The following is a 104,857-nucleotide window of genomic DNA, read 5'->3' as shown; positions in this document are numbered from 1 at the left end:
ACCCCAGGGTCCTTTCTCTCCGAGCAGCTTCCAGTGTTGCAAAGGGTTGTTGTGACCCAAATGCAGAACCTGGTACTGAGCCTTGTTGAACCTCATACAGTTGGTCTCAGTCCATCAGTCAAGGCTGTTCAGGTCCCTCTGGAGAGCCTCGCTACCCTCAAGCATATAAATATTCCTGCCCAACTTGGTGTCCTCTGCAGACTTTCTGAGGCTGCACTCAATCACCTCATCCAGATCACTGACAGGTATCAAACAGAACTGACCCCAATCCTGAGCCCTGGGGACCACTTGTGACCAGCTGCCAACTGCATTTAACACCGTTCACCACCACTCTTTCGGCTCGGCCATCCACCCATCTTTTTATTCAGCAAAGAGAACACCTCTGCCTGCTTACATAGCTACTGTATATGGCTTGTTTGCACATCAATACCTGTATTGATGTCACAAGCCTCTGAAAATGAGTGATGCAAGAGCATACAATTATCATAGGTATGTCAAGTCTATTACACTATAGGGGAAGACTATATTTGTTGATCCCCCACCAGCTGATGACTGTTAAGAAAAAGTATGTTTTAAAAGCAGTCTCATTTAGCATAGATGAACATTAAAACACTGCAACAAAGAGATATTTTTTCTCTCACAAACAAGACATCTTACAAAGTAAAAACTTAAAGCTATTCCAGTCTATCAGCTTTTACTGACAAGAATTGCATACCCAGAGAATATTATTCAAATTAGATTACCTAAACCAAGCCTCTGAATTACAGTCATATGAATAGCACTTACAAATAAAAATTCTAAGCAGCTTTCATTTGCTGACTGCAAAATGAAATTATGACCACCCATTCAACTCACATACAGCTTGTCTGACAATCACCTGCACCACTTTAATACACGCAAAAGCTTCCCCAACAGACTAATCTGTTACGCCTTTATTAGCTGCCCTGTATCTCTCCTTTTCATGAGGGACAAAAGACATGCGTATTTTATGCCCACGCCACAGAACATGCTATCACTGCGTTCCCTAGAGTATTCCTATTTCTCCCACTGTTCTCTTCCCAACTTCTAAATAAGTGGAATTTATTCAACTTCTCATCCTCAGCAATTCATGGATTTTCCTCCTTACCTCAGACCAGGTCTTTCATCACAGTTTCATCTAGTCCTCCCATCTTCACAGTCATGCGTTCCACTTCAAATCTTCCAAGGGCTTAATCTTTTCAACATGTAGTATCATTTCTGAAGCTGTAGAGACAGACTGCTAGATACTAATGCAGACTGTAGTACTTCCCTCCTACAGTAACTATCAGAAAGTATGCCATCTTCCACTCTCACTAGAGGGAGCCACAGGCATTACACAGGAGCAGGAAGCAGATCTAATCAGGTCTTGCCATAGTATATTCCTAACTCAGTATTTTATTTCCACAACTATAGGGCTAAATAAGCGTAAAAGACAACATTAAACAAAACTTTTAACTTTAATATTCAAATTCAACACTAGTAAGAACAAACAGAGCACAAATGGGAAACACTGTTTAAACTAAAATTAATGAAGAGACAAGCCACTAATTAGAACAGTTCTATTTTTTAGCAACATCTGTCAGCCTAGGTCCAACATCAGTACAGATTCTGATGGCCACTTCCTGTTCATTTTGGAACTTTGAATAGTTAATCTTTGTCTGTTGGCATGTCAAACTGCAGTTTCAGTAAAGTATACTATAAACACCAAACTTATGTACATAAACAGTGAAGAACAACTTGAACACTTACACTAAATAATTATTTACAAGTACTCCAACATTAAAAAAAAACAACAAAAAACCAAACATAAAATAGCCTCAAAGAATGACAAGTGAAGAGAATAAAAACACGTAAGAGAACCTTATTAGAAAGAATTACAAAACATCAATAGCCAAGACATTAACAATTGCACTACACTAATACAGAGCCCAAATATTAAATTGGTGCATTATTTCACAATGCACTAGCTTTGAGAGAAAAATGCTGCCTTCACTAAAACGCAGCTTAATTTGTTTCACGTAATTGTTTTTACAAGAAGCCTATTAACACAATAATGATTGTTTTAATGCTACAGTTTACAGCAAGGACAACAAACTAAAAATAGCAGCAGTTCCACTTGGCACTTAATTCCACAGGTTTCTAAGCTGTGGTTTATGCAATGCCTACAAAGTGCTCCCAGTTGAATATACAAATAAAATTCACAATAAAAGTTTACCTGACATCAGGTACATTGAGTGTAGGTGGCCTTAAAGCCAAAAACGTATTCCCCTCTGCTCCAAAAGTATCAGTAACTACCAAAGCAAGGCCCCCTCCCTCCCTCTTAAAGATCATTAGGGATATTACTTCTTATTACGATGCCGTAACGCTACAAAGCAGCACACCACTATAGTGGTTAACCCTGGGACAATGTAACATCTAACAGTGTAACTGAAAAGCTTATGGACTAACATCCAGGATCTTCTATGGACAAGATAGTAACAGAGTCCATTAACTCAAATGGTTAATACAGCTTATCAGCCATATTGTACAAGAACGAACCCAGAAACAATTTGTGTAAAACTAGTGACACTGACCAAAGACAGGACAAGAAACCAAGAATTGAATTCTTTCAATTCTTTGGGCTTCAGTCTGGTGGAGATGCTTAGCCATCCTCAGTAGTTCTTTTATACGTCATAGTTAGTATATAGTAAGACTAACTGAGCGGTTCATTTTCTTTCCAATGAGTCGAGATGGTCTATTTTGTGTTGTAGATCTAGTTGTCATTCTGTCAGTGAACAGTGCTCGCTCCTCAGCTGCAGCCTTTGCCATCTGTGCCTTCTTCAGCTCTCTGTAAGACATTGAGAGAGTCACACATATGCAACGGTAGCAGTAAGGACTACGGGCGTTATCACAGCAAAAGCATTTCAAATGAATTACAGCAGTTTCAGAACTTAAGATCTGCCATCAATTTAGGTCATACTAAGACCATTATCATTCACATCTACCTGTTTACAACCCAAATGACAGAGGTGGGATGTCCGTTACTCATCTAGATGTTACTTCTTTTAAACAAGGGAAGGAAATGTCAAATTCACATAACTTGGTCAGATTTCAAAACCCATCCTTTTACAAGCAGCTCAACACTTCACTTACCAGAACATGGTAGGATGCTGTTTACTTTCTAGTACAAGCATGTGATAAATCACCAAAGAGCTTGTTACTGAGGTTTGCCCAAATGAAGCATTCATTCACAACTGAATTTTTGTGGAAGATTCAGACAGAGAGACACACACTTAGATTAACAAAGAACACAACCAGCAACAACTCAGGAAGCATCCTTTTCCCTTTGCATTACCCACATCAAGGCTTATCACCAACTAAATCTTTTTTTGCCTAACAAATAAATTTGAGCCCAAACCTGCAAGGCTGAGTCACTGAAGGTATCATAGGTCATTGTCACTGGGCAATATTCTCTCAACTATTCTGTTTCAGAGAATTACCAGTATTCAGTCTGAGAAGAAAGTTACATAAAACTCAGGGGAAAACTATTAAATAGTCTGAGTAAAGAGCAAATTTATCTTGATCCACTATTTCCCCACACACTCCTTTTCTCCTTTCCCTAAATGCTAACTTATGGCCAAGTGTAATATTTCCACATAAGCTTTTCTTTCTTCTATCCCAAACTACTCCTCCTCAAAGAATTTTCTCTACCATAAGAACTAGCATTTGTAATGTCACTCGAAATCTGGATTTAAAAGCAAGATCAAATTTCACAAGTTTGCTGCACATTGGTGTAGGTGTATTTAGTTTTAAGTTACATACTTTACTTTAAAAAAATACTCCTGTTCTTGTCAGCCAAAGTATTATTCACTAACACCAATGCCCCATCTAATCCTCCCCACATTAGCACTGTGTCAGTTAACTGCAAGAGAATGCAATCAATTTTTAATTGTCTTCCCTAAAGACTAAACATCAGTCACAAACGCATATGTGCACAGCCACCCACCACACCATTACCAGGACATAAGTTTTATAATATACTTCCATTCTTTTCTAGAAGTCTGATCTTGAATTCTTCCTTCCCCTGAATAAGACAACACAGTAGAAAAGCACTTCCCTACAAGGATTCCTTTCACGGATGGTAACTTACATACCAAAGTGGTATCTTAAATGGGTCAAAATGCAAGAGGGTTAAAAAAATAAAATAAATAAATCCCAACAAGCAAAATAAAACCACCTCAACTAATTTATAGAACACTACCCTCACAATGCTAATAATTACTATGGAGAATTGTTCTTTTTAAATCATTTTTGGATTTACAGTTATAAGGATGTACCCTACTTGATGCCAGGCAAGAAACAGTCTTCACAAAATATTAACTTTGCCTATTTCCCCTTTCACATACAATACATGTTGTCTTTATAAAAGCAAGTTACCTCAACAAAACTGACCACCAATCTGCACAAACTGTCAAATTATTCTTTCTGCAGTCAGCGTAATTCAAAATAAGATTATAAATATAACCATCTGAAATGGAAAGTCTGGCTACATTCAGACTGTAGCAGTGGCAAGATAAGCAGCAAGCAACAGAGAGAATCCAAACGCAAAGCTGGTTATCTTTATTCAAAATGAACCAGTCTGTAAGTAATCTTTGTTGTATATTCCCTCATAGAAACCTGCCTGTTATGCATAACACATGCAAGGTTAACTGTAGTGAAAGATTTATATGACTTCTTAACTTACTAAACTCTTCCTCTGAAACTTATGCAGGAATCAGACTTTCCTAAAGGGAAACTCTTCTTTAAAGCTTTAATTCATAGTTGAGTGTTTGAGCAAGGGGTAGGACAAGATGACCTCATGATGAAAATGATTCTCTGGTAACTGGATAACACTGCTGTATACAAGTCATATTAATTCAAAAACATTCCTGATGTGCCATTCCATTTAACTTCAAAACAGGTCATTTAAGTCATGTTTTCCAACATGTTTCAATGTACAGACTACCTAGGAAAACATATAGATGTAAATTACACTCTACCTGTCATGAAAGCATGGCTTATGCTTGAAAAGTTTTTTAAAAACCACAATGTTTCTTATGCGCTGAATACTAATAGTGCAGTTGTGATTCCCTTAGAGTGTTCAAGAAGTTCCTTCTATGAAGGAAGTTCCTTTTGAAGTTAATTAACCCATTTTGTACACTCAGGTAAGTACATGCATACAGATTTGTGGACTTCATGCACAAACAAGGACAGTCCTGCTTTACCATCACTCTACTATCATATGAAAACCCATTAGAAATTAAGTTATATTTAAGGTCCCTGAGGAACTACTTACTTCTGCAAAAGTGAATTTTTGAATTTTTCAGCATTCAGTTCTATCCGGAGCTGCTCTGCACTCTTTTTTGCAGCAGAGAGAAGCACTGAATGCTTGACTAGTGCCACAGCTGAAGGCCTTTTCTCTGGATCAGGATTAATCATAACCTTGGAAAAAAGAAAACAAGGCATTCTAGTTAAGGCCAGTAATACAGTAAATTACACTAATCAGTAAGCCACCAATAGAAGAGTTCTTACTTTTAGTAGGTCTAGTAATTCTTGAGAAAGCACTTGTGGTATTCTAGGTATTTTTCCTTGTCGAATTTCATGCCATTGGTCCCCATTAGATGGAAGTGGTTCAGCCCCAGCAGCACAGACAACAGTCAGAGCAAGAGCAAAAATATCTGCTTTTGGCAAATGAGTGTAGTTCTTGGGGAAAAAAAAAAAAAAAATTTACTAGACATAACCCCCAGAAGAAATTTAACAGCTCAACTATTCAGCACTGAACACAACTACAGTATTACAAGTACTACCAGAGTTCAAAGGGAGACCATTTAGGAAGTTTTCCCCTCAGCAAGGAGGCAGCAAACAGCAACTTAATACTCTAAGCAAAACAGCATACAGACTAACATCACTATTTTCCCCAAACAGAACATTACCTCTTGTAGAACTTCATTTGCAAGAAAACGGCTATCACCTTCCTCCACTTGTGGACTAGATACTCGAGTTACATGACCAAGGTCACCTACAAAAACAGAAGAAAGCTATTTTTTCAGAAGAAAAATAAACAATGCAATTCTTTTTAGCATGTGTGCTGCTTCTCACCTATTTTAAATATGACTCTATCAGATGACCAGTCATCATCATCACCTTCTTCTGAAGTTATGCTTGGGACTGATGTCCGAGATATGAAAATATTACCTGAAAAAGAGCAGATTTGTAAAAAAACAAAAACAAAACAAAAAAAACCCGCAAGCAAAAAAACAAAACAAAAAAAACCAACAAAAAAATCCCAAGAAACAAAAACAACAAAAAAAAATCCAACAAAAAACCTCACCACCAAACCGCAACTGTCCAATTTCTACTTCATCTAGTTTCACTGCAGTAGTTGTATACATACACTGTTTTGCAAGAAACTGTAACTTACTCTGGCCCCTCTGCTGGGAGGGGAGCCAAGTGTTATGCAAGTAGAGTTAAAAGGACCCACTATAAACGCAACAACAGTTTAAGTTTGCCAGCCAACTTTGTAACTGACATCTTTGTACTGCTGTTTAGAACTTCAGTGAAAAATTTACAGTTAGTAAGGTGTGGCTAACTGCTCATTTTTCTACAGCAGATTAACTGAGGAAGTTGTCAATACAGAGCAAAACATTTTACAGACTTACTGGGCTTGATATCCATATGTACCAGTGACATTGAATGAATGTACTTTAAGCCACGAGCCACCTGAAGTAACAGGTCCTTCAGTTCTGGTTCAGTAAAATAACGCATATTCCTGTAATTTTCACTTATGGCATCTGCTAAGCTGCCACCTAAAACAACATTAAAGAAAACAACATAATTATTTTACATCAAACAGTTGACAAAATGACAACTTGCTTCCAAAAGTATGTACAATTGGCTCCCAAAATAAACAGTGAATATGTATCACCAAGAACCTGCTCGTGATGCACAGGAATGGATAAATCTAGTGCTGCATCTCCCTTTTGTAGCCATAGAAAATAATAAATTATTTTTCTGCCGTAGTTGCCTTGCAAATTAACAGGATACCAACACAAGGGAAAAAGATCTCTTCCCTGTCTTCTAAATCTCTGGCAGGGTATCAACCATATCAGATGCTCCAGAAACCAGGGCCACCTCCCTTTTAAAAAGAAACCCACTGGTAATTCTCTATTCCAGCTTGTACTATTGTCCAGAGAGAGAACAGTTGCTGCCTGCAAATGCCTCACTGTACTTCCAATATTCCTGAATGCTCAAGACGTTGTCTAAAATTTCGTGCAGGTTTTGCTTCATGGATCTGATATGCCTTTTCAGAACATGAGACACGTTTGAGACAATAATGTATGTGCTATGTGTAGGGCAATCAATTCCTAACTAGTGCTAGTGCTAGGGATTTGTAAGGACACCTATATAACTTAAAAAAATTGATTTTTTTAAAGGAAGTTCAGAACAAGCTGTAAACTTTACTTACCATTGCAATATTCATTCTGTATAAGCATATGATCATCTTCTGCCCACGCTGAGTAGTATCTTACTACATGAGAATGCTGTCCCAGAACTGCGTGCGCATAGACTTCTCTTAAAGCATTTTGCCTGGTACAGTCATAAAAATAACAGCACTCAAGAGTATTATGAGGTTGAATTAGCCTAATTTCAGCTTGATAGAAACACTCATTATAATATCATGCACCACTGCAAGCTGAGGTTTCTAATAAAAACCTTTATATTCAGTTCTGAGGCACCTTAAAGTGGATTTGTAGTTATATTCAAATAGCTAAAATAATTAACATTGCATTGAAGGTCTAAGCATATAGAACCCCAGGTTTTGTTGTAGATAATTCTTGAGGGATCTACCACTTCCATGACATACTTTCTAATCAACAAGCTTTGAGAAGCATCAGTAAAGACTTAGGAAAAAACTGATGATCATGAGCCAAGAATATGACTGAACTCAAGATTCACAACTTTTTGTATGTAAGTCTGGTATGCAATTTTGAGCAAGTCAAACTTGTGGAGTTTTATATTAATAGTTACTATTAGAACACTTAATTATTTAATAATTATTTGATTAATAGTTACTAGTAGAACAGTGAGGAGGGAAAAAATGTCATGAATCACAGACTCCTTCACAAAAACCAAAACAAGTCCCAAAACTGAATTGACATGTCAAGTTGACAAGGATGAGGACCTAGTTGGGAATATTGCTTTCCTTTCATATGCCAAAGGATCATCACTGCAGTTTATTTGTACAGTCCCTCCTGCCATCAATGCAAGTATTATTCTTACTCTGCAGACTAGAACAATAATTGGGACAATTATAATTGGGATAACTGGGACAAGTATCTGCTAGAAAAAGACCAGCTAACCTGTCCTCCACAGTACTGCACACTACTCGTAAAAACACATAAGTGACTTCAAAACTGTATCTGTTTTACATTTAATTCATGCGTATTTACACTTTTGCCTTAAATTACTTCCCTAGACACCAATACAAAGAGACACGGGAGGAAAAAGTACCAAGAAGTGGCTTTTAACTTTTAATAGCAGGAAACACTCACTCATCCACTGAGCCAGCTAAGGGTTTCTTGGATCGCTTTATTGCATAAATACAGCCGTCAAGTCTCTTCACACATTTAAACACAGAGCCAAATTCACCAGAGCCAATCTTCTCCAACTCGTGAAATTCTGTTGCATACCGTGACTTCATATTACTTTCTGTTATTGTTATCCTCTGTAAATATTAGAAAGGCAAATAGTTAGATCTGGAGATACATAAAATGCCAAATGTAGTATCAAGACCTAAAGACTAATCACCTTAGCTGGTCTGATCGTTTCATCTTCAGGCTCTCCATCACTTGCTTCCATGTCCTCTCCACAAGAGCTGAAATTCACAACAGTTATTTTTGCAGAAGTAATGTGGCTTAAGTAAACTTAAAACTGAAGTCTAGCAGCTGTTGATAAAATTAGATCTCAGTGAAACCATTATACCTAAGTTTAGTTGAACTAGTTGAATGCTAGACATTTCATAAGCGCGAACTCTTATATAAGGGTACCTGGTTTTTTCCTCCTCAAGACTGTGTGCATAGTTTATTCAGTAAGGTAAAAAGACTGTAGGTCACAGCCTTGTCTATACTCTCTATATATTAATCAGAAGATCTAGTGCTAAACGGTTATTTCATAATATCTCAAAGCTGATACTTTTAAAAGTTGCAAGGAAAAATACTTTTATAGAATCAATTTGTAACAAAATTTTTCCAGCTAGAAGTAGTTCTAAAGATAAGCTTAACAAAGGAAGATAAAAGTTACGCACTCATTCCAGTGTGTTCTCTTCCTCCTACGACATTTTCCTTCAGAGTTGTGAAGAAACATGGAATCAGGAGTGAAGGGATTGATGTTCACGTGAGGTGTTCGTCTAATATCATCGTCTTGCTTCTCTGATTTCCCAACATTCATAAATAGAGAGCCCCCTCGAAGTTTAACTGAGCTGGAGCCTATTCCTTGTGCTTTAGAAAGCAAACTCTGAAATTATAGGAAAAAAAGACATTTATAAAATTATTAGGCTTTACGCTCCACACATAAACAGTTAAATGAAACACTGAATGTTAGAATAGTTTTTAATAGACAAGAAAGATTACAAAAGCAGTTGTTTTTCTATCTTTAATCATGTCATCACCTAAGCTTCTTGGACAACTCTTTGTCCATGAAATAAACTCAGACAAAACTCACAGACCATTCTGTGCTGTATCACCGTGATTTTCACATACAAGATTTAGAAATTAGATCAGACATAGGAAATTATCTTTGGTGACTACAAATTTAGGTGGCGATTAATACTGATGCACAGATGCCTCTTCATGAGCCTTCAAAAAGTTGCTCAAGAACTGACACCAGTATTATGCTGTAAATTCAACATCCAGGCCAGAACTTTTTGGTCATGATTTGTCAGACCAGGTGTCTTCCAGGCACATGATGAAACTTCCCCAGTTTGCACCCCCCCTCTCCTGCATCCTGGCGATGATGCCAAACACTGACCTACTGGATCCTAGTGCCTAACACCTTTCAAAATAAAGAATTAACATAACTAAAGCCTAAACCACCATAGGAAAGAAGGCTCAATGCTTGGAAATCTCAACTGCACTCTCCAAATATGGAACAGATGAAGAGCTTTAAATCACTGCTTCAACACATGTTTCAGTACTTCCACTGGATACCCTGGCCAACTGATTCCTCCAGATTCCAAAAGTAACCTCTTCAAGATAACCCCTGTAGAATTTGGGCACCTAATTTAAAAATTCCACTGACAAGCAGGGTCAGGACCTTGTTTTGGTGTCACAACAAGCCTCTTGCATCTGTAAAGTGTTGCTCCTTACTCGATACAAGATCATCACCAGTTTTACAATTTCCAAATAAGTACCGCTCATTTCTACTAGCGAAACCTCACTTAAGATGGAAGCTGTAGAAAAGCAATTAACAAGGTTGCCTTCCGCACCTTAAATCAGTTGTTTTCGATCTACAGGCTACAGACCTCTAGGAGATTATCCCTGGGGATTATCCTCAGATTACTTCTAAAGGGCTATATGAAAAGTAATCAGGAAAGCAAGTCTATTGTCACTAGATTTAAATTCACTATACCGTGTTTTACATGAATGCCGAGTTCAAAAGTTGAAATGCCTTACAAAAGTTTGTTATTGCCAGAGTTAAGAGCTACCCATCCCTTAAAGCTTTCAAATCCATTAGTTTAACAGCATCGGCTACTCAAACTGCCTTTTACGTTTCACAAGGAGTGCAGACACTGTGCTGATGCTGGCACACCGCGCCAGAACAGCAAAGTCACTCGAACGAGACATATCGATTAGACAGACACACAGGGCAAACTCCAACTCAAGCTTTAGCTTTCTGTTTACTAAGGGACAAATGCCCCCACAACACTAAAATACTTATTTTAAGAGTTCACTATTGTGCTTTCACCTTTTCTAGTATTTTCCCCACAAAACACAGCAAACGCAGCGTACTTATCCATGTATAAGTCGTATACATGAAAGTGTAAAAGTGTTTTTACGCATGTACCCTTTATGTATATCGCGGGGTGTGCCCCAAGCCCCGTTACTCTACGGGACAAACCGCAGGTTTGCGGGTGGCGGCCCGGCGGCAGGCAGCCACTACTGCAGAGCGAGCCGAGCGGCGAAGGCCCCAGCGGGGGGGGCCCCGCCCGGTCGGGTTCAAGGAGCAACGCAGCGCGCGACGCCCACCCGCTCCCTTCCCCCCCTCCCCCCCCCGCTGCTCCCTGGCTTGGGCCCACCGGGGCGCGCAGGCCGAGCGTCTGCCCCCGCCGATTACATAACCGTAACGGCTGTGGGCAGCACCCGGGCTGACGCCAATTCGCCGTTGCGGCCAGGCGGGGTGGCGCAAGCGGCTCGCGGGACGGGCTGCGAACCCATGCGGGCCCCCATAGCCCGTCAACACCCGCATTTCAACCTCCGGGCGCGGCGCCTCCCGCCGCAGACGAGGCCAGCCCCCCCGCCCCGGGCACGCTGCTCCCGGGAGGAGATCGCGGGGCGGCCGGTGGCTCACCTTGGGAGTGTGGGGCGTGTCGAAGAGGCGCAGCTTGCGGAAAGTCTTGTGAGGCGGAGTGCCGGGGTAGTCGGGCAGCGGCGAGCTGGGCTCCTCGCTCCGCACCCGGTATCCACTAGCCGCGGCGCGCGGCGGGGAGCCATCGCAGAAGCGGCGGCCCTTGTGAGGGGGGGGCGGCGAGGGCGAGCCGGCCATGAAATAGGTTCCGGGAGACTTCACCGGAGAGGAGCCGAATCCCTCCTCCTCCCACGAGTCCCCCTCGTCCGGCAGCGGCGCCGCCGCGGCCTCCATCTCCTCCTCCTCCTCCAGCAGGGGCGGGTCGCCCCGCGCCGGGGTGCGAGCAGCCGAGAGCGGCGAGTCTGCCTCCTGGAAGGCCGAATCCGCCTCCTGGAAGGCCGAGTCCTCGCCGGTGCTGTTGCAGCTGCTGCCGCCGCCTTCCTCCTCCTCGTCCTCGTCCTCCTCCTCCTCGCAGTCGCTGTGGGCGCTCAAGAACAGCAGTTTCTGCCGGATCGGGGCAGCCGCCCGCCGGGCCGAGACCCGCCGCGGCGGCGCCGCCTGCTGCAAGCTGAGGAAGCTCATGGCGGCCCGCTGCGAACCCCGCTGAGGGCCGCGCCCGCTGTGCCTGCGCTGCCCCAAGTCTGCCGGGCGCAGTACGCACCTGGGTGTAACGCTGCCCCCAGGCACGGCTCACCTCACGCTGTTCGGACTCCGCGGCTTTCCCGCGACCGTTAATCACGTGGCACACGCGCCAGCCAATCATGCCCACCCACTCGGTTTGAAAACACCGAGGGCGGGGGCGGAACCACACACGGCCGCGTCACGGGGCCCTTTGGCGCGAACGCCGGGAGCGGTGGGGCGGGGGCGGGGCGGGGCTCAGGCACCCGAAGCCGGCCCCGGTGCGGACACACGTACGTGTCAGCTCGCAGTGGCGCGGGCGTGCGCCATCTTTGCCGCGGGCGGCGGTACCGCCCAGGAGCGGGCGTTGGACGGGCGGGGACCTCGGGCTGCCCGGCCCTGCCCTTCCGTGGCCGCAGCGACCCGCTTCACAGCAAGGCTGTTCTGCTCCCTTTCGGTTGGTTGGAACGCACAAAAATCTCGTGGCGCCCCAAACCAGTAACAATTCCCATTAGGCCAGTTAAAGACGGCATTTTTTAGCTAAGCCGTAAAAACAGTACATTCCAAATAACTCGATTCAGGTGATTTACAATGCAGTCAAAACCACAGGAGCCTCAAATACAACACCTCACGCTGTTAGCAGTAACTCCTACAAGACACCAAAAGGAACTCGGCACAGTAAACGTGACTTACCGAAGGTGCCATTTATCAGGCTGTCTCCCTACACGTGCCAAAACAGTCTCTCAGCTTCATTTTCCACCTCTTAACCACCTCGATGAAACGTATCACAACAAAGCCACCAATCTTCTTCCTGTACCAAATCACCTTAAAATTAACGCCCTGGGTAATAAAGGTCCTGAAAAATTAGGCTCTTTCCAGCCACAGGAGCTGGGAAAAAAAGCCTGGTGCATGTCGCTGTATGAATTTCCCTGTCCTTCCCCACGCTCTTGGTGCAGCACAGCATCCGCCGGATGGGTTTGCCTCCCTGGCAGTTGAGGGGCACCTAGGATGCTTGGACTCCACAGCACAGCCCCTCCTTCTGCCAGCCTGTGCTCCTCGCCAGCCTCCTTCCCAAAGCCTACCTCTCACACCTGCAGGGCAAACCCTCATCAACTGCAAATGGCGCTCTTCTGCACAGAACAGCATGGTCTGGCTTTGAGTCGGAAAGCTTCTAAGATAATAAACCAGAACACCTAACACCCGGCCAATAGAAAGCGTAAGTTTGTACTTAACCATGTTTCTGTTGTTTGCTGATCTGTTGCTGGGTCGCTGATCCTCGATATCCATGGGCAGAAGCCTCAGAAGCAATGTGGGACATGGTTCCAGCTCCCATGGCTGTAGCCAAGGTACAGATGTTGCTGCTGCTGAAGGAAGAGCTGTGATCAACAGCAGGGCTCAGAGGCCCCTTTTTTTTTTTGCTGCCTGCTGAAACAGGACACCCATATGTCCATTAGGTAGTTATTTGTACACAGATTTTCCACTGAGGCACAAACCAAAAATACCAGAATACATTTTTATCCATTTTCAACACTGGTGCTGTTAATACAACTGCCGCTCTCCAAGTGCCCACATGCTTTCAGGAAGTAACAACCAACACAGGGATGCTAGTGTCCCATACTCTGCTACTGCTAGCAACTCCTCCTTTTTAAACCTTTTCTATGTGAAAATACCTACTTCTTTGTGGAGGGCTGCTGTGCAGGGCAGTGTAACTGTCTCCAGCAGCTCTCACCAGTACTCTGCAGGGGGGGGCTGGCTGTGCCACCCGTGCTGCACGAACCTAAGAGCATTTGAAATTAATTTGGCTAAGTGGACCAGCCGTCAATGAAATTCACAAGATGCCTGTGCAGTGAAATGGCTTTGCTCGGAGCTCTGTCACCTTGAGACATGTGGGTCATAACCCTTTTCTTTTGTAAGGCCTACATAGAAACATTTCTGCTTTAGTATCGCATCCCTACCTGTTTCTCACACTTTCAATGGCCTGAAAGCTAAGACAGTTGTTTCGGTTTGGGTTTTTTTTGTTTTTCAGGACAAGCAGTGGTGAGCCACAAGGGCACACTCTTTGACATTATGGAAATGTCCTGAAAACTAGTTTCAGAAAACTGAAAGTAGCCAACCTAACCTATGAAAACAGGATTGGGCAGCATTTACAGAGGTACAGCTACATCAGACTAAGTGCTGTAAAAACACTTGGTGTGCAATAATTTAGAATCATGCTAATGTCCCATTAAAAAACCTAATGTTTAAAACCAAAGTGTGCTGTACAACAAATACTAAAGAGTTGAAGTTTTAGAACAGATGATGTAAGAGAAGGCTATTAAAAAATACAGCCTGTATCTCCTCAGTTAAAGTCCACAGAGGGAGATGCAAAGCAGTTCCTAAAATATCCCAGCTACCATCTGCAGCTTGCTTCAGTCATATATGAAGCTTTCTTTTCTTTAAAAAAAAAAGTAAAGAATTTAAGCTTTCTATAAACCCCTTCCCCTGAAATGTCAAAGGTTCCTTCCCAAAATCAACCTAAATAGAACTGGTGCTGCTTTGCTTTCAGCAGTCTACTAACACAGGTATTTAGTGAGGGTAAGTGGCAAAATGAAATTCAGCAGCCCTGTTGTATAGACTTTAAACTGAAGTGATTAGCAATACATTAGTTTAAGTGGGACAAAGTCAAATGGAACAATTCAGAATTTGTACACAGATGGAAGTATTTTTGAAGACAATACAGAGGAAAGGAAAAAAGGAACAGAGAAAGAAAGAAACACCAGTAACAGCTTTAAAAAGAAAGTTTATTTCCAAACTGAGAGCAAATAAGAAAGGGAAGTACTGAATAAATACGTAATTATAACAAAATGCATAGTTGCTATATAAGGACAGCATTTGTAGGCTTCATAAATGTGCTGTTCTGAATTTGCATCGCTTATTTTTTTGCTGTGCTTTCATGGGACCATAAGCGGTTGCATTGAAGAGAAGATTATTTCCCCCTAGACAGTGGCAACTCTGTTCTCTTGCCCCCATGACAACACTACAATGAACATTGGTAGGCCTACAAACAGCCTAACTAAAAAGAGAGCAGAGCCAATTTGCTTAGAGGGTGCATTAGCAATCATCACAGGAGGAAGAGAGGTGCGCAGGGAAGAGCTCTGCAGCCTTCTCCTGCGCCACACTATAAGCCAAATTCATCACAAATTCTCTGATACTGAGAACTGCACCTTTGAGCAAACAAACTAAAGCCCTGATCCTCCAAATGGATATAACAGCATGTAACTTTATGTCTGGGTGGTGCCTGACAGATACTCCTGCAAACGTGAGCAGTTTAAGAGTTTTCAGGATATATTTGCAAAACTTGCTTCTGTTTGGTTTTTGTGGCTTTTTTTTTTTTTTCAATAATAGTCGCTTTTAAATTAAAAAAATAAGTATATCAGTCTGGTGCACTGAGGATTTTGCTACCAGACATACTTATCTGGGGCAGCACACATTCACCAACAAACAAGTGCTTTTAACTAGGAGTTTTCAAGCTCAAGGAAAACAGTTGTTCCCTCTTTTGTGGGTAGCAGGGGAATACAAATAATGATGAATGGAAAAGAAATGGAACAAAGGCTCATTTGTCTGTGTGTCAGAGGGAACTGCCACAGAAGAGGGTACACTGCCATCTTATCAGCATTTCCTGAACTCACAAGTTCATCTGCAATCCCCCAAAAATCTCTTTGATCAAATTAGTTCTGCCAAAAACTGGATTAAACCCATTCTGCATCAGCCAGCACAGTTGTGAAACTACGATGAATTCATCTTATAAGATGGGTAAATGGAGTGAAAAAGCGGAAGAGAAGGAGGGTCAAGTTGCTGATATGAAAAACAGAAACACTACAGCCACCTGTGCCAAGGCTGTTGCTGGAGAACCAGGATCAGGGACAGATCTGTGCTATTTCTGGCTTTTCTCTTTGGTTTCAGCAGGTACCCAGGGACCAGTGTGCTTGTCACCAGTGCCAGTGATGGCATTCCAGTGTTCATGGAAGATCCGGTATATACAGGGCTAATGGGCCTCAGTAGTAGTGTGCTAACTGGGAGATGTTGTCTCCGGACCACCAAGAGTTTAAAGGTTAGTTTATCTGAGGTTGTGCTGCTAACAGCTGATGTTAGCTGGCAACCTCTTTTCTTCATTACAAGGTCCAGAGTTGAATGGGTTCTCCATCAAAGGTGGATTTTGTGTCCAAAGACGTGCCTGTAGTTGATGCTGCCAATCCTTTTACTCTTTTTAGCCTATAGTCTGCATGCAGATAGAGCATTTCTGAAGGGTGTATTCACCCAGAAATTATAAATAGTAAGAGCAAGAAAACAAGGTGGAGAACAGAATGGGGAATTTGACAGGACCTAGGATGCCTCCCAAAGTAAAGAGCACCTTCTGGGCCCAAACCCTGGGAATTTAAGGGAAGATTTGAAAATATGCATCAGTCATAATACACAAGGTACATTAAAAAAAAACAAAACCAAACCAAACCAAAACAAAAACTACAGGCTTTGCCAAGCAGTCACATACAATTCAGTATTTCTCCATGACTGAAAGCAGGTACAATTTGAATGCCCCATTCCTTTACTGAAGTGAAAGTGATCTGAACAGAACATAAATCTGCAATTAAAAACCTCAAAATACCTAACGCACGTAAACTAAATAGTCACTACTAGTTTCCCAGGATCACTAGCTTTCTTTCTTTTTCTCCTTCAGGGAACACGTAAAAATCACAGAAGAGGTACTCAACTTTTTTTTCAAATTTACTACTATTCATTTTATAAATCTCTTACACGTTATCATGTAAGGTAAGACATTTTTCCAAGCATTTTTAGGGATGCAGATAAAAAGATAGTAGCCTAGTAAAAGTTTCAAGAAGTTCAGATACCTTCTTCCCACTAACATCATCCTTAGGAAGCTATGTACATTCAAAAACCCGTCTCTTACATCTTGAATATATGGTTAAAAAAAAAAAAGCTAATCCTGCCTGTCCCAGTCTTGTACTTTCAGAAAGCGCAAGACTGACAAACCTGTCTTGCACTTTAAGGCTTTTCAGTCATTACAACCTATATTCAAAATCTGAATTAGCTCTATACCAAAGCAAAGAGCTCAGTAGAGATGTAGCTTTGGAACATTGTCTTCTCCGGGAGCTTTCTACAGTCGTGATAGTTTCTGTTACACCAGCAGACCTGCCAGATGTTAGGCTTCCTTTCCTATCTTGCCTCAGTAAGACAAGCTCAGAAGCCTCTCAGCCAAAAACTATAGAATCAAGCAGTAACATTGTGGAGAGTCTAAAACTCCCCAGAAAAATAAGTAAAATACAGCAGTCAGTCAATCTAAGGGCTGGCAAGGGACTTAAACAAAGGAAAGACAAAAATGTTGGGGTTTTGACAGTAACAGAGAACACTTTTGCTACAGAAGTAATTCTGCACGATCACTTCTGCCCTGAAATTGTAAATGGTTTGCCATTCCTTTGAGTAAAAGGCTCAAATAATCAAACCAGAGCAAAAATAATCCAAATAAAATCTCTTACTGCTTCAGAACCTGAGATGGATGGCATTTAAGGGGGTCATATTTCCATTAGAGATAAATACACAAATTGCATAGGACATTATGTTTGCTTGTTGATAAAAGCTTGTATGTTTATTGGGATCATAAAAGTCTGCTTTAAGTATAACCCTCAGTTGAAAACGTCTGGTATCACATTCCCAATAGGGTTAGGTGTCAGCCACTTACTGCTAATGGTGATGATCTAATTAGACTGTTAAGTTTTGCTTTGGCCAACTGAACTTTGCTAGCAGAATTAAAAACAGCATCAAAGGAATGTCAAACTGCTGGCAACTCCTGAGCTACATTTTACAATACACATAACACAAAGAAAAATGCTTGTTTCTATGTATTATTTGGAGTGTAGTTTACTATACAGGACACAGGAAATGACAGTAGCTGTTGATTCTTTTTTTTTTGTCTTTTGTAATAGAGGTCCATAGGTAAGTTTTTCCATTGATGGAGCAAAAAATACTTTTGGGGGATCTAGTGTTCAAATATATATATTGCTTTGCAAAAAAATAGGAATACCTTACTATGAACAACCGGCTGGAGTTTGCATTCATGCATCTGCAAGGATAAGGCATGTGTTAATTTCTGTCTTTTTTCAGGACAAAAGATGCATGCTGAATAAATATATTTTTAAAGTTCCAAACAACTGTAAATAAATATTATGGATAATTTCATTGTTTTCATTCAATGACAAACTAAGAATGACTGAATAGGTTTGTTATAGGGCATTTGTCAATCCAGGGTGTGCAATCTGACTAACAGCTGTAACGCTGAAGTTGCCCGATTCCAAAACACTGTTTTATCACATCCTGACTCCATGCCATCTTTTCCTGGTGGCTCATTACTGTTTAAATATCTTCTTGTCCTTTGGAAGGATCCCTGACTGCACTCGGAGAAGTACACAGCATGCAGTCAAACAAGTGACTCCCGGCAGTATTTGAGGGGTTATGAGGGTTTGGAACTAGAGTAAAGTTTAGGAAGAACATCCTTCCAAGCTCAGACATTTCGTTTATCTGGATTATCAGCTCTGACCTTCTCCTGTGTGCTAAGCAGACACCACATACTTTATCTTGTACACTGTGCCTGAGTATCTCTGGTATCGGTCAGCTGATCAATTGCTGAGATTAATTATACCATCAGGGATTATGGCTGTTTACAACTTTAAACAGGCTTCAGGATTTACTCTTAAAAAAAACCACTCTTCCAGCGTCAGCCTATTCATGTGTTCTTTGGCATTAGCTCTTTAGGGCGAAGACTGTCCTATTGTTATGCACGGTATTTGTGACACAATAGGTCATCAGCCTCTCTCTTTTTACTGTCGGGAGAGGCACTCAACTACAGTAACAAAAAGCCAAACCACAGTGGTGAAGAACTGTAGAAACGTTTAAAAGGTAAGAGTTGACTGTAGAGTCTAGAGAAACTTTGGTTTTATTCCTCTAAGGGAAGAGTTTGTATAGACTTGGAATTCAAATTGAAAGAAAAATTCTGACTGGGAATGCTGGAAATGTGGGAGCCAGTTTGTAAGTGGAAGCGATATACTGAGTTGCTGTATTTTATAAGATTCCTCTTTCATAAATTATTTCCTTCTAGTGTGCCAAAGGATTCCTGTTGAATAGAACTTTCAAAAAGAGGAGTAAAATATACGGGGAAAGGACAGAGTTTTCTACTGCCAAAAGCCCAACCCTTTTTGTCATATTACTTGTGTCCTCCTGAAATCCTTTCCACCAGCATTCCTACCTAACCTGATTTCATCCTGTCCAGTTTCCATACCGGACCTTCCGACACCATCAGGCAGCATCAGCTTACCAAAACAGCTCCTTCCACTGCGCTCTGAATGGAAGCGGGGCAGAAAGTCACACAGGTCTCTCCACTCTGAAAACAAGTCCATTATGAACAGAGGTCTCACAGCTAAGACACATGTAGTCACCTCAGCTTCTCTTTAAACACCAAGCACCTTAAGTCAGTCTGGCTTATTTATTCAGTAAGTATGTTTTCCTTTATAGGGGTAGCTTGCACAACACGGAAGCACTACCTCTGACTTGGGAGCTTTGCAAGACTAACAGGTAAGATACCAGTAAGATAAATAATTAAAAAAATACTGCAGCTTTTCCCAGCTGAGCTAGTTCTGAATGCCTTGCAGCAAACCCAAATAGTATGAAAGAAGAAAAATACTCACATTTGTACAGTGGTCAGAAAACGTCCTGGGAAACGAGAAGAAGAACTGAAGTTATTTCTTTGCTAGAGTTAAAGCCACTGTTCCAGCCACCATTTCCAGAAACTATTAAGCAATAAAATGTAAGCAAAACAACCTTGAATGATCTTGTCAAATGATACGTCTTTAATGTCTAAAAGGTAGTATGTACTAAGGAACTGATCTAGTTGACAGGCAATGAATCCTCCTTGCATAGTACATTTATCTCCATGGGATATCAAGAATTACAACATTTTAGGAAAACTGGCACCTAGGTGAGCAAGCAGCCTCAATCCTATACAAAAGTTACAGAAAAACCTCAATGTTTCCAGGTTTTACTTTGCAATAGATCCACACCTATCCCACAGTACCATATTCTTTCACTGCGTTTTTCAATTGGTCATCTGTATGAAAAACAAAAGGCTGTAACCCACTCTGATACAGTAATTCATGATAAATTAGCTTCATTCTATTTAAACTTGGCCTTTTTGAGGTCAAATACCTCAAGGTATGTAGTTATGGACTTAATGTAAAATGTGTACCTCACAATACTTAGAAAACGATTATTTGATTAACACTTCATCCAGAAGATGTTTACTCCTTCCCTTGAGAATGTAAAAGATGAAGCTTCAGTTTCAGAAGTGCTTTTGCCACTCATCTAAAATTAGCACTGAATTTTACATGAAGCCAAAAATTTTTAACTTAACAAGCTTACTAACAAAAGACATTTTTCTATATATATAAAAAAATTACTTTTTACTGCATGTGTTAGCCATATCTACGATGGATTTTTTCCCCTTTACAGAATGATAGGCATAGAGAGGCATTGTACTTATATCATCATTAACTAATCCCTTTTTTCTAGTAACTTGTGTCCTGATTTTCAAAAGCACTGATTATCAGCACAACCTGGGTACTGAATGGTAGCAGCAGGCACTCAGAACTGTTGAAAATAGACTATTAGTACTTGTGCTTTTGCTGCAAATGCACCATTTGAAAAGTAAACTTGCCTCTTGAAAACAGGTATGTTTACTTTTTAAGTCAAAATCGGTTGCCTAATTACTTACTACTTTAATCATTCTTGTAGTGCTTTAGAATGTTTAAAGTAACTGTTAACAATAATTACTTAATACACTATAGTGGATTACGATCAAAATGAATATGTCAGAAATTAAGTTTATGATTAATAAACTTTGAAAAATTTATACATGGCCATAAATAAATAATTTGAACTTCAGTCTCATTAAAAAGTAAACCAGTATGTCACACAACAATATCATCCTATCTAGACAATACAATCTTGATATATTTTATTGCATAATAATTTGAGAGTAACTTCTTAAGTAAAATATGTAAAGAAACAAAAATTATTAGATTTACTTCCTTTAATATTGAACAACCAAAGTGTCGCCTTTGTACATAATCCAATTTAAAGAGAATATAATTAGCACTTCCAGCATTAACAGTCTATATTTACAATGACTAAAATGGGGTAGATAATCCAGAGAGTATTCAAATCCGTATGAAACAAATCAAAATATGAAGATTTACAGCTGGCTCAAATCCAAGACTTTTCCATTTATGGAATGCAATTTAAAAGGCTCTGTCATCTTTATTACTTGTAAGGGTTCCTGAAATGATGATTTTTTTCAATAGTATTTTAAATATTTGAGTTCTTCAGTAATGCCTGCATTATTCGCACATGACATTAAAAATTAATTCCAATACTTATATATTTTTCATTTGCTTGTAGACCAGTCTGAAATCTGATGAAAGGCTAACAAGGAAATTTACTAAATAATCCTAATTACATATTCCTGAAAATACAACAGTTGGAAGCAGGTGATGTCAGTCCATTCCAAGGGTTACGTACACAAAACTTACAAAATGTTCTTCACTCTTGCATAAAATGTGTACAGTTTCAGTGAGTGGGGAACTTCAAAGTTTTTATGGGCTGCCGCTGGCGTGGACCTTTGATTGAAAACAAAATACCTTTCACTCTATTGTTCTGGTAGCAGTTTTAGAAGTTAATCATCAATCCCTGGTGTTTCACCCTGTTGTATTCTGGAGGCTATTCTAATGGCTTCTTCCAGAGACTGTTGTTCTCCAAGCTGAAACAAATGCATTTAAACATAAATAAATCCAAAATGTTACATATGGATAATAAATGTGTAAAAACAAAACAAAAACAAACAAAAAAACAACACAAAACCAAACCCCAACAAAAAAAGATGAAGGCAAAGATCTGGATATCGATCAGTTCTTTCACACAAGTAAGTGTGATCAGGAGTCACACCTCTTCTGGGTAATATATGCTAGCAGCTACCTAATTGACATGGCAATTAAACTAGCTTCTGACAGCAGATTAAAATGAGTTTCTATGTATTTACTAAATAAATTTTCTTCAAAGAACTACTGCATGGTAAACGTTTCATGACACACAAAACAGATGATATTTCAACTTGGCAGATATAACAAAGCTAAGATAAAGCTTTCAAAAGTCATGGTGGCTGTTGAATTACATTTTAACATTGGTAAACAACACTGGCAAACAATCTTCATTTTTCTTAACTCTTGCAGAAGGTCAGCTCTTTGGAACACCATATGACATTAATATATTTAAAAAGTTTAACTTTACTGCAGAATCCTGACTAGGTAAGAAAAGCAGTCATGATGACACTGATTCTATGGTAGTTTAGGAAGGACGTTATCTTGTAGTAGAAGTACAAGGCCATTAACGTATCTGACATGGTCAGAGGCAATTTCAACTAACACTGAATAAAGACAATTTTGGGAAGAATATGTACACCGTACACATATGTCCAGTGATGGGAATACTGAAGACAGACAACCTCAACCTATTAAAAACAAAGTTGGTCATTAACCTGTTGGCTCAGGATAAAGCTGCATGAGCGTGTGTAAAGGAAAACCACATTATTTGCCAGATGGACCTAATGGGACAGTTCTAAATACTGCTTGTCACTAGCTCTCACATTCTGGAGCTACTCAAAGCAAAAGCAGCTCTGTTACCACCTCCTTAGGACCTCAATTTGGCTATCAGGCTCCTGGCTTTATCAGTATTTAGAAACTGAATGGATTCATTTGGAAAATCAAGTGCTTACTATTCCTCTTCCTTACCCTATATATTATTTAAAATATGAGATCATACGGTTATGGGGTATTTTTTTGTAGGGGAGCCAAGCTTATTAGAATAATTTTGTTGCATGATTAAGAGCTTCTAGAAGTAAGAAACACTTCAAAAAACGTACCACCATCTTACCTGTACTGCAATTTGTGTTCCATTTGATGTAGCCAGCAATGTGACAGGTCTAGTTTCTGTAGTCACTAAATGGTGCCCATGTTGTTGATGTCCCATGTCTGATGAGGCGCTATGAAATGCTGCTAAGTCTTGAGCCACAATAGCAACCTTCAATACCAAAGGAAGAGAATCAACTGGATGACAGATCTGTTACAATGGTTATCTTCAAAGTTAAAGTTAAATTCAAAGCCACGATCATGCATGAGCATGATTTTATTGTGTAAAACATAATTTTTTTAAGAAAGGTTGCCATCATTGTGTTTTCAAAGTTACCTGTTAGCTCTCAAAAGATGGATTTCGTGAGAACTGCACAGAAATCCAGTAAATGTGTCTATAAGCCTGTAACTATTTATACATACAGTGCATAGTGATTAGTAAGTATATTCATTTCATCTGGTGTATTTTTCGAACAGTGGAATCCATTATTAAGTTAAAGTTTTAAAATGATTCAGTATATTTCTACTTTAAAAGCTAGGTATTGTATTTGTATATTAAGAACAAACCCACAAATACATACTTACACAAATGCTTCCTATCTGCCGAATTAACTACAGTCCCATAATATTGATAATGTTACAGTTCATACTGGATTCTATTCTTAGTTCTGGCACTCATTGACTACGTGACTTTGGGGAAAACACTTAGCATTTCCAGGTCTTATTTTACACGCATGCACCTAAATGAAATGCCAGATTGGTACCTTAATTTTTTTCTTGGTGGACAATTGCTTTTAGAACATTCTGCCATATGCTGATATATAGCAGCGGAGTAGAACACATCATATGTATGAGTGTGAATATGAATAATCATTCCCTTTATGTGAAAGGAATGCTATGGCCAGGTGTTGAAAACTGCTTTATTTAGATAAATCCATGTGAATGACAGAACTGTGATGGCTTAGAATCATAGAATGCTTAGGGTTGGAAAGGACCTTAAGATCATCAAGTTCCAACCACCCTGCCATGGGTAGGGTCACCACACACTAAACCATGTTACCCAAGACTCCATTCAAACTGGCCTTGAACACTGCCAGGGATGGAGCATTCACAGCTTCCTTGGGCAACCCATTCCAGTGCCTCACCACCCTCACAGTAAAGAGCTTCTTCCTAATATCTAACCTAAACTTCCCCTGTTTAAGTTTGAACCTGTTACCCCTTGGCCTACCACTACAGTCCCTAATGAAGAGTCCCTCCCCAGCATCCTTGCAGGCCCCCTTCAGATACTGGAAGGCTGCTATGAGGTCTCCATGCAGCCTTCTCTTCTCCAGGCTGATAAGGCCCAACATTCTCAGCCTGTCTTCATATGGGAGGTGCTCCAGTCCCCTGATCATCCTCGTGGCCCTCCTCTGGACTTGTCCCAACAGTTCCATGTCCTTTTTATGTTGAGGACACCAGAACTGCACACAATACTCCAAGTGAGGTCTCACGAGAGCAGAGAAGAGGGGCAGGATCACCTCCTTTGACCTGCTGGTCACACTCCTTTTGATGCAGCCCAGGATACGGTTCTTTCTGGGCTGCAAGCGCACACTGAAGCAGGCTCATACTCAGTTTCTCATCAACCAACACCCCCAAGTCCTTCTCTGCACGGCAAAGATACCTATTTTAGATCATCCTATAAAGGAACATTACACATCTACACAGGATTATAGCTTACCTGTTGTCCTTCAGCACCTTCAGCAGTAACCATTGCTACAGAATGTGTTCCTGCAGAAGAGATGACGGCATCGTGGGCAGGTACTGTGATGGTGGTGCCATCTTGTGTTACCATAGTGATAGTATTGCCAATGGCCTGCATATCTGCCTGGGTTATGTTGACCTGAAACACAAAATAGTTCCTGAACTAGAAGAAGGTGGTTTAATTGCTGCTCAAGGCCTACTTAGTTTTTGGCAACATAACATACATTTTTAAGTAAGGTTTAAAAAACAAGACAAAACCAAAACCTGATGATAAGCATTTGAAGTGTAACAGCATATATCAAACAAATTCCTGCTACTTGGTTCAGCAGGAATATTCCTGGCTAACTTAATTTCTTCATTTGAAACAAGCTGTGTAGCAATCCAGAACAACAAGCCTACTAATGGGGAAAAAGTCTTTTAAGCTGGTCATAATTAATATACCAGCCAAAAGATACAGTAGCATTACTCCACATCCTGACCAGCATGCTCATGCATTCCTCGAGAATCACCATCACTCTTTGGCCAATTCCCAGTCTTAGACAAAGAGGCATCATCACATTCATCTTACTGATCAGGACCTAACATTCCATGACCTTTCAGACACAATTATCTGTTTACAGAAATAAAAATATGGCTCTCAGTAACAAGAAAAAGAATGCATACTTGTGCCCTGAGACTGCAACTCCATGTTAATCAGATCATACCCCAAATAACTGCGTGATACATTATCTATGTGTCTCACACAATGGACAATGTGATTCAAGGCAGTAACACTTGACACATGTGATCTTAATGGAAATGCTAAAGGCCCTCTTAGGGCTTAGAATTTAAACCACAAATAAACAATAAAAAATTAACAATATAAATTACTAATGTCTCCAGTATAAACACATTAGGGCATCAGATAAATGATTTCATGTCTGATTTACAAGGTAATAAAACATCCAAGAACTAAAGTCAAGCTGAAGGATAACTTAAATAAATGTAAGAACTTCGTGTCAAGACTTCTGGCCTTCATTTTAGAGGGTAAAAATGCCAGTTACTTAGTGCTGCTGCAATGTTCAAGGCTGGTAATATTTTATTTCCAATTTGAATTTAGGAGGTATCTTACATATGCTACTGGCATTTCAGCTACATTTCCAGCTAAGATAAAAACTTTTTCCCATATGCCTTCAATATATTACCATAGCTAAACAAATGAGTTGTGCTGAAATTCCTGCTTAATGAAATTTCATAGAAAACCTTAAAAAAACATATCCTTGGGAATCCTTAAAAAAAATATATCCATAGGAATTTTCAAGTGGGGGTAGTTCAAAGCATTCCTTAATCTCTTGTTTATGTTAAAAATGCTAAGAACTGCACAATACTAAACAGCTTGTAAAGCAGGCACCTGGACCAAAAACATTTCCCAGCCCTCCATCCCAACAAAGTACATGCAGACAAAACAACAGTGAAGATGACTGTCAGATATTAATATATTGTATTAATTAGGGAATTCTGAGAAACCTCAGAAACTAGGCTGTAACAATTGTTATGCCTGCTTTAATAGTGACAAAAGGATAGCAAAAAAAAAAAAATAATCAAGCTTTGTATTAATGCAGTTTCAGATATCAGAATACGGGGTTTAATTTAGGTATTCCACAGGAGGCTCAACCCTAAACATATCCTAACCCAGCTCCAGAAAAGCTTCTGTTCTAAAGAAACCCACATACGTATTTACCAAGAATCCCAACTGATCTTAGAAAGCACATGAGTATCTGCAACATCTGCCTCAATTCCCAATGTATTTTTGTCAGCTGTTCAACTCTGCGTTTACTTACATGTTGGGTTCCATCCTGGGATATTAGTGCTACTTGCTGACCTAATCCTGACTGAGTAACTGTAGCAACCTGTGCAGAAATTACATCTTCTCCATCTACACCTGTCACATAGGTTATTTGGGAACCTTTGAGAACATCTTCACCTTGACCTATTTGATACAAAGGAGGCAAAAGGGTAGTTTACATACTCTAGACGCTGCCAGGAAAGCAAATGACGAGGGTTAAATGCCAGCCTGGTTTGAAGGTTTTAAACATTCCGACAGAAAAATTTTAGTGGAAAGAGGAGAAAAATAAAAGCAAGTCAGAAAGTCTGTTTTAGGAACATGGGGTATAATCTTTTAGCAGTGAATTTTAACACACAAATATTATACATAAATAGTTTATTAGCAAATATTGAAATGGTGACATTTCTAATTAATTCATTATATGTTAACCTCTCCATACAAGATGCTCCATGCACACACAACTGGCAGCTTTTAAAGAGTTATTAATTAACAAACATACAGAAGAACACAGGGATGCCTTTGTGTCACTTAAGTTCAGAATCTTAATAAATATTTAACCTCAGCAAATGAATCTTATAATTCCCTTAAAAGGAATTGGATTCCAGCAGATCTGCTTGAGGCATTCAATGTAGTTTCCCACATACATGTAGGAAAACAACTTCGTTGACCAAAACAGTTTATGCACTTATTTCCAATCTTCAGTCACATGTAAAAATCACAATTTGATAAGTGGTATTTGTCCTATCACAGTACTTCCTTCAGTCTGATCTTTAATAGCCATAGAATTCAGTACTCATCTGCAGCAAATGAATTAATTTTCATCTTTGCTTCTAGGACAGTTTACATAAACTGCTATTAACCACAGCAAAACCAGCACAGTATCAGCATAATGCAAAGATGAATTTTCCTTTTCTCAAGGCAGTGCCTTTGCACCTGCACAAAAGACCGTCACCAAGCATGGTGTTCTAGATATACTCTTAGAAAAATACCCAAGAAAAATTCAGTAGCTTGCAAGCAAAAGCATTTTAGATTCTCCCAGGTCACTCCCCACATTCATTTTTATAGCAGGTTTGCTGGGACTGCATATCAAATTTCTCTTATCTCCAGAACTGCTGTGAATGAGTTTATGATCTGGTCAATTATTCTCTCAGTTTCTGTTTATAAGTTGCCCACCAGACTAAAAAGTCCTACAAAGAAGTTAAAATAACTTTATTAAGTGCTTCAGATTTTTATCTGTGCTTTCATTTCCTTGGTTATAAAAAAAACCAGCAAAATATTATCCAGCCCATTTTTTTATAACACAAGAATCTACAACTGAAACTCTAACCTGGAGGTGGCTCAAAAAAAGCCTCTTGCTCTTCTTCAATGGGCTCTGTGTCATTGTGCGCTGTCCGCTTATGCATAGCAAGTGTAGAAATCTGCTTGTATGTTTTCCCACAGTGATTACAGTTATATGGTTTGGAATGAGTATGTACAACATGATGCTTGTATAAACTAGAGTACTCTGTAAAACGTTTGTCACAACCAGGAACTGTACAGACATAGGGCTTCTCCCCTGTATGGAAAACAAAAGGGATAAAGAGAACTTTATTCAGGATGCACAGAAAAAATTGTCAACAAGTGACATTTGGTGACACAACTTCACTGCCAACCATATGTCAATTTCAAACCCAACAGTGAAGATCAAGCTCACAGAGTTTATCAATGCAGCTTCTCACTGTCCTTTGTGTAGAACAACTGCCAGTAAAACTTGGCCCCTTTTCTCTCCATTCCATCTAAAACATCATTCTGAGGAAGACAGAAGGATACAGGCTGAAAGCTGCAATGTCGGTTTAGCATCATATTGAGAATTTTGTTCTTTTATTACTGGAAGCCCCACACTTCTCAGTAATCAGGTATAGTTGATACCCTAGCACAATTTCATTTACTTTTGAGTCTTTCAGCTCTGAAGAAAGCTTATGAGAAGCATATGTTTAAACAATTATGGTTTCATATAAAACCAACTTTCATTTAAAAGTCAATGAAACACATGTCCAAATTGTGAACTAGAAAGATTATCTGAGATACAAAACGTACCTCAATGAAACCTGTCTGTGCTTCTGTAAAATACCTAAGGCTACAAGATTATACGGCTATCACTGGTTTTTACATTTTAGAACCTTTGAATCTGTGCTGATTATTTCTGCTAACCAATCAAGTTGGGTATGTATTTTCACCTCTACTCTATAGAAAGGTTTTGACCACTGCTCCAGCAGCAAGGAAAATACAGCTGGGATGAATCAATGACTCGCAATGATGAGCCCAAGTCATACTCAGACTTGTACTTTACTGTTATTTATTTAAGAAGCAGCTCACAATGGAGGCAAACGCTAGAACCATGTAAGGATGTAGCCCAATGTCCACTGAAGATGAGGTTTTGCATTCATTTTAAAGAACTATGTATCCAAAACAAAATTATTCTGCCTTGACAGCAAGGCAGGAAACCTAACGGCTTAACTGTCCTCAGCTCAGGGTAGACAAGCCCAAATAAAAGTGCCAAGCCAGGTCACATAAACATGACTAAACCCAGTTACAATGTACCAAAACAGTGTTCACAAGGAGAATGACAAAGCCTTTCCCAAGCAGATTGCACTTCAAAATACAAAACATCACTCATATACCTGTGTGTATTCTCACATGATTCTTATAATTAGTTGCACTGGCAAAAGCTCTCCCACATCCTGGCTCTGTACAGTAATAAGGCCTTTCGCCTGTATGTGTCCTGATGTGAACCTTTCTAATATTAGATGTTGTGAATGACCTGCCACATCCTTCAAATGGACACTTAAAGGGCCTTTCACCTGAAAAATAAACAAAAAATGACACACATGCAAAAATTACAAAAGAACAAAAATCTTAAGTTATTTTTAAGACTGAATGTAGGAAACTAAAGCTACCTAATTCTCTCTTTGAGACCCAGTGAGAAACATCATGAACATGCCACTGTGGAGTGTTATACCGTTTAGCCAAAATTGTCAAAATTCAGGAAAATCATACCATCTGTAAACTAAATTATGAAGTATTTAGATTAGTACTTTATGATGTATAAAACAGACTCAGTTGCTCGGATTAGCTTCCACACTGTCCATATTCTAACATGTATTTAACACCACTCCCCCAAAATAAATATAACATTTTTACATTTGTCAATTATAATTCATTAAAAAAAAAACAAAAAAACCAAAAAACTCCTTCATGATTTAACGTACAACCAAGACAGAAGTGGATTAGTAAAACTCATTATAGACAACGGTCTTTAAGGACAGATAGCCCTGAAAATCATTTTAGCCCCCAAAAGCAATCACAAATACAGGTTATTTTAAAACAACTCTATTAATGCAATATAAATCTAAGCACAGTAACTTAACATCATTGCACCAAAACATTTCAGTAGGTAAGACCAACCCCTGCCTAATATTCCAATACCCCTGACCTTTCAGGTGTATTAAAGCACACAGAGCAGGAGAGCGAAGAGGGTTAACTGTGCTGTCCTGCTGTAATTTAACACTTCCTAGAGCTATGTAGGTTCCACCCACTGTACTGCTTACCAAACAGAAGAATCTGAGAACTAGAGAAGACAGATTACCACTACAGACATAACATTAAGTACTTAGAGACAGAGATAAAAAACAAAGTCCTGATAGAGAGACATTAATACCATGAAACTCTGAAGTAGTTAGCTCCTTGGCAGAGGAAACTATAATTCATCCCTTAGGGCAGCAGCTGCTTCAAGGTTTTTCAGCTTTCTGCCAAGGCAGTGTGTGCATGCATTAAGCATACGCACCTCAGTGTTGTGTTACCATAGCTCCCCTAATCCTTGCTTCAGCACAGGATCTCAAATCAAGCCTGAAAGGAGCAGGGCTACAGAGTCAACCCTGCCCAACAACAGACCCTGCCTTAGAAACTAGACCAGAAGACTCTTAAAGAATGCCCGCAAGAATGTCATCCAACCGGTTGGTGAAGTTTCTAATGCACTTGTTAGAAAAGCGACCTGTTTCCAGGTAACAGAGATTTCTAGCACTAGAAATGCAAAGCAAGTCAGAAGCTTTCACGCTCTACCCCACAGCAGCTGTGAGGAATCATCCACTGCAGCTTTTCTGATACTAGAATAGTATGTCTAGGGAAGTCATGGAGGACCCTGGGCAAGCATCTGACAGCAAGAGGAAGCGAGACTGCACTGCCACTGAAAAAGAGGGAAAGAGCACTGGCTAAAACAGGCAGACAATGAAGGAAGTGCTACCCTGCTCTACATGATAAAGGAATGCAAAGTTTTGGGAGCCCTGTGAGAGTGAGCAGAGCCCAGACTTGCCTCCACCAGGTGCACTGTTGGAGGTTGCATAGAGGTGTATGAGCATACACCTCTCCATCCATATGCTCAAAGGACTTGGTGCAGTTTTCTCTTTTTTTTTGTTTCCTGAAACTACCCATGCATCTAAAAAATGACTTCCCTGAACTCCAGTCCCTGGACTGCTGGGAGCTTGTAACTGTATTATTAATATTGTTTAAATGTGTAAATGGTTACACACGGCTGGCTCAAGTCTTTTGTCTCCACTGCTAGATTACTATTGTACAACCTCTGTGGCCATAAAGAAGTAAAGAAAACATTCTACAGCTAATCAAGTTGTTGTCCATACTACGGAAGTCTTCTAGTTCATAGTCTGTACTTGATGTACTACATAATGTCAAACAGTTCTCTTCTAGAACTGGAAACAGATAACCGTTTTCTGTCTTCATTCTGATGACCAATTTAATATCAAAACAGCACTAATCCCAACAGACTGTCCTTGAACACAGAAGTCCAGCAAAATTTTTATTGCCTGCTTTTATCCTCCCCTGCTTTGTTCTTTTTAATATAAGGAAAAAATATTTCTTTTGCTCTTTTTTCCTAAGATTTAGAAAGTTTAGTGGAAAAAAATGTTGGTGTTCTAGCAGGCAGGTAAATATATGTAATAGAATAAGTGACAGATTATTCTTCCTACATAGGAGGTTTGGGTTGGGTATTCTTCCTTTTTTTTTTTTGTTAATTGGAAACGTCAGGAACAGAAGAGACATTGTGGAAATTTGTTCACATGTGTGCACCCATAGGGTTGGCCTTTGTCATGTATGCTGTCTAGAATTTACTGGTGTTTTGGCTTTCAAATTAATCTTTTTGAGACAAAACATAAGGTTATTTTTTATGGATGTGGATGTTTTGATAACAGCTGTTTTTCTGTGACATTTTTGTTCATTTTTCTGCTGCAAGAACAGAGGTCAGGGTAACAAGCTCAGAACTGAAGATCTTCATGAAGCTGGCATGCAAGTTATTTTAAAGCACCAAAACTTAAGACTACTGCCATTTCTAAGAGGCAAGCCATATTATTGAGGAAAAGCTTGTTCTGTTACAGCTGCAAGTGAAACTGTAAAGGCATCAAGTAACTCAGTGACAATATAAGTGATACACGGACAGAAGTTAGTGCATTTGCAATAGCAGTGTGAATGCTTAAGCACTTTTTCCAAGATAAGCATGCTGGATTTGCAGTAAATGCTTACCATGCTGAAAAGCTGTTTTGCTCACTGGGCTTCAGAAAGAGAATATACACAGGCTGATTTCATAAGTACAAAAATCACAATGAGCAAAGAAAAAAGTCCACTTAATTAAAAAAATATTAAAAAATAAAAAGGAGGGGTGACGATAGTACCTGTGTGGGTTCGGATATGTTTCTGCAGGTCTCCTGAAGTCTTGAATGACTTGGTGCAATTTTCTTCTGTGCACCGATAAGGCTTTTCACCAGTGTGTGTTCGGACATGACTTTTTAACCCATACCCTGAATATTAGAAAGGATGTTATAATTGTATAATCACAAAATTAGGGTATCATAAACCATCACCAGGAAAAGCTATGCTTGCCATTCCAATCGGGAAGGTCCCCAGTGAGTAAAATTTGCTCCTTCACTCTTGACAAGCTCTTCATTCTACCATACAGAACAGCAGAACTCAAGATACAGTTTAGAAATTCTTTCACCCTTCATTTATGAAGAAATTACACTTCCATAATGCTTCTTCCCTTCAAAAGGATAAACTGTAATGATTATAATGTAGACAAATATATATATTTTGTCTTCTGAGGAAGCTGTGTAATCTGTATTCCACATACTTTTTAATCTCTTACCAGTAATGTCATTAAAATGACAACTAATTATTTGCTTATACAAAAATCATTAACATTAATGAAGTCATCACGAAAAGCACTATTGTTATCCAGGCTTTAATTATGTTAAACCGTATTATTAACATCATCACATATAGGTACCAACTGACAGCAGTCACAGACACCCATTCCCTTTAAGATTATTTTTAGGAACTCATTGTCATCAAGAACTCTACCAGTCTAAAGCAAGCTTCGGATCAGGCCCTCTGTAAATTATTCCACAAAGACCATTTTACCAGGATTTTTCCTTCTGCACTTCCCTGAAAACATCATGACTAAAAAACCCTGAAACAGCCATTTTAGAAATGTTCAATCTGTTGCATTGGAAGAGAATATTTCATTATGCAGTTTTGAAATCTCTTTACACACACTATGCAGTTAAACTTGGGTGCAACAGTTTAAGGATGGTTGTTTCCCTTTTGAACTTTCACATCAGCATTGCTTTTGCTTTTTTATATTCAAAGAAACAGTACTTCATGTATTAGCTGATTTTGTTGTTCTGTTTTGTGGAGGTTTTTGTTGATTCTTTTTTTTTAAAAAAAGACCTTAACTTTTCCAAGCATCATGCTAGTTTGCATTCAAAGTAAAAGAATAAAATTTGAAGCAAGATTTGCTGTTTCACTTTCTTCCATATTTCATTCTTCATAACTTCATTTTGCATAATAGAATTCAATTTCAGGAAGACCATCATACAGAAGCAGAGTAGTCTGTATGAAACGTACAGCTCACTTCATGAGAAACATCATGATACAAATTCAATAAAGATCACTTAAAGCAGCTTCTTCCATCAAAGTTCCTTTTAAATGTGGAACAGATCAGGTACTTACCTCATACTAACAGGTTCAGCTTCTTATTATCACCTCAATTTATACTATTACTTAAGAAAGGACTATTTAAAAAAAAATAAATCTGACCTTAGCATGACAAGTGAACAGTAAGGGAAAATGTCAAATGTTTCATGTCATTCCTCCTTCAGTAACTAAGAGCTAAATCCCCTGTACTTTCTACACTAGCTGAAATTATGACCTTTTTTTTTTTCACTGCAGTTCTCCCAACCAAGTTTTTAGCAGTTTAAAAAAGGCAGTATTAAAAACTTACTTTAAACAAGCACTAGCAAGCAGGAGGAACTAGTCTACAAAAGATTACCTGTTGCAAAGGCTTTGCCACATCCAGGATGTTCACACTGATATGGCCTGTCTCCCGTGTGGGACCTTTCATGTACCTGTCAAGACATCCAATATACTTACTTAATGAAATGTTGTATTTGATTATTTCAACACAGAAACAGTTCATTCTCAAATACAATGTGTTTTATTTCTCTTCGTATGATTCACATTCAAGCATCTTCTTTTTAAATCAGTGAGGGTAAAAAAAATTAAAAGAAATATGGTGACAATGTTCTCCCTAAAACTAAATATGTTTTACATTTCTGTAAACACACACAAGAGTTGCCATCATACAAGTACATTGAAGACAGTATGCAAACATGCCTCAGACCCACTGTCTGATTTTTTTTTACTCCACTAAGAGCTTCTAATGATCCTCTTACATTTCATGAAACCTCTACAGCAAGGACACAATTTTAGCGCAGGATCCATAGAGTCAACTACTCACTGTCTCCAGTGTTTTGTCAGAGACAAGGCAGCACTGCAAGGAGTTTACTTCATCGGCAAGTGATCACCTCAGCCTAAGCTGGAATGTGAACAGCTCTACACCCTTACTGTTTCAATAATTCCATTACTGAATTTAAAAAAGGAAGTTTCCACCTGTAAAGAAAAGATGTTCCAGCTTTTCACTTGGAATGTTGGATTGTTTTGAAGAGTTAAACTTTGTATCATGATGGCAAAAATCTTCAAAAAAAAAAAAAATCAGAATTTTTGCATGATTGTGCAAATACTGAAAGGAGATACGGTGAACAGTGGATTTCAGATTTTCTGGGACACTGCTTTTAGAAACTATCTCAACAAGACATTTCTTACGTGCTGGCAGTATAGGAGCCTAACATGATCCTACACCTGCAACTGTCCAAAACACTGAGCAAAATCAGCAAAGCACCTGGGGCAACCAATTATTGGATATAAAATCAATCCAATAAACATTTGATAAACCAGTACAATTATGACTACCTCTCTGTTAATTTCTATTACTTTTAATCACATAATCATGCCCGCAAAGTAACAAACACTCATTTTACATCTCATCACCTTAAGATGGTGAGCTGTTGTGTATAGTTTTCCACAGCCATCATAGTCACAGCGAAAGGCTTTCTCTCCACTTGGCTGAGATTTTGCATTCACTCGTGTTCCATGTCCTTGCAAGACAATCTTAAGTTTAAAACAAAACAAAATACAATAGATCAGAAGAGTCACACATTTCATTTTGTTATCAAGCCACAGCTGATTCTGACAGGTTTTCTTTTCTGTCTCTCTCTGCTATACCATGTATTTCTTCGTCCTCAATAAATAAATAAAAGCATAACTTCCGATGAAAAGAAGGAAAGAAACTCTAAAATGTATTTACTTGTAACTAGCAAATTTAAATGCATGCATTAATTAGCCAAATAATAACAAAGACAAAATAATTTGAAATATAAGCCCAGTGGCAAGATGACCAAATTAATAAACAGAAGAAGCTTAAGTTACATTGGACACAGGATCTGTTCCTAAGGGAGATTAACCATAAATCAGACCACCTTCAAAGATAAGTTCGTGCAAAGGCCAAACAATAATTAAATGCACTTATAATAAGCACTTCTTGAAAAAGAAGGAAAGCATTTTGCTCTTTGTCAGTGATGCATGTGTTTTGATCAAACTAACTGGAGCAATTTGAGCTAGGTTCTACTCTTCTTTCTGGCATGACACAACAGGAAAACATAGAATAGCTTTGCAATGCAAAGCCCTTTTAAAGGCTTCTTCACACAGACTGAAGAAAGAGGCAGAAGCCCAAATATAAACATATTAATACAACTTTACAGAAATTAATCCAGACTTTTTTAAAACATCTGTCCTTCTTTTAAACCTTCCCTTTTCTTATGGAAAAGTGCGTTCAGAGTATCTGTAAGCATGGAAACTCTTGAAAGCTGCCCCCAGCCTTCACACTCTCAACTAATTCTTCTTATTAAGTATGAGGTCCAGCAGTGTCTCACCTTGCCAGTGCTCAATAACCTGCTTTAGGTTACCAGTTGCCATCCCTGAATCCCAGAAAGCTCCTCGATTTCATGTGCCCTGTTAAGATGCGCTTCCAGCAGATACTGAGTTGGTTAAAATTCCCCATGAAAAACTGGGCCTGTGAACATGAGGCTTCTTACAGTTCTCTGAAGAAAGCCTCATCATCTTTCTGATCAGGCACTCTGCAGCACCCCATAATGCCATGCACACTGCTCTGCCAGCTAATTCTGACCCATCAGCTCTTGACTGGCTTATCACTTCTCCCAAACCAGAGACGTTTGCAGTCCTGCTGTTCTCATATGAAGAACATCTCCCCCTCCTCTCCTTACCCGTTGGCCTTATTAAACAGCCTGTACCCATCCATCACAGCAATTCGGTTATCCTAACTATCCCACCACATGTCCCTCATCCTAACAAAAGTGTAGCCCTGCAATCGCAGATATACTTCTAATTCCTCATTGAAACAGGCCAGGTATTTGATTGAGAACAACTTCCTATGGATTCTTCAGGGAGGATGTGCACTGTTACCTTCAGACTGTTCTTAAAACTAAAGATAGAAAGTCAAATGAGAAAATTTTAACCAACTGAAATGTACAACTCTACCACTTCCGAAAAGCTTCTCTGGAACAACAGAAAAAAACAACCTCATGACTCAAGAAACCCATTACTAATACCACTGTTTAACTTATGATATCATGAATCTTAAAAGTCACTTTAATACATTAAAGACTGTGAAGAGGAGGCTTGGTTGAGAACCTGCACTTGAGCATTGATTTGTTTTTTCTATCAAATAAACTAAACCTGCTAGTATTTGTTGTTTTGGCATATAAAATATGCATATAGTTGCTAAGATAAAGCTGAAGTATGCCAAAGATTAAAAGAAAATTACAACAGTTCTATAATCAATGCGCTAATACCTGTAAGAAAATAACCAGCCATAATTTTAAGATTGATACAAAGAGGGACAAATGAAACAAACAGAACTCTTAGGAAAAGATTATCTGAACACTATGAGCATTTGTGTGTTAAAAAACTTCACAGAAGTGTGTGTTTCTTCACAATATATTAGCTGGTATGATTTGAAGATTCATAAGAAATCAGTCAGCATTATCATTCAGCAAGGATAGATACAGCATCAAAATTACTATTCTTAGAAGACAATACACTCTAAAGAAACAAACAAAATCAGAAATTAGAAGGCACAAAGTTAGAAGAATGTAGCAAATAAAGCACCTTTGTAATAATGTGAAACATCGTGAGGAGCTGTGTACTTCAAAATACATTTAGCTAGACAAAATTTAACCCCCCTCCCCCTCCACTTTTAAAATAAATCACAAATGCATCCTGAATTCAGACAGGTAACAGGAGAGTAACAAAGGTAAAGATCTCAGGTACGACTTTTACATTGTATACACACAAACTTCAGTCACATGATTCTGCTTTTATTATAAACAGATGGGTATGGCAGGCTTGAAAGGTAATAGCGTGTGATATCCATTTGGGCACACAGTCTTTGTTTTCGCATGTAGAAATCACAAAGAGGTTTTATGCTTTTTTCCTTTGGTGAAAAAAATCTAACCACATGCAAGTTTGAATGACTACTTAAAAGTAGGACATCTGTTCTATTCTTGTGTTACCTGTGGACTTAAAACTTTATAAATATACACTTACTTAATACCATATCTAAATGCAAGACTATTTTATCCAAAGTAATGTATTATTTCAGAATGAGTTACAACTAGGTATCTACTTAAATCAAGACATAAACATGATTAAGATTTTGGTACATAACTGATAGTTTTGGGACCCTTCAGATGGTCAGAATTTAAGACAAAGCCTCGATGCCTTTTGAAATACCAGATCTTGTTTTGTTTGGAACATATTATGCTTCATAAGACTGGCACATTTCCATGTGGCATATATGTTGCCACACATGAATAAGATAAAGCCACCTCCAGATTAACTATGATTTGGGGCTAAGCCTGAAATCAACATGTAACTTGATAATAGTTACAGATAATTTAGCTTAATAGACTCTTACTTCCAGTAAAATAAATCAAGATCTTATCTTACTCATCCTTGAAATTTGCATTTTGTTGGAGCTGTATCCCTATTCCAACATACAAGTGTACAAAACCTCTAAATTTCTTAATTTCAGGAATATATTTCAATACCATAAATAACACATACTAACTTTTCTCTCCTTTCACTGTCATGACACACAGGCAACAGTAGGTTGTCTGCATCTTTAAATACTATGGGACCTAGCTTAAAATAAAAATTAAGAATAGACACTTTTGAGGTTAACTGTCAGAGGTAAGCATATAATTCTTCCTTTTACAGATACTGTATTTTACCTTGGAAGATATTTTTCCTCTTTGTCTAGTTCATTATCTCTTAAATCAGAGAAAAAGGAAAAACAATGAAATGACTTCTCCATTTCTGATTGTAATTTAAGCATGTCAGGGAATAGAAGTTTTATTACTACTTTTCGTTACTGGTCATAATTCTCTGAAGCCCAGAATGTTTTTCTTTGTCATTTCCTTTAATAAAATATGTTATCATAACAAATACAATTCATCTTACATAATTTTATGAATCACAGGTAAAAAAAAAAAATCTTAAGAAGTTGCACCTGTATTTTCCATTGCCCTTTAAACTTTTAAGGTAATGTTTTTACGTTGAAAAGGTTTTTAGACTTCTATGTGTTAACAACATGAATACAAAGAAATGGAAGTATTTTTCTGCTGCTTTAAGCATTCACTAGGAGCAACATTCTCACCTACTGATAACTTACAAAATCTGCAATAAAAGTCAGGGGCTTTAACAGGGCAAGTGAAGTAAAAAAAACATCACTAAAGAGAGAACAGTTCCAGACATATGCCTGGAATTGTCTCTCTTGAGAAAAAAATACTTTGTTAATTGAGTCAGCATTGTTCTGCTTTAAAGAATACAAACAGTCAGTTCATTCTCTGGAAAAGAACTTCTGAAATGCTTACACTGATAAAATATTCAGGTCAGGTTGAAAAAGCTTGTAAGTCCAACATAACTTTTAATTACCTTTTAACAGAAATCCCCAGAAAACAGTAATCATTAGAAGATCTTTTTAAAATTCTGTGAAAGGATCTTGTACAAAGTGAGACATATGACCTGTCTGTATAGGTTTGAGATCTAAAATGCCTGAAAGGTAGCAGCAGACCCTAGTTCATGGCCGCATAGGACCATCATGCACATTGCTGGGCAAAGACGACAGAAGAAATACAGGTACTGGGCTACATACCTGCATTTTTTTATCTTGTTCATTTTCACCTATCATTCCTGTGCCACTAACACCATCATTTCCATCAATAGACACCTGAAAAACAAAATTGAAATGGAAAACAACATTTACAGATTACTTTTATTTATCTGAAAAACAGAGGGGTACATACAGTTCCTCAGAGTTTATTGCTTCTTAGCTCTCTAGCTCCCTCTGGAAAACATGGTTATCCTACATCAGCTTACATTAGCTCACATGTAAGCTTACATTAGCTTACATGGAAATTACCACTTGTAGCATCTGCATTATAGAATATGTCAAATGAGTATCTCAAAGTTGTCTTAAAACAAGGTAGGAAAAACTGCAAGAACAAAGTATGTTAAATTAATAGACTGAAAGAAGTATTACTTAATTTTACAATACTTCATTCTGACAAAAAGAAAATGCTTACTTTTATAATAGGGATAGATCTCTATACTCTCTGTTAAGCAGAATTTCCTTATTTTGAACAGCATAACTCTTTTGTGATCAAAATACATAAGACAGTGTGTTACATCTCAATTTGAAATTACAACAGCTACTCAAATTAGTCAAATTACAACAGCTAAGCAAAACTTGTGTATTGCTCCCTAGGTTTATTTTTAAAAAACAGGAGGAAAAAAGTATTGCTGCTTTCCAAGGAGTTTTAAATATTTGAAAGAATATTAGATCTTAATTTTAAACTTTTATTTAAACAAAAATACAACTACCCAGTTTAAAAAAAAAACCACAAACACTCACAAACTCTCTCACAACCATTAACTGAAAGACTAGTGTCTTATTAGCCACTGTAGAAAAAACTAAAATATACTTTACGTAGTTTCCTTAATTGTCTCTGTATTGAGAACAGGCATTCACAATACTCTCTACATCCATGACACTCAAGCCTGAGACTGATGAACCTAAATCTAGTCTAAGTGATTTTATTTTGCTCTAAAGTAGTTTGGCAGGAACACTAGCTCTGTTATACTGGTACACTTATGCCCTTCCACTACGGAGGTCATAGCAGGCTCCTGTGGATGTTAATGGCTGGGTAAAGTATCTTGCTCAAAGCATCAGCTACCAACATTTCACTTGAAGACTAAAGATGAACTTATCCCATAAGAGGTTTTTCAGACTGTGCTATCTTTCTAAATTAGACCATTGTGAATAATATACTTTTGACAACTTTTAGCTAAAATACCAACAAGTGCCCATGCAGAGGCAAGTTTACATTAGGGAGACTGCAAAGACAGTCTGCAAGCAGGTAATTCTCAGGTGTTCCAGTTTTGTTTTAAATAAATGAAACAATAGCCATTCTGGGGCCTTCTCCTGAAGAATTTTTGAAGGGAGGGGAAAGAACCTGCACAGACAGGAGACTTGAATCAGTTTACCCTGAACTTCCTGTTGTTTGTTGAGAAAGAAACTGCTGACATGAAATTAAAAGTTCATCAATGCCACTTAACTAGAGTCCTCCTGGATCTCTTTGCATGAACTCTCTTACAGAGTCTTAACACTGATCTTGGGCAGCCTACTGATCTTGGCTATTTCTGCCTGTTATGTAGGACAGGAGAGCAGAGAAGAACCATCATTCTCCGAATCTGCATTTAAAATTTTCTTCGCCCTTTTAAGTTTTGAAGAGGAAACCTTTGAAGTTAAAAAATCCAAGACACCAAATTTTTCAACTTCTTTTTTTGCAGTATTGGGAGAATACTGGAAGGATTCCAAGAAAGATCTTTGGGATTCTCCTAAATGCCCATCTTAAATTCTAAAGAAAGATTTAGTCTGCCTTCAATTAAGAACATAAGAGCACCTATACCGAGTCAAACTAAAGGTCAATCTAGTGCACCATTTTGTTTCCAACAACAGCCAGCAGCAGAAGCTAGAGAAGACTAAAGAACAGATCAAGCATATAGTGATATATTGGCAAAAAAATTCTTCCAACCTCCAAGCAATTTGTGGCTTAGGAACTACCTGAACTAGAAGTCAAATGTTTCTACCTAATAGCTCTGGATACATATTTCTTCTATGAATTTATCCCTCTGAATACAGGGACATTTTATTATCCACAATATCCCACAAGCAGTGCCACGGTTTAACTTTGTGCTCTTCAAAAAAGTATTCTTCCCCTGTTTTTATTGAACCTGTCACCTGAGAGGTTCCTCTGATGTTTCTCAGTTCTTACACTGGTGATAAAGACAACGACAAGTCACTACTCTTCTTTGTGCTATTAGAATTTTATAATATTCTATCATACACTTACCTCATGAATTTCATTTGTTTGGTTGTCATTTTTGCCCCTTTCTGTACCTTTTTCAATGTTACTATATCAGCTGCTACGAAAAGTATACATTGCCTCACTATGAGGCATACATGGACATGGAGTAGAAACACAAAACCACATTTCTCCTTTTAAAAGAAATACAGGGTTGTGACAACTGAGACATTATTTGCTTTTGTACTTAAAACAGGCGTAACACTTGGAAACTCATTTCTACTGACTTTCCCTAAGAGGTTCTAGCTGTAGAGTTCAGAACAATGTTCTGAGATGAAAGATTAAAGAAAACAAACAGAATTTTTCCTAAACACACACAAGTACACTACAGAAAACAAATTCACATTACAGAATTGAAAAAACACATGCTGAGATAAATCAGAAAAATAAATTTGCATTTCTTCTTTCTTCTTCACCTTCACAAAACAGAAACTTACACCGAATTATGATTATTATAGCTCCTTGTTACAAAAGACAAAGTTATGATTGATTTAAACCTAAATTAAATAGTAGGTAGGGAAGGTGTAAAAGCTTGTCACTACTGCTCAACTAACCTCAAATTACCTGTTATTTTATGAAATGTTAAGGCATAGCCAAACACAATACAATCTGACTGGCTCTCTTAGGACCTCTCAATTATACCACACAGAAACATAATGGAAAGAATAGAATATAAACTATTTAATTATCCTAACTGGCCTTCTCCAAAAAATTGACAGTTCTCAGTGACACTAGAAGACAGATTTTAAAATATATTCTACTTGTTTTTTTCCACAGCACTGATGGTGATCATCCAGCAACTTGGACACTGCTAACCTATAGAGACATGGAAGTTGCACCACCCATTATTATACTGGCATCATGCTTCAGAGAAGTCTAGTAAAGTGGACAACATGAATTCTGAGCATCATGCTACATTTCACTATTTAAAGTATGGATCAAAGAATTTTTTTTTTCAAACTCAGTAACTAATTGTCTGGTTTACACTTCCTATCATGCACTGTCCTTGCCTAGTACACCAGGCCCTGCTCTTCCCAATGCAAGGGGAAAAAAAAAAAAAATAAATCCAGCAATAGTGCCTGAACAAGAATAATTTAACTTTGTCCTTCTTTCTGAACACTGTCCTCTGAAGAGATGCCTTTCCAATGCTGTATTTTAGAGAAAATTATTTCTTAATTATAATTTTAATTCTTAGATCACAATTGCCTTTTGCTGCCAAGGATCTTATGATGCTACATTAAAGCTTCATGGATAGAGAAATGTTTTTCAATATACCTTGGCTGCATATTGTTCCAAAGCACTGATGGTATCTGGGTCAATGGCAGCATCTCCTGTATGAAGACCTGCCACTGTGCCATCAGCTTGAATGGCTAAAATGGTATCTGACTGTGGCATTTGCACTGTGTGGTGAATGTAGGCCGTAGTTCCATCCTCCAGCTGGACTGCTTGTAATGCACTCTGGTCGTAACTGTCTGAGAAATAATATTACAAACTGTTACAGAAGAAAATGAATAGCAATGTCTGCATGTTGCACAAGAATACTGCTGCTTAGGAAATGTCTCCGAAAGTCCTATGTATGTGTGAAATATATAACCACTATAGATGTGAAGCAAATACTTAAAATATTACTATGAATAGCAAGACAACACCTCCCACAGCTTTATTTCGGCATGCTTTTATAAAAGTGCAAAGCTAATTTTATGTTGGTCTACCTTTATTTACAAAGGAAACCAGGAACACAAATATGCTATCGATTCGTACCCACCCATAATAAAATGAAAATAATACCTCACATTTTAGAATTCATAGATCTGATCATTTTAAACACATAATCATGCAAATAAGCAAAAGAAACACTCAAAATACAGAATGACTTTTAAGGAAGAAATTCTTTATCATACCTTCTCCTCCTAGTATTGCCGATTGTAGAATGTAATACTTGCCACATGAATTTAAACAGGCTTAAGATATCTACTTTCTGTAGAGAAGTAGTACTAGTTCCAAGACTAGTTTAACCATTTTCTGCAGAAATCTGAGTTATTATTTAAAGACATTTGCATTCTTGACTGCCAGCTGCAATGTTTTCTGCTCTGCTACCTAACAGCAAAATCATCAATAGCATGCTCTTTAAAATGTAAGTCAATCTCTACATTCTTTAGCTTAAGAGGGATTGATTGATACTTACCTGCTTTCTCTTCTCATTTTCACATGCAATTTTTGCTGAAATCTGTGTAAGGGCTTACATTCTCTACTAACATGGCATATACTTAATTTAATGAGATTCTGGGCTAAAAAAGGTGAAATACACCAGGGTTGATTCTGTAACTGTTATACGAGGCTCAAATAAGGAACTGAACTGGTTCCATTTCAACAATTTGCAGACGTCACAAAGTAAAAGCAACAAGAAATCTTCATCAGGAATCACACTAAATGACATCATAGTCTACTAACAGTATCATATTTTATGCTGCTGAAGTTCTGTTGAACTCTGATGTAATAAATCACACTTTAAAAAAAGAATTACCTTTTGAGGTGTGATGAATAAATGCTGTAGTTCCATCCTCCAGCTGAACTGCTTGTCCATCTTCCAGACGCAAGCTGTCTCCTGTTTGGAAGAAAGAATTACAATGCTTCAACAACAGTTTGAAAAATCCACTAGTTGGAAAGATTAAACTCTAAATACCTAGGATTACTAGGTTCTCTTCACAACTGTTGCCATTAAAGTAAAAAACCAAGGTATTACAATGACCATTAATTACTTAATATAAATATTTATCAGTAATATACTATTCATAGAATCACAGAATGGTTTGGGCTGGAAAGGACCTTAAGATCATCAAGTTCCAACCCCCCTGCCATGGGCAGGGACACCTCACCCTAGACTATGTCACCCAAGGCTCTGTCCATTCTGGCCTTGACACTGCCAGGGATGGAGCATTTACCACTAAATATATTTTAGAATCTATTTCTTTTATTACCACACTTACTGCTTTTAGGCATGGATACATGTTGAACATAAGCAGCAGAACCATCTTCTAATTGAATCACTTGTCCATCCATTAATTTACCATCTGAAACACAATTAGAATTCTTAAAAAATATTCTCTATGACCCATCAGAGTTGATACTTTCTGGATTAATATGTCACTAAAATATCATCAAAAAATAATGTTTGTACAATATAACTACACACAGGTTTTAAAATTCTTTGATAAGTAATTGGAAAAGGCCTGATGTCCTATCTAGTAGGTAGAATGCTGATATTTGGGTTTTAAGCGTAAAGATCATCTCTCACTTTTGTTTGACTTGTGTTCCACATTTGATACTGCATCTTACTAATAGCAGAAATAAATACTTATTTTATAGTATTACTGTAATACTTGTATTACTGTAATACCAGCTGGAACTGGAACTACATAAACATTTTGCCTGACTTCACAATCCAAAGGGATTTACGATCCAAAAATGGTCAAAAAGGGAAATCTGATTTGAATACCAATCAGCTTCTAGTCATTTACCTACCTTTAGAATTGTGCTGTATGTAAGCTGTGGAGCCATCAGCAAGGGTAACTGCTTGCAAACTTACACCTTCCATGTTTTCTAAGTTGTCACCATCTAGCAAGGAAAAAAGTTAATATTCACTATTACCAGCATCAAGCTCTAAATATCATAACCACCTCTAGAAATGACAACATCCCCTTAAAGCATAATTATTTAAAAAATAATAATAGGAAATAGGTCTTACTTGCTTTCTATTTTTTGAACTTTAAACATACACCAGGGTCCTATGTTCAAGATTTTGCTGGGTAAAAATGACAGCTACGATGTTACTTTCCTTAACCAAAAAAGTTACAATGACACTGAATAAATAACTACAAAGCTGAGGTTCTAGGAGAAATAATAATTAGGCCATGTATGTCAACAGTGCAGTAACAATATATATACTTGAATTGATAACTTCCTTTTGCACACTACTACCTGTCATTAATAACAAATCTACATAGAGTAAGATACAGATTTAGGAAAAAGTTTTAAATCGTGTAAAATCATAATGAAGCTGTCAGAAAACATTGAGTTTAAACCAACCCCAGATCACCAATCTATTTTAAAACTCAACTTGTTTAATACATACTTAGATATAAGTTACAAAGGATAAAACAATAAAACTATAGTGAGAATAAAGTCAGATTCTATATTTCCTATTTTGGCACATTTATACTCCAATTACCTTAACATATCATTTCATTTCAGAATTAGTGAACTTAAACTCAGTTAACTAAGAATAATTTGTTATATTTTTCCTTTAGAACACACTACGGGGGTTTTAGAATTTTATCTAAATTTCAAACAGAAAAAAAAACAACCCAAAAATGTAGAAAGATTTTTAACCTGCAGATTCACCTTGCACAGCTACAGCTTCTGTTAGACAAAGAGTCACATGCTGGGCCTCCATTCCTCCTCCAGAAAATTCAGTCATGCCCTGAGAGTCTCGATTTATCTGAGCTAATAACATTGTCTACCTAGAAAGAAAGTATTCACAAAACACCGACAGAAAATTTAAATACAGAACCAGAAGTAAAAGACAATTCAAGTTTAATTAGTTGTTTAAACAGCTGCTACAAATATTTTATGTTGCATTCGACATAAACAAGATACAGTGTATGACCAACTTACCTGAAAAACACTTCAGCAGGAAAAAAAAACATGATCTGAAATAAGTTAATGTTACTACTTCAATTAACTGAACTGTTAAGAACTTCAGGTATTAGTTACTAAATTGAAGTTCATCAACCACATCTAGATTTCAGTTAAATATTAATTATTCAACCAATGTATAAAGAATAATGGTGGTAATAATGGTATAAGTAATGATATCTTTTTGTTCCCAGAATTAAAATAAAGCTGACAATTCATCCATGGTCATCCATGACAACAGTAAGGCTTTAACTAAATAAATTAAACATTTCCCTGGTGCAGTAAGAAGTTTAAAATCTATCAAACGCTGGGAAATACACTATTAGTAAGTCTGAGTGAATGATCCAATTATTTAACTAAACTTCCCAGGAGGGTTTCTAGGTTTAAAAAAAAAAAAAAATCCAGAAAAAAAAAACAGAAAAAAAATCTTCCTTGAAAATTATAATAAAGTATTTCATGACAGAATGTATTAATATGGCAACAGGATTAGCGAATGACCACATGCATCTCATAGAACCAGATACAGCCAGCCCTTTGGATACCCTATTTTTTATCCACATGTGTTTCCATATGGGAAATTTAAAAGTCTACTGAACCTGAAAGGCTGTTACTAATTTTTGGTATTATTAGATTAAGAAGCTATAAAGGAAATATGTAACATTGCATTTTACTAACTCAGATGTTGGCTTACACCATGGGCAAAGAGGAGAGGAGAGGATACACACAACCAACACAGAAAATCCCCCGAAAAAACAACAACAAAAATGCTGGCCCTTGACTTAATGTAACATTAGATGTAGGGAAGGGAGAGAAATCATATGGAATTGCAATATAGGCTACACAGCATTAAGGCAACTTTCTCCCCACTACAATCCCTTGATAGTCAAGACTTTTCTTACAATAAGAAGCAGTTAGATAATATCACAAAAAGGTTACAGATAAACAACCAAAGTTTTTAATCTTAGTATGGTTCTATGACCTGCTTTTTTATAATTCAAGGCTGAGAAGAATAATCTCATTTTTTAATTCACTTACATTTCTAAAAAGCTAAACTGCTTTTACCTCTAGAATCCAGAAATCTGACCTTGAACAAGCAACTCAATGATCTCAAAGACCACAGAGAAACTCATGCTTACATCAAAACTAAGGAATAATGAAAGCAGAATTAGACCATTCAGGTACTCCACCATGCCTGCAGTATTTAAAACATTTGGTACACTAATTTAGTAGTTGCAAATTATAGCCAAGCAACATTTCCAAATACATCCAAATGACTCTGAACCAGACCATCTCCTAGAGAGGCAGGCACCTATTCATTTCTTAGCACAGAAAAAGTGGACCCACACCCAGTTGCTGTAGCTCTGCTGCTTTTGCTGTCTGAAGTGCTTTAACCCGAGTGCTCTGCACAAAGCAGATGGGCTATTGCCAACTTTTAATGTGATGTTATACCAAGTACCCACATTACCTCCTGCAATTGACCCGTAGTCTAAATCGACTTGGCATGTATGAGAATATTATTGACAATTTAGTTAACTGTTAAAAGACCAATTAATGGAACAGATATGGTCTATTAAAGAAAATCAAAAGCGTAATTTCAGGAAGGTTTTAAGCCTCCTGTGGAAAAAAAGCAAGTTTTTTTCACATACTACACTGAAGCCCATATAAGAAAAAATGCTACTAAAAATCATTTACACCAATTCAGTAAGAAATATGCCTTCTAAGATTAAAATCCTACATATGAAACATTAACTAAAATATACTTTCAATAAAAAATGGGAACCTTAAACAACTCTAAGCATTAAAAAGAAGATACAGTTAAGACATAAACCAAAATATAATTCAAAAGAGGTGAGAGAGATCCAAAGGAAGATAGGAAATTCTTGTTCCCAGCAACCTTTTGGTTATAAAAGACAAGAAGCTTTCACAGAAAATGAAGTCTCTAAAAGAAATGTAACACAACAGAAAAAGAGCCAGAGCAGAGAACCCATCCAGACTAAATTGCATTTATACTAGATTTCTTAAGAAAATTAAATAGGTACTTATTTTAAAGATATTATAATATAAGGGACAAGGAATTGTACAAGGACTTAAGAGATCTTGAGTGCAACCCATTCCTCTGCCATCTCCACATTAGTGGCTTCGGACAAGTAACTTCTTTCCCTATTACTCATTTATCCCCCTATCTCAAAATAGGGACAAAATGCTTACTTAGAACACACTTTATGAGTAAATCAAAAATGGGACAACATTCTGCAGCTACAGGATCAGCTTAAACAAGTACTGAGGTGGCCCTATCCTCAGCACTCATGTACTATGCAGCAAATAAAATGAGAAAATGGATGCAGTTAAAAAAAATAAACTAGCACCAACAAAAAAAGTTTTATTCCAGACCAGTTTGCAGGGACTGCTGCTCTGGAGGTACTGCCAGCTTGTAGCTAGCAAGTTGAATTAAGTCATGACTATATCAGCTGCTTAATGGTGCACAGAGGCTGGCTGTCTTCTTAACTGCTAACAGTGTTCTGTGTTGTGTTTTCCATTCAGTTTTCAGGACACCTCATGGAAGTAGGTTGCAAAGCAGGTAGACCATTTCACACATTGAAGAAAGGCTACAGTAACAGCAGGGACTGCATCTCAAAAGCCTTTCAGCTCAGGTCTACTTTAGAGTATTCCCTCTCATGTACAAAGTACCTTTCAAGAAGCACCAAGCATCTTTAATATACTATCTACCTTTAAAATAGAATAATATCCTTCCTCCAGGGCTTATGTCTCTTCTCTCAACTTTGGGAAAGCAGAGAGGAAGCCAGTCAACAGACAGCTGTGAAGTCCTGAAAGAGTCAGAGTAGAGCCATTCACTTAAAGGGTCAATGGCTATTTTGGAAGAAAAAGAAATCTAATAAAAGATAAATTCAAGGGCTAAAGGAGCAAAAGTATCGGTTTAAATGATTTTTACGGTGTTTGTTATTGTAGCGTGGCTGATTAATAGTTATCACACAGTAAAAAACAAAAAACAAAATCAAGAGTGAACTGCTGCTGCACACAGAATACTTTCATCTGTTTCAGATGATCTGGACAACCACATGATGTGACTTAAACAGACTGTTACTGTTTTCTCCCAGTTCCAACACCCTTAAAATTATCCCTTCCAATATATCCTCTTCTCAATCCCCTGTCCTTCTACTAGCCTTTTATCCCCAGCTCCATCCCTTCTCCTTGAAGTAGCAGTTTCCTTCTTTAGCTAGTCTTACAGAACCAAATTTCCAGCACACCCCTCTTCTCAAATACAACCCCATCTTTCTTGTCAAAATCATCTAGAATACTCCCATGTTTAAACAAACTCCTGCAACTAGTCCCCAAGTCTTGTCTTACTGGTAGTCTGCTCTATACGTCCATCACACCATTGTCTATCACCTCCTTGCCTCTTTGTCTCAAGACAGTTCATGTTCAGACCCATCTTGCACACCCCCTGTAATGGAGACTGTAGCATTCCCAAACAGCAAACCCACAGCTTTCATTCACTCTTTGATGATGCAGTAGGTATGCTCTGCCATTCTGCTGTGCATGGATGAACACCCTCAGCCAAAAGTGGATGTGCTGCTCACTTTCAGCCTCTTTTCTTCCTCTCCACTGGAGAGGACAGGCTAACCAGACAGGGCTGTGAGCTCTGAGGAAAAGGAGGGGGAAAGAACCAAAGGAGCTGTAAAGTCGGCCTATGTTTTAGAGAAATGTCTCTACCACAGAGATGTTGCTGCCACAGCATTACCTTTTTTTCTATGTGTGGTCAGACACAGGAACGGCCCAACTTGACACAGCCCCAGGCAGCCTGTTCTCATCAGACCTGCACTGATCAGGTCCCTTCCAACCTGAAGTGTTCTGTGGTATCTAATCATTTTGATATTGCATAAATTTAAAACAGTATCACCATGCAGTTGGTACATCATCCATCCTGCAAATCTAGCCTCCTATCATACTTTTATTCATTTACCTTGCTTTTTTGAAACCAATTCGTTTTTACCAAATTCAAGTCTCTTCCCTTACCTCACCTTTAGTCACTCTCTCCCCTTTCTTTTCTGCTAACTGGCTTATACACTGCTTTCTCCTCAGCTTACAGCAAATTTGCCTTCAGCCTTTGTCCAATCCATATCTCACCATCTTCTTTCCCTAATCCACTTCACTGTGTTTATTTCTGTGCATCTGCATCACTAAGCTTTTTCTTTAAACCTCCTGTCTGCCAGGAATTTTGTCAGCAGGAACCTGGAAGAGAAACATTTGCTTTACCCACTTCAAATATTGCACCTCATTAGTCAAAAAGCAGCTGAAACCATCCATTTTTAGGAAAACACATGAGTCCTAGGGTAGGGCCTTGGATGGCTGCTCAACAAGATTTGTTCACGTGTATGCTACTTAATCTCAAGAGCTGTCCTACAGATAAGAAGCAAGTACAGGCTTAGTCATGAGGTGTTCATTGAAGTGAAAATTTGAGACCTGACTTTGTGAAGTCTTGCAAATCTTCACAGATGATACACAAGTTGCAGTTTTCAAAGGCACATTAATGACCACATTCTGGAAGACTTTCACAAGGACAGCAATGCAAACTGCATTCCTGAAATGATTAGTCACTGAAACACTCCTATGATATTCATACAAAGAAAATCTTACTATCCTATAAGATGGTTAAGATACTCCCCATAAAATAATTCAGTGTGAGACAGAACACGATTTGACTGAAAAAATCTCTGAAAACAGTGGAAGCAATAGCCAGTCGCAAGAAGTGATGCTGAATCAAGTCTCACACTATTAGTTACAAAACAAAAGCAGTTCATGATGCACACTGCAGACTTTACTATGCTTTTTGACAAAAGCTGCACAAGTGTTGTAAACCCCAAGTATAACATTGATAGGTAAAATATGCCATCCAGCCTAGTACATAGGTGCAACTTGTATTTAAAAAACCCACCAAGACCCCCAAATTCTCTGAACAGAAACAACTGTGAACTCAAGTATGCTTTAAATTTCCAACACTCAGAAACCAGGCAGGGGTGGGGAGGAAGGTAAAGAAGAGATTTTGGCTAAATATTACGGATCTTTCATGAAGACTTCATCAAGTTGCCTATCTACAGAGCACCTCTTGTATTTTTCATACATTTTTCAGCTCAATCTAGCAACAGGAAACAAGATTCTCTGCTGAAAACTAGAAATTGAACAACTAAGATCAGGTGGGATTTAGGCAGATGGAAAGCACAGTCAGTAGAAGGCATGCTGCCATGGAGCACAAAGTGGGTTTGGGGCACCTGGGAACTCTGGCAGCTTGAGGACAGCATGAAGAGACCCCATACAGTGGAGCTTGTGGCAAACAACAGCTGGAAAATAGCAGGAATTTGCCATTTAAAGAATAACTATGCCACTGGAGAAAGGAAAAGATCTGCAGTGACAGTAGCAGAAACTCCTCAGAGGGGGGGGGGGGAACCTCCAAACTAAACAAAACAGAAAGATACTGCTGCTTAGAGGATGATTAACATGAAATGGAATGAAGTCTGTAATAACAGTCATGGAAGAAAACTTATGGTTGTAAAGTGCAATCTAGAATGTGCAGGAAGAAAGAACTGGAAAAGAAAGTCAGAAAAAAAGGCTACCCCAGACATTCAGCAACCTTGTGATTGTTCACACTCCTTGTGCAGACAGCACTAGGAAATAATACCCATTTGTTTCATTTGAAAAGAAGTATCACTTTTATTCTTTAATACACTTCTAAACAATGTACAGAACTGTTGTAATATTATAAAACTTGTAAAAACAGCAAACAAAACCAAAACCAAAACCAGGACAGCAGAATAGCAAAAGCACATAACCCCACAATGCTGAAACTTTCATTAAGGAATTTCAGGAAACTGCATTCCCATGTTTGACAAAGCTAGATCCCAAAAGAAGTTCAAATATGTCAGCACAGTAGCATAGTTAGCCTGATTAACAAATATTTGAAAAATCAAAATTAGCACCTACAATAAACATTCTGGTTAAACGCACTTCAACTGGTAATTAACATGCATCCTCCTGGATCTCAGTGCAAAAAAACAACTGATGTAGCTGAAAAACTGACTAGCCCAAAGTTTTTTAGAGGACCCAAGTGCTACATAAAGTAATTTGACAGCTGTAAGCTTGGAAATAAAAACATAGCAGAATTAAGGCTCTCTAAAGTCTTTATATTCCCATATACACCTGTATGATAATCTTTTCCAGTTTTACACTAGAAATCTGTAGCAGGATCAGAAATGATATCCAGATCCTGGGGATGCTTTGATCAAATGCTTTCTTTCTTCATCACCAGCCCTCTCCTTTTTCAGTATCTTACCATTGCACTGAAACACTGATTTCACGCTATAATTGGTCAAATCAACCTTTACTGAATAAAAATAAACTGTTAGACATTTTTAAATTTCTACATGTTTTCTCCTATAATCTTAACATCTTTTACTGTATTTTTTCTGGTCTCTTGTAAAGGCAAGCAAAACATAATTAAAAAGCAATTTCCACCACATCAATCCTCCATGGTATAAAAACAAGGCTGAAATAAAAACCAAAAACCTCTACTGAAGAATATTATAACAGCAGTTGGATTCAAATAAAGGGGCAAGATACACAGTTTATTAGTGAACGACAATTATTTTCTAGACAGCAAAGAACTGTTGTGAATTATGAACCATAGGCTCTAACCCTGTCCCTGGAGAAGGACGTAATTGAGGCTGCTAGCACTGTCAGTTGCATATGTATGATGTATACTCTATGAGTGGCAGCACAGCTAACTTGCAGGGATTCATTGCCCAGAACAGAGGTTTGCAGTCAAACTCAAGGCTTCTTTTTACTCTTTTTGCAGAAACCTTTCAGTTTCACCAGAGATACATCCTAATTCAATGCCACAGTTTGGTATCTTCAGAAATGACATATAAATGCAAGAACAAATTTATTACTGCCATAACCAAGAACAACTCTTCTGACTTCAGTGTGAACAGCAAGAACCATATTCAGCCAGACATAATTACTTTGTTCCAACAATCTTTTTCCCTTATTGTCATTACCATATATTCAATTTACATTGTGAACGCCAGCCACAAATTGTGGATGTTAAAAGTATTGTCAGAGATCAACACCTGCATTTTATAAAATATATAAACAAAAACAAACAAAAAACCACCACCAGTGCAAATAAAGAATGTTTACAAATCCTTGATCTAATATTACAAGATCATGCATTCTGTGTGTCATTTCACATTGTGGGAGTGCTATGACTGCTCTGTTTTTTGAATACATGGAACTCAAAAAAGACCCATAGATCAGAAAGCCACCCACTAAGAAGTCCTACATATGCAGAAAAGGCTCAGGTTGATCCCAAATATGACTGCTAACTTCACATGTTCCTTGAACATATTAAAGAAGAAATTACTGGTTAATCAATGGAGGTCAGAGTAGTTCCATCAGTTTATTAACTGTCAGAAGTGCCGCCAGAAAGCTAATTAAACTTAAGCTGCAGCTCTGGGACTAGCAAATGCTTAGCTCAATTATCACATATGCTTTGGGCAGTACTATTACAACGGCACTGCTTCTAAGTAACTACTTCAACCACCAGCACAGCTTCCTGAGCCAGAGACTTGAAACAGATCTGGAAGTCTTCAGAGAGATCAAATTCCAAAAATCCTGCATGAAAGGTAACAAGCAATTGAGATACACAGAGCATCATTTGCAGAGGTACAGAGACCAGGATCTGGAAAACCTTACTGAAGTACAAAAAAGTATACTGATGCACCTGGTTAAGGATCAATGCACTCATGAGACCATTATTCTTAACACACTGCTGCATAGGCTTGCTTGAGAGTGGGACATACAATCTGTATAGAAACATCAAATTCAAATATAACTGAAAACACACATCATTCAGAACACTTGTGTGTGTGTATGAGATGGTTCGCAGGTGTACTGCAACAGGAATAATGTAACTCACCTACTAAAACAAGTCAGCGAGTTTCTCTCAACTTAGCCAAACTCGTATAACCTATGCTCAGTCTCCCTTCTTTTCTAAAAACAAACCCCATTTCCTTACTGCAGACTGACTACTAATAAATTATTTTTAATAGGAAAAAAACAAAACAGTAAGGATAAATAATTATATTATTCACACTCAGAAAATGAATGTTGGGCCTCAGATGAGAAAAAAGCTTAAGCTATGATAGGTCACCTGATTTTCTGTTTTATAATTGAAAAATACCTTTAAACTTCTAAGGAAAAAGAAAAAATTCCAACAAACTAACAAAACCAAACAACCAGAAACCTTTAAATAATTTTAGCACACATTAGTGAAATAAAGCACTAGGTTTCATTCCAAGTGGATTTTCCCCTAAGAAGTCACAAAGTAAGAAACACACTTAATCAACAAACCTGTGTTTTTAAAACTACTGGCTTTGGGGGGCTGTTTTTTGTGTGTGTATCAAATATATATACACACAAAGTCCTGGCTATACAAAGAAGGCATACAGATGATGCATGTCAGCATTGTATTCAAATTACTCCTAGAAATGAGTACTAACGCCTATCTACAGCAAATGAATACCATTAACTTCTGAAGCATGTCAGGATTAATCCTTAAATCATAAACCTTCCAGTTACATTGGTGAACATTTTAAATAAAACTAGGAATGTTTGGAGAATAGGTGAATATTTAAGAAGGGCTAAAAATGCAGAAGAAATGAGACCAACTGTTTCTATCAGTGTTTTACTGTCATGTCAAACAGACTTCCAACTCTTCAGTTGTCAAGAAATCACAGAAATGTCTAATTTACATCACCTGCAAATCTACAGGGAGTGCCAACAAAACAGGGAATTTCGAGTAAGTTGTTTTGCCTGGTTATGAGTTACTTAGTAATCTAATAACTGCATTAAAAATGTATCCGTGTTAGCCATAACAGTTAACAGCAGTGGTTTTTTTAGTCTGTGCTTGTATTTCAGGAACTCAATGAACAGCCAATGGACTGCCAACCTTTACCCTGAAGTACAAATATAAATTGAAAAATGGTACATTTTTATATATTCTAAGAAACTCTGTGTAGTGCCATGTTAGCTCAGTATGAATACAATTAGGGTATGGGCAACAGCAATTAACGTGCAAAACCAGATCCATCTTCCAATTCTAGACGTGTCTGTCATCAGAAATGAAATCCAAAAGCATTAACTCAAGAAGTGTATACAGAAGAAAACATTCAGCAGACAGTAAAAGGCAGACTGAGGGAAGCACCAAGTTAGTTGTAAGTTAACACTGATGTCAACTTTGAATATCACAGAACTTGCTGGAACTGTAAATTCCCTTCAAAACTGAGAATTTAGTTTATTTAATAAGTATTATCTTGGTGGAGCAGAGTACAATCCCACTGTACAATTAAAAAAGCAATATAACCCAGAAAATTTTAGCACACTTAGTCATTGGAAGCATTTGCCAATTTAGTCCAATTTGGGTTTTAAGTACCTGATGCATGGAGGACCAAAACCATACTCCCTTTAGCAAGCACAACTAAGGGCAGATCAAGTTACAGCCTTCAGGTAGAAGCAGAACCCCATAAATCCCATTGTGCCATGAGCGAGGCTTCCTTCCCCCCTTCCCCAGAAATGCGGTGTCCAATGGACAGGCACCTCCCTCTGATTCCTCACTCAATCCTCAGAACAATACCTATGCGCACCTCTGTTTACAGGAGCTTGCATTTCAGAGCTGAATTCTCACATTCCAGAAGAGGATCCATCTGTTCAGATCACAGTCCATCCTAAGGATCGATAATCTAAGCAGAAACCTTCTTTCCGTGCTTTGGGATCTTTTGTGGCACAAGGCACAGAAACAGACTACCCAGTTCATGCTCGCTCTTCCAGCCCAGAAGAGATTAAAACCCAAACTACCCAGCAATTAACACAAAAAGAGCAGAAAGCCTGCTGTTGAGCTATAGAAATGCACAGGAGATTTAACACAGGAATAAAGCCAGTGGCGAAAAGGCAAAGGTTGGTCTGAGATGTTATGGTATGTTCCCCAAGGAAGAGGTTACAAGTCAAAATGCAGACAGGAAAAGACTAATGAAGATATTGGGACTCCAAGGACACTGAGACGAGTTAGATCTTCCTCGCGAGCACTTCCTTTTTGTCCATTAAAACGCCTGAAACTGGAGGAATTGCCCTGATTATCAGGAATGTGCTGTTTGCTTTGTGTGTGCAAATTCATCCAAATTCAGCTGAGCCCTATGCTTTGGAAAACAAATAGTTTCGCAGGTGCCAATTAAAGACTCCTCAGGATTTAATAACAATGTTTCTCGGAGACTCCAACTATGCTGAAAGCATGTTTTAACCCAAATCTCTTAAAGCCAAAATTTACATGCAACAACAAGAAAAGATCAACATCCCGCACTCTAAATGAAGCCAAATTACACTGTAGAAGAAGCAACTCAGTTCAAAACTGGTTTTTTTTAGCTTTATTTTAAAACAAAACCTACACATTTTAAAACGAATACACACACACACAATGTTTTTAGCTATGCCCAGAAAACAGCGCCCAGCAAAATGCCATTTCCACCACCGAAGTGAAAGAAAGGGAACCTTCAGCCTAATCCCTCCACACATCTACCAGACCCATGGGTGGGAAAGCAGCCCTCAGGCAGCCCACTCCAGCAGTGCAGCTGTGAGAAGGCACAGCAGCAGCCTGTGACAGACCTGTGCACCGCACAAACTACCAGTTCCCTTCTCCTGGGGAGTACATAACAGCAAAGTGTGGGCCAGCAGCAGACTGCTAGGCTGAAACAATACATCATTTGAGATATTCTAGAGACAAACATTTTGGCATCTATTACCAGGGACTATTCATCATTTCATTATTGCTGCGCTTGTCTCCTCTCAGAAAAGGGATTGCCAGCTCATGACAGAAGTATTTTGACGCTGAAGTATCAAATGCTATACAGGCATGACAGAGTGAAGCTCGTGTGACTTTCTAGCTAAATAAAATTTTACACTTGCTTAAGCGTTTACTTTATTTGAGCCTTTAATATAAGGCAAAATAACTATTCCTCAGATAGGATACTAGAAATGAATTATTACTCCATTACAGTATAGAGAACAGTTTGTGAGTTATGCAATTTGAAATACATTTCTCAAAATTGTTTAAAATGCTTATTTTTACATCTCACTTAAGCTGCAATCTATTACCAAGCAGTCATATATGTATTATTTGACTACATAGCCCTGAGTTTCATCTTCTGCACTGATTCAGACCAATAGCTTCTAACATACATACAGCTTGAAAACTCAAGACTTTAATGAACGAGATACAAAGAAATAAGCCATCAAAATACAGTTGCATGGTACTCTGCCATTCTAAAGCCATACGGCAAATACACAAAGCAGCTAAAATCTACTGCACGGACACTACTCCTCTTAAAAAGCTACTAGGTAAGAACAAACGTAGTTTTTCAGGTACAATCATCCTGAAGCTACAAAAGAAATACCTTGCACATAGTCCTCTGAGGTGCAACAGATTTACAACACCTGAAACAGAATCTTGGGAGTACTGCATGGCAAAAGAAAACATTTTTTTTTAAAGCCTGTCAGGTTGCAGCTTTTGTATCACTGGAACCAGGAATAACGTTCCTTGAAAGTACTGGTATAGCTCTAGCATATAACGCCAAGTGTACTTCTTTGACAGATCAAACCAAACCCTTAAGAGATGTTATAAACAACCGGAACTGCTCAACAGCAGGCTTGCTATAACAGCAAACTAAACTAGTACGAAAGTCACCTCATTTTTCCTTTAGGAACACCGCATTTAAGACCTCATTAGGAAAAAAAAGAAAAAAAAAATCTTTGCGTTACTGCAGGCAATTTTTCTAGAGAAACACCTTCTCGGTATCCTGTTCTATGAGAAGTTCGAGACAACAACCGATGAAGGACACAAGAAAAAGCAGCTGTGAAACGCTCAAAATTATTTTGCGTGGTATTTTCGCGAGTTGAAATGAACTAAACCAGACGGCTTCTCACGCTCCGTGTAAGGCCCTTCTCCTGTGCTAGCACGGCACCAGCCGCGCTTACGGCACTACAACACGGCAACGTCAAAAATAAGCAACTTCGTGCGAGAAAAGCGCACTGCTCCTTCCCAAACGCGTGCGGGTCGAGCCGCACGTCAGGCCGAGCAAGCTCTGGAGACAATTAACGCCGCTTTGCAAGCTTGCTCTTCGTCAGAATGGAAACGACACAATAAAAAACGGAAAAAGAAAAAAGTAAAAATAAATCAGAAGCCAGATTCAGGCGCGGTGGGAGCGGTGCAGGATGCCCACCAGGACACCCCTCCCAGCCTTGAGGCAGCAGCTAACGGGCGCCCCGCACACACGAGGGGGCGGCCGGCCTGGGGCGGCCCGCGCCCCTCGAGGGCAAGGCCGAGGAGGGGGCGGCGGCGCGGGCTCGGCGCGCCCCGCGGTGCGGGCTGCCGGCGGGCAGGCGCGGACAGGCCCGGTGAAGGAGAAAGGGGAGGGAAGAGGCTGGGCCGCGCGGAGCAGGCGAACGGCGGAGCCGCGGCTTTATTCGTGTGGGTCGGTGCCGGCGCTGCCCCCGCTCGCTGCCCCTCGCCGCCTGCCTGCGCTTGGCGCGGCGGGCGAGGCCCGTGGCGGCGGCCCGCGGCGGCGCGGCAGCCCCAGCCGGAGATGGCGGTGGTTAGAATAAGGCACACTGGGTAAAAACACATTTATATACTAACCTCGCCGAGAAATTTTCCAACAATTCCTCCGTCCGACCACCATGCACCAGGACAGGAAACGGCCGCCTCAACGCCCGCCCGTCTCAGCACCGCCCCGAGCCGCGCGGGCGGGCCTCGCGTACAGCACCACCACCGCTCCCATTGGGAGCTCCGCGCCGTGCGTCACCGCCTCCGCTCGCCATTGGCGGCCTCCAGGCCCCGCTTTAATGCCCATTGGCTAGACGCCCGTGGTCCCGCCCCTCAGCTTCATGGCGTCTGTGTTATGCTGGGTTCGGGGCAGCAGCCGCCATTTTGTACAGCGGGGAGCGAGGGAGCTAGTGCGTCAGCAGGGGAGCGAGGGAGCTGGGCGCCATTTCCTGCCCCGGGGAGGCCGTCCGGCTGCGGCACACGGGGACGCCGCGGGCCGCTCGGTGGGCACCGCGCGGAGGGAGCAAGTGAAGGAGGGGAATCCGCGGCCCCGGGCGCGCCCTGAGGCGGCTGCCCCAGGCAGGGCGGCCGGCCCGCTGCGGCTTGTCCGAAGTGGCGCGGCCCTAGGAGATGGACCCCTGAAGCTGTGCCGCCCGGCGCTGGCGCGGAGGAACCAGAGGCTCGCCCACGGCCGCCGTGGGCTATGGCCCCCACAGACGGCGCCGGTGCGTCCGGCTGGGCCTGAGGTGCCGCAGTCTCCGTGGAGGCAGGCGGTGCGCGGGGCTCCGAGCCTCGGCGGCCGGAGGGACAAGTGCTGTGCGGCGGGGCTGCCAGGGGCACGTTATCTTCTGCCATTTCAGCCCTGCTCTTGCGGATAAGGACTCTTCTTAAAGCTACGTTGAGAATATTTATCCTTAGATGGAAACGTGCACCAGGCCAACAACGGCTCCTCGGGCAATTAAAGGATATTACAACTATTTCGGTAGATAATTGTTGAAGAAAATCCAACTGTGCAATTAACATGAACTGTCACCCCTGACAGGATAATGTGCCCAGATCTGTAGTGCTTAATTGACGTTTTTGAGCATAAGACAGTAAAACATTTTAAGATTTTTCTGCCTCCAGAATAATAGCTCTAAATTCTTGGCAGTCAGACAGTAAGGGCTAAACCAGCTTATTCTGGAATAGGGCTAACAGCAGTTTTCCTTTCTTAGTTTCAAGTTTTCCTTCCTGTTTATTAATTGGAAACTTTCACCCACCCAGAACACAAATTATACTGCCATCACTTTGACGTACAGTAGCAGACCCAAGACAAGATAAAATTCTGTTTGGGGTTTACCAACTCTTTTATGTTAATAGATCACTCATTAACATCTGTCAGATCCTCAACTCTTGCCCTATTCTGAAGTGCTTGCTGTTTCTAGCATCAACCTTTTGTTACAGAAAGCAGAAATATGATAATACCAAGCCAGCGATACACTATTTAAGACAGAAGCTACATATTGATAGTGAAGTAACTAGTAATCAGTATCACAACACCAGACAGCTTTTCCACATTCCTGGTTCTGGGTATGTGGAACCCCCCACAGAACACAGGGAAGAGAAAAAACCAGCTCAAGGAACTCAGCTTTGGCTGTTACAGACTCTAAAAGCAGAATACAGTCAGCCTTGGATGTTCCAAACTTCCAAATTTTGATAAACTTGTACTTTTACATTCAGGTGAAAACTTGGGATACTGAATTGAGCGGAAATGTGGAACTGCAGTGCTCTACCTAACTACATTTAACAAAAATAAACCAAATGCCCACGTCTGCATAGATATTCAGAGGTGGTGGTCATCCATTGTTGATCACATAGCAAAGATGAAGACAAAAGTGGGAATAGTTAGCAAGAGAACATATGTATGAGGAAGGACTGAAAAGAACACATTGGAAATGTGCAAAAATAAAACCCACTGAGAAGCTTCATGATGTTTCTATTTGAGAGCTGATGGTGGCAAGAGGCAGAAATTTCCTTTAGAATAAAAATCAGTCTATAAAACTAATGAGGTTACTAGGCATTATTAAAATGATCTGCTTGTTTATTGTGAGGTATTTGGTAATTAATCCACTGCAGACTTCTTGAATCTTGCAGCAGTAATTCTAGGCTACAAGAGATTTGAACGGAGCTTTGCTGTACTGTGCTGACAACTGTGAAAAATTCTTTTAAGGGCAGTGATTTAGGAAAAAAATGTTACTAAATTTATCGAATATGGCAACATTTAAAAACAGTGTTTGAGAAAGCCTTTTATATTTAACACAGTTAAGAGAACTGTGGTTGTGCCTGGCATTTCCCTGAAGAAGTATTTTACAGAGAAAAAATAGAAAGCTTAGAGCTATGTAACTAGAACAGGACTCCAAAGTACTATAAGAATACAGCTACATTCAAAACACCACACTGAGATGAGTGAAGATAAGGATTTGCTTTAGATGTTTATTAATCCAAGATCTTCCATAATAGAAAAAAAACAGAGGCTTTAAATTTCCCACCTCTTCCTTTAGAGTTGCATTATCCTTGAAAATGGAATGGATAAGTGCAAGTTCTAGGAGGAAGATCAATTTTAAATGTGACATAAGTGTTATCACTGAAATTGATATATTGCATCACAAAATGCACTATCACCACCAACAACAATGCAAAATTGTTTTGCAATTTATATAAATACATTTCTTGGAGCAAAAGAAAGCAAAGTTCTAAATCCATTCTTAAAAAATATGCTCCTTGCTAACCAGTCTAGCGACACATAAAAGCACCCTTGAAGTAAGACTGTATTCCTCACAAGATAAAATTCTTCCCTTGACTCGTAACTTGAAAAATGTAATTGTTCCAGAAATGACAATGGCACTAAAACTGGTGATTTTCCCCTCATTTTTTCAGTATGCTTTGTATATGGAGCCTTTTCACTCCTGCTCTGTTGCATCTTCCACTGTGAGGCAAAGTGTCTCATCCGTCCTAAGAGGTTCTCTTACGCTTCTGGGGATGTGTAACAAGATAAGCAGATACCAACAAGCAGATGTTCAGAAATTATTTATGTCAAACTGGGCATTTTTCAAGGTCAAGGAATGCACAGGAAAAGGCATGCTGTAATTATGTCTGTCACTTTTTGTCTACAAAAATAAAACCTTGTCTAGAGATATCTTGAAGCCGGTGTACACCCGTACGTGCTCATGAGCTACACATTTACAAAAAAAACCAAACAGTTCTGCTATATGCACTTGGCCAGTCAGCTAAAGATTCAAAAGTACTACTGTGGTACTCATACCACTACTGTAATGGATACTCTCATTCAAGGCTTAATATTTTAGGCTTTTCCACATCAGGTGCAATATCCATCCTTTTTAAGTCCACAATCTGCTTTTAAAGTATCCCTTTGGTATTCGGCTAGGGCAACGTGGCATTATAGTCCTGGCTCAGTCTCTCACATAGCACTGTGTGCGCAGGGAATTCTGTTTGCCGAAGAAAGGCAGACCAGAGAGGAGTGACTGGAAAAACCCATTACACCTGCTCAGAGAAGTGCTAGTGGTTGTGCAGCAAATGGAAGGCAGAGCATGGTGCTGGTCAGCCCATCAAGGAAACCCCAAACCACCAATTCCTGCTACTCTGCTGATGCAAAAAAACACACCACACAAACCAATTTTCTGAAGACTGCATTTTGAGTATCATAATATATATATATGTTCATTTCATTTTTACAGATATAAACTCAGTTTATTTTAACCTGTATTTAAATTTTGGAGGCTTACATTAAATTAAGGTAGCTTGTTTAATATCCATTGTAACAGCAGGTGACATTTTCATATAAAAACAGCCAAAAGAAAAAAAACAAAACAAAACAACCCAAAACATTTGATTTAAAAGACCTGACACCACCGATCTCAAGGGAAGATCAGAAACCTATGGATTTTTGCTTTTAGAAAAGAAAAAGGGGGCATTTAAGCCAACCCATTCACAGCATCTCCCTGCTGGCTTCTTCATACAGTGGTTTTGATAGTGGTCCCAGAGGGATCTGTATTTTGCCTCTCTAGCTAAAATACTAGTTACTATAGCAACTTTGAAGGAAGAAAATTGTGGCTTCAAAAATGAAAGATTGGCAAAACTTCAAATACACTGTCTGGATTAGGCAGACAACAGCACACACGAATACTGGGAGTGCAGAAAGAGGGGGACTGAAATGCAAGAGTAGTGCACCAGCACTACTACACAGGCTGAAAAAAAAAAAGAGTATTTTGCAAAATTAGGGGAAAAAATTACCTTTGTAGATTATAGCCCAGATTAGCCAAATTAAACTGCTGTGTTTTTAACAGACTGCATGTATAGATGTTTCATCCACACACTTCAATTAACTCTGTAAGAGCAGAACTTCACATACCTTATTTACCTGCTTTAGAAAAGATAACATTTTCCTCAGTGCTTACAGTACATACCTGTATCCAAATTTTACCTTGTACAGTGCGATCTTTAAGAAAAACAAAGGACACAGAGGGTGTTGCTATTTTTTCTTTAGCAGCAATGAAATATCACTAACCCCTTTTTACATAACCAAATTCAAGTCACAACCAGAGGTGACTGCACCACAAAGTCACCAGGTACAAAACTGCTAGTTCATTTTAAATTAATACCTGGAAATTATTTTCCCCAATACATCCCTTATTTTTTATTTTTATAAACAGCAAACATTTTGCTATTTTTGTACATAGGCTAGCAGGCTTGTTTCAATATGAAAGTGCTAATTCATTTACAGATTTATCAGTTATGTAGTGCTACATTAAGTGTCCAATATTCTACATATGAACAATCTTTATAAATGGAAATGATGAAGATTAAGTAAGGCTATCTGATTACCTTATCTTATTTACATTAAAAGAATAGACACCCAATAGGAAGGGAGAAATGGGAAATAAATTGGGCAAATACTCATACTGCCACAGGTGTAAAAATCAAGTCTGCCGTTTAGCTTGTACTGTAAATGAGACATTTTAAATAGTCCTGCAGCCCATGCCTGTTATTTTTTTCTTCAGAAAAAGAAAAGCTGCCTTCATGATGTCCCCTCTTGATTTCCAATTTCCAAAGTGTGTCATTTGAAGCTTTAAATTCAGATTCTTCCTATCTTCAATAAAACCTCTGGTTTGCTTTCCAGTATTAGGTTGCATGACCAGGTCCCTCTTCTGGGGCTTTTGTCCAATCTATTTATCAATTAGCTTAGAGTGAGTTGTAGATAACATGAACCAGTTCTGGAACCACTATTGGGAGGAACACAAGCTCTTCACTACAATCACACAGTAGCAGGAAAAGTGATAATTCAATTCATTCCTGGGGCAGGGCCTCCAAAATTAAATGAAGTTGGCACAACCGGAGCATTGAATTTGTATCCTCCATGCTTTTCAATCATTTTGGATTCTAAAAAAAAAAAAAAAAAAAACAGAAGGAAGGTATTTTAGTGTGTGTGTAGGGGGGGAAGACAGATTAAGATTTTGTGACTGACCGTTTTGAGTCTCTCAGAGGTTTAACGTTGGGTTAGCCAAGAGAGTAATCAGCACCCACAAAGTGGAAATGTGCCAGGCCCCAAACAACAGATGGACTATTTATTTATCAATATTGTTATGCTTAAATTAACTTATCTTTTAAAAGCCCACAGTTCAGCTTTTGGGCACAAGTTTGTAATCTTTCACATTTCAGAAATAGGACCTGAATGGATGGTGGACTTCTAAACTTGCTAATAGTCACCCAATTCTTTCTAATTAACATTAATAGACTTTCCAATCAAATCAGTAACAGAGCACATGTACAAAAAAAGCAATACACAGATATTAACTAACTATTCCAATGTTCCTATCTCAATTCAACAATACAAGCAGAGATAGCCACTGAAGCACATGAAACAGGCATTTTAGTATACCCGCATTTCCTCACCCGTAGCCAGGCAGATAATCTGCAGTTTAGGTTACTAGACCATATAACACAATTCTGAGAGAAAACCAGCAAGTTTATCCTTTTCATTTTCAACCAAAACTTAAGATCTTTAGGCATCTGAGGCCCACATATCCATCACTGCAAATAACAGTGACAGTTAAGCTGTCTGGTTTTATTAGCTGCATATTCTGTCCTTCAAACATTACTGTAACACTAGTTTTCACAAGCTCTAATACATGCACAACTGAAAATTAGATTGGTAATTTATGTTGTTCCTCTACTACAATCTAGATCATACTGAAGGTGGTTTATATTATTCCCAGGTCAAGATAACAACACTTATTAATGTCTTAAAGTCCTAAAGTCTATGAGCTTTCTCCTACCTCAAAACAGTTGTAATCTCTCCCTGTCTGGGAATACATCTCATTATCTAGAGGATCTGCATTTTGTCTCAGTTTCTTTGGAAACAGGCCAGAAAAGTGCTGCCATGGCTGATGAAGGACAGGAGGAGAACATGAGCTGGGGAGCATTGTTTTGTTCCCTCCTGGCTCCATAGTGCACAGAAGACAAATCTCTTAGCTTACGGAAATTCTTCTTACCTACATTAGAGATAATTATATTCCTTCTAACAGGATGTCCCCATATGTGGAAGACAGCCTAAATGGGGTATCACTATGCTCTGATAGTAAGCACAATTTTCCTGTAATAATCTAGTTTCTTGAGTTAAACTTCACAATCTGAACTTAACTTGCACTATGAATAAGCAGCTGAAAAAGAAAACAACAAAACAACTCAATTCTTTTTCATAAAATGCACAAGTAGAACATAAACCTCATCAGTATGTCTAGAGCTTGACAGAGGTCACAGGGAAACTATGTTATAACCATTAAAAGTGGATCATTCTGGACACTTACAAGCTTTGTGAGGCAATTTAGGCTGTTTTCTGACAAAAAGTACTTATAAAATCTGCATTCTCACTACCAATCTTTTATTGAAAGATTTCTAAATTTCTCTTTTTAAAAAATCTTGTAGTAATTGCTCAGTAAGATGCAGGATATGGGACTGGACTGATCACTTAAAATTTAGCCTTGACTTTAAAGAGCGATATATATTGTCTTATCTCAAACACCTGAGAAAACTTGCAAAAAAAAACCCCAAACCAACCAACTTCCTCCCCTGAAGATCTTCCCTCTTTCCTATATTTTTAAATCTGTACTATCTGTATTGAAGAGTAACAATCTGAAATATTTAACAGGCTTGATGATATAGCTTTACAGATGGCTTCTACTTGCATAATTTGATACTCTTCCACCCACTGTCTATCAATATGTATCCCAGCCGGACTAGGTCACATCAGGAAATAAGTTATCAGCCACTTGATGTGTCTTTCACCACAGCTAGAGTTCATCCACCTTCAGGTAACTGAATAATTTGTTTCCAAATCTAAGCCACTATGACAAATATGCTTTTATTTACTGGCCACTTCATTAAGTCATTTCTATCATTCCTTACACCTGTGGCATGCCAGACAATTTGTGTATTGAGGCTTTGTGAGCTGACAGGTTTAAGAGATTTCAAACACTTCTGGAGTGCAAAGCAACCCTGCTTTGCTGAAGACATTATCAGGCTTGAATTACAGACATTTTCTGTGTTATGCTTCTTGAGCACATAAACAGCATTCAAGCAGCAAAGGAAGCAATTAATGGTAGAAAGGGGAGAAAATACCATGTGCTGCCCGCCTCTGATCTGCCAGAGTTGCTATGTCCTGCAATTGTTTTCTTTGTTCTTCATTAAGACCCTGTGTCAAAGCTTGGTACCACGCAGGGTTACGATTCTGAATTGCTGCAACAGAATGAACACATAAGCAAAAGGAAACTGTTCATTAAAATGTTCTGTAACTCAAAGCTTACTAACTCACTCCCATTTTAGTCAGAATAATATTCAGTTAGGGTTACACAAGTCAAGATGTTTAAAAACACTTAAAACAAACTCTCATCTCTTCCATCATAAATTCATTAAAGCATCTCCACCTGCTCTTAAAGTTTAATGATTGCTTCCCCTTTCCAATGACAGTTTGTTCACAGCACATGGTGGAAAGCCTGTGTGGAAGCTTTCAACAGGTTCTAGTTTACAACGGTATACGCTAAAGTTAAAATAGAATTTGTTAGCCAGGAAATGAAATAAAGTTACTTACTCTGAAAAATTGTCTTAAATATCTGATATTCATCAATAGGGTTGTCTTCATCATCAATAATTGTGGAATAGCCTTCCAAAGCAGTCTCTTCAGCATCATCTTCTTCCCAGTCTTCGTCATCTCCATCTTCACCTGCCTGTTTTGCTAGAATTTCTAGATATTCTTGACCATCTTCATCAATGTCATCTTCATCACTCCCCAGTTCCTCTGAATTAAACAGCACACAAATATAAAGTTTATTTCAAGAATAGCAAGAACACTTCTGTACGAAAATGGCTAATTATGCAAAACAAGCAATGCAACAGCAGCGTGCAGACTAGAAAGGGGGAAGGCTCATTGAACTCCTCTCCTAATGCCGTTATCTACCCCACCCAGACACTCTTCCCTCACACCAACTGTGCAAGTGGGAAAATTTAATTACCACAAAAAAGTATATAGAAAAATGTAAATCCAGATAATTTGGAACAGCTCTTGATAAAACTTTTAGCAAAACAATATTCGTGCTCCAAAGAACGTCTGAAATAATGAAAACACTTTTAAAGGCACATTCAAAAGGGCTATTGAAAATAACGCTTGAGAAATACAAAATGTAGTAGCATGGATGACAATATAATTACAAGTCCAGAATTCAGCAGCAGAGATGAAAAAGAAACTCTGCTTTAAGTAGATAGATGAAAACAGATATTCCTTGGATATGGAAAACTGTTCCAAACAATCACTCAGAAAGACACCAAGTTGATGATGGAAAGATAAAAATAGGAAACATGAACTAAAAGCTTAAGAAAAGTATAGGGAAAGGTGGAAGAAAGAAGCAGGGGGAAGTTGTAGGTAATTTTGAACTTCATATAAAGAAGATGGCAAATAATGTGAAAGCTTGTGAAATAACTATATGAAGAAAGTCTATAAAGGCTATGAAGTTGAGATTGTGGTAATCCAGGGGAGATGGGGGAGGGGAGAAGCAAAAAACCCCCAAACCTAAGAACTGTTACTTTCCACACACAGCTAAAACACCAGCAGCTCATGGGACAGTTTGTAATATATAGTCCAAACTGCGCAATGGATTAAGATGACTCCTGGAAACTCCTTGTGTTGACTCTTAACCCCTCACTCAAATGGGAAACACGTCCCAGTAGTAATTCCTTTCAGCAATGACAGCATCCACACATAAAAGCTAGCTCGGTGTGACTTTGAAGAGACAGCCTACGAAATTACTTTCCAGTTCCTCTTAAAAACTAAGTCAGATAGACTTGAAAGTCATTAAAACATGTCCAGTGTTATACCGCAGCTTTTGATTTTTGGAACTGGGGAACTCTGAAAGATTCCAAAAAGGGAACTGTCCTGGCTTCGGCTGGGATAGAGTTAATTTTCTTCCTAGTAGCTGGTGCACTGCTGTGTTTTGGCTTTAGTCTGAGAATGATGCATTGGTTTAGCTGTCACTCAGTAGCACTTACCCTGATCAAGGACTTTTCAGTCTCTCATGCTCTGCCAGTGAGAAGGGGCACAAGAAGCCAGGAAGGCACAGAGACAGGACCCCTGACCCAAACTAACCAAAGGGGTATTCCATACCACAGCATGTCAGACCCAGTATATATACTGGGGGGAATCATCCAGGAGGGACCAATCGCTGCTCAAGTCAAGCTAGGTACCGGTGCATGGGTGGTGAGCGACTGTATTGTGCCTCGCTTGTGTTTATTGTTGGGGATTTTTTTGGTTCGTTGGGAAGAGAAGTGAGCAAGCGGCTGTGTGGCACTTAGTTGTCAGCTGGGCTAAATGACAGCAGGAACTCAGCATCTCCGTTCAAAAAGAAAAAAAAAAAAAAAAACCCAAAGAAAATATACAAAGTAACCACAACATTTCAGTTTCCATACCTGTCTCCTCATCTTCTTCAGCTTCATCATCATCATCGCTGTCATTTTCATGTTCTGCATGACAGGCATATGCTCTTTTCAATCCATTAAATAAAAGGATAAAAGCTGGCAGGATCTGGCCAGCAACTTGATTTAAAACCTGCGGTATTTGCTCCAGATCAATAAGAGCACATAAGCCAAGCACACACATCTTTCTATCATGAAGTCTACAAAACAAAACAATAAAAAGGTTGCAAGTTTTGTTACAATTTACAAGCAGGTAATAAAAGGGTGTATCACAGAGAATAATCTTCCAAACTAGAAACACTTACCCCAAGAAACAGTCCACGTCACTAAGCCATTGCGTTATGAAGTGATTAGTGACAGGCTCCACATTATTGGGGAAACGAAGATTTTCCAATGTATTTAATAGTAGATGAGGATTGTAATACAAAGCAGCTATGGCAACTTGGAGGCACATTGTTCGCAGTTCACTTGTTTTCACTTCTCTGGTCAATCTCTCTAATGCAGCTTCCACAAATAAGGGTATGCACTGAACAGTGAGAAACGTTATAAATTTAGTGATCAAAAATAAACTTTGTAGTTCTGTATTTCACACTAAAGTTGAGAAATGGCATAAACCCCAATGAGGCGCATAAATGCAGGGGGCAAACAAAGCGAATAATTCTTAAGTGCCAGCAGAAGTCATACACAAAAAGGAAATGTAAAGGTGAAAAGATTTTATCTACTCCAGGCACACGGATTTTGTGACATCATGCACAGTAGATGCAATTCCTGGTCCTGTAATCCTGTGTGACAGAAAAGAAAAATAGAGGAAGCGTGTTTCCAGAAAAATCAACTTAGTGGTTTTTTTAATATCCATAACAAAGTCAAGAGATAATGCTAACATTCCAAAGAAACAACTATTGAAAGGACCAGGCTCTTCAGAGATGTCACACTAAAAAAAAAACCAATCTGGTGTAGATGATTTTCTTTCAAATGAGTTAAAAATTAAGGTTTCCAGGGACCATAACCACAATTATCAAAAAACATGCAAGTGTTTAAACAGCTATTATATAGTGCTTGTCATGCACACAGCAGAGGCACACGAATTCCTCTCTCAAATTCCAACTTCCATATGTGCATAATGAAATCCCTGGTTCCTCTATGACATTGGGATTCTAGGAATTTCATTTTCATTCTTATTTATTTCAAGGCTATTAACTTGACAGATTGAATAATTTTCACCAGAATTATAATTAATCAACTTTTTGAACCAAGATGCTCTTGAAACAGTACTCTTCCAGATTCACAAAAACTTCCGCAGTTTTGCAGCGTCCTAAACTCTGGAGACAAAGTGTGCAATAACAGCCTCTGTGAGGCTGCTAAATGAGTAACACTGAAGTAGTAGACGGGATTATTAGCTACACGACACAAACTTCTTCGAAGAGAACTGATGTTAATATATAATCAATTCATATTCAAGAATAAAATACATTTTAAATAGTAGTTGTAACAACCAAAGCTGTTACCAACCTGATCAATGCCGCGCCCTTTACACTGAAGAATAATTACTTCTAACAGCTTTGCTGCATGACATTCTGCATCTTCTCCAGCAACTCCTGTAAGGACCTGAAAAAGAACAATTACTGTTGATGATACTCCTTCCAGAAGTAATTTTCATCCTCTGCTCTGCTTTGAAAAGACGACATCAATTTACCCCCTCTATTACAATGCTAGCATAAACACCCATCAGTACAGCAGCCAAACCTACAGCAATGGCTCAGTATCACAACTAGAGACTGAAGCATCGTGGAATGTGGGTAAAACTAATCTACATGTACAAATACTCAACAACTCTATAGAGGCAGAGCTTACAACAGTAACCATAAGCATCAGCTGCCATTTTGCAAAAGTTTATTTCCATACAGAAAATAAACTTTTCTTATGCATTCAAATACTGAATTTGTAAAAATTGTATTGCAAATTTGGGATATCTAGCAGGATGTATAAATACATAACAAAACAACACCGAAAACTTCTGGGTTAAAGATTTACTGTGCTCAGCTAATAAAACACTAACTACTAAGAGGTTAGAACAGCTATTTTTCTTTTTTATATATATAATGTTCAAGCATTTATAATCAGCCTGGTTGCAACTTGTTTTTAAAGAGGCTAACGAGTTACTCACTATAGTATCTAAACACCATCAAAAGAATTACTCAGGAAATGCCATGGGCAGGGCAGCTGACAGTTCCCCTTAGTTCTTACACAGACACAACACATGATATCCAGAATTGGAAAACTGAAATCCCCACAAATCACTGCTGGAGTTTATAACACTTTAACACCACCTTACAAAATAGTAATTTCCTCGCACAGGGCTAACATTCTGGAAAGCTTTGTATTATACATATTGATTGGATAAAGAAAGCCCAGTTGGCAGCTACTTATAATACACAGACGCTTAGAAGCTAAATACTGCCCAAAAACGACTGGACTGAGTCAAACTCCCAGCTTTCACCACCAACTTAGCACAAACTTGGGAAAATATCTTTCTATTTGTATCCCTCTACTTTCCATCCCTGCTCATAGATTTCAGACCTTTAGCATACATATGTAACGTGGTATCACAGTCATAATGAGGCTACAAATCTCAGCTAAAGAAACTGTCCACCTTTTGCATTATGCATATATGTTTTGCGTGGCTGTACGCACAGTGTGTAAGACACCAAACACACGTGCACAAAACCTGCTTCTGTTGTGTATGATTTATTTTCCCTTTTTAGCAAAAACATATATCTGAAACTTGATGCAACCCCTTAATTTCTCTGCAATAACTTAATTTGTGGAATCACAGAGGATGCTAAATAGCATAATGCTGTAGCAGCAGATGTCAAATTCTTCAGTTTCAGAGTCTGCTGTTGTGGAAAACATTACTCAGTTTAAGAGTGTATTACTTCAGAGATCAGAGATTTTGTTATCACAAAGGAATCTGCTTACCTTCTTGCACATACTGTAGATCATTTCAAGATACTTTGTGTCTGACAGAAGTGTGTCTGTATCAACAGTAACATAATTATGCAAGAGAGGCATCATGTCTGTATTAACAGAAGAATGATCACAGTTAAGATATTGTCTGTATGTTTTATTAGATGAGCTGTTAAAATCAGGTTGAAATCTATGTATTAATAAGTTAATTACAGTTCTTGCTTAATGTTTGTCAAGATAAGCATGGGACTGTAGTGACAGGACAAGGGGTAACGGGTTAAAACTTAAACAGGGGAGGTTTAGATTGGATATAAGGGGGAAGTTCTTTACTGTGAGGATGGTGAGGCACTGGAATAGGTTGCCCAGGGAGGTTGTGAATGCTCCATCCCTGGCAGTGTTCAAGATCAGGTTGGAGGAAGCCTTGGGTGAGACTGTTTAGCGTGAGGTGTCCCTGCCCATGGCAGGGGGGTTAGAACTAGATGATCTAAAGGTCCTTTCCAACCCTAACCATTCTATGATTCTATGATCTTTAGCAAAACAAGTCTGGTTGCAGCACAGCAGAAATAAATGCTTTTAAGCATAAACTCACTTCAGTTTTTTCCTAACATTGCAATCAAGATGCAGTTCACTGTATGATTGAAATCACTTACATGAAACCATTTGTCTGATTTATGTTACTTACCAGTAAAATAATCAAAGCCATCCTGCTGAAAGACTTCAAAAACAAGAGGAAGTAGCTGCCACATTTGTGCAGAAACTTGTTGACAGGTCAGACTATGAGCCAAAGAAAAGATCTCCTCATAGAACTCTAAAACAAATGGAATCCAGGTAAATTTAATGCCTCTCCCATACACTTAAAAAATAAGCCAACAAAAGTACATATACCTAATACATGCTGCTGCAAAACTGTTCCAATCACTTGCAAACAGATCCCTTCCAGCTGCTGGGTAATCTGAAGAAAAAAAAAAAAAGAGATTTATGACTGTTTCCAATATTTTTCAGTTGAAATTAAACACATTTTAAAATAAAACTACTCAAAGCAGTTTCTGTACAATATTATACAATATTCTATACAATATAGTCTTCTAAAAACAATTCAAAATTTCTCATATTTTAGAGCACTAAATGTGTAAGAGCAGCACTCTGGCTAAGGATCTATAAAACAGTTTTTAACACAAGGTGGTTTTGGAATATTCTTTGAATACTGGAAGACTCTCATTATAGGGCATCCAACCATATCCTGGGCTGCATCAAAAGGAGCATGACCAACAGGTCGAAGGAGGTGATCCTGCTGCTCTACTCTGCTCTCGTGAGACCTCACTCAGAGTACCGTGTGCAGTTCTGGTGTCCTCAACATAAAAAGGACATGGAACTGTTGGAACAAGTCCAGAGGAGGGCCACAAGGATGATCAGGGGACTGGAGCACCTCCCATGTGAAGGCAGGCTGAGAAAGTTGGGGTTGTTCAGCTTGGAGAAGAGAAGGCTGCATGGAGACCTCCTAGCAGCCTTCCAGTATCTGAAGGGGGCCTATAGGGATGGTGGGGAGGGACTCTTCATTAGAGACTGTAGTGACAGGACAAGGGGTAATGGGTTAAAACTTAAACAGGGGAAATTTAGATTGGATATAAGGAAGAAATTCTTTCCTGTTAGGGTGGTGAGGCACTGGAATGGGTTGCCCAGGGAGGTTACGAATGCTCCATCCCTGGCAGTGTTCAAGGATTGGTTGGACAGAGCCTTGGGTGGCATGGTTTAGTGTAAGGTGTCCCTGGCCCATGGCAGGGGGGTTGGAACTAGATGATCTTAAGGTCCTTTCCAACCCTAACTATTCTATGATTCTAAAAAGAAAAGCCTGACAGTAACTCCATGCAACAGTTCAGTCCATTAAGTCACACAATAAGTAAATGTATGTATCAAAACAGGAAACAATGGAAGTTGCAGGAAGCATTTGCTGTTCCAGAAAAGAAATATAAAAAAAAATCAAAACGAACCAATGAACAAACATAAACCACCTTCCTAACCCAGTTTAGGATGTTCATACTGTATGCAGACAGTAAGCGTAAATGCTGGTCTACAGATTCAAACACTCTTCCCAGTATTTATTAGTCCGTGGAAAGACAAGTCCACCAAAATAGTCTTTAGCCTGTTTAGGACACTTACCTTGCACAGAGACAAATAGGGGTTGAGTTTCTGGTCTTAGCTATGCAGAACAGGATTTGAAACTTACCAGCTAAATACCCTTATCTCTTGCAACACTGGTCATCATGTGTGAGATGTCTCTAAATACAAATGTTTACCTATCAACATTTTACAATTGAGTTCCTCAGGAGTAGCATACTGTTACACAAACTTTTCATTTAGATAGCAAGAATTTGCTGACAAGACCAAGTATATTACAATCCTGCTGAGCAGCTTTAACAAGTAAATGACCTGAACTCGTCCCTTGTTTATTGCATGGCAGCACTGTATTGCACCCTTGGGCATTCAGAATTCATATTATGCTGCTCCCTCAGTGAAGTCTTCAGAGCCCTGAGAGTACAATTCATTACTGTTTAGTCACTAAAAAGTTATATTGTATTTATCAAAAAACAGTAGCTGACATTGTCAAGAAGGATTTTAATCAGCATCTTTCAAACAAGCTGTACTCTGGACAGAAGTTAGTCCATTCAGTATAACAAAACTAAAGAACAAATGCTTTAATCCCACAGTGCAGATTAGGCATGTAAAAAACCTATCATTTAGCACAGCCACAACAGCTATATTTACAGACATTGATTCTGCTGCAGAGGACAAACTAAGGCAGCAGAGTCAATGTTCAAAGCTAACTGACGTTTTATCTATTTTCTTTGAAAGGCAGACCTCATCAAATCAAATGGATTCTTCCAGCTGAGCTGACAGTTCCATCTGTTAAGAGACAAGTTTCCTCTCCTATTTGAACAAGGACCTACATTCTTGTCAGAAATACTGTGGAAACATTTGTGCTTTATTACTCCATGTACTCTGTTAGAAATGTGACCCACTCTGTTACAACTTCGTTGCATAAGTACTTCACTGCATTCTATTTTAAGCTTTTTTTGGCCAATAGGATAGTTTTTCAGATAACAATGTTTCCAGGAACACCAGAACTACAGAAGACTTTCAGTGTCTTAGACAATACATATTGCTAACATGTAATTAAAGTGATTTCTACTTACTTCCTTGTGATCTTCAACTACACTGAGAAGTGTATCAATAGTATTCAAGATTCCCATTGCTGTCACTGCTTTGTCATCACTGCCCTCCTCATCTGGTCCAGTCTGGATCACCTGGTTAAATGTCATTGCCTGCATGTAACAGCAAAACAAACCATATATATGTCATTTAACAAGGACATGCTTGGAGATGAACAATTGTGCAAGTCTGGTACTCGACACAATTTAAGGAGGACTTCTGCTAAGAAGTATATGAACATTAGAAGTTGACTATTTCATTGCAGAGTTTGTTTTCAGGATTGATGAAATTTGAACATTAAGCCCTTTTAAGTGTCATCCTTTATCTATTCATGAATAAGAAGATACAAATGACATCACTTTCCAAGCAAAAGAATACATTTTTTGGAGCAAGTTTTTCTGACACAAGGTTTAATTGCTATCTGAACTAGACTGGACCACTCCGCAGGCATTCCCAGAGAGGACATGCAAACAATTTAAACTCCAAGGCAAGGGCCTTCAATAGAGAAGCACTGAGCTGACCTCTGTGTTTGAAACCATTGCTACAATTTGCTAGATGTGACTATTCAATTTCTGAATTTCTTCTGCAGAATCAATTTCATTCTCACATTACATACAACATATTTTCACACCAGGTATTTTAATAAAAAAATCTGTTTTTTAATTTCCCATTTTAAAACAGAAAACCTAAGTCACATTGTAGAAACTACCTCAAATGTGCCACTGAAATTCATTATTAACATTATAGTGAAAAAAATACAAAGATTTCTCAAAAAGTTCTATAATCATTCTAATAAATTTCCATTTAGCTCAAGTTATGAAGCCACTTTTGAGAAAACACAGTCTAAATGTAGAAGAAAATTATCTATATCACTGCACTTAGACTGAAGAAACAACAGGTATTAATTGATGGACAACTATCTTAATTTTAAATACCAATCCTTCACATACTAAACATCTTCCTAAGTCAACAGAAATTCTTACCAAATGCTGTGTCATTTCTACTGCAATTGGGGTAACTTCTTCACTATATTCACAGATCATCTTCTGAATCACATTAGTAAGATCATCATTTTCAGTCTCTCTTATAATATGAAGTAAAGCTTGCATTACAGGTCTAATGAATGGAGTAATATATTCTTTAGCTGCAGAACAAGTGGAAATATTTGAATTTACATTCTTACAAAACTACAGTATCAGAATATGAAAGTCAATACATACTTTTTAGTGCTTTGGCATCAATATGCCAAAACCATGGGCAGTATAAGACATTACAGCATTACTAATATTCAGAACAATTTTTAAATAGAAATATCTATCAAAAGGATCATAACTGAAGTATAAAAACCAGAGTTCTACAGTCTTTATGAAATGCAAGATTACGCATCAATGCAAATTTTAATTGAACAGGAATGGGTAGATATGCATTTTTGTCAAATTAGACAAAGTATCTGATACAGAATTTATATTTGCTTTGTGGCGTTTATGCCAGCTTCAGGAATACTGAGCAATGGAAAGCCTGACAGGATGAAGACAATTTTTTTTAAAAAGATAAATGCATGCTGACAGATATCCCTGTACTGCCACTGTATTTCTGATTCAATGATCAGGTGCTATAAAAGGGGATTTGTTGTACCATGAAATTGTAATATACATTTTTCCAGTTGGAAAATTACAGTAAGTGATTACAAATTACAATTTTAAGTAGTAAATTATCATCAGGAAAGAAGAGAACAAGTCTCCTTGAACATTGCAATTTTAATGCCTATTGCATTAAAACTTGCTGCAGCTTTAAGAAAAGAGAGCTACCTTTCTCTTGATTACTGATCAGAACTTGAAGTGCTATTGCAGCTTCCACTTTCACAGGCATTTCCCTATCATCTATGAGACACCGTCTTGTGAGTTCTAAGGCTGTCTGCAGATTCTGGTCACTCTTAAATTTGACTTCACAAAAATAATGAAGAACCCAACAAGCCTGAAAAAAACCCAAACAAACACATTGAACAAATTCAGAGTTACAGAAAGTACAAACGGGATTATCGACTACTTGTATACCAATAGCCTACAGAAGGTATTAAACTGAAATACAGCTACTGCTGAATAAAGATACTGTAAAAGTTTTTAACAAATGAAGATGTTTGAGAGTATGGAGGCTGGCCAGTGGGAGGCTTGTCTTTCAGACATCACTAAGCCAGTACTATGATCTCAAGTTCATCTCTGGCCACAGGTTTTGTGTGAGCAGTACAGTCTAAATGCAAAACACAAACAGACCATACCACCAGACACAGATGGGAAACTATGCACACAATTCTGCAGCCATTTTAAAGCTACACAGTAGCTATCTATAATCACACATAAAGACTGATACTAGAAATAAGCACACAATTTATTACAGAAAAGGTACAGAAAGGAGCATGTTTTTTAAGAGGGAAAAATATAAAGCATATTCTTGAACTCTTCAGTCGGGACAGTGTCTTAACAGTAAATCTTACACTTTCTTACCCGTGCTCTCATGTAACCCAGCTCACTGCTGAAAAGAGGGAACACATGATTCTGCAACATATATTCCATCTGATCTTTATATATCTTCTTCTGTTAGAATATGAATAGAAATGCATTAGTTTAAAATTCATATAAAAATGCATTTCTAAACCCATAAAAAAAGGTTACACATAGAGTGTGAGCGACGCAACAAAACCCTCAACTTCTAACTTTCCCCTTTATTAAACTGCACTAAGCAACAATGAAATTACGTATTATAATGAAATTTGGATCCTACACAGACTTTTAGAATTTTCAGTAAAAATAGTGACACTTCCTTCCTGTCATTTTTTGACTCCTACAGACACCTTTTGCTTGGCAATACAGTACTCTGGTATGAAAGCAAAAGTGGCCAGGGCAGCTTCTCAGAGCCATGGTCCAAATATCAGAGCCAAGTTCATGCCTTGCATCTTTTCTGCTACCACTCTAATTGAGCAAGGTAATTTCACTCTCCTAATTTCTTCTGTTCTATACACAGAAAAACTCTCATTAAATCAACAGCCTCTCACAGAATGGATTTTTTTTCCCCCCTTTCCTTTCTTTCACAAAAAGAGAATGTAGTCAAGTGCAACCCCGGAAACAGTGTAGCAATCCTTATTAAAAGCAGACAACTTAAAAAGAACTTAAAACAATGACCTGAACTTGTACATGACCCAATAAAATTTGTTTAATTAAGCTGACAACAGAACAAAACCAATTCAACTCAACAGCTTTAAAAAAAAAATAAATGTCAGTGGTTCAAAATCTTGTAAACTCACAGAGCTATTCCCATTTTTTCTATGACGCTTTATGCAAAAGAAAGGAAAGAAGGCAGGCAAGAACCAAGATAACCACCAGATCTGTTATGCTTACTTTTAGGAGAATTTCAGCCAAAGAACCAATCATATGTAAAGCACCATCTTTCTTACGAGGGTCAGCATTTGGCTCCGTAAGGATCTGATAACAAAAGCCCATTGTCTTCTGCAAGACCTAAATTACATGTAAAGTTAGTCAAAGTTATTTCCATCAGCCATCTCAGGTATCATTATTGGTGCTCTGAAACGCTTAAATTGCTAATAATCTGCTGCAAGTCTGGGATTTGGACAGTGTTTTAATCTTCGTTACCAACACACAACATTCTTGATAGGTCCTATGGCAACTGGCAAATACAAAAAAATCACATAATGGCTAGTGCTAAATAAATCTGAGAGAAATTATAAAGTGCTATGATATGACATACAGCAGAAAAGTAAAACTTTCATTAGTAGGTCTATTAGCAAAGGGAGACTATAAATTAGAGCTATAAGCTAATGCTGTATTTAAGTAAAATCCTTGAATAGTTTACCTCTTTCCTTTTACTACATGATGTAAACAATAATGTCTGAGCCGCAGTTGTTGGAGAAATGAAGTCTTCGAATACATCTATGAAATAAACACATAACAGCTATGAAACCTGGTCCTTTACTATATATAGTTCATGATCCTAATGTAATCTAATGATTTAATATGAAACCAAAGAGCAGCAATTTTTTTTTTTTTTCCCCTCAGGTGGTTAACCATCCTTTCTTAAAACAGCTATTCCAGCCCAAAAAACAGCTACGCATGGCTGGAGATCCCCAATATATGTTTCATCTTTTTCATGATCACTCTCTACATGTCTGATATGAAATTGTGAAATTGCCTTCCTTAAGATAAATCTTTTTTTAACGGTAGAAGCATTGACATGTGTTATTTGCTGTGCAGGCAAGCACACGTAATTGAGTTAAAAATGCTCAGTTTCTTATTTCTCTGCAGAAGAGGATTATCAGAGCCTTGTATAATACTTGCACTGTTTACAGGTCTGCCTCTGACCTGAGGGATAAGAAACTCCCAAACCCATCAAGATTTCTTGTCCTAGACACAGAAAAGTTCTAGCAGAGGGAAAAATTAGTCCAGGAAGACTGAATTATCTTCTTTCTTCCCCATTCTGAAAGGGCTGCATAAACTGACAGCAAACCTCAGCAACAAAGTAGCAAGCCACAGAAGACAAAGCTGGAATGCTAGGCTTACTCCATAGCATTTCATTTGCCATTACGGTAAATCTGTTCTGAACTGTAGCATGGGTGAATTTCCTTAAGATCGTAAAAACTCCAGGGCTTGAAATACTAGCTGTTGTAAAGCATAAACTTATACCAACATTAAACTTACGCAATTATTGTTAGCAAGACATGGATTGTTTTGACTTGTAACTGCCAAAATTAGCTACTTTTTCAAGCGCAGAAACACCTGTTGAATATGTTGTCTGTCATTTCCACCATTATATCCAGAAGTTAGCGGTATGAAGCTGTATTATTTGGCTAATATGAACTGGTTTTATCACTTTTTTTTTTAATTTTATTTTAAAGATTAAAGCCACCCCCGTTTTCACAAAAAAAAAAAACAACAATCTTGTCTTTGTGCAAAGTCATTTTTCACATGAGAAGATTTCAAATTCTCACCAAATTTCATGCGAATATATTCATATGGATCTTCTTGCCAGAGCTCTTCATCAGCATCTGTATAGCACATCAATGGAAAAATAACATCTTGGATAATTCCCTGCAATAAAAAAAAAAGGAGATGAAAATAGGCTAAAACCACTAAATCAATCTTTATATTCTGTCTGGTATTTCACAGATTTTGCCACCCCATCACTTCCTCACCTAAAATATATTTGGACATTGGAGTGCCACCTTACAAAAAGGAAGCTTTTAAGTTAAGGCAGAGCTGCAATGCAGCACAAGCTATTGTATTTGCTTTGGATAATGGTATGTGGAGATAATTCAGTGCCATAAATTCAGTAGGTAACACCATCTCCAAATTTGTTGCATTGCAGTGTTACACTATAATCCTTCATATATTAAAGCACAAAGGACTGACAAGAAAAAAAAAAAGGCCATCACCCAGCTTTGCTCATGTACCAGAGTAACCTTCACCAAACAGGCTTAAACTCTTTCTACCAGTAATTTATAACATAGGTCCCCAAGAACTGAACTGTAGCAAGGCTAGAAACACCATACAGACTGACTAATGTACTATTAAGTCACCTAAGCATTGAACCCCAAAAATGGTTTACTTGAATATGTGGTTTCAGATTCTTCCACGTGACTGCATGTGACACTCCTTGATTGATGTAATTCAGTGTTTGCTGCAGAACTCTGGGAGCCATGTACTGCTTTTCCTTGTACTGATACAACACCTTCAGCAACACCTAGAAAAATCAGATCTCATCAGTAGCTTACACTGAACACAGACCATTTTAATCAGAATTCTACCCTCCCTCACAATCCTATACAAGAACCCCTCTATGTCCAACAAAAGAAACCCCTCTATTCATTAGACTAGAATGGGTACTGACTAATCCTTCTAGTAAATGTCATTGTTAATTTTATAAGGCAATTTGCAGCTCACATCAGGTACTGCACATCTTTTAAAAATACAATCCTTTAATGAAAAATCATGGCAGTCAGGTGAAGTTCCCAATGACTGGAAAAAGGGAAATATAACCCCATGTTCAAGAAGGGGAAAATGGATGAGCCAGGGAATTACAGACCAGTCAGTCTCACCTCTTTGCCTGGCAAAATCTTGGAGCAGATTCTCCTGGAAGGCATGCTAAGGCACATGAAAAACAACAAGGTGCTTGGTGACAGCCAGCATGGCTTCACTAAGGGGAAATCCTGCCTGACCAATTGGGTGCCCTTCTATGATGGGGCTAAAGAACTGATGGACAGGGGTAGAGCAGTTGATGTCATCTACCTGGACTTGTGTAAAGCGTTTGACACTGTCCCACACGACATCCTTGTCTCTAAATTGGAGAGACATCAGTTTGATGGATGGACCACTCGGTGGATAAAGAACTGGCTGGATGGCCGCACACAAAGAGTTGTGGTCAATGGCTCAATGTCCAGCTGGAGACCAGTAACAAGTGGCGTCCCTCAGGGATCAGTATGGGGACCGGTCTTACTCGACATCTTTGTCGCTGACATGGACAGTGGGATTGAGTGCACCCTCAACAAGTTTGCCAATGACACCCAGCTGTGGGGTTTGGTTGATACGCTGGAGGGAAGGAATGCCATCCAGAGGGACCTTGACACGCTTGTGAGGTGGGCTGATGCCAACCTGATGAAGTTTAACCATGCCAAGTGCACGGTCCTACACCTGGGTCAGAGCAATCCCAGGCACAGCTACAGGTTGGCAGAGAAGAGATTCAGAGCAGCCCTGCAGAGAAGGACTTGGGGGTTTTGGTTGATGAGAAAATGAACATGAGCCGGCTTCAGTGAGCGCTCGCAGCCCAGAAAGCCAACCGTATCCTGGGCTGCATCAAAAGGAGCGTGACCAGCAGGTTGAAGGAGGTGATTCTGCCCCTCTCCTGTGCTCTTGTGAGACCTCACTCAGAGTATTGTGTGCAGTTCTGGTGTCCTCAACAAAAGAAGGACATGGAGCTGTTGGAACAAGTCCAGAGAAGGGCCATGAGGATGATCAGGGGACTGGAGCACCTCCCATGTGAAGACAGGCTGAGAAAGTTGGGGTTGTTCAGCCTGGAGAAGGCTGCATGGAGACCTCATAGTAGCCTTCCAGTATCTGAAGGGGGCCTATAGGGATGCTGGGGATGGACTATTCATTAGGGACTGTAGTGATAGGACAAGGGGTAACAGGTTAAAACTTAAACAGGGGAAGTTTAGATTGGCTATAAGGAAGAAATTCTTTACTGTGAGGGTGGTGAGGCACCGGAAAGGGTTGCCCAGGGAGGCTGTGAATGTTCCATCCCTGGTGGTGTTCAAGGCCAGGCTGCACAGCGCCTTGGGTGAGATGGTTTAGTGTGAGGTGTCCCTGGCCATGGCAGGAAGGTTGGAACTAGATGATCTTAAGGTCCTTTCCAACCCTAACTATTCTATGATTCTAAGACAAAACATACATGCTAATTCACCACCAACACAGCCCAGGAGACCTTTCCCTCAGAGGTTTACTCTTTCATCTTGCTGCTCTTGGAGGACTGAAATTCATTAACCCAAACACTGCATTGATAAAATACATTCACACAGTCTACTGATTCTTGCCTATTTGCAGCCTTACAGCACTGACACCGAATGAAAAATATACGTGGATGAAGAATGATGAACTCCCAAGCTCCCCTTGGCTTTCTGGACTCAGTTCTTCTCCTGAGGTAGCATTCAGAACTATACAGATATATTTACATTTGTTGAAGTCCATGCCTCTCCAAAAATAAGGACATTAAATCATCATGAGACCAACACGAGTAATTAAGTTCCAGCTCACTGAAAAGTCTGGTACTGATAATGCAAGGGGGTTTTCCTTGTAGCCCAATCCAAGTCAGTGGCAACATTGCACCTTTAAAAGCAGCAGCACCAACTGGAGGGAAATGGCAAATCCCATTTCCAGGCTTTCATTTTTCACATTAAAAAAAACGTTTAAAAAAAATCAAAACCTGAAAATATATCTATCGATCTGTATCATCACCAAGACAACATTTTGGGAAATAAATCCATTATTTTGAAAAGTTTATTGCACAAGCATTGAAGACTTTCTCCCAAAGGTGATGTCTCACACTTGAGTTTAAAGATGCAGTTACACACCATGAAATTCTTGGCTTTACAAATGGTTTTATGCTTTAGATGCGTGCTGACATGCCCAACAGATGGGATGCCATCCAAAGGGACCTGGTCAAGCTTCAGAAGTGGGCTCATGTGAACCTCATGAGGTTCAACAGGCCAAGTGTAAGGTCCAGCACCTGGGTCTATACAGGCTCGGGGATGAAGGGATTGAGAGCAGCCCTGCTGAGAAGGACTTGGGGATACTGGTGGATGAAAGACTGGACATGAGCTGGCAATGTGCATTTGCAGCCCAGAGAGCCAATTATATCTTTGGCTGCATCCAAAAGATCAAGGCCAACAGGACAAGAAAAGTGATTCTGCTCCTCTGCTCTGGTGAGATCCCAGCTCTGGAGTCCTCATCACAGGAAAGACATGCACCTGTTGGAGAGGATCCAGAGGGGGTCCACAAAAATAAGCAGAGGGATGGAGCACCTCTCCTAAGGACAGACTGATAGAGATTCGGCTGTTCAGCCTGGAGAAGACTCTGAGAAGACCTTATTGCAGCCTTTCCATTCTTAAAAGAGGCCTATAAGAAAGATGGGGAGAGACCTTTTAGCAGGGCCTGTCGAGGGCCTTGTCGATAGGACGAGGGATGATGGTTTTAAACTAAAAGAGGAGAGATTCAGGATGGATGAATTTTTTTTTACAATAAGGGTGGTAAAATACCGGCACAGTTGCCCAGAGAGGTGGTGGATGCACCATCCCTGGAGACATTCAAGGCCAGGCTGGATGTGAGCAACCTGCTCTAGCTGCAGATGTTCCTGCTCATGGCAGGGGAGTTGGACTAGATGACCTTTGAAGGTCCCTTCCAACCCAAACTATTCTAAACCATATACATTAGGGGTTCTTTGTTCTAGGTGAAAGTAGTAATCTTGGGTCTTCAGCAAAACAGACCATATTATATTATATATTTTTCTGTGGAAAAGCTTATACAAGAAAGGCCAGTTTGCTGGTGTACTTAAAATTTTAGAAAGAGCTGAATGTTGGGTTGTTTTTTTTTGAAAGAGAGATATTCTCCATTGTAACAGGACAGCACACAGAAAAACCTGAATTCATCAATAGTCCTTGAAAGGATAGGGAATAGTCTTTGGAAATGAGGACAAAGCTGAGGCCTAACAAATGTCTTTGCAGCCACACTACTTAGGACAAATATTTTGGTCCTCTCTTTTCATAAATCTAAGCAGTTTCATTATTCAGATGCAATAAGAAATTAAGAAGATTAAGAAAAAGTTTAAGAATTGCAGTGAGGGAAAGCAGAATGTGGGATGGAGGGTCCAGGGCAAATAAAGCAAATTCCACAGCTGTGGCAAATGAACAACCAGGCAGTAGTGTTCAACCAGGGCTTAATTGTGGCCATCAGGTCTTTCAAAAAGGGATAAAAGTCAAGGTATTGCAGCTAGGCAGCTCAGCCTGTTTTGGCTGAGATTTAAAAAGTTTAGCTGGAACTACTGCTGCATGTACTGGATTTATTTTTGTTGAGGGGTGTGTCAGATGCAAATGACAAAAAGAGTAGATACAAAAAATAGTGATTATGAGAATATTATCATCATTATGTTTCAAGGTTATACTTGAACAACCTTTTATCTCGTACCACATTTATCTATTACTCCTCTAGTAAAAGGGTGCACACACTTTGGCAAGTAAAGAGCTCAGTGAAGCATGTTATCAGTATTTGTATTCCTCAGTATTTCACAGATTTTCACTTTTTGTATAGAAATACATCCTGTTAAAAAAATCTTCCATAACTTTTATCTGAAGGATTCAATTTCTTTCAGCGTACATCCAAGATCTATCTTCTGCACAGAAACAGAGGACAGCAATAATAGAAATCATCTTTCTAAACAAGTTACGTTATTGTACAGGAAGAAACTGCAAGCATTTTAAGGTACTGCTTTTTAGCAATTTTCTTTAAAGACTTAAATTCTTGGTGCTTCTCAGATGCAGTAAGGATCAAAACCGATTCACAGAAAATGTAAAGAAAAGACACAAAGTATTTTGTTGAACTGTTTAAATGTATCTTTTCAAAGACTTCTTTTGCCCATACAGGCTTTTGTCAGAACTTCATTTATCTTGGAAGTGCAAAGCAACCAGTAAGGTCTTAAAGAACATGTAATAATTATGTCTGATGTCATATAAAGGTGACAGATGAGCACCTCAGAAGGTGATGCTGACTCCACTTGTGTGAGTAGAATGTGGGGATATATTTCCTAACACTTAATGTGACAAATGTCCTTTTCCTTTTCAATACTTTGGATGTCCTTCAAAACCCATGTATTTACGAGATAACTTCCCAACTTTTGAAGTCTGGTAATGCATCATGATTTCAATAGGGATGAAAACTAAGAAAACTGGAACTGACCTAAGATCTCTTCTTCTCCTGATTAAAATAAAGGCTTTGAAGAAAACACTCCTATCCCCAAGATTTTCATGAACTATTTAAACTTGCAACCTTATAACCTTAATATAAACAGATTTATGAGCCAATATGAGGAAAATTTACAAAAACTACTTGAAGTTTTTAATGACTAAACTAGCTTCAAAAGGAAAGAAATCAGCAAGAACTGAGACTCAGATCCAAAACTTGTGCAATGCTGATCGGAATTTTCTTGCTAGTTCAAGAAGTTCAAATTATTGACTTTAAAAACACATGCACCATAAGTGAGGTAGATAACAATTCCTGACCCACCAATCCATCCTGTCCCTTCCAGAAAACCTGTGGGTTACTGCCACATGTAGGACTGTCTGAATCATGAAGTTACTCCATTTTGGCATAACATTAATACATCATGTTAGAAACTTCTATAGCCTAGAAGACGAACTGCGTATAACAGACCCAGTAGAAGTGGCAACTCCCAAATAGGGAGATGAGTGGAAACTGACCATCAGACGTACCTGTCTGTAAGTGAACCTCTGCTTGATCAGGCTTTTGCAGAAAGCTAAAAGCTTAGTATTTACCGAATTCAAGTCAAACAAGAACTGTATCATCAGAGTTAAAAGGTAAGAAGGTAAACTACACCACATAAATACTATACTTATTTCTTCCAGAAAGAGAAAAATTGATGGCATTTATCTGAAGCTCATTTGAGGGCTTGTTATATGAGACCTACTTACAGATTGTCAATGCTGCATAGGCTATTTCTAGTGGACTGTCCTATATGGCAAGTTAGTAATTGTTTTTAATTGCTTTTAAACCCCAGATGTAAGTGCTTTCCATACCAATGTACTTTAAAAACCCCCAGTTGTGAAGCAAGAAGCCTTTAAAAAAAAAAAAAAAAGAAAATAAGAAGCCACTACTAACTCTAAACTTATGTTAATACCCCCCACATTCAGTGTTTCTTACTTGCTGAACACCAACAGCAAATGCCTTCAGGAACACTTCAGCAAATTCATTGTACTCCTTGGAAACATTACCAGGGCTTCCATACCTAGAATTAGAAGCAAGTATGCAAATTAAAGGGTGTAGCAATATTATTGACTGGAATATTTATTTGTTTCTTTTTTGTTTTTTTTTTTAATAGAAATGGAAAATAAAATACCTCTCAAAAAGCCTAGCTAAGATATGCAAAGCCCACTTCTTGCATTTCCACCAAGGCAACTCAGGTCTATCATCTTCATCAACTTGAAGGGTTTCCTTTAGGGGAGGAAAAAATAAAAAAGGGGAAGAAAATATAAGAAAAAGAATTTACCAACTATTCAGAAAAGCTCAAATTATACATATTTTGAATAACTATATAGCATACTTTGCTTTTAACCTGCTACTTGCACTTCTAGCTTAACAGAAGTATAAAGTACGGCATACCTAAAAATACACTGCTTGATATATGCCACATAAATGATGAACAAGTTCTTGAAACAAGAAGCCGAAGTAATATATTGTAATTTGCTATAATGTGCTAACTGGAAAACAACAGAGCTCCCATACAAGCTACACAATTTCAAAATTTGTCTAGTCTTTTTAAAACACCCTATTTACCTTAAAAAAAAAAATTTCTTGGCATCCATTGAGAAAAAACAATGCAGAGTTAAAACTTTTAACCATTATAGTGAATGATAAATATTTAAGATTAAATTCATAAATAGCCAAAAGCCACTTACAGCTGGTACATCCCTATCAACCACAGTCTTCAGGATTTCTATCCATTCAGTCAGGTTTTGCTGATTTATCAACTCCAAAGGTAACGTGTACTTAACAAAAAAAAGGGGGTGGGAGAATTTATTACAAAACCATTTGAAAATAATGTTACTTTCACAGTTTGAATTTCAGCTCTTCCAAATCTTTGTGCACACTATGCTACCGTTAAAGATTAGCAAGTCACTTGGAAAACCAGGCTGAAGAACTTAACACACCCTAGTCTATACCTTCAATATCCTCAAAGGTGCTAGAAGTCTTTTCTCCAATTCATTCTGCTTATGCAATACTAAGATTCTACTTAAAGAGATGTTACACTAATTTCTGAAGCAATTAATACCATATTCACAGCTTAATTCCAAACTGCTGCATTTACACTAGTAATTCTATATATAGGCTGGTCTCTGGCTTTCCAGCAAACACTCGACCTTAGAGGATAGCATGCATAAATTCTATATAATGTCAAGCATGAATATCAATATACAAAAGTACAATACAATTAAGCATACCAAAAACCTGTGATTCATACCACCCTTGAGTAACAGGGGAAATGACTCAGGTGTAATCTAATATTGTTAACATTTCTGTACTTTACAATTTTATAGAAAAGTATATGCTTTAAATTAAATTACTGATGAAGTTTATGCAAAGTTTATTTTTTACCTGGACAAGGGCATAAAATATTTTGAAGATCTGTTTCTGGATGAGGACAGACTGATCAGATGGATCATTCAAGAGCTGAATAAAACTATCCTTCAGAACTGGTAGAAAATGTTGCATTGCAGCTATCAAAGGACTCCGCTCCTCTGGCTTCTTGTACCTTTAGATAAGAAGAAACTAGTTTTGTAGCTGGTTTTGTAGCTTTTGAATTTTAAAAGTCCACCTTTCCGCAGTGTAGACATAAGTAGGTTATATTACAGTTCACAACAACATACGATTTAAAAAAAAAAACAACACAAAACAAAACCAACAAAAAAAAACAATTTGCCATTTCTTCTCACAGATTTTGAAATAAAGCTAAGACAGACAGTATTACAGCTGCTGGGCTAGTCAGTAAAATTCCAGAAAGATGTTTATCAGAGTTCACAATTTATAAATGTATTTCTAGAAGCTGGGTTACTTCACTGACATTGACCAAAGTATACTTTCACAGCTTACCATTGATGTCTCTCACATAGAATGGTTAGGGCTGAGAAGGACCTTAAGATCATCTAGTTCCAACCCCCTGCCATGGGCAGGGACACACCCCATTAGACCACGTCACCATGTCTTACCATTTAATTTGCCCAAATCTAACAATTTTGTAGAGAATGTATGTTTCAAGGCTATGCAGCAGACTGAGCAGGCTTTGACTGCAGCCTCCCCTGAAATAGTACTTTAGACCTTTCCATGCTGGTGACAGGCCACCACTTTGCCTATGCTGAAAACAGAGCTCCATCTCCTTTCTCAAAACATTTCAATATTCCTGAACGGAAATGAACCTGGATTTTGAAATCTTCTCCCCAGTTTTTAAGTTGTAAAGAAGAAAGTACTTATTCACTCAAGAGTTATCACAGCAGAATAGGATTTGTCCATACTGGTGATAACAATAAGAACAAATTAAAGTATCACGTAGAGACTATACAGCTTTATTTTTTTATCAAGAAATTAATAAGCCTTATTTTTTATTAAGAAATTAAGAAATTAATGCCGTAATACTCTTGGACTCCTGTAGGAGACTTTGGGGTTGGAGGATTGTGTTTTGGTTTGGTGGTTTGTTTGGATTTTTTAATACATTTTTGGTAGACTTTTCACTAATATTAAGTATCAATACTCAAGTGTATCAATACTTAAGTATAAATACTGCCAATTTGCAGAAATATAAGACAATATTTGCAGAAATATAAGTCTAGTCAATCTGCCGCCAAATGGCATGTTCTGTAAAACTACTAGAGACCACTGAGCTTCAAAATCCCATTCAATAATACAGTTTCCATGTATTTTCTGAAATAGAAACCTAAATATAAAAGGATTAAATGTCACTCAGGAAAACTCAGTTTCTCATTTCCACAAAAGACACAGTTAAAAAAGACCAAAGAAAATGGCTATGCAGAGGGAAGCCATTCAATCTTGCTGGCTGGAACTGGAAGGGGAAAAAAGTTTAAAAGCCCCAAGGTATTTACTTTCCAAAAAAACAGTAACTAAATGTTCCTATAACTCAAACAGTAAAAACTTGATCAGTCACAGCATTATACAGTTTCCCTCAAAAAATGACGTTATTTAACAAATTTTACAATGACCTGCTTGAACCCATATTGTTACTCAGTTGAAATGTGCATATTCCTACATGACTTGTAAAACTGACCTTTGACTTCACCACGTAGCTAAACAAGTATGAGCAGATGCTTGCTTCAGCTAAAGGGCTTGATGAACTAAGATTATGAACACGTAAATTAAACTTAGTTAATTAAGCAATGACTGAGCTCATATCAAAATTCTTCCCTAAACAGGGATGGCTGTTCACTAGAGTGAACACTTCATGTTTTATATCTCACAGATCTCTGCTGCGTATTTGGTTAAAAATATTGAACAAGTGAGAAATTACTTTATTTTCCTTTCCTTTCCTAGCAGAACTTCAACTTTCAGCCACTGAAAAAAACCCAACATGGGATTACAGAGGTGTTTATAGCATTTCTGTGGAAAATAATTTTTGAGAAACTGGTATTCACCTGTTTTACTCTAATCTATATAAAATTCAAGGAATTAGACAGTGAAATCTTTCAACATAACATTTAAAGTACCTGAAACAAAAATGTTACATACGACAGTGCTTTTGATTAGTTGTGGATTCCATCAGTTCCACTACCACAGTTCCCTGACTCCAGGTTTGCACTTTTCTCTGATCCAGTTCACAAGAGCTTCCTACATGTCAGCAGTGCTAGGTAAGCAATATATACACCTCGAGTGCAACCTCTACTTTAAAGCCCTGATCATAATACCAGATACAAAGAACATTAACCTGTGTCATAGCCCAGTACCTTGCATACCAAACAGCAGGCTTTGATAAAGACTTCCTACAATGCGTTGGATGAGGCTATCAAAATGATTACACCAAAGTCCGTAAAATAATTCTGAACTACCTCCCATTCAAGATTTCACATATTGAAATCTCTGTATGTTTACTGTCACTGACAAATAAAGTACAAATTAGGAGTCTAAATCTGGTTTAAATAAATAATCATTTTCCACAAAAGTCATGATTTTGGGCAGACTTTCTTACTGTCATGAAACCATAGAGAAACAACTACCAAATTAAAGCTTTAATATAGCCTTTTTTTTCTGACCTCAAACCTTTAATGAAGGCAATTTTTCTGTAATTTTTTTAGTGGAGAAGATAAATGACCCAACATTTGCATTGCAAGTATCCAGAAATATTTTCTAAAAGTAGATTTCCATCACCACTGTGCAATCCCATATGCAGTCCTACATGATTACAATGCACATACAGAGTACCAAAAATACACACAAATGTATTAATTCTCTGCTTTTTCATATGGCAGAAAAAACTTACTCATAGTTCTTCACAAGTTGATAAAGACAAAGAAGAATTCCAAGCCAACAAGCACTGTTGTCAGACTGAAGATAAAATCCAATTTTCTCCACAACTGCAGTCCAGCGACTAGGATAATCGTGCTTGATAATATGGTGAATGCAAGTAGTAAGCTGTACTCTAGAAAACAAATGCACATGATTAAATAAGTTACTACTATTATTTTAATAATTTTATAGTAGTGTTGAAGCAACAAATATTGCCCAAAATTAAACTAATTTCAAGTTTTGTTTAGAAGGTTTAGGTTCTGTTCTGTTATTCTGTTTAATATTCTCAATATCCTCAATTAGTGTTTGAGAAACTTTAAATATCTATATGCCACACAAGCTGAAAACTATTTTTTCACTTAAATTAACACTCAGAATACAAAGTGTATGACAATAATGCTTAGCATGCAAGCGATCTTAGTTGTGTGCAAGAACAAACCCCAGAAACCCAATGATCAGAAACCACAGCCAATTCATGTACAGTTTATAACTGTATACCTGATCAGCTCAGGAGAGTGAATAATGGCTTCTACAATATTTTCACGAATACAGCGTCTATCTTCTTCTGGGATGGAGTAAGGTGGAATCTCTCCTGGTGCAGTTTCGCGATCTGGCCAGTACTGGGTTATCATGTTTTTCAAGTAGATAACCCCTGTGAGACAGAAGTGGCAAATCAGCTGATAACCATTCAAAGAGGAAACACACATTTTGAAAAAAAAAAACAAAAAACAAAAAAAAAAAAACATTTTAGAATAAAACTGATTGAAAGGACTCACTCATTGACCATTCCTGAGTAGGAGAATCAAAATACATAAACCATGCAAATTATTAACCTAATAATCTACTAGTTGATACCCTTTTACCCATTTATTGTGATGTCTGTATTTTTAGTTCTGTAAAGCATGTGTTTTCACATAAAAACACTAAGCACACTACTCTTACCTGAGCTACAGATAAACAGTCGTGCAACATTTTAGCCACACACTTCTAAAAAATCCTTTGTAATTATTTTCTTAGTATTTTTATGACAAAGATAATCAATACTAACGACTAACTATAAACATCCCTTGTAAACAAAAAAAATCTAATTAAGTTTGTGATACCAGAGTGAACGCTAAGAAGAAACAGAGCCCTTTTATACCAAGGTTATGGGCCACAGCAGTTTGCAGCAATCAGGTTGCTGGCACAAATGCCTGTATTTACCATTTGACAGCTGAAACCAAACTGCTTATGTTGAAAAATACAGATGATAGCCATTGGAAGGAAAAGGACTTATAAAATGCAACAGGAAATCTCAAATGACAAATTAATAACAAAGTTACTATGGATCTAATTCTATGTACAAACCCAAAAAGCAAATTCTCTTCCCGAATTTCTTATGCACGTTTTGAAGATTCAGAAACCAAAGGGTTTCTGGAAAGGTCTGCAAATGAAAGAAACATCCAGCAGATACTAGCTATTGCAAGACTCAAATGATACAGACTTCAATCTGTCCTCAGTGGGATTTATCATGCCATTAATTGCTTTGCAAAACATGCACTGTTTGTAAGCTATATTTTGTTTGAGTTGTCTCCACGCTCTACAGATTGCTTTTGATTTTATTTGGTTTACACTGAAGGCAGTAGATAAAAATGCAAGTTAGACTTATGATACAACTTTAAATAATGTAATATGCAGAAGATCTAAATAAGTGATCTTTTGCCAAGAAAGGTTGGACCAGATGATCCTTGAGGACCCTTCCAACCTGGTATTCTATGGTTCTATGAACATCATACTTCCTGAAGTGTCAGCAAAAACACTGAAGTACCATATTAAAACCCCTGTCAAGTAATCATAGCAGCTTTAAATGATGTCTGGAGTTGCTAATATTTAATATGAAATTTTACTGATGGCTCATGAGCAAATCAACAGGATTCCAAACGATATTATTTGTTTTCTTCCACTTAAAATGCTTAGAAACATTAGCATTACTAGTACAAGGTTAAATTACCTCCTTGCACAAATGCACTAGCATTATAAACCATTCCGTTTCCCTGAAGACCAGTATTCACTAGAGAGAAAGGGAAGCAATAACTGAAGAGCCAGCCACCTTTTCTTTCTATGTTCCCTATCCTGTGTATGGTGCAGATACAGTGCATGATGACTGCAATTCAAGCAACTTCAGAGTATCTGAGATTAAAACCATCAAGATTCTTTAACAGTATCCTGGTGTGTGTGTACCATTAGAGTAGACAGAATACAAAAAAAAAAAAAAAAAAGATTTGAAAACTTGCCTGCCTGTCTCACTGGTAAATCCAGTTGCTCAGACATAGTGATCTGAAGCAGAGTTGAAACAAAGTTCACTGACTTATGAGCCTGTAGGGAGAGAGGAAAAAAAGAAAATAATATTATTTAGTCATACTTTGTTAAGTTTTAGACTACTTCTGCTAGGTTTTATAACATCTTTATCATGATGTAATGCCACCAGTACAATACCAGCAACTCAGACAGTTTCACAGTTGTCAGCTAATCAACCAAAGCATTCCAAAGCTTCATACTTGTTATATTCTCAAGACAACATGGGGGAGGAAAAATCGTACTCTTTAATGTAAGCGACTTGAAAGAATCATTAAACAGGCTTCAGAAATCAGCCTTTCAGTCCCCAAACATTGACTTAATTCAGAACAAATACTTGATAGAATATCTAAATAGCCATAAAACCCAAGCACAGCAAGTTTACAGTGACCTTTAACAAGGTATGAATTCATTATAAAATAATCTAAGAAACAGATGGCCACTACATTTTAAAACTAAACCCAGCCTTAAACAAGCCTGTCCATAGTACATCTTTCTGGAAAAAAAGAGCTTCAAGTGACATTTTATGCACTACTGCATCAACTGTTACCATAACTATATACCATACTGTTAACATAACTATACAGCAAACTAACAGTAAGGAGACCTAAATGGAGTGACACCTGCAGAGTATCAACCCTGCAAGGATTTGCAAGAGTTCACTTACAAAGAAAACAAAATAGAGTGCTTTGTTTTTCTTAAAATAATGAGAAATGTCATTGATACAGTAAATAATATTGCGTTTTCAACACGAGGAAACTAACCTTAACATTATTATAGCATCCTTTACCCACCTTCCTAAGCATTAAAAACTCAAGATGTTAAATGAATTTTGCTGAGAAAAGGAAACTGTGATCCTTAAACTCTACTTTTTATAACTGGAAAACACTTTTTCTCAAGGTCAAGAGTCAATGGACATGAGCTGCAGTGAGGGAAATTCCTATTTTTCAAAAGGAAAAAAAAAAAAATCCTACTTTTCACAAGGGCAGCCAAGGTCCAGCACATTCTGTGCACAGAGGCTATGGGACCTCATCCTCTGAGACATTCAGAACTCAACTGGGCAAGTTGAGTCCTGATCTACCTCACCTAACTTCCAAACAGCTTTGCTTCAGGTAGCTGGACCTGCAAAGGTCCCTTCTAACTAACTACACCATGATTCAAATTGCCAAGATATATTTCTGCTTTATCTTCACTTACAACTTAGTATTTTCATACATTCTGTGCAGCCTTTCTATCAACAAAGACAACTGCACACACCTACATAACTTTACCTGTTAAACTCTTAGGAAAACACCTCTTATCTACTTGTTCCTCAGTTTGCTACTCCTTACGTAAAGCAAACAAATTAGTATTTTGAAAACCACAGAAACTACACTATCCATTTATCAAAAATAAATTATTGTCTCAGTTACTGCAGCAAAGCAAACTAATACGTAAAAAGAAATAATCAGAATTTATCTCTTCTTCTAGTAGGACTAAAGCTCTTTTGACAGCATGAAGTAATGTCAGCATTACTCTTGAGTGTGTAACACTGCCCAGCTCACTCCTACAGCACCAACCTCTTCTCCAGCTTTACTTTTCCCTAGGAAATATCTCCTATGCATTCTAGTATAAACCAGTGTAAAAGGGACAGCCTTGGACATGACATTTATTGGTGCACTGTACTAAGACTTGATTAGCATTGCTTGTTTTTTTATTGCGTGTTATTTAGAACTGTTTCTAAACAAAGTATGAACCTGACTTAAGATCTCCCCAAAATATTAAAACATTGCTGTACATATCCTGTGCACTAAAAAATCTACAGGCTATAGAAAACCCACAGAGGTTCACAGACCCTCACATCTGGTCCAAGTGACATGTTTATTTTGTAGAGTGTGTTTTGACGAATTGGGAGTAACTGACACTGCAATATCAGCATGAATTTTTCTGACCCACATCCCTCCAATACATCCAAAGTCATGAAGAAGAAAATAAACTTTCAGATAAAAAAAAAGTACTTGTTTCCAACTACCAAGTAATGGTTGAATAAATACATTTAATTCACTTGTTGGTATTAATCTCTACTACAGCTCCAGTCTGTTATGGTCCTTGTTATCTTAAGTAACATTAACAGACATGTCTGCCACACATACCAAATGACATCAGACCTTAATTCAGCACAGTATTCAGTTATATGCCTAACATTAATGTCAGCGGAAGTATTCCTGTACTTAAGTGTGTTACTACAAACTTGCTGAAGAAAGCTTTCCATTTCAATAACCTTTAAGTCACCTACAAATAAGGCCACATTACAGTCTACATAAAGGGGACTTCAAAGAATATGATAAACTTAATGGCTACCTTTTCTATAGTAAAAATTTGCAATGTATTTCATTATTTAAAATGGAAAAACATTTAATCCTACAATTTTAAAAAGGATTACCTTCCCTTTTTCATGATGAATGACAACTACAATTTTAATTAAAAAAAAAGAAATTAAAATTTTAATTTTAAAAGCAAACAGAAACCAAAAGCAGACAGTGCAAAACTGCCACACTGCAATCGCGTAAAATACCAAAATCTATTCTTCGTTAAAAAAATCAGGACTGAGCCTATGCCTATAGCACGCTACAGAAGCTCCCTAGAAACATCAACTATATTAGGAAGTGGGACTAATATATGTTCACTGGATTTTTTGAACCACAACAAGTTTTAAAGGATAGGACCAAAACACCTGTAACTGTAATCTTTTTTTTTAATCTTGCAAGAATCATCCTGATTAACATCTCAAGAATCAGACACCAACCACGAGGATGTTACTTTATCCCCTTTAGTGGTTCACACCAGAAATTCACACTAGAAATAATTTAGGCTTTTAATAAAAGTTAGCATAAGTAAAATACCTTGTATTTTCCAAAGCCTCCTCTTAATCCATTAAGTTCATAACTTAGTTCACACAGAGCTACATGATCACTTCTATGGAATATAAAGGACTTCCATACTCTTCACAATGATCACCTTCCCATGTCACTGAAAGGAAGGTTGATTCCAAAGAAACTGAAATGGAAATGTGGGGATCAGGAAGGACAGCTACAAGAAGGCATCCATGTAATGAATGGTCAAATAAAACCCCAGCTCCTACAATAACCTGTCACTTGCTCCCTTGCTTTGCTTTACTATTAAAAAGAACATTCAATGTTTCATTGTCACCCAGAAAAAACATCTGAAATTAAAACAAGACACCACATAGGCGCTGATTTTGTATCCACAGCATTAAGAAACACTGAACACCCATTCATTTCAGCTATTTTAATCATTAGCATTTTTACTCTCCAAAGATGACTGCCTTTCAGGACATCATGTTCCTCTTCACTGACAGCACTGCTAAAAAAACCCGACCAAACAAAACACACCACACCTACTTTATGTAAATATTCTATGCAAATACTATCTTTTGGCTTTAGTGCATTTGATCAGCCAGAATAATCTGCTATACAAAAGGTGAGCTGCAAATGAAGATTTATTAGAGGTCTATCAGGGAACCCTATTAGAATGTAGAGGACTCTGCTGGCCCTTGCATGCCACAGTCTCCACTGATGCAACTTTAGTGAAAGCCACTGGCGAGTAGTGTCATTCTACACAGAAATCCCATGGCTCCAGGATGCAAGAATTAAAATCAGGATCTCACAGCGGTTGCTATCACATACTCTAAACTGCATGGAGAACCAAAACTATTTCCATAACTTTAAAGTTTTGACATTTGTGAAACTTTGTCTTTTATCCTCTTGCTCCCTGTCTATAAATAACCCTTTAAAATAAATATTAAATTTAGAGAACTTACAATAACTGAAAAGAAAAAAAGATTCTATCACAGTCAAAGTCTATTTCCCAACATGTAACTCAACATTAAAAAAAAAAAAAAAAAGCCAAAACCAAAACTCATCTCAAGTCCTTCCCCATTACAAATTCTCCAACATGCCGTGTCACTGGTATGACTTTGCTGTCTAAGAGCCAAAGAATTCAGGGACTGTTCCCAAGAGCAATCTTTGCTATGCAGCCTCACTAGCTGAGGAATGTACTCTATCAGACCACAAACGTTGCACCACTGTCTGTTAATATCAATCACTGTTACAGAACATACAGTCGTTTTGCATATTTCACTGCAGTTTTTCCTAGCACAGTAGGTTTGTTAACCATGTGTTAAAACAGTCTGGGAAAAGTGTTATGCCAGCTATATAATCTGAAATATAAATCCAGTTTGAAGTTCACTTTCAAGAGTCCAATTTGTGGCATATGAACTATCAACAGTTAATTATGATACAGAAAAACCATTTTTCCCCTGTAAGGATGCTCACTAAAATCAGTTACATGCATCTGTAATACTAGAATTACTCATATCTCATATAGCCTGCAGGCCACTAAATTAAAAAAAAAAACCATCTTCATCTGAGGTATGAAGAACTTCATGCATTCTTCTTAGACATTAAGAATTTAACATACTGTAACAGACACACTACTACAGATACCTCTTTTACTGTCACCAAAAAAGCAAACCAGAAGCGTAATACTTACTGTATGTTGCTGCACTAGAACCCTAGGCTATTTATATAGTTATTCAAAGTAGCACATATTTAAATAAAGGCTACAATTTATTTTTGAAGGAGCTGGAAAAGTATGAATTCAACACAATTTCCCCATTTCAATTTTTAAAACAATCTACATGCAATTTTTAAACTAGACCATAACAGGACAAGGGAACCACAACTATCACACCGAGATGAAACAATTTACGTTTCCTATAGAAAGGTAAGGTCAGGAAATGTAAGGCCTCTGAATCAGCCAACTGCTCTGCAGCACTCTTTCAATTCTTTTTTAAGAACTCAGCAGGTGTGGAAGTAATTCTGACCTAAAGTTTCTGCAAGCTAGCGCTGCCACCTCATATACAGCTACAATGTATATATAAATCCAGTTTAAGGTCCACAAAAAATGGATACATATTTATCAGATCTTGCAAACGTTCTTGATACTCATTTCATCAGAATACTGTCACCAAGTTTTGAAGCCTCTGCTTGCAGAGATAAAAGGCATGTACTCTGAGCAAGGGCTAGCTAAGTACACACAGTAACTATTTGCTAAGTCATGAGAAAGTGGCAGGTCGCCCTGTCTGCTACCATTTTACCTTGCACTGGTTAACATGCATCAGCAGTATAACTTCTTCCTAATGAAGACAAAGCTCCCTTGGTTCCTTACTGCCCTCAAGGGGTTTTCCAGTGTTAGACCAGCCTTGATATGCAAGCTTAAAACCATCCTTTCCCAAAGCATCTCCATCCAGCACGCACCAAAATATACAGATGGAAGATAAGGGAAATTAAAATCAAGTACTCTCAGTAAAATGTCATACCGACAACTTTAAAAGGGAACCCGTGATCTGATAATCAGAGCCAGGAAACTCATGCTCTGCTCCTACTCATACTACAGTGTATAGCCATAGGTGTTAGACATGAAGAACATGTTAGAAAATATTAAAAACCAAAAGAAATCTATGATGGGGATAGGCACCTACCCCCAAGTATCCAAGCCACAGCATTTAAACATTTGAAAATTCCTGTGTGAAAGGCACTGTGTAATAAGCACCTTGCTTCTTCCCCTTTGACAACCTTTCACTCTAAAGCTCCCAGTAGTTACTGTCCAATCACTTAATCATTCCATCATTATGCCATTTGTACCTACTAAACAGGCAATCAAGGGCACTGAACTAGGCCCTGCTACATTTTGTTAAACTTATGGTGTGCTACAGTGACTAGTCAACAAGCTAAAGCATTTCTCCTTTCCCTATACCTTATACTGCCATATATAATATGAAAAAGCTTAAACGTAACTTCTGAAAGGCACTTTTTCAGTAGAGCAACAGGAGAACATTTTCCTAAACAAATTCTGTTAAGCTTTGTCTTAAAAAAGAAATACAAATTACTGAGGATTGCTCACCCTCCCCCCAATATTCTCAGACACAAAAATTGGGGTTTTAGTCTAAAACGATGTCTTAATAGCTCAAACACACTGGGGCTGATCTCAAATACTTGCAAGCCATATGTAACAGTTAAGTTATAAATCCCCTGGAGTTACAAAGAAATCTGAAAGGAAGGTATTATCTAGCAACTGTGTTTTTATAAATATGTTGATATTAAAAGATGGAACAACACTGTGTATTATTTTCAGTGTCATTCCATAGCTGCATAGTTAAAAATATCTATTTTCATCACCATTTCTGAGAAACACTTTATACACGCAGTGCAAAGACTGTTTCAAAAGGCAACAACATCTTCTTTCTGCTTTCCAGTAGCCTACTTGAAGAGTCTGGTTCTAAGCCCTTCTAAAAGACAGCTTTCCCCTGTAAGACAGGGACAGAGATGGACAGTCACCTCAGGGTACATCATAAACTGGAAACTACATGAGAAGCTGCTGGACCAAGAGCTAGTAGCATCATTCCCTATAATTTATTCCCACTGTGAGGACTGAAATATTGTTTTTGTGGTTTTGTGGGATTTTTTTGTTGGTTTTTTTTTTTTCTTTCTTAGCATATCTCAACTCTGAAAGTTCTCACATCATTTTTTGTGCAGGCAATATAACTTGATAAAACTTAATGAGAAGAAATACAACATAGAAAAATTCATGACTTAGACAAGGTCAAGGGAAAAATAACAAAGCCTGAATAAAACAAAAATTCATACAGCCTGGTTCCACTCTCCAGTCAGCAGAAACTGTTGATTGATAGGGTATGATGAACATAGATCTTGATACTTTACTCTTCCATTAATTAGGAATATCAATTACTGACCAGAGCACACTCTTTTCTGATGAAGTAAAACAACCATTCTACTGAAAACCAGTCTCATCAGCTCAACAGAGACACTTCAGACAAACTAAACTAAAAGGTCAACCAAGGACAACTATTAAATTGTAAAAACACTTGTGTGTGCCTGGCCATGTGCAAGAACAGTGTTCACTGCTATATAGTTTCATCTTTACAGAGAAAGAGACCCCCGAACCTGAAATAGAATATTAAGTAGTAACACAAGTGCCCTAACAGTTAACAAATTCAGACCAGTACCCTGCAAGCAAATGTGTAACTGTCTTCAATAAATTTATGAAAAACAATGCGACCAAAATTGCATACAGTGCTTGCAGATTTTGGGTTTAATAAACATTTTTATCACAAGAGGTCTGTGAAAGATCAGCAAGGCTACATTTCCAACAACAGCAATTCTTATGCACTGGTCCAATAATGTCCGGTGTTTTTAAAGGGGCACAGATATTTGGATTTTATACCAAACTAATACTTGTGTAGTACATGACAGACCATGATGCTTTGATTCAAAGTGTGAACAAAAGCTGGTTGCTGGTGAGCATGATCCTTCATGCAACAGATTTAGCCATTTGCTGAAGACATCGACTGGCAGAGAATTTAATTTCCTGGACATTTGGCAACTCAATACCTGCAGAAAATAGCTAAAATAGATTTCAAGCAAGTTACTATATATAGATATCGACATGCATGTAACACAAAAACTGGCATTTTGAGGCCCCAGTATATATTATTGTCTTTACAGGCAATTATATTATTCTCTTTCGTTTAAACAAAACCCATTAGAATTTTTTTTACCAAAGCATATGGAGAAGCCAGCCACTTTGTACAAAGCTCAATTAAACATTGAGTAGTTTTACAGCTACCTCGTTCAAATATACCTAATGTTTATTTGCCATTCACTTACTAAACAGCATGCAGGAAATTCAGCTGAATTACACCTTCTTATAATATGAGAAGCTATACCTTTAGTTTCTGAAAGTTTCTCTGCTGCCAGCAGAACATTTGGCCAACCTTCATCTAAGCTCTGCTGAACATCTGTTGCATTACATGTATTTTGTTGGACCTAAAATCTGCTTAAAAGCAACAAAGAATGACATTTGCGAAAAAGGCCAACTAAAGGCACCACACATCCGCTACACAGGCTTATCCCTCACCTCCTCCCTCTGGTTACCACCTTTTCTGAGTCAAAAACTGGAACATCCTTTTCTTCAAAATGTCTAAGTCTCATAGTTGTGTCTCATCAAGAAAGAAAAGTTTTCATCTGCCAGATGGAACAAAAATACAGCCTTCTTCCGAAATCGAAACCTATGGAACTAGGACCTGCTGGTTTTCTTATATCCCAGTGTGACACCTGAATACAGTCTACGCAGATGACATACCTGGGTTGGGAACCCAGTCTTCCCCCGTCTTTCAGGCACCTGTGGATACTACACCCAGAATGCACACCTACTTTGGCAGAGCTGCTGATGAACCCGGAGCCCAAAGGATTTGTACAAACACCAAATAACACCAGGCTGTAGGATTTGCTTCTCAACTCAGACCAGGCCACTCTTACACTAATAGGTTGCTCTGCTTATAAAGGGTTGGGGTCTTGGTGCTTCCCTTCCCAAAGACAAATTACTACCTCTCACATCCACAGCCTATCCTTAGATAGTCCCAGGCAGGAATGGGTCCAGCCTCTGAGCCACCGGCGGCCTGCACCATCGAGAATTTTAAACATCCCTCTATAGATTACCCTTTCCCCGACTGAAGAAGAAGACAATGGAAGTAATTTGTTACCCACAGGAAAGGCAACGGGGGACTCCTCCCCAATGCCGACCGCTTTCTGCCGCTTACCCCCATCCCCTGAGCAGCCCCGCCCGGTACGGCATGGCCTGGCCTGGCCCCGGCTGGAGGCCCCGCTGCCATGTGCCGGGGACAATGCGAGCCGGGTGGCCGGGCCCAGCCTGCGGCCGTCGTGACTCCAGGCCGGGACCGGCGGCGGGAAGGGCCCGAGGGCGCGGGGAAACGGGGCTCGGGGAGGGGTGGCGCGTGTGGAACCCCGCTCCCGCCGCTCCCTCAGCCCCGTCTCGCGGCGCCCTCACCCCTTCCCGCCGGCCCTGCCTAGCTTCCCCATCACACAGACCTGCCACGACCCCACCGTCCGCGCCCGTCCCCCCCTGCCACGCACACACACCCCGCTTCCCTGTATCGCGGTGGCCGTGGCCCCGGGCCCAGGCCCCGCCGGCCCCCTCACCTCGTTAAGCTGCCTCTCAGCAGCTTCCCGCAGCGCCGGATCCATGGTACCCCGCAGGGCCTCGATGATGGTGTTGGGGTCCATGGCGGCGAGGGGAAGAGGAGAAGGCGGAGGGCAGAGGCCGGAGCCGGGGCCACGCCACTCCGTGCGCACATGGACCCGCCGCCTCACAGCGGCCGCCGGCGCGAAAGGAAGACAGAGCGGCAAAGGCCCGGATAGAGCTGCCCCGCGTCACCGACAGGAGGCGCCGCTGCTTCCGCCGCCCACGGCACGCCTCTGCGCCGCACGGAACCATGGGACAGGTAGTCCGAGGTTCACCACCGCTCCCCCCGCCAAACAGAGGCAGCGGGCGGTGCGCGCGCGAGAAGGCTGGCAGCGCGTTTGCTGCCGCACGCTGAGGGCAGGGCAGGGACTGGCGGCCGCGGCCTGGCGGTAGGCGCTGTTGGGGCCTGGGCAGGGAGCGCTGGCGCAGGCTCTGCCCCGAGCTGCGCTGCCCAGGGCTCCTCGGCCGCGTCAGGATTAAGTAGGATCGTCTTACGGAAAGCGCCTTCTTTTCTCACGCGCGCTTCCCGATTTCGGAGCGACTTGTATGGCTGGTGAGGAAGGAGGGATGCGTTCGTGGAGGCATGGGGTTTTTTAAAGGCGTTTGCTTTGTAAGGGGCACAGGACACAAGCAGTTCTCAAGCACTTGGGAAAATGCAGTGTTTTGTTCTGTTAGTGTTAGTTTAGGAAAAAAAAAAAAAAAACAAAACAAAAACGTCCCGAAGATGTGTCAGAAATTTGTCAGAAGACGAATATAACCAGAGCTGTCGTTTGCGGAGGGGTTGACTCAGTCACAAAGTCAGAATTGGAGTGGTGAAGCTGGTCCTCTTAAGGCGCTTCTGCAGGCTTTATCTTGCAAGCATGGAGGCACTGAGGTAGTTTCACTTACATGACTAATAATAAAATAACCAATGCTACTTACGAGTTAGGTGCATAGTGATTTGTAAAATTTAATTGGTATCCAGAGTCGCTCGCTGTCATGTCTTCATTTGCGCGGTGACATGCAGTGAGTGAGGTACTTGAACTTCTGAGAGTTGCTCATGCAAGAAAAATTTATTGGACAGTCAGATAATCAAGACAAATGTCTCACAAACAGCCCATGTTGAACAGGAAATGAAGGCACATTAACAAAGAAATTGTGTATCAAATAGAAAAGCAGAAATGCAAATTGATACAGAAAAACACATAAATTTAAAGCGATGCAATTTAGAAAATTGATGAAGGACTCTTCGCTAGTTAAGTTGAACGATTTCAGGAAATGCCACATTACAACTTGATTCCCTTTAACACTGCACTGCTGGGTTGGAGGTCTTGCAAATGTTTCTTTTACAGGGAGTTAGCATGGACCACAGGCCATTCCCAGTATGTAACCTGGATGAACCCAGCTTGTTTCTGCAGGGCACCCTCTCTCACTTGGCCACCATCCCATGAGAATGGCCCAAGGCAGACTAACCAGTAGCCTCTCAGCTGGCTCCATCTGCACTGATCAGGTTTCTAGAGTGTCTTTTCACGTTTAAAACAGCTTAACAGAATTGGTTTTGTATAGAAATTTTCCAGATTAGTAACTTTCCGCAATTGTTGCTGGACTAAAAAACAGATTTATCAGTTTCTATTGCTACTGCTTTGGGGGGTTTTGGAGATTTGGCTTTTTTTTTTTTTTTTTTTTTTAATAAGGCTAAAACCTGTGATTTACAGGTTACAGATCTATTGTTGTTATTACTACTACAAGTATGAAAATGAGTACCCCATAAATCTAAACAGTGAGGCTGGCTTTGTAAGTAAGCCCAGGAGACACACAGACCCAGACAACCCAAGCAACAACGTGGAATAATGTCAGGACATGATGTCATAGGATGTTCTATAAATTGCTTAGATGTGCAGTCACGCTCCAGTTCTAGATGTTGCCCAAAATGTGAAAGAAGGTGGAATACTGTAGATACGGTACCATTAAAAAATGTTACAACAAAGTCTTTTCCATGCTTTTGAGTGACAGCACAGATAACAAGATCAAATCTCAATGCTCTTCGTATCCAAGGAGCAAAGCAATAATGCCAGAGAGAACATAGATGCTAAGCTGATCCAGCAACTTATGAAACAGGATATGTCTCTAAAAAGAAAAATAAGTACTTCAAAGGACAAAGGGTTCATGATGTGCTGGTTATACATAATACTCTGCCAGATACACAGGTGGAAATGCTGCTAAGAAAAGCACATGGGATGCAAAACATTGTCAGCAGAGGTGCTGTGGCTGGCCTATTGCCAGAGCTGTTA

General features: G+C 38.7%; 3 protein-coding genes and 1 non-coding gene across 12 annotated transcripts; all 4 read right to left on the bottom strand.

The window, feature by feature from the left end:
* Positions 1-1,456: 1,456 nt before the first annotated feature.
* Positions 1,457-13,665, bottom strand: WEE1 (WEE1 G2 checkpoint kinase). 2 transcript variants are annotated; one of them, XM_062620118.1, is made up of 11 exons: positions 13,450-13,665; positions 9,341-9,549; positions 8,845-8,911; positions 8,589-8,761; positions 7,502-7,623; positions 6,696-6,842; positions 6,136-6,231; positions 5,970-6,055; positions 5,569-5,739; positions 5,333-5,478; positions 1,457-2,845 (listed from the first exon to the last, which is right to left on the bottom strand). In XM_062620118.1, exons 1-11 carry the CDS (start codon positions 13,501-13,503, stop codon positions 2,695-2,697), a joined length of 1,422 nt encoding a protein of 473 aa, XP_062476102.1. In that variant the 5' UTR covers positions 13,504-13,665; the 3' UTR covers positions 1,457-2,694. The 2 variants fall into 2 exon arrangements, with proteins under 2 accessions (XP_062476102.1, XP_062476101.1); XM_062620117.1 differs by lacking the exon at positions 13,450-13,665 and adding an exon at positions 11,602-12,444.
* A 6,426-nt stretch (positions 13,666-20,091) lies between these two features.
* Positions 20,092-59,320, bottom strand: ZNF143 (zinc finger protein 143). Of its 8 annotated transcripts, XM_062620121.1 has the most exons (17): positions 59,182-59,320; positions 46,119-46,249; positions 45,252-45,344; positions 44,717-44,800; positions 44,254-44,334; positions 43,005-43,201; positions 39,458-39,532; positions 35,215-35,334; positions 34,157-34,232; positions 32,502-32,627; positions 29,445-29,624; positions 28,112-28,339; positions 26,780-26,928; positions 24,937-25,098; positions 23,245-23,391; positions 21,957-22,075; positions 20,092-20,907 (listed from the first exon to the last, which is right to left on the bottom strand). In XM_062620121.1, exons 2-16 carry the CDS (start codon positions 46,240-46,242, stop codon positions 21,992-21,994), a joined length of 1,926 nt encoding a protein of 641 aa, XP_062476105.1. In that variant the 5' UTR covers positions 46,243-46,249; positions 59,182-59,320; the 3' UTR covers positions 20,092-20,907; positions 21,957-21,991. The 8 variants fall into 8 exon arrangements, with proteins under 8 accessions (XP_062476105.1, XP_062476103.1, XP_062476106.1 ...); XM_062620119.1 differs by having other exon boundaries at positions 20,092-22,075; XM_062620122.1 differs by having other exon boundaries at positions 20,092-22,075; positions 46,131-46,249.
* A 2,220-nt stretch (positions 59,321-61,540) lies between these two features.
* IPO7 (importin 7) lies at positions 61,541-102,775 on the bottom strand. Its single transcript, XM_062620115.1, has 25 exons — positions 102,545-102,775; positions 93,404-93,485; positions 91,629-91,782; positions 91,105-91,263; positions 88,218-88,374; positions 87,521-87,610; positions 86,962-87,056; positions 86,766-86,850; positions 80,890-81,024; positions 80,273-80,372; positions 79,141-79,217; positions 78,669-78,785; positions 77,778-77,867; positions 77,085-77,250; positions 76,260-76,420; positions 75,261-75,389; positions 72,955-73,021; positions 72,752-72,877; positions 72,082-72,179; positions 70,615-70,710; positions 69,411-69,631; positions 69,100-69,305; positions 67,232-67,438; positions 66,763-66,879; positions 61,541-64,524 (listed from the first exon to the last, which is right to left on the bottom strand). The coding sequence occupies exons 1-25, from the start codon at positions 102,626-102,628 to the stop codon at positions 64,427-64,429; spliced, it is 3,117 nt and encodes a 1,038-aa protein (XP_062476099.1). The 5' UTR covers positions 102,629-102,775; the 3' UTR covers positions 61,541-64,426.
* On the bottom strand, positions 77,408-77,589 carry LOC134164515 (small nucleolar RNA SNORA23). The gene has a single exon (XR_009965176.1). It is a non-coding gene; the product is annotated as a small nucleolar RNA SNORA23 (small nucleolar RNA).
* Positions 102,776-104,857: the final 2,082 nt, after the last annotated feature.

The sequence above is a fragment of the Pezoporus occidentalis genome, unplaced genomic scaffold, assembly GCF_034315485.1.
Source record: "Pezoporus occidentalis ecotype Australia unplaced genomic scaffold, CSIRO_AGI_Poc_V1 ctg22, whole genome shotgun sequence".
NCBI classification, from domain to species: Eukaryota; Metazoa; Chordata; class Aves; order Psittaciformes; family Psittacidae; genus Pezoporus; species Pezoporus occidentalis.
This window is presented reverse-complemented; position numbering and strand designations above follow the sequence as displayed.

Bases quoted from the DNA above. Each gene is read 5' to 3' on its own strand.
- WEE1 (XM_062620117.1), bottom strand. From the start codon at position 12,180: ATGAGCTTCCTCAGCTTGCAGCAGGCGGCGCCGCCGCGGCGGGTCTCG. The intron at 8,912-9,340 runs GTGCGTAACTTT...TGTGAATTTCAG, and splicing joins AAGAGAACACACTGGAATGA to CTCTTGTGGAGAGGACATGG. The intron at 7,624-8,588 runs GTGAGTGTTTCC...TGACTGTACCAG, and splicing joins TTAGCTGGCTCAGTGGATGA to GCAAAATGCTTTAAGAGAAG.
- ZNF143 (XM_062620119.1), bottom strand. From the start codon at position 46,242: ATGTTATTAGCTCAGATAAATCGAGACTCTCAGGGCATGACTGAATTT. The intron at 43,202-44,253 runs GTAATTCTTTTT...ATTATTTCTCAG, and splicing joins TATTCATCACACCTCAAAAG to ACAGTTACGACCAGAGTGCA. The intron at 28,340-29,444 runs GTATATGAGTGA...TTTTCCATACAG, and splicing joins TCATGTGAGAATACACACAG to GGGAGAAGCCCTATGTCTGT.
- IPO7 (XM_062620115.1), bottom strand. From the start codon at position 102,628: ATGGACCCCAACACCATCATCGAGGCCCTGCGGGGTACCATGGATCCG. The intron at 91,783-93,403 runs GCAAGTTTTCAA...TCTGTCTCACAG, and splicing joins TTTACCAGTGAGACAGGCAG to GGGTTATCTACTTGAAAAAC. The intron at 86,851-86,961 runs GTATTTTATTTT...TTCTAATTCTAG, and splicing joins TTAGCTAGGCTTTTTGAGAG to GTATGGAAGCCCTGGTAATG.